Source organism: Molossus molossus, unplaced genomic scaffold (genome assembly GCF_014108415.1).
Source record: "Molossus molossus isolate mMolMol1 unplaced genomic scaffold, mMolMol1.p scaffold_m16_p_7, whole genome shotgun sequence".
Classification (NCBI taxonomy): Eukaryota; Metazoa; Chordata; class Mammalia; order Chiroptera; family Molossidae; genus Molossus; species Molossus molossus.
Genome location: NW_023425401.1, coordinates 100,040,506 through 100,184,684, shown reverse-complemented (window position 1 = coordinate 100,184,684; position 144,179 = coordinate 100,040,506). Strand labels below are relative to the sequence as shown.

General features: G+C 41.5%; 2 protein-coding genes and 1 pseudogene across 3 annotated transcripts in view; 2 read left to right on the top strand and 1 right to left on the bottom strand.

Moving 5' to 3' along the window:
- Window positions 1–32,731: 32,731 nt before the first annotated feature.
- LOC118620448 lies at window positions 32,732–33,409 on the top strand (annotated as a pseudogene).
- Window positions 33,410–34,561: 1,152 nt separating this feature from the next.
- Window positions 34,562–97,773, bottom strand: AKR1D1 (aldo-keto reductase family 1 member D1). 2 transcript variants are annotated; one of them, XM_036247161.1, is made up of 9 exons: window positions 97,681–97,773; window positions 69,290–69,457; window positions 64,722–64,838; window positions 58,986–59,063; window positions 51,947–52,069; window positions 45,913–46,022; window positions 44,795–44,960; window positions 37,259–37,341; window positions 34,562–34,604 (listed from the first exon to the last, which is right to left on the bottom strand). In XM_036247161.1, exons 1-9 carry the CDS (start codon window positions 97,771–97,773, stop codon window positions 34,562–34,564), a joined length of 981 nt encoding a protein of 326 aa, XP_036103054.1. The 2 variants fall into 2 exon arrangements, with proteins under 2 accessions (XP_036103054.1, XP_036103055.1); XM_036247162.1 differs by lacking the exon at window positions 51,947–52,069.
- Window positions 97,774–136,852: 39,079 nt separating this feature from the next.
- The window catches only part of CREB3L2 (cAMP responsive element binding protein 3 like 2), a 114,786-nt gene continuing 107,459 nt past the window's right edge, over window positions 136,853–144,179 (top strand). The window contains exon 1 of the mRNA XM_036247491.1: window positions 136,853–137,324. Within this exon, the coding sequence (XP_036103384.1) occupies window positions 137,223–137,324 (102 nt within the window). The 5' untranslated portion in view covers window positions 136,853–137,222. The remainder of the gene's footprint in view (window positions 137,325–144,179) is intronic.

Below are 144,179 nucleotides of genomic sequence, written 5' to 3'. Positions count from 1 at the left end.
CTTCTGGCCCTGGCCGGTTTGGCTCAGAGGTTACAGTGTCGGCCCATGGACCAGAGAGACCCGGGTTTGATTCCTGCTAAGGGCACGGACCTCAGTTGCAGTTCATCCCTGGCCCCAGTTGGGGTTGTGTGGGTGGCAACTAATCCATGTGTCTCTCTCACATCGGTGTTTCTCTCTCTTCCTCCTTCTCTCTCTCCTGCTCTATCTGAAGATAAATACAAAAATGTCCTCGGGTGAGGATAAAATAAATAAATCAATAAAAGCTAAATTCTAATATATCTAGTCTGTTATGCTTTGCTGTCAGCTTCATCCTGCCTCTCGTTATTGAAACTACGGATATCTATCAAAAGGCATCGAATAACCGCATGACCAACTTGACCTGTGTACATTTGAAACAGCATTGCAGCTCTTTCCTTATGTCCTTCATGGTCTTTGGCCACACATGCATGACTTTCTGTAATGTCAATGTAATACATGTCTAAACCTCTAGAGATTTTTATAACAGTTTATCTGAGGCAAACTGATGACAGTGCCAGGAAGCAAGATCTCAAATGCTTCTGCGAAATGACAGTTTTGCAGTTTCTTTCATGCGTTTGAAATTAAGGAGGGAACATAAGGAAGATGACATGAAAGTGGAAGGAAGCAAGCCAGGGCTTGGATTACAGGAAAGTTGACAAGATATGATGTGCTCTCTTGAGGGTGATCATTCTGCCTAGGGGTCTGAAAGAGAGGCATTTCAAAGGTGATTCTAGATGCACATAAACAATGGACAGGGCTTGCTTAAGGCAAAGATAAACCTTTTACTAAAGAAGAACTTGAGCATTGACCCATGCACCAAGAGGTGGCCAGTTCCATTCCTGGTCAGGGCACATGCCCAGGTGTGGGCCAAATCCCCAGGGGCAGCATGCAGGAGGTAGCCAGTCAATGTTCTCTCTCATTGATGTTTCTCTCTCTCTCTCCCTCTTCCTTTCTCTCTCTCTAATATCAATAAGCTGCTCACTTAGGAATTTAGGATCAGATCACCCTGTGAGGTTACTTTGGGTTAGATTTATCTCAGTGCTCCATTTCAACCACAATTTCTTTTTTGGTCATGAGTCAATCTGAAGGATGCATTGATGACCAACCTTTGTTTGGACAGTATGGTGTCACAGCACTAGTAAGGCTCATTCCGAGGAAGTCTAAGTATCAATGTCAGCTTGATGAAACAGTGGACTGGGGTAATACCATAAACAAGATGTGAGTTGATGCTGAATTATCCCAAAAAGGACAGGCAAGTGGAAGGCAATCAGTTCATAGAGTCCTTTGTTATGAAAAACACTCTGGATCAATAGAAAAAAGTCTACAGGTGACAGTTCATTGCTGCCTCTCGGCCTGCCGGGATCAGTGCAACGCAATGAAACTACAAGCACAGGCTGCTTGGAGTGAGAGGGAGCTTTGCAAGAGAGCAAATGCTCTCAATCTTTGGACACAGTCCCGTTTATTTACAGTTTGGTACCCCCAGGTGACAAGTGGATTTATGTAAATTATTTCCTTGAGATGGCATTTACTGTAAACCATACACCCTAGCTTTGTCTCTTGCTTTTTACAAGAAGAGACCTTGAAGCCAAAAGATAACAAACCCTTATTCACATGCAAATGAAGCACCCAATACACGTGGGTGGGCCAGGTCCCCCCCCCACCAAGATTTCGAGAATGCATTAACACAAGGTTGAGAATACTTAACACAAGGTTACAAACCGGCCATCTTCCAACTCCCCCAACCCCACAGGTCATGATCTTTGAAGTCTTTGTCTCCTGGGGCTTTCAGTGGAAGGAAGCAGTTAACAATGTGACCTTTTTTTTGGGGGGGGGGGGCGGTACATGCCTCTAGCGGACACCAAACCCAGGACTCTCTGGTCTGCAGGTTGACGCTCCAACTACTGAGCCAAACCGGCCAGGGCTTTTTTTTTTTAAATAAATGTATTTTTCTTCTTTATTTATTGACCTTAGAAAGAGAGGAAGGGAGATGGAGAGAGAGATAGAAACATCAATGACAGAGAACATCAACTGGACACCTCCTGCATGCCTCCCGCTGGGGATCGGGCCCACAACCTGGGCATGTGTTCTGACCAGGAATCAAACTGGTGACTTCTTGGTGCATGGGTCGATGCTCAACCACTGAGCCACACCGGCCAGGCCAATGTGGCATTTTCTTGAAGTGACTTTATCAAACCGTAGCAATATGTAAGACACCTCCTTTCAGTAATGTCAGCTCATAAGTCCAGCGTAAATGTGCTATGATGCATGAAGGAATGTAAAAACCAAAAAAGTGGAATTTTCTAGGGAGATATAATGAACCAAGTGGCCAACTTGGGATTCCCATAGCCCCAACTGTTTGTTTAATTTACAGCCATTGTTTACCCATACACTATAACCTAGATGTTCTTCGCTTATTTCACAATGATCCCCATGCATAAAAAACAAGACTGATGAATTCAAAATTTCTCCTTTGTAAGGAGAGAAAACAAATCTTTGGGGTGTGTTCCAGGGGCACGTCTGGAGCACTGTACAGTTATTCCTACATATATGGAGCTTTTGACCCTTAAAACTTCAATTTCTAACCGCTGAGCCAAACCGGCCAGGGCAAAACTTCAATTTCTAATGAAAACTAAAAAGTAATCAATTAGCATTCTTTAGCTTGGCAAATTTATGAAGACATTTAATAACCTCTAGAAACATAGCTTATAGATATCAACATCAATTATTAACAGGGACTTATTTTTGTAATCTGAGCAAAATATAAATATTATATTTAACGTCAGTAACTCAAAAGATGTCTATTCTACTCAAACCAACAAAATTAAACCAACTTTTATTTACTAAAGATTGATCTTAGATCATGTGAACTTGAAGAAAAATTAGGTCAGTTTCTGTATTTCTGAGAAGTTTAGAATACCCAATCTTTATAAGCACTTGCCTTCAAATCAATTAATTTTAATTTATTAAATTAATTTTACCAATACCATTTGGAGGTAGAAATGATCTCACATTTACTACACACACACACACACACACATATAGACACACAGAACTGTTAGCCATGAGAAAAAAAAACCAGTAGTTCATTAAAGAACAATTGGAACCCAGACTCTTTTTGGAGGCATTTTCAATTTATATCCTTGACAAGTCAAGTTCCAAATGACTTTCCCCCTTTTATAATGACAGCTGTTTTTAGTACCTCAAAGAATTGGATTGTCACCCAAATGACATCATTGATCCATTTATCTATAGCCTCTTTTTGAAGATTTGAGAGACCAGTTAAATATGCTTTTAATTCATCCTGCTTAATTTCATGGCTGGCCTTTTCTAATTGTGCACACAAACGATTAATTTAGAAGAACCAAAGGATCCTCATTTTGGCCACCTTCCTGCAGCAGTATTAATCGGTCTGTGGAAGCTTCATTTGCTTGCCATTATAGATAAGACAAAAAAGTGAGCTTTGATAATCTCATGTTATGGGCAAAGCCCCTAATTCAGATAATTAAGGGAGAGGGTCAGACACAGAGACATATCTTGGGATGACTTGTTCTGAATCTCTACTGGTGTCTAAAGTTATATGCAGATTTTTTTTACTACATGGAGGTCTAATCCCTGTGTTGTTCAAGGGTCAACTGGATACCATCCTGAACTAAGGAACTGGCCAGGTGTTAGGGGCTGGAGTGGTTCAGGTCACAGGAAGGTGAGGATGCAGCACTGGTCAATAAACGTTTCCCTGTCATGCAGGTAAGGCTCTCAGGAAAAACTTATCACTGGTAGTAGCTCTCTTCCTGGTACATGTACTCTTTCTAGTAGAAATTTCCTTTATAAATATAGGTTTCTCCTACAAATAGGGAAGTTTATATACTTGTCTTATACAAAGTTAAGGTGGAGTTAAGAGCATTTCCTAAGTCTGATGGTTTTGATTGCCTTCAGCTCAAAATAATCCCCACACCAAAGGGGCATATTTTGGGGTAGCATGTTTTGAATCCCTTTAATAGTAATAATAGCCTTTTTCTTATTGCAGAATTAACTCTACATTAACTCTCAGCATAAAAAGAAATACATTCTGCCCGGCCTGTGTGGCTCAGTGGATTGAGCATTGTCCCATGGACTGGGAGGTCCCAGTTGAATTCCTGGTCGGGGCACATGCCGGGGTTGTGGGCTCGATTCCCAGTAGGGGGCGTGCAGGAGGCAGCTGGCTGATGGATGTTTCTCTCTCATCAATGTTTCTATCTCTTTCCCTTCTCTCTCTAAAAAAAAAAAATCAATAAAAACGTATTTTAAAAAAGAAATATATTCTACATACATTAAAGAAATAGATACAGCACTTTAAAAACCATAGAAAAAACTGATAATATTTTAATAATCTTGGGGCAGGGAATCCTTCCGAAGTATGACACAAAACCCAGAATCAAAAAAAAAAAACAAAAAGCCCTGGCTGGTTTGGCTCAGTGGTTAGAGTGTTGGCCTGCGGTACAGAGAGACCCGGGTTCGGTTCCCGCTAAGGGCATGTACCTCTGTTGCAGTTTGTCCCCGGCCCTGGTTGGGTCGTGCGGGTGGCAGCCACTCGATGTGTCCCTTTCACATCGATGTTTCTCTCTCTCTTCCTCCCTCCCACTCTATCTGAACAAAAAAATGAAAAAATGTCCTCGAGTGAGGATTTAAAAAAAAAAAAAATTTGAGAGATTTAATCAGGTAAAAGCAACACACTGAGGCATGACAAAAGACATCAGAAAAAAATGTGAAAAAGCAACAAGCAGAAAATATTTGCAACATGCCAAAAAATCAGAAAATAATTGCTTCCCATTGTACTAATTAAATTATGATAGGGATGATGGTTCTTAGTTACTTAGAGGGTGTGTCTATCTGACATTTGTCTGAATATCTTAATTTTCCTCTCTTAGTGAAATAATTTGAATACATTTCCATATTTAAAATGTTTTTTCTTTATTGATTTGAGAGAGAGAGAGGAACGGAGAAGGAGAGAGAGATAGAAATATCGACGAGAGAGGATTGATTGGTTACCTCCCACATGCCCCTAACTGGGGATCAGGTCGGCAACATGGGCATGTGTCCTGACCGGGAATTGAACCGGTGACCTCTTGGTGCATGGGTCAGTGCTCAACCACTGAGTCACACCGGCTGGGCCATTTCCATATTCTTTAGTATGCTTCTAGAATGTAATTGTTATCCCCCAACAGAGACCCACTGTGCTGAGTAGGGTATGGAAGTCGCAGCTGCTGCAATGGCCCTGCCTTGGAGGAAGTAAGCCGACCCTTTTCTCAGTGACCCTCCTCCATCCGTGTCTGTGACACAAGTCCCTTTAAATCAACACTGGACAGATTTTGTGAAATGGAGCCAAATTGTTAGCCTGCGTGATGTACTGGTGTCTGTCTCTTGATCTAGCGCTGCTTACGTCTCTTGGTTCAGTATTATCAAAAGCTGTCTTCTTCTTCTTGTTAAAGCAGGAGATGGAAAAACATGCCATCATATGAAACCAGTAAGCGTGTGAAAACTCCATGACTAATTTTCTCAAATAAGCAGCTTTCACGATAAATATATATATCATCCCTCTTGTCAATAGATATTTTCATAAAAGAACAGGAAAATGAATTTGGCATATAACCAAATGTAATAACTCCTCTCTTCTGATACCCTTAAATAACACTTTAATTCACAGAGAATACCAGATGGAAATTGTTTTAAGAGTGGTCTCTTATTTAAAAAAAAAAAAGAATTGTTTTCTATTAAAGCAAACATTAAAATTTATTTAACAATTAAACTTTTTCTTTTTGGAAAGTTCACCATTTCAAATAATGTGTTTTTAAAAAATAAAATGTTAAAACCTTTACATTTGTAACATGTTAGTTGAAAAGCAATGAGGTTGCTTTAATGAAATTACAATGCATTATAAAATACAATATTTTAACATTTTCATAAGTTTATGACATAGTAATAGATTTTTCTGGTTAAAATGTAGAAAACATAATGTGGAAAGAATTTATTTAAAGTCTCACAACTGTTAATATTTACTATATTTCTTTTCACTCATTTTCTTAGCAGAGGTTCTTCTTGTTTGTCCTTCATGATTTTCACATTGTATATACAATGTGACTTTTTATTTATTTTTTATTTTTAAATTTATTTTTGGTATGTGCCCCTAGCAGGAACCGAACCTGTGACTCTCAGGTCCACAGGCTGATGCTCCAACTGCTGAGCCAAACTGGCCAGGGCTACAATGTAACTTTTTAACTTTTCATGTAATATAAAATAATGCATTTTAAGATAATTTTAATTTCGTGTAAAGGCTCGTTCATCTAAATAATGCACATTGAAGATATGGCCCCTCTAATAAATAGTCAGAAATAACTCTGTGATACAATAGATGTGTTTGTAAATGAGTCCTTGTTCAGAATGGAACCTTTTTTTAATTTAGTGAAGACATTTGGATAGCATGACTCATTTCAGCTCTCTTCCCAATGGCAAAGAGAATGGCTTTTGGCAGCTCAGTTTGTAATATACTGCCAATCACCAGAGACAATGCCTGACAATTAACTTAGAAAATCTCATCGCTTTTGACTCAGAAAAGGAAAGGGATACTTTCCAATTTATAAATATTTATTTTATTATTGCATGGCAAACAGAAAACAAATCATGTGAGGAGATACTGTTTATGTCAAATACATTCTTCTACTAGGTTGGCAAATAGACATCTTCTGTCTACAGAGCATGATAGTTATAGCAGACACCTCTTAGGTACAGGCAGCTCCCAGGGTCATTGTACCTACGACTGATCCAGGCACTGACTTGGGCATTTCCATCTGTTCTTAGCCTTAGACCAGGGAGGAGTCACTCACTCCATCATGCATTTCCCTTCGGGGAAGTCTAGCCTCCCTAGAGAGAGCCTGCAGTGGAAGGCGTGGCCTTCTCAAATATCAGTGCATAGACTGCTTTGTGCAGACACAATCAATAATGCACAGAAAAGAAACAAATGCAACTAACCCAAAGTATTTCTCTATCTCTGGCACTGGAATTTCTTTCTCAGAAGTAGAAGCCCTGACTCTGTGAAGAATGAAAAGTACACCATTTCAAAGCACAACTCACAGTGTGCACAAAGCACTGCTTTAGATAAAAGATGGCAGCTGTGGAGAGGAATGGTAGCTGGTTGCCATGGTTACCGAGGCTCTGATTCAGCCACCATATGCCACCTGGTGTTCTCAGCTTGAAAAAGCAGGTCTGTGGTGTCCTAGATTGGAGATGGAGTTATGACCATAGTTCCTCAGGGGAACAGTACTGGCCTTGGGTGTGAGGCAGTGTTTATACTGTTTTACCTGGTGATAGAAAGAAGAGTATGGAGCTACAGTCTTACCAGTTGGGGAAAGGAAACAGACACACTCCTCCCCTTTTAAAAATCATTATTTTTTTTTCCCCATGGAACACTGCTATATATGTGCATCCATTCCCAAAGATCATGTTTTATCCTGTTTCCAGGGCAAATTTGCTACCCAAATATGTTAAGTCATGCAATATTGCAATAGCAACAAACTCAAAGTGTTGGGTACAATAATTGCAGAGCAATAGATTATATCAATTCTTTGGCATCCAGAAACTTTTGTACCCTTATCCCCTTTTAAAAGTGCTATATGGCAAGTAGCAGCAGTGTGACTTTATTTTAATGTTAAATTGTGTCCAAATTTAAATATATATTATAAATCTATAATACTTTTTATACTGCTCCATAACAGAAGCAGAGATTGTAGGCACTCATCTTGGGATTCCGTGAGAATGTTTATCGTCACTTGGTTGTTGTCATTATGCAGAAGTAAATAAACATACAGCATACCACATATGATATTATATACAAATTTCAGCCCTTACTGTATTTTGGGGGACTTTATGTTTGATTTTTATGTTTATGATAAAGATATCAGTGAAGTTTAGATATTGCTAGTGATTCAGCTTTTTTATTAACTTATCTTTATTGTCGAATGTATTACAGATGTTCCTCATTTTCCCCCCATAGACCCCTTCCTCCCCACTCCCGCCCCTCCTCCTGCCATTCCCCACACTGTTGTCTGTGTTCATTGGTTATGCATATATACATTTAAGTTCTTTGGTTTATTTATTCCCACCCTCCAACCTCCTCTTCCCTTTGGGCTTTGTCAGTCTAACAACCAATTTGTACTTCTTAATCCCTTCACCTTTTTCACCCATTTCCCAACCCCCCTCCCATCTGGCAACCAACAAAATGTTCTCTGTATCTATGAGAATGTTTCTGTTCTGCTTGTTCATTTTGTTAGTAAACTCAATTGTCGACAGATATATATTTATTGCCATTTTGATTGTTCATATTTATCTTTTTCTTCAAGAAGACCCTTCAATATTTCATGTAATAATGGTTTGGTGGTGATGAACTCCTTTAGCTTTTCCTTGTCTGGGAAACTCTTTACATGGCCATTGATTCTAAATGACAACTTTGCAGGATAGAGTAATCTTGGTTGTAATTCCTTGCTTTTCATCACTGAATATTTCTTGCCACTCCCTTCTGGCCTGCAAAGTTTCTTTTGAGAAATCAGCTGACAATCTTATGGGAGCTCTCTTGTAGGAAACTAACTGCTTTTCCCACTCCCTTCTGGCCTGCAAAGTTTCTTTTGAGAAATCAGCTGACAATCTTATGGGAGCTCCCTTGTAGGAAACTAACTGCTTTTCTCTTGCTGCTTTTAAGATTCTCTGTTTGTCTTGAACCTTGTGCATTTTGATGATGATGTGTCTTGGTGTGGGCCTCTTGGGGTTCATCTTATATGGGACTCTCTGTGCTTCCTGGACTTATATGTCTGTTTCCTTCACCAAGTTAGGGAAGTTTTCTGCCATTATTGTTTCAAATGGGTTTTCGATTTCTTGTTCTCTCTCTTCTCCTTCTGGTACCCCCAAGATGCGAATGTTGGCATGCTTGAAGTTGTCCCAGAGGCTCCTTACACTATCCTCATTTCTTTTGTATTCTTTTTTCTTTTTGCTGTTCTAATTGGGTGTTTTTGCTTCCTTATATTCCAAATCAGTGGTTTGCTTCTTGGCTTTACCTACTCTACTATTGAATCTGTGTAAATTATTCTTTATTTCAGTTAGTGCCCCCTTCATTTCTGACTGCATCCATCATTTCTGATTTTTTATACTTTTTTATGTTCTTGAGGCCCTCACTAAGTTCACTGAAGTTCTCACTAAGTTCATTGAGCATCCTTATAAGCAGTATTTTGAACTCAGCACGTGTTAGGTTGCTTATCTCCATTTCCCTTAGTTCTTTTCCTGGGGATTTTTTCTGTTCTTTCATTTGGGACCTGTTTCTTTGTCTCCTCATATGGCTGCCTCCATGTGTTTATTTCTATGTATTACTTAATGAGAGGTATGGGGCTATCTGAGACCAGATGCTGCTTGTTTGAAAGAATTTAGGAAAACCTGAAGCAGGATCCAAGACAGGCCAATCCTATGGTAAAGCAACTGGCAACAGCTTGGGTGGGCCTGAAAGTTGGGTGGGACGGGGCCTCAGGGAATCACCAGGGCGGGGCAACCAGTGTGAGCCAGGTTGCTGGAGTCCCAGATATGGTGACTGTCTGCCGCCCCAGGGAAGGACTCACCAAAGGAACAAAGGCCTCTGACAGCACTTTTGTCCCAAAAAAAAGCCTCCTCTCCAGCCCTCGCTCCAGTGCCAAACAGCTCAGTTCTTCCCTGTATGTCTCTGGTGCCCCTCGAGCTGCCTTCCCCACACTGGAGCCTGGCGGGTGCAAGTCCGTCCGCGTGGGCCCTTTAAGGAGCTGCCTGGGGCTCCAGCCACCTCAACCTCCCTGAGCCTCAGTTCCCGCTGGTTTTCCAGCCAGAAGTTATGGGGATTCTCTTCCTGGCACTGGAAACCTGAGCTGGGTGCCTGGTGTGGGACGGGGACCCTTCAGTCCTCAGGAAGGACCTTCCCAGCCGAGGTGTCCCCCTGATTTTTATCCGCCACACGTGGGTGTGGGACCAGCCCGTCCCCTCCGCCCTCCTTCCAGTCTGGATGTGGCTGCTGCTTTAATTCCGTAGTTGTAGGACTTCCATTCAGCTTGATTTCAGGCGGTTTTGAATGATGCTTGTTCTGTAGTTTAGGTGTAACTTTGATGTGGTTGTGGGAGGAGGTAACGACACCCTGTTTACCTACCACAATCTTGACGGGAAGTTCTCTATCGCCAGTGATTCAGCTTTGAAATGAACACTTCATATTACCCTTCTCCTCAGTTTTGAGAGATATTTAAAAAGTGGTGACTGGCTTCGTATTAATGATTTTGGCATTCAGAATTATATATGCTATTTTGTTGTCATTTTTACCAATGCTGAGGAAACAATTATCCACAATAAATAAATAATATGGTCAAATATAAGAAAAATATAATTGTTATTCTTTACAACTATTCCTGTATTGTGTCAGGATTTTTAATATTGTGCAATAAAAAAGGAATTTGATCTAGAGAGTTCTATAATACGGGATGTGGCAAAAGTAGGTTTACAGTTGTAGGTAGGTGAAACAGAGTTTTTTCTTATATTATTATTTATTAATTATTGTATTATTTTCCATACAAACAACTCTAAACCTACTTTTGCCCCACCCTGTATTTAGTTTTTTTTTGAATCCTCAAGGACATTTTCTATTTATCTTCACATAGAGTGGGAGGAAGGGCGTAAGAGAGAAAAAAGAAAAACATCCGTGTGAGAGAGATACATTGGTTGCCTCCCGCATGACCCCGACCAGGACCAGGGACAAACCGCAACCAAGGTACGGTGCCCCTGACCGCAATCGAACCCACAACTCTGTTCGCAGGCTGTTGCTCTAGCCAATGAGCAGAACCAGCCAGGGCTGTATGTAGTATTTTTAATTTGGGGGTTCATCAAAACAGCCTCATTGTCCTAACTAATTGGCTTTGTAATAAGTAAATGTTATGAATTTGAATTTGTAAACTGCATTATGTCAACTGATATTTCTCTTACATCTTGTGGGTCCCAAACATAATTTATTTTTGCAATATGGGTTCTGCTGCTAAAAACAAGTCTGAGAATCACTAGACTTGATAATGTCAGGGCCCTAGTCAAATACCTTTTTGAAAAGAATTGATGCAGTCTCAGTAGACAAATCAGTTGAGGGACTTGCAGGTAACTTAGCCTCCTTTCTGATCCAGGTAGAAGTACCAGTAGTTTTAATCACCCCCAAAGGAAACTCCATTAGCAGTCTCTTCCTATTTCCCTGAATCTCCCAACCCTAGGCAACCACTAATGTACTTTCTGTCTTTGTGGATTTGCCTATTCTGGACATTTCATCTAAATGGAATCATATAATATATGGTCTTCTGTGCCTAGCTTCTAAGCATAATGTTTTTAAGTTTGGTCCATGTCGTAGTATGAATCAGTACTTTATTCCTTTTTATGGTTGAATAATATTCCATTATATGGATATACCAGATGATGATGGACACTCAGGTTGTGTAATGGTCAGTTGTGTGAGGTTTCTCTGAGGTAGAAGAAATTCAGATAGGTAGAACTAATTCAATATTAGTTCCTGCCAGGGAGCTCCATCCTGTCCTTCCTATAGTGTCTCCTATGACTTTTTACTTTCCAAGCCAGCCCCATGATCAAGTAAGCCAATTCCTAGCAAGAAGTCTCATCATAAACATACATATATACATACATACATATATACGTACAAACTGGTTCTGTTTCTCTAGTGGAATTCTAAGTTATACAGCTTTCCCTCACTTTCTGGCTGCTATAATGGTTGCTTTGAGCATTCGTGTATGAGTTTTTGTGTGGACACATGTTTTCATTTCTCTTGTGAATATACCTAGGAAGAGAATCGCTGGGCCATATAGTAAGTCTATGTTTAATATTTTCAGTCTATGTTTTAATATTTCCAAAAGAGTTACATCATTTTTTTTTTTTTATCCTCACCCGAGGACATTTTTCCATTTTTTGCTCTAGAGTGGGAGGGGAGAGGAAGAGAGGAGAGAGAGAGAGAGAGAGAGAGAGAGAGAGAAAGAAACATCGATGTGAAAGAGACACATCGAGTGGCTGCCATCCTCATGACCAACCAGGGTTGGGGACAAACCGCAACCGAGGTACGTGCCCTTAGTGGGAACTGAACCCCAGTCTCTCTGGACCACAGGCCAACGCTCCAACAGCTGAGCCAAACCGGCCAGGGACATTTTTTATTCTCACTAGCAGTACATGAGACTTCGCATTGCTCCACATCCTTGCCAGTGTTTGTCCTTTGATTTTCTAGTTGATACTAAAAGGTGTGAGCCGGCGGGAGATCACATCCACAACGCAAGGCCAATGTAAAGCAAAAGGATTTTATTGCATGTGCCTGGGTGCAGGTGGGCTGAGCCAAAAAGGGGTCAACCTCGAATAACAGTTGGGGTGTAGGTTATATACTCTGCTTCTAGCTTCTGGCATTTCCTACTGACGTACTCTGCCTGGCCCACTGTCCACTTTGCAGTTGGACTGGTCTGGTATCACATCCTGCATCTGCTGGGTGATTCATTGTCTTACAGATAATCCAATAATCTTTACTCAACAGAAGGCTGAGCAAAGGTCATGCAAGCAACACATTTTTCATAGTTTCCGCCTTTTGCAAGCTTTTGCCTTTATCCTTTAAAACGTTATTAACCCTTTCAGATACTCATTCTAGTGGTTATGAATTGGTGTCCCATTGTGGGTTTCATTTACATTTCATTGATGACTGATGGATGTTGAGCATTTTTTCATGTGCTTATTGGCCATTTGTCCATCTTCTTTGGAGAAATGTCTATTCGTGTTATTTATCCTTTTAAAAATTGGATTGTTGTCTTTTTGTTAACTACTAATAGTTTTTTATATGTTCTAGACATGAGTCTCTTTTCAGATATATAATTTGTAAAACTTTTCTTCCATTCTGTGGGTTATCTTTTCACTTTCTTTGTGAAGCATAGATGTTTTTATTTTGATGATGCCAAACTTATTAATATTTCCTTTCATTGTTTATGCTGTAAGCTTCATATCTAAGAAATCATTGTCTTGCTCTGAGTTGTGTTCTCAGTGGTTAGATCACCAGCCTGTGCACCCAAGGGTCACGGGTTTGAGCCCTGATTGAGGGCACATACCTGGGTTGCAGGTTCTATCCCTGGCCCCTGTCAGGGCACTTGTGAGAGGAAACCAATCAGATACATCAATGTTATCGATGTTTCTCTCTCTCTCTCTCCCCATCTCCCTCCTTTCCATGCTCTCTAAAAATCATTGGGAAAAAAATCCTTCAGTGAGGATTAACAAGGCCTGCCCTCTAGATTTTGGGCTCACCTAGCCAGCCCCCACAATCCAAGCCAGCTCCCTGAAACAAGGTAGAACAAGGCTTATGCCTCTGTTTTCTTCTGTATATTTAATAGTTTCAGCTCTTACATTTAGGTCTTTGATATATGTGTATTTAATTTTTACATATAATATGAGGTAGAGGTCCAGCTTCATTCTTTTGCATGTAGACATTCAGTTGTCTTGGCACTATTTGTTGAACAAAGTTTCTCCTCCACTGAATTATATCTTGTAGAAAATCAGTGGACCATAGATGTATGGATTTTTTTCTAAATTGTCAAGTCTATTCTAGTGATCTGTATGTTTGCCTTTTTGTTGGAACACATTCTCTTGATTATGGTAGCTTTGTTGTAAGTTTGGAAATTAGGAATTGTGAGCCCTCCAACTTTGTTATTTTTCAAGATAGTTTTGGCTGTTCTGGGTCTCTTGCATTTTTGTATGACTTTTAGAATCAGCTTGTCAATTTCTTCAAGGAAGCTGCAATAAGTTTTAAATTTTTATGTATTTATTTATTTTATTTCTTAAAAATTAGAGTGGGAGGGAGAGAGAGAGAAACACCGATGTAAGAAAGACACATCAGTTGGCTGCCTCCTGCATGACCCCTACCAGGGCCAGGGGGGATGAACCACAACTGAGGTACGTGCCCTTGACTGGAATTGAACCCGTGACTCTTTGGTCCGCAGGCCGACGCTCTAACTGCTGAAAAAGAAAACAAAAAAAAAAAACCATTTATAATAGCAACAAATAATAAATTACCCAAGAATCAATTAAGAAAGGTGGAACATAGCCCTGGCCGGTTTGGCTCAGCGGTTAGAGAGTTGGCCCTGCGGTTCAGAGAGACCTGGGTTCGGTTCCTGCTTAAGGGCGCGTACCTCAGTTGCAGTTTGTCCCCGGCCCTGGTTGGGTTGTGCAGGTGGCAGCCACTCGATGTGTCCCTTTCACGTCTATGTTTCTCTTTCTCTCTCTCCCTCCCACTCTATCTGAACAAAAAATGGAAAAATGTCCTTGGGTGAGGGTAAAAAAAAAGAAAGGTGGAACACTTATGTGAGGAAAACTATACAATTTCACTGGCGGACATAAAATAAAATATGAATACAGAGATACCATATTTCTGGGTAGGAAAATTTAATATAATAAACCTGTCAATGTTTCCCCCAAATAATATCTAAGTTTTGCAATTCCAATGAAGCATTGGGGTGGAGGCTCTTGAAAAGTTTCTATTTTTATCTGAAGGGGAAAAAGGTGATAATTACCAGGATATTATTGAAAAAGAATAATAATGAAGGAGGACCTAACAGATACTAAAATATGTTATAAAGCAACACTAATTAATAGTTAGGGTAGAGGAATAAACAAAATATCAAAGGAATAAAAAAGAACCCAGAAATAGACTCATGTACATGGGGGACTTAAGCAAACAATAAGTGGGCATTTAAATTCAGGGAGGATCCCTGGCCGGTTTGGCTCAGTGGTTCCCACTAAGGGCACAGACCTCGGTTGCAGTTTGTCCCCGGCCCCATGGGTGGCAACCACTCGATGTGTCTCTCTCACATTGATGTTTCTCTCTCCCTTATCCTCCCCTTTTCTCTCCCACTCTATATCTCAAGATAAAATGCAAAAATGTCCTCAGGTGAGTATTAAAAAAAAAATTCAGGGAGGAAAAGATGGCCTCTTGAATGAATTGCATTGGGACAACTTGATTTCCATTCAAAACAGTTATGACCATACTGCATAGCAAACGAAAAAGTGTATTCAAATGAATTAAAGATCTAAATGTAAAAACAAAACAACTAGCACTGATTAAAAAAATAAAGCTAATTTGTATAATTTTTAGGATAGGGTAAAAAAAAAATCAGGATGTCCAGGGGAAAATACTGACAGATTCAACTATATGCCATTTTATTTGACATGTGTTTTTCTTAGTTGGGCTTCATGCACAGGGGGCTGAGTTAATCATATGCCTCAGTTTATGGCACTAATATTATTAGCTTGGGTGAGGCTTTTCTTTGGTTTTTATATTTGTACATATGTATTTATGTATTGTCATTTTTTTCTTTATTCCCCTACATATGTAAATAACCGTTCTAATATTTTATTTAAAAACATTTTTTTTCTTTATTGGCTTTAGGGAGAGAGGAAGGGAGAGGAAGAGAGAGAGAGAAACATCGATGAGAGAGAACATCCATTGGCCACCTCCTGCATGCCCCCCACTGGGGATTTGGCCCACAACCTGGGCACGTGCCCTGACTGGGAATCGAACTGGCGACCTCTAGGTGTATGGGTCAATGCTCAACCACTGACCCACATTGGCCTGGCACCGTTCTAATATTTTAAATGCATATTGTTTTGTTTGTTGCTCTAAAATGGGTAATGTGGTTCAGAAGGCATGTCTCTAATTATGTAAATGGTATGTGATAGATCTCATTCCATTTCTTTTCTTTTTTTTTTAACTTTAGAGTTTCTATATAGTTTTATGACTTAAAACTTTAAAAAATGTTTTTAAAATTATAGTGGACATACATTACTATATTGGTTTTCCTTCCATTTTTTTCTTTTTTTTATCCTCATTCAAAGACATTTTTGCATTTATCTTCAGATAGAGGGGGAGGGAGAGAGGGAGGAAGAGAGAGAGAGAAACATCATTGTGAGAGACACACACAAGTGGCTGCCACCCACATGACCCCAACCAGGGCCAGGGACAAACCACAACCGAGGTACATGCTCCTAGCGGGAACCGAACCCCAGTTTCTACAATCCACGGGCCGACGCTCTAACCACTGAGCCTAACTGGACAGGGCTCCTCCATTTCTTATTCTTTTATTTTTCTCTCTTGCCGGAACATAAAGATCCATATTGGTATGTTCACGATTAGCCTGTTGCTTCTTCTGGCCGCACAGTACTCATGGCGTGCATTTACCGTATCTTATTCACCCTCTTCTCTGCCACGGGTACCCCGATTGCTTCTAACACTCGGCCACAACAAACAGTGCTTCTGTGAATAGCCTCGTGCATGCAGCCTTACAGACCTGGGTGGGATCAATCCTCCGATGTGGACCGGCTGGAGCAGGGGGCTACACAGATTTAATCTAGACAGGTGCCAGATTGCTCTCCAGAATTTCTGTCCTGGTAGAACGCTCTTCCACCGGCCATTCATTGAGGCCAGTATCACCTAATTTTTCTAATTTGATGGGTATAAAGGGATGTCACTATTTTGTTTTTCAATGTATTTTTAAAGTGAGTTTCCTGAAGATTGCATGTACTTGAGTCTTTTATTTGTATCTAGTTTGCCATCCCTTGCCTTGTGTGGAACAAATTACATTTGGTGCAATTATGAATTTGGGTTTGGTTTTACCATCTTGTGGTAAGTTTTCTCTGCCCTCTGTTTGTTGATCCTTTTATCTTCTTTCTTTTGGATTAACTAAATACATTCTTTAAATCTTCACCTGAGGATATTTTTCCATTTATCTTCAGATAGAGTGGAAGGGGGAGAGAGAGACAGAGACAGAGACATTGATGTGAGAGAGACATGATTGGTTGCTTCTTGCATGACCCTGACCAGGGCCGGGGACCGAACTGCAATTGAGGTACATGCCCTTAACCAGAATCAAACCCGTGACTCTCTGGTCCGTGGGCCAATGCTCTAACTGCTGAGCCAACCGGCCAGTGCTAACTAAATATATTTCAGATTCCATTAATCTCCACTCTATTCTTATCAGCTCAATTAAAAAAAAAAAAAAAAAGGTTGCTTAGACCCTGGCCAGTGTGGCTCAGTTGGTTGAGCATCATCCCAGCACCAAGAGGTTGCTGTTTTGATTCCTGGTCAGGGCACATGCCCAGGTTGTGGGCTTGATCCCCAGTGGGGGGCATGCAGGAGGCGGCCAATCGGTATTCTCTCTCATCGATATTTCTCTTTTTCTCTCTTTCCTTGTCCCTTACTCTCTTTCTAAAACCAATAAAACCATTTATTTAAAAAAAAATGGTTGCTCTAGCTAGTTTCCCTGATGCATGTTTAACTTAAAACAGGCTATTATTGAATGACTTCATATTCAGAGTAGAAGTGTTACCGCATGTCTGTTTTCCACCGCACAGGTGTGCAGCTCTGCGGATTTTGTTCTGTACATCCCTCTTTGCCACCTCCCACCTGACACGTATCTAGCTTTTGTCTTTCCTAGTAAAAAGGGGATGATGAATACTTTATACACTTATGTCCTCTGTTTAGGCAAATAAAGCTTTTCTTGTATTTGGTTCTTCTCAATTGCCTTCAATTCAAAATAATCCTTATGCCCAAGTGGCATATTTTGAGATGGCAAATTCTGTCTTCTTCAGACATGATGCATTAGTCCTTGTGTCTCTTTTAATGCTATTTACTTGCCTGGCTGGTGTGGCTCGGTGGCTGAGCATCGACCCAGGCACCAAGAGGTCACTGGTTCGATTCCCGGTCAGGGCACATGCCCAGGTTGTGGCCCCGATCTCCAGTAGGGGGCATGCAGGAGGCGGCCGATTAATGTTCTCTCTCATCGATGTTTCTTTTTTTTTTTTTTTTTTATCCTCACCCAAGGACATTTTTTCATTTTTTGTTCAGATGGAGCAGGAGGGAGAGAGAGGAAGAGAGAGAGAGAGAAACATCGATATGAAGGGACACATCGAGTGGCTACCACCCGCACGACCAACCAGGGCCGGGGACAAACTGCAACCGAGGTACGTGCCCTTAGTGGGAACCGAACCCGGGTCTCTCTGTACCGCAGGCCGACGCTCCAACCGCTGAGCCAAACTGGCCAGGGCTCTCATCGATGTTTCTATCTCCCTCTCTCCCTGTCCCTCTTTCTCTCTCTAAAAATCAATAAAGAAAAAAAATACTGTGTCCTTCATTTCCTTGTTCAATTGTCACTTCGTCTCCCCTCTTCCACTCCTTAGGTTTATCCTGGACATAAGCTGCAGAATTGCTTTGTGATTTTCTTTTTTTAGTCTTGTCTTTTGTGTGGTTCTTTGAAGTTAGCCCAGGCTATGATCTGTTTCTCAATCCAGGTTTCATATTGAGTTACCTGCCCTCTTCCAGAACAGAATTCAGCTTGATGAGAAAGAAGTGGTTTCTCAAATTGGTAGTAAAAATAGTCACAAGGATGTCAAGTACAGCACAGGGAATACAGTCAATAATATTGCAATAAGTACATACGGTGCCAGGTGGGTACTAGACTTCCTGGGGAAATTACTTTGTAAATTTTATGTGTCTAACCACTATGTTTAACACCTGAAACCAATACAAAATAATATTGAATGTCGACTATAATTGAAGAATTTAAAAAAAAAATTTTTTGTTTAAAGAAAGAAGTGATTTCAGCCAGAAGAACGTGTATGGCTCTTGGCAGCCTCTCAGGACTATGTGTACAGGAGGCAACAGCCCTGGTAGAATGTGAGGTCATTAAAACATCTACTTTGAATATTTTTTCAGTTTTCTGGCCTCTAAGTTTGAAGCATGTGTATAGTTGCCATTATCTTTGTAGTTGTTTCCTGTCAGTACTTTGGGCTACGGTTTTCTACTCTGATTTCTTTGTCCATCCAATTACTTCTGCTCTCTGTCCTTAGGGATTTTTGATTCACTGATGTACCCTTTCTTTATTCTGGACGTGCCACGTGTTTGGTCTATTTAATTGGCTCTCTGCTTAGTTATTTCAAGAAATCTACGGCAGGAAGGAAAGTAGATTACCATCTTTTTTTTTTTTTTTTTTTGGTACGTGCCCCTAGCGGGAATTGAACCCGGGACACTCTGGTCCACATGCCAACACTCCAACTGCTGAGCCAAACTGACCAGGGCTAAATTACCATCTTAATCTAATCTCTCAGATTGCTTCTGTCTTTCAACAGTAGTCTGTTATTTTTTTTTTTTTTTTTTTTTTTTTTTTATCCTCACCCGAGGACATTTTTCCATTTTTTGTTCAGGTAGAGTGGGAGGGAGAGAGAGGAACAGAGAGAGAGAGAGAAACATCGATGCGAAAGGAACACATCGAGTGGCTGCCACCCGCACAACCGACCAGGGCCGGGGACAAACTGCAACCGAGGTATGTGCCCTTAGCGGGAACCGAACCCGGGTCTCTCAGGACCGCAGGCCGACGCTCTAACCGCTGAGCCAAACCGGCCAGGGCAGTAGTCTGTTATTTATCAGCAATTTTCTCTTGACTCATACTGAAGAAATAATGTATCATTTCTGTTTCCTGCATTAACTCATTAAAATTTTTTTTTCTTTATTTATTTTAGAGAGAGAGGAAAGGGGAGAGAGAGAGAGAGAGAGAGAGAGAGAGAGAGAGCACGCTAGAAACATCTATGAGAGAGAACATTGACCGGCCACCTCCTGCTTGCCCCCCACTGGGATCTGGCCCACAACCTGGGCATGTGCCCTGACCAGGAACCGAACTGGCGACCTCCTGGTGCATGGGTCGAAGCTCAACCAATGAGCCACACCAGCTGGGCGCATTAACTCATTTTCATTACAATTCATTTGCCTATGTGCTTTAAACTCAAAAACTGACAGCGTGAGACCCGTTATTAGCTTAATGATCTGAGAAAAGGTACAGTGCATAAGAAACAACATAGATAAATGATAAAGAATGGGTGCTTTACTGTAAGCACTCTGGACATGAGCGTAAATGGGTTAGTTTTCAGTTATATGCAACAAACTGAAATTATGGCATTAGGAACAAGCACATTTTAACTCTTTCAAAAAAGACTCTTGCCCTAGCTGGTGTGGCTCAGTTGATTGGAGAGTCGTCCTGTGCACCCAAGGATCAGGGTTTGATTCCCAGTCAGGGCACATACCCAGGTTGCAGGTTTCATCCCTGGTCAAGGTGCATGTGGGAGCCAACTGATCAATGTTTCTCTCTCAAAAAAAAGAAAGACTCTTGTGTTCGCAGGGTTTCTCGTCATCAGCGCCATTGACACTTTGGCCCAGATAATCTTTGTTGTGGGGCTGGCCTATGGTACCATGATTAGCAGCATCCCTGGCCTCTACCTACTGAATGTCAGTGTTACCTCCCCACACCGACCACTAGTTAACAACAACCAAAAATGTCTCCAGACATCGCCACGTGTACTCTGGGGGAGGGTGGGAAAAATTGCCCCAGTTAAGAACCGCTGTTAAAAGATAGAACTGCTCACCCCAAATAGCTCTTCTAATATTAGATGATAAAAATGTATAACACAGAATTGTAAGTCCATTACATCCAACTCAGTACTTTAAAATAGAAAATGTCTTGTCACAATCCCATGAAATATTGAAAACATTGATGGATGCTATCTGAGTTCAGCATGGTTAAAAGTGGAATAGAACAGCTAGGGGCAAAAAGAGCTAACACTAGAAATTAATATAAGATGGGGACTCTTGTAAATCATTATTAGCCAAAGAAGAAAGCAAAACCAAAATTGAGAATGTCTAGAAAATACTAACATTGGTTTATAAAATCTTAACTAAAGCAGTGCTCAGAAGAAAATGTATCATAATCAATGTTTATATTGTTAAGACAAAGAAAAACAAACAAAAATCAATGAAATAGGCATTCAACCGAAGAAGTTAGAAATCTATTGAAAAACTAAGCAAAATAGACAAGAAATTGGTAAGAGGGAACAAGATATTAATGAATTAGGTAACAGAAAAACAGCAGACCTAATCAATGATTTCTCTCCCTGCTTTGGGGCATTTTGCTATAAGTAAAATCCAGAAACAAGCAAAAGCAACTTGATGCATCACTAAATAACAGGAAAAAAACAAATAGACATACAACATGAGAATGAAAAGGGGGGAAAAAACCACAGGTTTAGGAAAATTTAAAGGAGTCAAAAGAGTACAGGCGTGTAGAGGAGTTTAGGGAATTTTGCTTTGTTGACTGACGTGTCCCAGTTGTCTAGGATAGAGCCTAGCAGAGTGGCACACAGACATTTGTGCTGACTAAATGAGCAAATATATTTCCATTTGCTAGTATGTGACCTTGGTAAATTTCAAGGAGAAGATAAATTTGAAAAATTGATCCTCGATGAGATGGAAAGTGTACAGGCTCCCTGTTGACAGAGATAAAATTCTCAGGTCAATTCCACCAACACTTTGAGGAACAAATAATTCAAATTTAATTTGCTCTAGAGCAGAGAAAGTGGAAGAAAATCTTGCTCTTTTTAATAATGGAACGAGCACCGTTTATAAATAGAAAGTAATTAAAGTGTATATATGAAGAAAACAACAGAAGTCCTGTATAAATATCAATATGAAAATGCTCACTAGAGCATGATCAAATAATAGGACAGTTAAAAAATATGTGCCCCTGGCAGGGCTGCCCCTCCCTGACCTCCACGTGGCCCTCAGCAGAACTTAAAGTGAGGTCTCCCCTGCCCATAGCCTTCTGGCAGCTTTCTCTCTTCCTGACAAGTCCACATGCTCCTCAATATTCCGCAGAGCCTTTTTTTTTTTTATGGTTTTTTTTTTTTTTAATTTTATTTTTGTTACAGATGTTTCTCCTTTTTTACCCCATTGACACCCTCCTCCCCATCACCCCCGCCCCGTCTCCTGCTTTGTTGTCCCTGTCCATTGGTTATGCATACATGCATATAAGTTCTGTGGTTTATCTCTTTCCACTCCCAAACCCCCTCTTCTGAGGGTTGTCAGTCTGTACCCTACTTCCGTGTTTCTGGGTCTACCCTATTTCTCAGACTGTTATATTCATTATATTCCATATATAAGTGAGATCATGTGGTATTTGTCCTTTTCTGCTTGGCTTATTTCACTTAGGATAATACTTTCAGGTCCCTCCATGTCGTCTCAAAGGATAAGAGATCTTTCTTTCTTACAGCTGCGTAGTACTCCATTGTGTATATGTACCACAGCTTTTTTATCCATTCTTCTACTGCTGGACATTTAGCTATTGTAAATAGTGCTGCTATGAACATGGGGGTACATATATTCTTTCTTATTGGTGTTTCAGGCTTCTTAGGGTATATTCCTAGATATGGGATCACTGGGTCAAATGGAAGTTCAATTTTTAATTTTTTGAGGTAGCACCATATTGTTTTCCATAGTGGCTGCACCAGTTTGCATTCCCACCAGCAGTGTACTAGAGTCCCCTTTTCTCCACACCCTCGCCACACTTGTTGTTTGATGATTTGTTGATGGCGGCCATTCTGACAGGTGTGAGGTGATACCTCATTGTTGTTTTAATTTGCATCTCTCTGATGATTAGTGATGTTGAGCATCTCTTCATATGTCTCTTGGCCATTTGTATGTCCTGTTTGGAGACGTGTCTATTCAGCTCCTCTGCTCATTTTTAAATTGGGTTCTTTTGTCTTCCTTTTGTTGAGTTGTATGAGCACTCTATATATATTGGAAATTAACCCCTTATCATTGGGAATGATGTCCTCCCATACAGTGGGTTGCCTTTCCATTTCGATGGTTGTTTCTTTTGCTGTGCAGAAGCTTTTTAGTTTGATGTAGTCCCATGTGTTCATTTTCTCCTTTGTTTCTGTTGCCTTAGGTGATGTATCAGTGAAAATTCTGCTGCGTATGATGTCTGAAATTTTGTTGCCTACATTTTCTTCTAGAATTTTTATGGATTCACGGGTCACAGTTAAGTCTTTTATCCATTTTGAGTTTATTTTTGTGTATGGTGTAAGTTGATGGTCTAGTTTCATTTTTTTGCATCTGGCTGTTCAATTTTCCCAGCACCATTTATTAAAGAGGCTGTCTTTACTCCACTCTATGCTCTTGCCACCTTGTCAAATATTAATTGGGCATAAAGTTTTGGGTCCATTTCTGGGTTCTCTGCTCTGTTCCACTGGTCTATATGCCTGTTCTTGTGCCAGTACCAGGCTGTTTTGATTACAGTCGCTTTGTAGTATAACCTGATATCTGGTGTTGTGATCCCACCTACTTTGTCCTTCTTTTTCAAAATTGCTGTGGCTATTCGAGGTCTTTTTGGGTTCCATATGAACTTTTGAAGTATTTGTTCTAGTTCTGTGAAATATGTCATTGGTATTTTGATGGGGAGTGCATTGAATTTATAGATTGCTTTGGGTAATATGGACATTTTAATGATGTTAATTCTTCCAATCCATGAACAAGGTATGTGCTTCCACTTTTTTATATCTTCCTCTATTTCTTTTTTCAATGACCTGTATTTTTCTGCAAATAAGTTCTTTACTTCTTTGGTTAAGTTTATTCCTAGGTATCTTAATTTTTTTGTGTGCGATGGTAAATGGGATTGTTTTTTCAGTTTCTCTTTCTGTGAGTTCATCATTGATGTATAAGAATGCCGTCGATTTCTTGACGTTAATTTTGTATCCTGCTACTTTGCCAAATTCATTTACAGTGATACCTCGGTTCTCGAACATAATTCGTTCCAGGAGGACGGTCGAGAACCAAATTGTTCGAGAACCGAAGCAATGAAACCCAATAGGAAATAATGGAAACTGGATTAATTCGTTCCAAGCCCCAGAAAATGCCTATTTACTGGCCTAATTTGTATATAATATGTAGAAAAACATAAGTCTCAACAAGAAATAAAAGTGTACAGTATGTCTAAGGGTTAAATTCAGTGTAAAGCGTGACTCTCTCCACAAAGCGTGACTCTCTCTCTGCACTCACACTGATGACGCGAGCAAGGCGCGCTGGGCCGAATGAACGCCATTCGGCTCAACTCGGCTCATCTCGGAAGTTCGAGTTCCAAATATTTGTTCGGATTCCAAGACAAAAGTTTCTCGAATCTCCTGGTCGAATACCGATTTGGTCGAAATCCGAGGCGTTCGAGAACCGAGGTATCACTGTATTAAGTCTAGTAGATTTTTGATGGAGTCTTTAGGGTTTTCTATGTATAATATCATGTCATCTGCAAATAATGACAGTTTCATTTCCTCCTTTCCAATTTGGATCCCTTTTATTTTTTCCTCATGTCTGATGGCTGTGGCTAAGACTTCCAGTACTATGTTAAATAAGAGTGGTGAAAGTGGACATCCCTGTCTTGTTCCTGTTCTTAATGGAAATGTTTTTAGTTTCTGCCCATTGGGTATGATGTTGCCTGTAGGTCTTTCATATATGGCCTTTATTATGTTGAGATATGATCCCTCTATTCCCACATTGCTGAGTGTTTTTATCAGAAATGGATGCTGGATTTTGTCGAATGCTTTTTCAGCGTCTATTGATATGATCATGTGGTTTTTATTCTTCATTTTGTTTATGTGGTGTATCACCTTTATTGATTTGCGAATATTGTACCAGCCTTGCATCCCTGAAATGAATCCCACTTGGTCATAGTGAATAATTTTTTTGATGTGTTGCTGGATCCGATTTGCTAGTATTTTGTTCAGGATTTTTGTGTCTATATTCATCAGGGATATTGGCCTGTAGTTTTCTTTCTTTGTAGTGTCTTTTTCTGGTTTTGGAATTAGAATTATGCTGGCCTCATAAAACGAGTTAGGAAGTCTTCCTTCTTGAATTTTTTGAAATAGTTTGAGGAGAAAGGGTGTTAGTTCTTTTTTAAATGTTCAGTAAAACTCTCTTCTGAAGCCATCTGGGCCTGGGCTTTTGTTTGCTGGGAGAGTCTTGATTACCTCTTCAATTTCCTTAGTTGTATTGCTGTGTTCAAGTTTCCTATCTCTTCCTGGTCCAGTTTTGGGAGACTGTGTGTTTCTAGAAATTTGTCCATTTTGCTTAGATTGTCAAATTTGTTGCCATATAATTGTTCATAGTAGCTGTTAACGATCCTTTGTATTTCTGTGGTGTCAGTTGTTACTTCTCCTCTTTCATTTCTGATTTTGTGCATTTGGGTCCTCTCTCTTTGTTTCTTGGTGAGTCTAGCTAAGGGTCCATCAATCTTATTTATCTTTTCAAAAAACCAGCTCTTTGTTTCATTGATCCTTTGAATTGTTTTTTTGGTCTCCATGTCATTTATTTCTGCTCTGATCTTTACTATTTCCTTCCTTCTACTTGCTCTGGGGTTTTCTTTTTGTTTGCTTTCTAATTCTTTAAGTTGTGAGGTTAGACAATCAATTAGAAATTTTTCTTGTTTCTTGAGGTAGGCCTGTAGTGCTATGAACTTCCCTCTCAGAACTGCTTTTGCTGCATCCCATAGATTTTGTGTTGTTGTGTGTTCATTTTCATTGGTTTCTGGGAAGTTTTAAATTTCTTCCTTGCTCTCCTTAGTAACCCATTCATTGTTTAGTAACATGCTATCTAGCTTCCATGTGTTCAAATGTCTTTGCATGTTTTTGTTGCTGTTGATTTCTAGTTTCATGCCATTGTGATCTGAGAAGATGCTTGATATGATATCAATCTTCTTGAACTTGTAGAGATTTAGTTTGTGTCCTGTCATGTGGTCTATCTTTGAGAATGTTCCATGTGCACTTGAGAAGAATGTGAATTCTGTAGTTTTGGGGTGTCATTCTCTGTAGATATCTATTAAATCCATTTGATCTAGTGTTTCATTTAGAGTCTCTGTTTCCTTGCTAATTTTTTTGTCTAGAGGATCTATCCAGTGATGTCAACGGGGTGTTGAAGTCCCCTGCTATGATTGTATTGCTGTCGATTTCTCCTTTGAAGTCCCCCAGAAGACTTTTAATATATTTTGGTGCTCCTATATTGGGTGCATATATGTTTATCAAGTTTATATCTTCCTGTTGGATAGATATTTTCAATATTATGTAGTGGCCTTCTTTGTCTCTAGTTATGGTCTTCATTTTGAAATCTGTTTTATCAAATATGAGTATTGCTACCCCAGCTTTTTTTTGCTTTCCGTTTGCTTAGACAATTTTTTTCCCATCCCTTCACTTACAACCTGTGTGAGTCTTTTGTTGTGAGGTGGGTCTCTTGTAAACAACATATAGATGAGTCATGCTTTCTTATCCAATCAGCTACTCTGTGTCTTTTTATTGAATCATTCAGTCCATTTATATTTAAGGTGATTATTGATATGTACTTATTTATTGCCATTTTTGTTTAGTTTGGTTATATTTTTCTTCCTATTTCTTCTACTAATTACAGCAGTCCTTTTAACATTTCTTGTAGTACTGGTTTGGTGCTAATGTATTCCCTTAGCCTTTTTTTGTCTGGGAAGCTCTTTATTTGACTTCTATTTTGAATGATAGACTTGCTGGGTAGAGTAGTCTTGGATTCAGATTCTTGTTTTTCATGACCTTGATTACTTCATGCCATTCCCTTCTGGCCTGTAGTGAGAAGTCAGCTGAGAGCCTTATGGGGTTTCCTTTGTAGGTAACCTGTTGCTTATCTCTTGCTGCTTTTAGGATTCTCTCTTTGTCTTTATTTTTTGGCATTTTAATTACTATGTGTCTTGGTGTGGGCCTGTTTGGGTTCTTCTTACTTGGGGCTCTCTGTGCTTCTTGATCTTGAATGCCTTCTTCCTTCACCAAATTAGGGAAGTTTTCTGTCACAATTTCTTTGAATATATTCTCTAACCCTTGCTCATTTTCTTCTTCCTAGGGGACTCCCATGATGTGAATATTATTATGTTTCTAATTGTCCCACAGTTCTCTTAAGCTGTCTTCCTGTTTTTTAATTGTTTTTTCCTTTTGGTTTTCTGATTGGTTGAGTTTTTCTACCCTGTCTTCTAATTCAATGATCCGGTCTTCAGCCTCCTCTACTCTGCTCTTTAGACCTTCCAATGTATTCTTTATTTTGGATATGTCACTCTTGATCTCTTCTTGGTGGTATTTAATTTCCAATTGGTTTATTTTCAGCATTTCTATATCCTTTCTCATTCTGTTGAGCTTTCTGAAGATCATGGCTCTGAATTCTAGCTCTGAAAACTTGCCTAACTGCTCCACATTGATATCATCTTTGATGGAGGTCTCTTGTTCTTTCATTTGGCTTTTGTTTCTGTGTTTCACCATTTTGGCTATTGCAGTGGACTTTGGAACCTGCCAAGTTTTGAATGGGGATATTGGTGTTCTGCTGTTTGTGGCTCCCTCTCTTGGGTTTAGATGAGCGAGGGAGGACCCATGTTAAACACCAATGTCAAGTCTTACTTTCCTGGTTAGAGTTGCTGTTATCTTCTAGCTGTTTGCCTGGAGACTAGCAGTCCAGATTACTTGAAGAGCTTTGGGTTGTTAGTTGATTGAAAAATTCCGACTTCCGGTCAAGATGGCGGGTAGGTAAACGCGGTATCGTGTCCTCCCACAACCACATCAAAGTTACAACTAAACTACAGAACAACCATCATTTAAAACCGCCTGAAATCAAGCTGAATGGAAGTCCTACAACTACGGAATTAAAGCAGCAGCCACATCCAGACTGGTAGGAGGGGCGGCAGTGGCAGCGCGACAGTCTGGTCCCACACCCACGTGTGGTGGATAAAAATCGGGAGGATACCTCGGCTGTGTAGGTCCTTCCTGAGGACTGAGGGGTCCCTGTCCCACACCAGGTGCCCCGCTCAGGGTTCCAGTGCCAGGATGAGAGTCCCCATAACTTCTGGCTGGAAAAACCAGCGGGAACTGAGGCTCAGGGGGGCTGAAGAAGTTGGAGCCCCAGGCAGCTCCTTAAAGGGCCCGCGCATGGACTTATCGGACTCGCTCCCTCTAAGCTTGGAGGGAGGCAGCTCAAGGGACACCAGAGTCATACAGGGAAGAACTGAGCTGTTTGGCACTGGAGCGAGGGCTGGAGAGGGGGCTTTATCGGGGACAAACGTGCTGTAAGAGGCCTTTGTTCCTTTGGTGAGCCCTTCCCTGGGGCGGCAGACAACCACCATATCTGGGACTCCAGCAACCTGGCTCACACTGGTAGCCCCGCCCTGGTGACTCCCTGAGGGCCCGCCCCACTCAACTTTCCGGCCCACCCAATTTTCAAGCCCACCCAAGCTGTTGCCACTTGCTTAACCATAGGATTGGCCGGTCTTGGATCCTGCTTCAGGTTTTTCCTAAATTCTTTCAAACGAGCAGCATCTGGTCTCAGCTAGCCCCATACCTCTCGTTAAGTAATACACTGAAACAAACACAGGGAGGCAGCCAAAATGAGGAGACAAAGAAACAGGTCCCAAATGAAAGAACAGAACAAAACCCTAGGAAAAGAGCTAAGCAAAATGGAGATAAGCAACCTAACAGATGCTGAGTTCAAAATACTGCTTATAAGGATGCTCAATGAACTTAGTGAGAACCTCAGTGAACTTAGGGAGGGCCTCAAGAGCATAAAAAAGGACCAGTCAGAAATCATGGATACACAGTTAGAATTGAAGGAGGAATTAACTGAAATAAAGAATAATTTAAACAGCTTCAATAATAGAGTATGTAAATCCAAGGAGCTAACCATCGATTTGGAATATAAGGAAGCAAAAAATGCCCAATCAGAACAGCAAAAAGAAAAAAGAATCCAAAACAATGAGGATAGTGTAAAGAGCCTCTGGGACAACTTCAAGCGTGCCAACACTCGCATTTTGGGGGTGCCAGAAGGAGAAGAGTGAGAACAAGAAATCGAAAACCTGTTTGAAACAATAATGGCAGAAAACTTTCCTAACTTGGTGAAGGAAACAGACATACAAGTCCAGGAAGCACAGAGAGTCCCAAACAAGATGAACCCCAAGAGGCCCACATCATCCTCAAAATGCAAAAGGTTCAAGACAAAGAGAGAATCTTTAAAGCAGCAAGAGAAAGGCAGCTAGTTACCTACAAGGGAGTTCCCATTAGGCTGTCAGCTGATTTCTCAAAAGAAACTTTGCAGGCCAGAAGGGAGTGGCAAGAAATATTCAGTGATGAAAAGCAAGAACCTACAACCAAGATTACTCTATCCTGCAAAGCTGTCATTTAGAATCGATGGACATATAAAAACTTTCCCAGACAAGAAAAAGCTAAAGGAGTTCATCACCACCAAACCGTTATTATATGAAATGATGAAGGGTCTTTTTGAAGAAAAAGATAAAATATATGAACCAACAAAATGGCAATGGATACATATCTATCAACAATGGAATCTACAAACAAAATGAACAGGTAGAACAGAAACATTCTCATAGATACAGAGAACATTTTGTTGGTTGCCAGTTGGGAGGGGGGTTGGGGGAATGGGTGAAAAAGGTGAAGGGATTAAGAAGTACAAATTCATTGCTAGACTGACAAACCTCAAAGGGAAAGGGGTTGGGGGAGTGGGGAGAAATAAACCAAAGAACTTATATGCATAACCAATGGACAGAGAATATAGTGTGGGAAAAGGCGGGAGGGGGGCGGGAGTGGGGAGGAGGGTCAATGGAGGAAAAATGTGGAACATCTGTAATACATTTTACATCCAACAATAAAGATTTAAAAAAAAGAAAAGAAAAATTCCCTCAGTTGCTCAGCATAAGGGGATTTCGTGAGGGTGGGGCAGATGCTGGTTGTTAATGAGCCGCAATTTGCATTTCTATGGCCCACAGGCTGAAGTTGAATCTCCGAGGGAGGGGCTGCCCTGGGAAGGAGTAAGATGACCACAGTCCTGCGTGGTCAACTCAGCAAAAGCTCTGAGCGCCCTCCAAATCCCGAGTGTCCCCACACAGTTCCAGTCCAGTCGGCCCTCCCTCTGCCGGAGCCCAAGGTGAGTGCTGTGGCTGTTTTAGCCTCTGTCCCGGCTGCGCTGTGGAGCCGCCTGGGAGTGTGACCCGAGGGCTCTGCTCCCAGCCAAGGCCACTGCAGAGCTGCTGACCGTGGGCTCCCAGCCCCTGTCTCGCGCCTGCCTTCGCAATCCTAGCAGGATTGAGTCAGTGTCCCTGGTTATATGGTCCTCACAAGCTGCTTTCCTGTTGCTTTTTTCCGTCGATTTGTCTGTGTGTTAGTTATAATTCCAGTTTGGTCCTGGGAGACGGTCTGTGCAGCTTCCGTTCACTCCGCCGCCGTTTTGGAATCTCCCATCTGCAGAGCCCTTGAAGGAAGATTTGCCAATAGCCACATGTAAGGGGGACCCTACCTGGGTATTTGTGATTCCCTGCCCCCATATTCTGCATCTCAGCTCTCAAATGGGCTAAAACACAGTGTCCAGAAGTGGATTATGATTAAAAGTGATCATCTAGCCCTGGCTGGTTTGCCTCAGTGGTTAGAGCGTCGGCCCGTGGACCAATGAGTCACAGGTTCAATTCTGGTCAAGGGCCTGGACCTCGGTTGCAGTCCATCCCTGGCCCTGGTTGGGGTCCTGCGGGAGGCAGTCACTTGATGTGTTCCTTTCTCGTTGATGTTTCTGTCTCTCTCTCTTCCTCTCTCTTCCTCCCACTCTATCTGAACAAAACATGGAAAAATGTCCTCGGGTGAGGATAAAAAACTAAAAATAAAGAAATAAATAAAAGTGATCATCTATTCCTCCTACCCCCTGCCCCAGCCCAGAGAAGTGGGAACTTGGGGATTTGGTGTCTGGAGGTGGAAACATGAAGTCTGCTGTTTTCAGGGAGACTTTATACATTCAAGGACCAGGGCTCTAGGAGACATCTGGTCTACAGTTACGAGTCTACAGTTACCGGAAATGGAAGCATCAGCAGCAGCCTGGAATTGCTAGGGAGTGCTGAGAAATACCGAGCCCGGGAAATAGGATTTTGCTCAACCTTTATTAAGTCCCATAACTGTGGCCATAAAGTGTGCACATCTCCAAGTGTTGAAGGCTGCTGAAGGGGGATCATTGTTCGTGTCCCTCTCCTGGCCCCTCCCTGTGGGGGACAGTGCTGAGGGGGGGCCCTCCAGAAGGACAGGCAGGATTAGGCAGATCAAGAAGCATTCTGCAGGCTGGGGCAGGAAGTCCCTGCTGCTCCTGTCCCTGTGTTTTTATGGATCAGTGAGCCCCATAGGCTTTTGGCCTCTTCTCCTTTCCAGATTACAGAAGTCCCAAGGAGGGTCCAAATTATTGGCCATCGCCCTGGCCAGTTTGGCTTGATGGTTAGAACATTGGCACACAGACTAAAAGGTCACAGGTTCGATTCCGGTTGTACCTTGGTTGCAGTTTGATCCCTGGCCCTGTATAGGGTCATGCAGGGGGCAGCCAACTGATGTGTCTCTCACACTGATGTTTCTCTCTCCCTTCCTCCCACTCTATCTGAAAATCAATGGAAAAGGGTCCTCAGGTGAGGATTAAATATATATTATTATTATTGTTGGCCATCAGTGTCTGAGCAGGGCAAAACTTTGACTAAGTCAGACCATTTTAAAAAAAAAAATTTTTGCCCCACTTTATTGATTTTAGAGAGAGATTAAGTGAGAAGGAGAGAGATATAGAAGCATTGATGAGAGAGAACATCGACTGGTCGCCTCCTGCATGCTCCCCACTGGGGATTTGGCCCACAACCTGGGCAAGTCAGACCACGTTTATCATTCCCTTCAGTTGCAGAGGCCAGACATCTTGACTGAGGGACGGTGTAAGAATTGGCTAGGGTTGCTGTAATAAAGTGCCACAAAATGGGTGACTTCCACAACAGAAATTTATTATCTCATGATTCTCGAGGCGTCAGTGGAGTTGGTTCTCCCTAAAGGCCACGAGGGAGAAACTGGTCCATGCTTCTTCCTGAACTCCCGGCAGGTGGCTGCAAATCCCTGAGGTTCTTTTATTGTAGAAGCATCACCTTGATCTCTGCCTTTGTTTGCACGTGACCTTCCTGTGTGAGTGTCCGAGTCCAAATTTCCCCTTTTCATAAGGATACCAATCATATTGGATACCACCCTAATGACCTCATCTTAACTGATTACATTTGCAATGTCTTTATTTTCAAATAAGGTCACATTCTGAGGTACAGGGGGCTAGGACTTTAACATAAGAATTTCGGGGATACAGTTCACCCCAAAATAGATGGGAAGCTTGAGAGGAGTGAGAGCGGGGGGAGGGACATGCAGAAGCTCATATCACTGTCATTCTTTCCTGACCTATACACATTTCCCCCTGACAAATGGTGGGACTGTTTCTCCAATGCCTGGCTTATAAAATGGTTTGATAGGTGTGGTCCCTCCTCTACCCCAGCGCCCTCAAAATACTTGGAAGGGGTCTGACAACAGAGATCAGGACTCGAGTGTCCGCTCTTTCCATGTCTGTGGTCCTTTTCTCTCGTCTCCCCAGGGCTAAACGTGCAGTAGGAACTTGATCAAAGGTCTTTCGATGGACTCGAATTCATGACCAGCCAACCAGCCCTGCAACAAAATGGAGATTCCTGTGGTGGCGCAAATCGTCATGGTTTATTAATTTTTGTGAACTAAATATTTCCCAGAGGACAGCGTTATAAGTATTAATATTGGAGTCAGTGGAAATAATGAGTAGAGATCAAATGTTTTAAAAAGTGATAATTTCTCAGACGTGTACATTTTCAGGTCATTGAGGATTACCTGTAAGCAACTGGTTTGGACAGACATGATATTTTAAGACCTCACTTGCAGAAAACAGGCTCACTTAAGAATGGCGGGCACGGGTTTGGTGGCTGGGGAGGTTGTGGCAGGCGCACTGCCCTATTTTGACCAAGGTTATGATGCGCCTGGTGTGCGGGAAGCGGCTGATGCGCTGGTGGAGGAAGAAACTCACAGACACCGACCTGCTAAGGACTGCCTGAGCTACCTGACAGCCCCGGATTATTCTGCTTTTGAAACCAACATAGTGAGAAATGAATTTGAAAGACTGGTTGCCCGACAGCCAATTGAATGGCTCAGTATGAAACAATACCAACTTCCAGCCCCATCCTCGGGTCAGAAAAATGATATTACCGCATGGCAAGAATGTGGAAACAATTCTATGGCCCAGTTAGAGCATCGAGCAGTTCGAATTGAGAATCTGGAACTAATGTCACAGCATGGATGCAATGCCTGGAAACAATATAATGAAAATCTAGTCCATATGATTGAACATGCACAGAAAGAGCTCCAGAAGGTAAGGAAACATATTCAAGATTTAAACTGGCAGCGGAAGAACATGCAACTCACAGCTGGATCTGAATGAAGAGAAATGGAGTGGAATTGGGTAGCCCTGGTCAGTAGGAATTATGAGATTGAAAGGACTATTGTGCAATTAGAAAATGAAGTCTTTCAAATGAAGCAGCAACATGGAGAGGCCAATGAAGTAAACATCCGACAAGACTTCTGAAAAGAGAAGTTTCTTCGGTGGGTGGGAAGAAGGCAGGTTGGGCTTTCACAGAAGATGGGGCCCTGCTCTGACGGTCAACAGCATCTTACGGAAATCATCAGTTGTGTTTAGAAACCATAAAAAGTGGACTGTCATATTCTGTTTGTACATTAGCAAAATAAAAACATTTCAACTTGATGGTATTTTTTAACCATAAAAAAAAACTTCAGATTTTCAAAATAAGTGACTTTAGAATAAATATATAATAGAATTAGTGTTGAGCCACTCGGACCATATTTTGTAGCCAAGAGATCTTTATTGAAAGATTTCAACAGGTACAAGAAGTTGGAAACTTTTGGGTTATATATTTTTCAAATAAAGAGATAGTTCTTAAAAAAAAAAAAAAAAGACCTCGCTTGCCCTGTGAAAGTGACCTAACATAAATGAAGAAAATATATTGCTTTAGTGGAATTGAAAATAGGTATGTCTCTATTGCAGAATTCTAATAACTTCTTATTCACTTAAGAAACTTACAGTAAAATTGCCAGTGTTCTTTGGAACTTGCTCTCTTGAAATTTACAAAATTGTTCTAATAACACTTTTAAAGTATTAAGTATAATACTTTTATAAGCTTCTTTTTTCAATATATTTCCAAAAGCCTTTTTTTTTTTTTTTTTTTTCCCAAATGGCTTCTTTTAAAATCGTTATCTTTGGACCGTCTTACAGTACAGGATTTTATTTCTGGATGTTGAGAGCCTCCAGCCATGCTGCATCCTGGTGGTCGTATGATGCACGCGGGCATGAGTGATGGACAGAGTAAGTACGGATTAGCAGTTATGTTGAACCTCAGGCCCGTTCAAGTGTGCAGTTATCCATCCCTAAAACTGGGTAAAAACAAATCAAACACACATTGGATGGAAACAAACAACCAACCAGCACATCATTATGGCTTTGCCGACCCCTTAATTACTTTCAAACCATTATTTCAAGAGATTTAGCATTGTTTTCTGCATCACAGCTAAGTCAAAGTCCCTCATATGACACTGAAGTTAAGCCCGTCACCACTTCATCTGAGGAGAGTAAGACCCTTTCTGTTTTCACGTCTGGGGGAACCACCCCGCCAGCACTGCTGGGGCACACTGGAGGGAAGGATCTGTTCAGGGCTCCCCCAAGTCAGTACTCCTCGTGGAATGGGTATTCGGGATGATCACACCATCTGCAAAACAAGTCCCCGAAGGGAAAAATGTCACTCCAGAGTCTCACAGCTGTATGTGTTACTGGCATCCTCGGACCTCTTCCCTGGCCTCTCCCTCTCTCAGTCATTTCTTCTGGGTCTTACCCACCTCCTCCCAGTTCTCACCCAGCCGGCACTGTTCCTGAGCCCTGGAGAGGGGGTACCTGGGCTTACGTGTGTGTGTGTGTGTGTGTGTGTGTGTGTGTGTGTTTGGGGCGTGGGCTGGGTGGGGGGAGGGGGCTGGCTGCCTCCACAGCACATTTTGCTCAGAACAAAAACCTGGGAGGTGAGTGAAGCTGCCCCTTTCCATCCCTTCCCCCCACCCCCATCCCGATGCAGGCCACTCATGTCAGCGAACCACATGGACATTTCTCTTCAAGCTGTCACCAGTCAGGGTCACCCTCCTCTTCCCAGTTCTTCCTTGCCTTCCTCACTAGGCCTCCTGAGAGTTGCTAGTTTGAGATCTAGAAGGTGATGGCCAGTGAAGTAAGTTTTTGCTACGATGAGGACAGTGATGATGGTGAACCTATCTCTTAAACAGCGACGGTGAAACAGTCTTTAAAAGGACTGGTGTGTGTGTGTGTGTGTGTGTGTGTGTGTGTGTGTATGTGCGCGCGTGCACCTGTCATGGAACATATCTAAGACTCAGTTCTCTACAAGTGCTGTGAGCTTTAAATTAAAATATAAATTAAATTAAAACAGAAAAGGCAGTGAAATCTAGTCAAGGGTTAACTAGATGACAAACAAAAAAAGAATCATGGCCCAGCATGCCTAAATAATATACTTTTTTGACTCATGGGACCTAATTTTTGTTTCTCCCTTGCTGACTTTCTGTTCCTGGTATGATAAGTTATTTTCTCAGTGTTTCTAGAATTAGATATTAAATATGTCAAATGTCAAAACAAATAATGTTACCAACTAACTGTAAAAAAAAAAAAAGTACATTGGTGGATTGACTATATCTTACGATCTCCTCTTAATTTAATGATATTTAGTCAATAGAAATGACTTATCTTCAAGAGCTATTAATTAACCTATGTGTTTCCTGGTTCCAAGTTTATGTCTACACACACACACAAAAACCACTTGCCTCATTCTCGAGGCAAGTGGTACCTTGGAAGCTGTTTTATTAATTCAGAAATGCATTCAGAAATTTGATATCAGCACAGCCAGAACAGTTTCTGACTCTTGAAATAAAATGGGGCCAACAGTGTCCAAAATACATGAACCATTCTAATGAATATTTATCAATGTTCACTTTAAGAGAGGAATTTTAAAAAAGACGACGACTATGCAGGTGATCTGAAGAACTGGAAATACTAATAAAGAATGGTTCAAAAGAGCCCACCCAGAGTGGCTCAGTGGTTGAGCATCAACCCATGCACCAAGAGGTTGCTGGTTCCATTCCTGGTCAGGGCACATGCCAGGATGTGGGCCCGATCCCCAGTGGGGGGCATGCAGGAGGCAGCCAATTGATGTTCCCTCTCATCGATGTTTCTATTTCCCTCTCCTTCTCCCTCTCAAATCAATGAAGAAAAAAAATTTTAAAAAAAGAATGATTAAGAAGAAAAAATTGTGTGTTGGTGTATATATATTCTCTTTGTATTTTAAAGGACTTGTAATATTTAGAGAATGAAGGGCTACCTCACTAATTAGCTGAATCTAGCAACATCTGAAGGAGTGCAAGGAATTTTGCTTGTGGTTGAAGCCAGAATGGTAGAGCTAGAAGCTTGAAATCTTTTTCCTTTTAAAATATGTTTTTATTGATTTTTTAGAAAGAGAGGAAGGGAGAAATTGAAACATTGATGTGAGAGGGAAACATCAATGTGCTGCCTCCTGCACACCCCAATGGGGATAGAGCCTGCACCCCAGGCATGTGCCCTGACCGGGAATCGAACCAGGACTTCTCAGTCCATGGGATGATGCTCAACCCACAGAGCCACACTGGACTGACAGAAGCTTCAAATCTTATAGGTGAGCATTAGTCTAAAACTAGCTTCTTGAGGTGAAGGGATTAGCCAAAGAACATATATGCATAACCCTTGGGCACAGACAAAGTGTAATGATGGCCAGAGGAAGGGTACTGGGGGCTGGATGGAGGTGGGCACAGGGAGGGGGGAAATGGGGTACATCTGTAACAGTGTCAACAATATAAAATAAAACTAGTTTCTTGGCTCCCACCCTGGTGCTGTTTCTAATACTCTCATGTCTCTGTCCCAGAAATTGTTTTTTTGTTGTTGTTGTTGATAACTTTGCTCAAATTTGTACATCACTTTGATTTTTTAGGAAGAAATACATACGGTGTTTCAATAAATATTGTGTTAATTTGTATTGTATTGTATGTACACTATGACTAAATTCTTCTCAAGGTGTTTAACCTGCTGGGTCGTACCCTGTGATGAGACGTCATATAAATGTCAGAAATCTTCTTTTAAATAAAAATGTAGATTTTCAGGAAGTTCCTACAATGAATATAATTTACCCAGATCTATTTAATATTCAGAATATGCTGCCCAGTTGCCCCTAGCCGTGTGCTTTCTGTGGACGTGGGTCAAGGTCACAAGAGCCCTCTTGGTCGACATTGGGCAATCCAACACCACCGGGTCACACCTGATCAATGATCCCCCAGAACTCACAGGAGCATTTCCACTAGGCGGATATTATTATTCAAGGCTTCAATGTTCTTCATTTCTTCTTCAGTGAGAGAAAAGTCAAAGATCTGAAGTAATGGAAATAAAAGACAGACATTTAGAATGATGGGAAATGGGTCAAGCTTGGATCAAGGAGTGGGGCCAGCAGTTGAAAACCTTAGATTTATGAACATTTCTGCAGATGTCTCAGAGGAGTTGGACCAGCACTGGAGTCCACCTAGCCAGAGTGGAGCAGGAATTCTCTTCTGTGCTTTGTCTTAAGACAGTTCTGCGGGGGACATTTTGTAAGAAGTTCCGAATGTCATAAAACAATGTATGTTCAGGACATCTGAAATTCTAAGAGTGAAGAATTCTTATTATTTCTGGATAAGATGCTGAACTTTTGATTCTGGCCTTTGTACACTTAAAAAATATTCCCTTGTGCCCTGGCCAATTTGGCTCAGTGGTTTGAATACCAGCCCATGGACCAATGAGTCATGGGTTCAATTCCAGTCAAGGGCACGTTCCTCGGTTGTGGTTAGTTCCTGGATTGTGTGGGAGGCAGCCAGTCGATGTGTTTCTCTCACATCGATGTTTCTCTCTCTCCTGCACCCTCCCACTCTTTCTGAAGATAAATGGAAAAATATCCTCCGGTGAAGATTATATATATATATTCCCTTGTGTCTAAATTTGCTTTTGTACTTAAAAAAAACAAAAACCCACTTTTAATTTGTTTTGTTTTGTCCTCTTAATCATTTCTTTCATCATTTGTAATGTCTTTTTTTCTATCTTTTCTTATTACATTTTCCTTGTTTTAGTTTTTTTTCTTACCCTGTATACTTTATACTCTGGTTTTATGATCATCTTTTATTAACATTTTAATATTTTATTTTAGCTTATTTATAGTTTTAACACTTGGCTTATAATTTATCTTCTCTTATTTTTAAAAATCTTTCTATTCTTTTTGTTTTGTTTTTATCCTCATCCGAGGACATTTTTCCATTTTTTGTTCAGATAGAGTGGGAGGGAGAGAGAGGAAGAGTGAGCGAGAGAGAAACATCGAATGGCTGCCTCTCACACTGCCCTGACCCAACCAGGGCCGGGGACAAACTGCAACCAAGGTACGTGCCCTTAGCAGGAACCGAACCCGGAACTCTCTGGACCGCAGGCCGACGCTCTAACTGCTGAGCCAAACCGGCCAGGGCAAATCTTTCTATTCTTTAAATTTTTTAGTTTATTTAACCATTTGCAATCTTTAATTATGTAAGTAATATGTAAATATATGTTCTTTGTAAAGCAAGAAAACACTACAGCAGTGCATGGACATGTATGGAATAAATAAATAAATACCCACCACCCCGGTCCTAGTCCCCTTCCCAGGCATTCTTTCCAAACATTCAGTACTCAGTGAGTAACAGGCAATAATTGTATTGCATCTTTATTATTCTGCCACTTTCATTCAAAGAATATGTCTTGGTGATCTTTTCTGTCAAAATATATAGCCTAACTTTATCCATGATTGACCTCTGTATCCATAGCATAAATGTAACACAATCGACGTAATTGTTTCACCATAGATTATTTCGAAGGGTCTTTTTTTTCCCCCCCTTCAGGGAACTCTTTCTTTGATTATTTATTATCCAAGTATTGGAGTTTATGAGGTTGTATAAGAAATAAAAAATTTTCATAACATAGAAACAGTCACGAAAGAACCAATCATAAAATAAATCCTTACTCAAACTTCCTTTTTTTTGTTTTGTTTTTTTTTCCCATCCTCTGAGTAGCAAAGTCAGTCGAATTCCAGCGAATACACAATGTATCCTAATGGCAAAGTGAAGTTGCAAATCCTGCCAGAGATGCAGGATTTCATGAAGTCAATGAAAGTGATGTTGGAACTTCCAGTCAAGACGGCGGGTAGGTAAACGCGGTGTCACGTCCTCCCACAACCACATCAAAGTTACAATTAAATTACAGAACAACCATCATTCAAAACTGGCTGAAATCCAGCTGAATGGCAGTCATACAACTACGGAATTAAAGCAGCAGCCACATCCAGGTTGGTAGGAGGGGCCGAGGGGCTGGTCCCACACCCACGTGTGGCGGATAAAAATCAGGAGGACACCTCGGCTGGGAAGGTCCTCCCTGAGGGCTGAGGGGTCCCCGTCCCACACCAGGTTCCCCGCTCAGGGTCCCAGTGCCAGGAAGAGAATATCCATCACTTCTGGCTGGAAAAACCAGCGGGAACTGAGGCTCAGGGAAGCTGACACGGCTGGAGCCCCAGGCAGCTCCTTAAAGGGCCCGCGCATGGACTTATCGGACTCTCTCCCTCTAAGCTTGGAGGGATGCAGCTTGAGGGGCACCAGAGTCATACAGGGGAGAACTGAGCTGTTTGGCACTGGAGAGGGGGCTTTCTCCGGGACATACGTGCTGTAAGAGGCCTTTGTTCCTTTGGTGAGCCCTTCCCGGGGGCGGCAGACAGCTGCCATATCTGGGACTCCAGCAACCTGGCTCACACTGGTAGCCCCGCCCTGCTGACTCCCTGAGACCCCGCTCCACCCAACTTTCAGGCACACCCAAGCTGTTGCCACTTGCTTAACCATAGGATTGGCCTGACTTGGATCCTGCTTCAGGTTTTTCCTAAATTCTTTCAAACGAGCAGCATCTGGTCTCAGCGAGCCCCATACCTCTCGTTAAGTAATACACTGAAACAAACACAGGAAGGCAGCCATAATGAGGAGACAAAGAAACAGGTCCCAAATGAAAGAACAGAACAAAACCCCAAGAAAAGAACTAAGCGAAATGGAGATAAGCAACCTAACAGATACTGAGTTCAAAATACTGCTTATAAGGATGCTCAATGAACTCAGTGAGAACCTCAGTGAACTTAGTGAGGGCCTCAAGAGCATAAAAAAGGACCAGTTAGAAATCATGGATACACAGTTAGAATTGAAGGAGGCATTAACTGAAATAAAGAATAATTTACACAGCTTCAATAATAGAGTACGTAAATCCAAGGAGCAAACCATCGATTTGGAATATAAGGAAGCAAAAAATGCCCAATCAGAACAGCAAAAAGAAAAAAGAAATCCAAAAAATGAGGATAGTATAAGGAGCCTCTGGGACAACTTCAAGCGTGCCAACATTCGCATCTTGGGGGTGCCAGAAGGAGAAGAGAGAGAACAAGAAATCGAAAACCTGTTTGAAACAATAATGGCAGAAACCTTTCCTAACGGTGAAGGAAACAGACATACACGTCCAGGAAGCACAGAGAGTCCCATACAAGATGAACCCCAAGAGGCCCACACCAAGACACATCATCATCAAAATGCAAAAGGTTCAAGACAAAGAGAGAATCTTAAAAGCAGCAAGAGAAAGGCGGCTAGTTACCTACAAGGAAGTTCCCATTAGGCTGTCAGCTGATTTCTCAAAAGAAACTTTGCAGGCCAGAAGGGAGTGGCAAGAAATATTCAGAGTGATGAAAAGCAAGAACCTACAACCCAGATTACTCTATCCTGCAAAGCTGTCATTTAGAATCGATGGACATATAAAAACTTTCCCAGACAAGAAAAAGCTAAAGGAGTTCATCACCACCAAACCGTTATTATATGAAATGATGAAGGGTCTTTTTGAAGAAAAAGATAAAATATATGAACAAACAAAATGGCAATGAATACATATCTATCAACAATGGAATCTACAAACAAAATGAACAGGTAGAACAGAAACATTCTCATAGATACAGAGAACATTTTGTTGGTTGCCAGTTGGGAGGGGGGTTGGGGGAATGGGTGAAAAAGGTGAAGAGATTAAGAAGTACAAATTCATTGCTAGACTGACAAACCTCAAAGGGAAAGGGGTTGGGGGTGGGGGGTGGGAAGAAATAAACCAAAGAACTTATATGCATAACCAACGGACACAGACAATAGTGTGGGAAAAGGTGGGAGGGGGGCAGGAATAGGGAGGAGGGGGTCAATGGGGGAAAAATGTGGAACATCTGTAATACATTTTACATCCAACAATAAAGATTTGGAAAAAAAAAAAAGTGATGTTGGAGGTTTGCTCTATTTATAGGAACCTTATTTTCTTCAAATAAGAATCTGACAGTTAAAATTTACTTTACTAGATGTATCAAAGGGGTATGATTTGAATAAAAAGGGATGAAGAATTTCCTTGTCATGAAGCCCTCTGAAACTTTACCAAAATTATTGTTTTTATGATCACTTTACAAAAACCTTTGTAGAGTAAAGGATGTCATGTTATGTTATATAATTTTGTGAAGTGTATATTTAAGAAATCAACACTGGCCGACTGGTGTGGCTCAGTGGTTGAGCATCGACTCATACACCAAGACGTCACCAGTTCAATTCCCACTCAGGACACGTGCCCAGGTTGTGGGCCCGATCCCCACTGGGGGGCGTGCAGGAGGCAGCTAATCGATGTTCTCTTTCATCAATGTTTCTATCTCTCTCTCCCTTCCTCTCTCTCTAAAATCAATAAAGGAAAAACCAATTTAAAAAAAATCAACACTAATTCACTCTGTTTCTTCTAAGATTTAGTGTGCATATGTGATTTTAACCTAAATTTTGTAAATAAAATGAATCAACTTTGGTTTTCATGTGACTCCTGGGAGCCCGCTGACCTTACGTTCAGACCTTTTGTGTTAGATGTGGGTGCTGTTTTCTGTCTGGCTGCTTCCTGCTGGGGAGGGGCCTCATGGGGAGGCAAGGCCAATGGTGGAGGCTCAGAAGGGAGTCGCATGTAGGGGTGAAGTAGCATTTGGTTGACAGCTACTCGAGAGACCTCACGGATGCAGCTTTGTAAAAATCTCTCCGGGCTTCTGTTTCCACCGAGCCCATGTGGCTCTGGGGGGCGTGGGCCACTTCCTCCGAGTTGGCCAAGGAGAAGCGGGAGGGCCCTGGATGTCCCTTAAAGATGCAAAACCAGCCCTGGCCGGTTTGGCTCAGCGGTTAGAGCGTCGGCCTGCGGTCTGGAGAGACCCGGGTTCAGTTTCCACTAAGGGCACCTCGGTTGCAGTTTGTCCCCGGCCCTGGTTGGGGTTGTGCGGGTGGCAGCCACTCGATGTGTCCCTTCACATAGATGTTTCCCTCTCTCTCTCGTCCTCTCTCTCCCCCGCACTCTACCTGAACAAAAAATAGAAAAATGTCCTGGGGTGAGGATAAAAAAAAAAAAAAAAAAAAGAGATGCAAAACCAGCAAGTTGGCCACATTCTCTTCCAGGACATGCTGAAGCCTTCCCAGGGTGAGTGGGGCAAAACTCAGGGCCCACGGAAGCCGCCATGGCCTTGGAGAAGACCCGAGCCAGGCCCTTGTGGTCTGGAGGCCCTGGCTTCTCCCCGTGCAGACCAATCTTGACTATCTTTTAAAATATATTTCAAGATTTGTTTTATCTCAGTTCTAAAAAATGAATTCTGTTGAGTTTTGGTTTGAACACCCAGCAAAATTTGTTGTTTTAAGGCGAGTCTGAAAGATCTGGCAAAGTAAATTGAAAACCTTCTGGAAAGGATTCACCTTCTCGATGCCTTTAAGAACATGGTTCATGGAAACAGGTAAAATATCAACATTAATAGGAATTTGGAAGAAGTTGATCCAACCCTCATTGATAACTTTTTTTTTTATCCTCACCTGAGGACATTTTTGCATTTATCTTCAGATAGAGTGGGAGAGAGAAAGAGAAACATTGATGTCAGAGAGACACATTGAGTGGTCACCACCCACACAACCCCAACCGGGGCTGGGGACAAACTGCAACCGAGGTACGTGCCCTTAGCGGGAACCGAACCCCGGACTTTCTGGTCCACTGGCTGACGTTCTAACCGCTGAGCCAAACCAGCCAGGGCCTCATTGCCAACTTTAAGGGTTTCAAGACTTGAGTGGAGGAAGTAATCACAGATGTGATGGAAATATTGCAAGAGAACTTGAATCAAAAGTGGAGCCTGAAGATGTGACCGATTGGCTGCAATCTTATGACAGAACTTTAATGGATGAGGAGTTGCTTTTTATGGATGAGCAAAGAAAGTGGTTTCTTGAGATGGAAACAGCCCTGGCCTGTTTGACTCAGCGGTAGAGCGTCGGCCCACAGACCAGTGAGTCCTGGGTTCTATTCCAGCCAAGGGCATGTACCTGGGTTGCGGTTCGTCCCTGGCCCTGGTTGGGTTGTGTGGGAGGCAACCAGTCGATGTGTCCCTCTCACGTCAATGTTTCTCTCTCTCTCTACCTGAAGATAGATGGAAAAAATGTCCTCGGGTGAGGATAAAAAAAAGGAGATGGAAACAACTCCTGGTGAAGATGCTGTCGATATTGTTAAAATGACAATGAAGGATTTAGAATATTACATGAACTTAGTTGACAAAACAGAGTTTGAGTGGATTCACTCCAATTTTGAAAGAAATTCTGTGGGTAAAATGCCATCAAACAGCATTACATGTAACAGAGATTGTTTATGAAAGGGAAAATCCATCAATATGGCAAACATCATTGTTTTCTTTAAAAAAATTTTTTTCTTTATTGATTTTTAGAGAGAGAGGAAGGGAGAGGGAGAGAGAGATAGTAACATTAATGAGAGAGGACATCGATTGGCTGCCTCCTGCATGCCCCCCACTGGGGATCAGACCCTCAACCTGGGCATGTGCCTTGACCGAGAATTGAACAGGTGAACTTTTGGTGCATGATTCGATGCTCAACTACTGAGCCACACTGGCTAGGCCATTGTTTTCTTTTAAAAAAATTTTTTTTTATCCTCACCTGAGGACATTTTTCCATTCTTTGTACAGATAGAGTGGGAGGGAGAGAGAGGAAGGGAGAGAAAGAGAGAAACATCGACGTGAAGGGACATATCGAGTGGCTGCCACCCGCACGACCAACCAGGGCCGGGGACAAACTGCAACCGAAGTACGTGCCCTCAGTGAGAACCGAACCCGGGTCTCTCCGGACCGCAGGCCGACGCTCTAACCGCTGAGCCAAACTGGCCAGGGCCATTGTTTTCTTATTTTAAGAAATTGCCACAGCCATCCCAACCTTCAGCAACCACCAGCAGCCCACTGACCTTGAGGCAAGACCCTCCATCAACAAAAAGATTATGACTCGCTGAAGGCACGGATGATGGTTAGCATTTCTTAGCAATAAAATCTTTTTAAATTAAGGTATGTACATTTTTAGACATAATGCTATTGCACACTTAATAGACCACAGTATAGTGTAAACATAACTTTTATATGCACTAGGAAAGGAACAAAATTGTGTAACTTGCTGTATTGCAATACACGCTTTATTGCGGTGGTCTGGAATGGCACCTGCAGTATTCCCAAAGTATGTCTGTAATGTACAAGCAGCAATGCAATCCCAGAAGAACTAGGAATTGTCTCCAATTCAGCTAAAATTAAATCCAAATATGGGCAGAGTAGGTCAGGGAGTTGGTATAAAATAAAATATGGAGGCATTCTAAGTTTCTTAATAATCTAAACAGAAACTTCTTTAAATAATAAATATACCCGGTGTTTTACATTTTTACAAGCAGTTCTCTTACCTGGAAGTTCTCTTTGATCCTATCAGGGTTAGAGCTTTTAGGAATGACAACCACCCCTCGCTGGATGTTGAAACGCAAAGCAACTTGAGCTGCTGTCTTGTTGTACTTTTTTCCCAATGAGTTTAGAAGTTCATTTTTTAACAAAGGCGGGGAAGCTGTATTCACCCTTAAAATAAGAAAAGCAAGCACTATATTTAGCTTGATCAATGAGAATCAATGGTTAATCAATCCTCCTCCGTCCTCCCATTCACCCGGTCACTTGCTAGGGTATTTCAGGTCATCTGCCACCAGTTTCTCTGAGTGCAGAGCCTGCAGTGAAGAGCTTCTCAGTGTGGGAAGATCAAGAGAAGCAAATGTCTAGAGCTGCCTTTTTCAGAAAGTAAATGTTTTTTTTTTTTTGTTTTGGTGTGTTTTACAGAGAGAGCTGAGTTGAAAGTGGGCATGTGTGAGAAGGCAGGAAGATTAAAGTGGAATAAGTAGAGATACAGCTCTTGGAATCACCTTAGAGTAAAAAGCATTCCACTTTGGTCTATGGAGCACATCATAGAAGTGTCGCCACTGACTGAGAGATCAAAAAAGTCTGCAATTTCAGAATATGGCCCTAGAGACTCTGTCAAATAATATACATGAGCATTAATGAAGCATTTCTATGTTTTAGGCACTGTTAGGTAATTTCATGTACATTATATAATCAATTCCTACAACATCTAAGTGAGGAAGGTTTTCTTAGCTCAATTTGCATATGTGGAGAATGACTTGAAGAGGTTATGTAACTTAAAAAAAAAATTTTTTTCCCCTTTAGTGATTTTAGAGAGAGAGGAAGTGAGAGAGAGACAGAGAGGTAGAAACATCGATGAGAGAGACCATCGATTGGCCGCCTCCTGCATGCCCCACACTGGGGATCTGGCCCACAACCTGGGCATGTGCTTGGACCGGGAATCGAACCGGTGACCTCTTGGTGCATGGGTTGACACTCCACTGCTGAGTCACACTGGCTGGACTAAGTAACTTTCTTAACATTGCGCAGCTGTATAGAGTTATTTCAATCAAATAACTCACACTGGCCTCATACTCAACACCAAAGGAAGCACTTCCTGAACAGACATAAGCATTCTTACCAGGCTGGATTCCTAGAGGTCCCCAAGGGGCTATATGCCACAATGACAATGTCATGTTGTTGGCAGAATTTCCGGAGTTTTGGCTGGGTGAAATACGGATGGCACTCCACCTGCACGGTTGCAATGGAGAGCAGAGTGCAAAGTTAAGGCCTGGTAGATGAGTGTAATTTTACATAGTTTAAAAAAAATCCTTAACTAACATTCATTTAAAAGTATTATGGATAATGAGACGAATCCTAAATATTTTTCCTAACAAGGAAAATTATATTGTTTATATACCGGTGAGATTAATTCCAACAAAGTTAGTGAGAGCACCATCTGTGGGTTAATTCTAAAATAACTGGGAAACAAATTCCATTTCGTGTACCTCTTATAGTTTAAAACTTCAAGTGAACAGACTCAGTTTTTTTTTTTCGTTTTTTTTTAAATTAATTTATTTTTGTTACTGATGTTCCCCCCCCATTGATTCCCCCCTCCTTCTCCCTACCCACCCCGTACCCAGCTTTGTTGTCCATGTCCATTGTTCATGCATACATGCATATAAGTTCTGTGGTTTATCTCTCCCCCCACCCCCTCTTCTGGGGATTGTCAGTCTGTACCCACTTCCACATCTCTGGGACTACCCCATTCCTCAGATTGTTATGTTCATTTTATTCCACAAATAAGTGAGATCATATGATACTTGTCTTTCTCTGTTTGGCTTGTTTTGCTTAGGATGACACTTTCCAGGTCCCTCCATATCATCTCACAGGATAAGAGATCTTTCTTTCTTACAGCTGCATAGTACTCCATTGTGTATATGTACCACTGCTTTTTTATCCATTTGTCTACTGATGGACATTTAGGCTGTTTCCAGATCTTACCTATTGTAAATAGTGCTGTTATGAACATGGGGGTACATATATTCTTTCTGATTGTGTTTCAGGCTTCTTAGGGTGCAGTCCCAGAAGTGGGATGACTGGGTCAAATGGCAGTTCAATTTTTAATTTTTTGAGGTAACACCATAGTATTTTCCATAGTGGCTGCACCAGTCTGCATTCCCACCAGCAATGTATTAGAGTCCCCTTTTCTCCACACCCTCACCAACACTTCTTGTTTGATGACAGGTGTGAGGTGATACCTCATTGTTGTTTTAATTTGCATCTCTCTGATGATTAGTGATGTTGAGCATTTCTTCAGATGTCTCTTAGCCATTTGAATGTCCTGTTTGGAGAGGTGTCTCTTTAGGTCCTCGGCTCATTTTTTAATTGGGTTCTTTGTCTTCCTTCTGTTGAATTGTATGAGCACTCTATATATATTGGAAATTAACTCCTTATCTGATATATCATTGGCAATTATGCTCTCCCATACAGTGGGTTGCCTTTCCATTTTGATGATTGTTTCTTTCGCTGTGCAGAAGCTTTTTAGTTTGATGTAGTCCCATGTGTTCATTTTCTCCTTTGTTTCTGTTGCCTTAGGTGATGTATCAGTGAAAATTCTGCTGCGTATGATGTCTGAAATTTTGGAACCTACAGTTTCTTCTAGAATTCACGGGTCATATTTAAGTCTTTTATCTATTTTGAGTTTATTCTTGTGTATGGTGTAAGTTGTGGTCTAGTTTCATTTTTTTTGCATGTAGCTGTCCAATTTTCCCAGCACCATTTATTAAAGAGGCTGTTCTTACTCCACTGTATGCTCTTGCCACCTTTGTCAAATATTAATTGAGCATATTGCCTTGGGTCCATTTCTGGGTTCTATGCTCTGTTCCACTGGTCTATATGCCTGTTCTTGTGCCAGTACCAGGCTATTTTTATTACAGTGGCTTTGTAGTATAACCTGAAATCTGGTAATGTGATCCCTCCTACTTTGTTCTTCTTTTTCAAGATTGCTGTGGCTATTCGAGGTCTTTTTTGGTTTCATATGAACTTTTGAACTTTTTTGAACCATAGAACTTTTGTTCTAGTTCTGTAAAGTATGTTGTTGGTATTTTGATGGGGATTGCATTGACTCTATAGATTGTTTGGGTAATATGGACATTTTAATGATATTAATTCTTTCAATCCATGAACAAGGTATGTGCTTCCACTTTTTATATCTTCCTCTATTTCTTTTTTCAATGACCTGTAGTTTTCTGTGAATAGGTTCCTTATTTCTTTGGTTAAGTTTATTCCTAGGTATCTTAATTTTTTTGCCACGATGGTAAATGGGATTTTTTTTTAGTTTCTCTTTCTGTGAGTTCATCATTGGTGTATAAGAATGCTGTTGATTTCTTGATGTTAATTTTGTATCCTGCTACTTTGCCAAATTCATTTATTAAGTCTAGTAGATTTTTGATGGAGTCTTTAGGGTTTTCTATGAATAATATCATGTCATCTGCGAATAATGACAGTTTCACTTCCTCCTTTCCCATTTGCATCCCTTTTATTTTTTCTTCCTGTCTGATTGCTGTGGCTAGGACTTCCAGTCCTATGTTAAATAAGAGTGGTGAAAGTGGGTATCCTTTTCTTGTTCCTGTTCTTAAGGGAAATGCTTTTAGTTTCTGCCCATTGAGTATGATGTTGGCTGCAGGTCTTTCATATATGGCCTTTATTATGTCGAGATATGATCCCTCTATTCCCACATTGCTGAGCGTTTTTATCAGAAATGGGTGCTGGATTTTGTCAAATGCTTTTTCAGCATCTATTGATATGATCATATGATTTTTATCTTCCATTTTGTTTATGTGGTGTATCACATTTATTGACTTGCAAATATTGTATTAGCCTTGCCTCCCTGGGATGAATCTCACTTGGTCATGGTGAATAATTTTTTTAATGTATTGCTAGATTCGATTTGCTAGTATTTTGTTCAGGATTTTGGAATCTGTGTTCATCAGGGAGAGTGGTCTGTCGTTTTCTTTCTTTGTAGTGTCCTTTTCTGGTTTTACAATTAGAATTATGTTGGCCTCATAAAACGAGTTTGGAAGTCTTCCTTCTTCTTGAATTTTTTGAAATAGTTTGAGGAGAATGGGCATTAGTTCTTTGAATGTTTGGTAAAATTCCCCTGTGAAGCCATCTAGACCTGGGCTGTTGTTTGCTGGGAGAGTCTTGATCACATCTTCAATTTCTGTTGTTGTTATTGGTGTGTTCAGGTTTTCTGTCTCTTCCCAGTTCAGTTTTGGGAGACTATGTGTTTCTAGAAATTTGTCCATTTTGCTTAGATTGTCAACTTTGTTGCCATATAATTGTTCATAATATTTGTTAACAATCCTTTGTATTTCTGTGGTGTGAGTTATTGTTTCTCCTCTTTCATTTCTGATTTTGTGTATTTGGGTCCTCTCTCTTTGTTTCTTGGTGAGTCTAGCTAAAGGTCCATCAATCTTGTTTATCTTTTCAAAGAACCAACTCTTAGTTTTATTGATCCTTTGAATTGTGTTTTTGGCCTCCATGTCATTTATTTCTGCTCTGATCTTTACTATTTCCTTCCTTCTACTTTCTCTAGGGTTTTCTTTTTGTTTGCTTTGTAGTAACAAACTCAGTTTTTTTACGGTAAACGTTCTAGCAAATACAATTTCCGTAACAAACAGTTTCAATGTTTAGATTACAGTCTTAGTAAATAGAAGCAACATGTTACAGAAGCTTCCTGTCTCTAGCTATCAAACATGTAAGAATGTTTTCACAAGAGCTGGAGCATGTATAAAACTATATGTAGGTTCTGGATTTTGTCAAATGCTTTTTCTGCATCTATTGATATGATCATATCCTTTGTATCTTTCACTTTGTTTATGTGATGTAGCACATTAATTGATTTGTGGACACTTATCCAACTTTGTATCCCAGGAATAAATCCCATTTGATTATGGTGTATGATCTTTTTTATTTTGTCTTATCTTCACCTGAGAATATTTTTCCATTGATTTTTAGAGAGAGTAGAAGGGAGGAAGAGAGGGAGGGGGGAGAGAGAGAGAGAGAAGCATCTATGTGAGAGGGACATCGACTGGCTGCCTCCCGCATGACTGCTGCTGGGGCCGGGGATCTAACCCACAACCCAGGTATGTGCCCTTGACTGGAGTCAAACCCACAATCCTTTGGTCCGTCAGCCGACTCTGTAACCACTTCATATGTTAAACTGGCCAGGGCTTTTTTATATGTTTGTATTTATTTTTCAGAGAGAGAAGAAGGGGCGGGGGGGGGGGGGGGAGAGAGAGAAACATCTGCATGCCCCCTACTGGGAATGGAGCCCAAAACCAGGGCATGTGCCCTGACCTGGAATCATACCAGTGACTTCTTGGTGCATGGAACAATGCTTAAACAATTTAGCCATACTGGCCAGGGTTATGTTTTGATTTTGAGAGCATATTTATTAAAGCTAGAAACAGTGAAACAAGAAAGGGCTGAGGATAGAAGAAGCAACAGGACTGCCTAGGCGGGGCTGCTGTGGTCTCCAGAAATGTTACAGGAAGTAAATGAGCCTAGGCAGGGTTCTTTTGCTCACTGAGAAATCAGAGGAGCCCTGGCCAGTTTGGCTCAGCGGTTAGAGCATCAGCCTGTGGACCAGAGAGTCCCGGATTCCGTTCCTGCTAAGGGCATGTATCTTCGTTGCAGTTTGTCCCTGGCCCCGGTTGGGGTCGTGTGGCTGGCAACCAGTTGATGTGTCTCTCTCATGTCGATATTTCTCTCTCTTCCTCTCTCTCTCCCTCCCACTCTGTCTGAAGATAAATGCAAAAAAAAAAAAAAAGAAAGAAAGAAAAAAGAAATCAGAGGAAAGGGGGCCTTGGAGACAGGCTCAGGGGATTGGGGTGGGACGGGTTGCCACTTCCCATGGCTCCCCTGGTTGCAAGTCTCATGGGGTCCCTCAGAGTGTAGGAGATGCCTGCCCGTGGGGGAAGAGAGGGGGAGGGAAAGGTGTCAGTGCGCTCCCAGGATGGGGAGGGAGCAGGCCGTCACACTTAAATGAAAATTTCTATAATTACTAGTACAAGTGAACATTTTCATATGTTTCCCAGTCTTAAAATTTGTCTTCTGCGAATTTCTATTCATTTCTTTTGCCCATTTTTCTGCTGAACCTTAATATTTTTCCTCACTATATTTTTTCCATTGCTTTTTATTAGACTTTTAATTCACAAGATATAAACCTCTGTTTTCTATTATATTTAAAAAATACATAATTATCTACTTTTGCTAGCTCTTTGTTTCTGATATTTTTAAATTTAAGATTTTTATACTACTAAATTTAACATTTTTAAAATAAATTTTCTATGGCTTCCTTTTCTGTCCATAGGCCCAGACAACTGAAATTTTTATGTAGTATTTACAGTGACTTCCTCTTTCCCTTTAATTCATGATCATAGGGACATTAGTTTTGGAGTATGATATGAGGCAAAGATCTATATTGTTTTCACGTAACTAGGCATTTCCCCCACACCATTTACTGAGAGATCCATTTTTTGTCACTAGTTTGTGCTACTTTATTTAAATTTTTTTTCTTTATTGATTTTAGAGAGAGGAAGAGAGAAGGAGAAAGAGAGATGGAAACATCAATGAGAGAGAACATCAATTGGCCGCCTCTTACATGCCCCCGACTGGGATTTGACCCACAGCCTGGGCATGTGCCCTGACCAGGAATTGAACCGGCAACCTCCTGGTGCATGGGTCGACACTCAACCACTGAGCCGCACCAGCTAGGCTGTGCTACTTTATTTTACATCAAGTTTTTATTATACTTGGACCTGTTTCTACATTTATTAGTTTCAATTTATCTGTATTGGTCCTTGCAATAATCTTACATTATTGTAAATAGTCTCTATATCTTCATATCAGGCAAATCTTGTTCACCCTCATTATTATTATTTTTTTTTTTCAGATTTTTTTGCAGGGTTACTTTTGTCTGGATTTAAACTTTAAAATCTTTTTTTAAAATTTTTTTTATTTAAGAGCCATAAATTGAGAGAAGTTAAAAACTTGCCTGGGGTTTTATATAGAGTGACCACAAAGCTTTCTGACTCCTAGCCCAGGGTTCTTTCTGTGAAGTAACTATTGGGATCCCTGGCCACATCCCACCCCCGGTCAAACCGTACCTGGTTGCAGACTGGCTTATATTTGAGTCCTGGTTTTTTCAGTATTAGCTCCAGCTGCCTGCGGTTAAAATTGGACACTCCAAGAGATTTCACCAAGCCAGCATCTTTGCAAGCTTCCAAGGCCTGTAGAGTAGATGCCAATGAGTCATGAAAGAAGCCCCAAAACAAGCAAGAATGAATGTTTATAGGGTTAATATATATTATTCAAAAAGGAAAGTCCCTAGGTATATCAAGAGGCATTGTGTGGAGGAAAAAAGTGGGGAAGACAAGTAGGAATGGTGTGGTTGAATTGGAGGAGTACTGTATAGCATATCTTCCCCTTGTAATGTATATAATGATCTTATTTCTTGAAATTTGTTGAGGCTTTCTTTACGGGATGTCCGATATATGTATACAAATGTATATTATTAATATTCGTAAGTGTTTGATATATGTAAAAATGTGTATTATCCTGTTTTTGATGCAGATCTCTCTCTTGTCTCTGTCTCACTCTCATACATATATGTATGTATACACACACGTATACACACATTATGTATATAATTAGGCCTAGCTTTTCCTGGCTTCTCAATAATTTAAAGGAATGTGTCAGAAATTTCCCACTACAATTGTGGATTTATCAATGTCTTCACATATTCTATTGTAAAATATGTTTTCAGCCTGGCTGGTGTGGCTCAGTGGGTTGAGCGTCGTCCCAGGGATTGAGAGGTCCTGGTTGGATTCCCAGTCAATGCACATGCCCATGTTGTTGGCTTGATCCCCAGTGGGGGGCGTGCAGGAGGTAGCCAATCAATAAATCTCTGTCTCATATTGATGTTTCTATCTCTCTCTCTCTAAAAAATAAAAACATATTTTAAAATTTAAAAATAAAATATGTTTTCATATAATTTTTGCTTTCTATATTTTGAGATATTTTATTTGGTACATATGTGTTTAAAATGGGTATATCGTCTTGGTAAATTTAATCTTTTATCTTGATGTGGGACCCTTTTCATCCCTAATAATGCTTTTGATTTTTAAGCCTGTGTTGTCTGATATTAGTATAACTATACAACTTTTTCCGATAAGTATTTGACTGATAAGATTTTCTCCCTGTCCTTTAAATTTTAGCGTCCTCATGTCTTTACGGTTAGATGTGCCTAATTCTAATCTGTCAATCTTTGTCTTTTAGTAGGTGAATTTAGTTTATATTTATTGCAACTATAAATATATTTGGACTGTTTCCATGATCTTAATTTCTTATTTCAGTTTTCCCACTTCTTCTGTTTCTTTTTAAATACTTCTTATTTATTAAAGTTTATATCTTTTCTTTAATAAAGACAAGAACTTAACATGCTCCCAAATTTCTTTACCCCACCCCCAACATCTATGATGTTAACAGTCTATTTAACATCATAGATGTTGTTAACAGTAGAATTTATTTTATTTTATTTTTTTATCCTTACCTGAGGACATTTTTGCATTTATCTTCAGATAGAGCAGGAGGGAGAGAAGGAGGAAGAGAGAGAGAGAAACATCGATGTGGGAGAGACACATTGACTCTTTGCCACCCACACACCACCAACCAGGGCTGGGGACAAACTGCAGTGAGGTATGTGCCCTTAATGGGAACCGAACTTGGGACTCTTCAGTCCGCGGGCCGATGCTCTAACCACTGGGCAAAACCGGCTGGACAGAAAATGTTTTTATTATGCATCATTTTTGTTTTCCAGTTTGACTGACTATAAAGTTTACGGTCAGTGTTCTTTATTCCTCAGTACTTTGAAAATACTATTCTATTATCTCCTTTGTACCCTGGGCTGCTGATAATAAAACAATACAGATAAAAATAAATCTGATACCAATCTCATTATATATGACTGACTCTTTTTTCTAGAAGTTTTCTTTTTTTCTTTATTCTCACCTGAGGACTTTTTTCCATTTTTGTTCAGATAGAGTGGGAGGGAGAGAAAGAGAAACATTGACGTGAAAGGGACACATCGGGTGGCTGCCTCCCACACGACCCAACCAGGGCCAGGGCTGAATCGCAACCGAGGTACATGCCCTTGGCTGGAATCAAACCTGCGACTCATTGGTCCGTGGGCTGATGCTCTAATGGCTGAGCCAAACTGGCCAGGAACATTTTTTTTTTTTTTTTTTTTTTTTTTTTTTTTATCCTCACCCGAGGACACTTTTCCATTTTTTGTACAGATAGAGTGGGAGGGAGAGAGAGGAAGGGAGAGAGAGAGAGAAACATCGACGTGAAGGGACACATCGAGTGGCTGCCACCCGCACGACCAACCAGGGCCGGGGACAAACTGCAACCGAAGTACATGCCCTTAGCGGGAACCGAACCCGGGTCTCTCAGGACCGCAGGCCGACGCTCTAACCGCTGAGCCAAACCGGCCAGGGCGGGCCAGGAACATTTTTTAAAAAGGTTTATTGACATGGAAGTAGGGTACAGACTGACAACCCTCAGAAGAGGGGGTGGTGGGGGGAGGGAAGAGATAAACCTCAGAACTTAAATGCATGTGTGCATAACCAATGGACATGGACAACAAAGCCGGGGACGGGGTGGGGGGGATGGGGAGGAGGGTGTCAATGGGGTAAAAAAGGAGAAACATCTGTAACAAAAATAAAATTTAATAAATAAATAGATTAAAAAAACAGAGGAAAAAAAATAAAATGTACTTAGTCTCAAAAAAAAATAAAAATAAAAAAATAATAAAAAGGTTTATTGAGGTATTATTGATATGCAATAATGACATATGTTTGAAGTGTACATTTTGATAAATGTTGACATATTATGTACCAGTAAAATCACCACAATCAAGATTATGAGCCTATGCAATGGAAGTACTGATAAATGTTTAACAACCAGTTATCCAGGGGGAAAAGTGCCCCGATTCGTAGTGTTTGTTGATTTCTGTAGTGTAACTGCTGTCACAGGGTGCAGTAAGCTTACGTCACATCACCAAATGTGGTGCTGGGCAGAGATACGCTCGATCAGTTCCTGCCGACTGGTGTGCGCCAGCTGCAGCTGACCTTTCCCCACCGAACTGCTCGGCGCTTCTGTTGACATTAAACTGACCATATATGTGGATGTGTCTACTGTAGCACTGTTTGTTCCATTGAGCTATATGACTATGCCAACACAGCGGTGTCGTGCTTACTCTAGTTGTATACTCTTTCTCAACATTCGTGTGCATAAGTTCTCAAAAATTTGTTCTTCTTTTTCAAAGTTGTTTTGCCTATTCTGGGTCATTTGCACTTCCCTATACATGTTAAAATCAGCTCTTCAGTTTCTATTTAAATTTTCACTGGGATTGCATTGACGCTATAGAAAATGAAGATCTTCACTGAATTGAGGTTGTGGTCAAAGTACATGGTGTATCTCTCCATTTACTTAAGATTTAAAGAAAAATTTCTATCAGTAATGTGTTATAATTTTTATTGTACATATTTTGTTAAATTTATCTCTAAATATTTACTTTTTTTTTTTTTTTAATCCTCATCCGAGGACATTTTTCCATTTTTTGTACAGACAGAGTGGGAGGGAGAGAGAGGAAGAGAGAGAGAGGGAAACATCGATGTGAAAGGGACACATCGAGTGGCTGCCACCCACACGACCAACCAGGGCCGGGGACAAACTGCAACCGAGGTACATGCCCTTAGCGGGAACCGAACCCGGGCCTCTCCGGACCGCAGGCGGATGCTCTAACCGCTGAGCCAAACCGGCCAGGGCTAAATATTTACCTTTTTATTTATTTTTTTATTTTTTTAGTCCTCACCCGAGGACATTTTTTTTTTTTTTGATATTTTGTTCAGATAGAGTGGGAGGGAGAGAGAGAGAGAGAGAAACATCGACGTGAAAGGGACACATCGAGTGGTTGCCACCCACACGACCCAACCAGGGCCGGGGACAAACTGCAACCGAGGTACATGCCCTCAGCGGGAACTGAACCTGGGTCTCTCCGGACCGCAGGCCAATGCTCTAACCGCTGAGCCAAACTGGCCAGGGCAATATTTACTTTTTTAATTTTAATTTTTTAAATATTGTTTTTAAAGATTCAATTCTAATTGTGTGTTGCTAGCATATTGATTAAATACAGATTTGGTTATTTCTTTTTTGTCCTATGGGTTATTTACATGTATGCGTCTTAGTTTCAAAATATTTGATGATTTTTCAGATATATATATATTTTTTTATATAAAATTTAATTCCAATTTTAATCAGCCTACTTTGCATATTTAGAGTATTTTGAATGTATTGAGATTTATTTTATGGCTCATGAAATGGCCTTTAAATGTTTCATGTGCACTTGAAAAATAGTGTTATATGTTGGCCAATAGTCTATACGTGTCAATTAGGTCAAGTTGCATGCTAATGTTTAAATCTCCTATAATTTACAGATTTTCTGTCTACTTTTTATCTCAATTATTGAGATGGATGGAGATTTGAAACTCTCTGATTGTAATTGTGGATTATTGTGTTTTCCTTTAGTTATCTTAGTTTATGCCTCATGTATTTTTGGAGTTCTGTTATTAGGTGCATAGCTGTTTAGGACTGATTTCTTTTCTATTATAAAGCAAACTTTTTTAACCCTGGTAATAACTCTGCTCTGAAATCTTTGTTGATAGTAAGAGAGCTACTCTAGCTTTCTTTTGATTACTGTTAGCCTAGTATATCTTTTCCTATCCTCTTACTTTTTTTTAACCTTTGACTTTAAACATGTTTGTATGTTTTTATTTAAAATGGGATTCTCAGCCTAGCCTGTGTGGTTCAGTGGATTGAGCATTGTCCCATGGACTGAAAGGTCCCAGTTCGATTCCCAGTCAGGGCACATGCCCGGGTTGTAGGCTTGATCCCCAGTAGGGACATGCAGGAGGCAGCCGATCGATGTTTCTCTCTCACATCGATGTTTCTATCTCTCTTTCCCTTCCCCTCTCTCTAAAAAAATCAATAAAAACATATTTAAAAATAATAATAAAATGGGATTCTCGTATATTGGGGTTTTGCTTTTTGTTCATTCTGACAACCTCTGCCTTTTAATTGGGTTGTTTCAACTATCTATATATACTGTGATTATTGATGTCACTGAGTTTAAATCTCCCATATTGATACTTGTTTTCAATTTCCCCACCTATTCATTTTCCTTCGGTTTTTCTTTCCCTGCTTTCTCTTCGATTATCTTTTATTATTCTATTTTGTCTCCTTTACTGACTTGTTTGCTATACTCTGTAAGCATTAACATTTTCTCTTTATATTTAATATTCTGAAATTTCTCAGTGATGTGTCTAGGTATGGGTTTCCTTCTCTTCCCTCTTTGGTAATCGGTGCCCTTTCAATATCTCCTCCCCCCACCCCACCCCCTTCAAATATTACCTCTTTTCCTTTTTGTTCTGAGATTTTTATTATGTGAGTACTGAAAATTCTTATTTTATCCTGTACATCTTTTCTTTTCTTTTCTCTTCTTTTTTCTTTTCTTTTCTTTTCTTTTCTTTTCTTTTCTTTTCTTTTTCTTTTCTTTTCTTTTCTTTTCTTTTCTTTCCTCACCTGAGGACATTTTTTAATTTTTTTTTTTATTCAGATAGAGTGGGAGGGAGAGAGAGAGAGAGAAACATCGACATGAAAGGGACACATTGAGTGGTCGTCACCCACACGACAGGGCCGGAGACAAACTGCAACCGAGGCACATGCCCTTAGTGGGAACTGAACCCGGATCTCTCTGGACCGCAGGCTGACGCTCCAACCGCTGAGCTAAACTGGCCAGGGTAGCTTTTCTTTTATATTTAATATTTTTCTTGTCCTTTTCTTCTTTATACTGGGAGATTTCCTTATTCTGATCTTTCAATTCAATCTTTTTTTTTTAAATCTGTATTCATTTCACTTTTATCCCATCTATTGCATTGTGTTTTTTATTTTATTTATTTAAAAAATTTTTTTGAGTGTTTTTGTTTTTTTTTCCTCACCCGAGGACATTTTTCCATTTTTTGTTCAGGTAGAGTGGGAGGGAGAGAGAGGAACAGAGAGAGAGAGAGAGAAACATCGATGTGAAAGGAACACATCGAGTGGCTGCCACCCGCACAACCAACCAGGGCCGGGGACAAACTGCAACCGAGGTACGTGCCCTCAGCGGGAACCGAACCCGGGTCTCTCCGGACCGCAGGCCGACGCTCCAACCGCTGAGCCAAACCGGCCAGGGCTTGAGTGTTTTTTAATTTTCCTAATTATTAATACTTGTTTGTTTTTTTAAATTATTTTTTATTCTCACCCAAGGACATTTTTCATTTATCTACAGATAGAGTGAGAGGGAGAGAGGGGGGAAGAGAGAGAGAGAAACATCGATGTGAGAGAGACACATCGAGTGGTTGCCACCCACACGACCTGAACCAGGGCGGGGGACAAACTGCAACCGAGGTACATGTCCTTAGTGGGAACCGAACCCAGGACTCTCTGGTCCATGGGTAGACGCTCTAACCGCTGAGCCATACCAACCAGGGCTTAATACTTGTTTTTTAAAAATGTTTTCTTCTTGTTGTTTCACATTGCTAATATCTTTTCTTATCTCCTTTAATATGTTAATTGGCTCATTTAAAAGTTCTTGGTCCTCTGTTGTGTTTATGTTGGGTTTGTAATGGGGTTATGTTGTCTCCTTGAGAAATAATACCTTGTTATTCTGAGCTGTGAACTTATTTTCTCTGGGGAATACTGGCTACCCTGTCAGGCAGACCCTTCGAGGGGAACACCAGACTCCAGGCTGCTCCACTGAGGTCAGGAGTGAGTATATGATCTCTCAGATAGAGAGCCCCAGGCACCGGAAACCAGTAACTGCCTGTTCTCTCCCAGAACACCTCCACCCTTCAGATGTGCAGCTGGTACCGAGAGGGGACATCCCTTAGAAAGAGATACTGCACTCAGGAGAGAGATTCCCAGCCTTTGGAGTTTGGAATGGGAGAGTACAGGCTGAATCTCTTCATAAATCAAAGGAATAATCAGATCACAATTTAAAAATGTAGTCTTTTAAAATAAAAGAATAAAAGGCCCACTTGAACTTACCTCCCAAGTTGCACACAGATCTGTCTTGTGATATAACCATCTGCCGTTCTCATCTCTAGGATAGACTTCATCTCCAGGCTGGAAAAAAAAAAAAAGAACAAGTGTAATTCATTTTATTTGTATCTGGGAATTGAAATTATGAAATTTGAATTGTCATTATGCCAATATACCCTAGCCATGCGAAAGCAATTCAAGTTTAATTATTTACATGTTTACATATATATATATATATATATATATATATATATATATATATATATCACCTTTGTGGGACTGTCCAGAAATTCTTTCAGTTTTCCAAAATATGATACATTAATCTCATTTTCCTACCCTGGCATTCATTTTCCCTGTATTTATTGACAGATTTTTGTTGTTCTTAAGCCATGAACTTCTCTCCTCCAGACTGCAGTCCGACGCTCTAACCGCTGAGCGAAACTGGCCAGGGCATGAACTTCTCTCCTAATGACAAAATTACTCATAAAAAAAGAGTAGAGGTTGAGAATTAGGACTTTCAGGTTCAGTGCTTGGCCGTCTAGCCTTGCCACCGTTGCGAACAGCACACCATGCTACTTCTCAGTTCTGGCTAAGTTGCCCACTGGTTCATTTCCTTTCCTTTTTGGACCTTCCCGGAGTCCGTCATTTCTTTTTCCTACTTCACACATTATCTGAATGTCAAATTCCTTCTCTGGTTTTTGGGGGATCCTTTCTGAACCACGGCTAACTGTAGCGTGGAACGTTGTCTCTCAGATTTCTCCTTTTGGGCTATATCTAAAAACGGGACCCATTTCTTATGGGCTTGGGAATGGACTAGAGAGAAACAAAAGGTTATTCCTAGGCTCCTTGGGGGGATGGGGGTAACCATTTCCTGAGGTGGGGTTAGCAATCAAGAGTTTTGTTTGGGATATTTTGAGTTGGAAATGACCAAATGTTCAGGTGTTTCATTGAGGTTATTTGAACAGCAAAGTCTCAGAAAGAGGTCATGGCTGACGACAAAATTTGGTAGCCCTCAGCATATAAAATAGTATTCAGTCCATGCAACTATATAAGATCACCTATAGAGATAGTGTGGCTCGGTAAGACAAAAATATTGAGAAGAGAGGTGCTGGGCATAACACTTGGAGGTTGGCAGAGAAGAATCTGCCAAAGATTCATGGGAGGGTGATATTCTAGAAGCCACAAGAAGAAAATGTGTAGAGGAGACAGTGGTCAACTCTGTTGAAAAAGATCAAATAAGAGGATCAAGTGTCTACAGGATATGGTTGGAGCATGGAAGTCTTTGTAGACCTTGATAATAGGAATTTTTATTGAAAATCAAGCAATTGGACAAAATTCATTATATTTAAATTTTTTCTTTTCTTCCGCCATCTCACTTGAACAAAACTTCCCCCTGGTGATAACACTTTCTTTAGCAAAGACCATTTTGGCTCTATTTCCTCCTGAGTCACTTAGGGGAGGAAAAGGGCTCCTTATTCCTCAGGGCCACACAGTCATGTTAATTACCCTTTCTGTCCCGTTTCCAAGCTCTCTGACCTCTCAACCCGACAGCCCACATTGCCCCTCCAGTCTCCCTCCATGCAGCTTGCCTTTTGTATGTCCCAACTTGACTTCTGTTCTGGAATAGTTTTCTGCCTCTATCATGAACTGTGCTAAATGATTTTTACTTTCCCAGATTTTAATTAAGTCCTTATCATGCCTGAACCCATGTTAGACATTTCTAGGAGGTTTCTCTTAAGCTTCCGCTGTGTCTACTTGACTAATCCCTCGTTGGAACAACCCCATGGTCTTTTCCCTCTTCTCCTGCTCCCACTGTAAGTCATTATTAGGACAACGATGCAACTCTTTAAAACCCATGCTATTGATTCTCATTCCTGTTCAGCAGTAACTTCATTTATCTTTTACAAATGTCATTCATCACTTAAAAAGGATAAGGCAGCCCTGGCCAGTTTGGCTCAGCGGTTAGAGCGTCGGCCTGTGGTACAGAGAGACCCGGGTTCGGTTCCCGCTAAGGGCACGTACCTCGGTTGCAGTTTGTCCCCGGCCCTGGTTGGTCGTGCAGGTGGCAGCCACCCAATGTGTCCCTTTACATCGAAGTTTCTCTCTCTCTCTCTTCCCCCTCCCACTCTATCTGAACAAAAAATGGAAAAATGTCCTCGGGTGAGGATAAAAAAATTAAAAAATAAAAAGGATAAGGCAGAAGGGGCTGTAGTATAGGAGGACAAATATGGAATTCGCATCAGGGGACCCGGGATGTGGTCCCAGTTCTGATGGATTTTAAATCTGAGTCAGGCCCTGGCCAGTTTGGCTCAGCAGTTAGAGTGTCGACCTGCGGTCCCAAGAGACCCAGGTTCGGTTCCCGCTAAGGGCATGTAGTTTGTCCCCGGCCCTGGTTAGGTTGTACGGGTGGCAGCCATTTGATGTGTCCCTTTCACATTGATGTTTCTCTCTCTCTTCCTCTCTTTCCCTTCCACTCTATCTGAAAAAAAAAAAAAAAAAAAAAGGAAAAATGTCCTCGTGTGAGGATAAAAAAAAAAAGTAAATCTGAGTCAGCTACTTCATTGCCTGGGGCATCCACTTTCTCTTCTGTGAAGGTATTCTCTATATTGGGATACATATTTCCACCCGAACATTTCATAATCTTACCTTTTTTTATCTATGAAATGTCAGGCATTGTGCCAGTAATTTCACATATATAATTTGAATAACTCCTCACACCACTCGGCAAGTTATTATTGTCGCCGATTTACCGGTAATGAGGTGGAAGTTCAGGAATATCGAAGTGACTATGCAAGTCAGTAATAAAGCTGCAAGTTAGTCCCTCTTCTGTGCGACTCCAAAGTCCACACTCTTTCCACGGTACCATGTTTAGGTGATGTGTAAAGAGATTGGGTCATAATTTGACCAAGTCATCTGGCTCACATGTGACAGAGCTGGGATTCAAACTGGGCAGCCTGGCTCTGGAGCCCATGCTTCCTGTCACTGTGCTTGCTAAGTGACCTCTACTTAATGAATGCAGTGGGGATCTGGTGTTTTGCTTCCTACTGTCCTTATACCTTCTTCTTCAGAGGAGCTCATTCCCCATTGTTTGTATGGGCTGACCCAGCTCCGACTCTTGGCTGCAGATGTCAATCAGCCCCCATAGCCTTACACAGACATTAGTCAGCAATAGGTACATGACCCAAGCAGAACTAATCAGTGTTTCTCTATGAGGTTTAATGTGTAGTCTCTCTTTCAATGAATTCTTAAGTTGTATTGATAAGGTAGGTTTGGCATGTCAGTGGGCATTTTGCCATCATGTAGAAAGGGATTTTTAAGAATGAAGCCATCAAAACACAGGGATAGAGAAAGGGCCAGAGTGTAGAAACATAGTTTGAGCTCCTGGATCCAGTTGTGCCTGAGTCCCATATCCCTTGGAATTCTTAGTTCCCCTTTTTTGCTAATGCCAATTTGAATTGGATTTCTGCCATTTATAGTAAAAGTCTTGACTAATACAAAGGTTTGGGGGTATGGCAAGTAATGGACAAAAAAATGTGGAATTGGCTAGGTCAGTATGGGATTGTGGACAGGGAGGATTCTCCAGCTGAAAACTGGCTATATTCTTGCTATGCAATTGCATAACATCTGGTTAAATTGTTGCCTTGTTGTGTCTTGAAACTCTGACGACAATGGGCCTACTTGGCACTTTAGGGGAGTTAGTTGAAAAATATTGGGTGTTAGAGTTTGTTGGCCATTTTTGCAGTATTCAGTCATGTCCCGAAGAAAGATAAATGTGTTTATTGTAACTTGGTTTCTAAGATGAGCAGTAAGATCATAGTTTGCTGAAACAGGTACTTTCTGTTTCTAGATGCCACCCAAAGTTTCAGCTCTGAGCCTTCTATGGTTAGAAAAGTCAGTGTCAGCCAAGACAGGAAGGTAAGAATCCTAGAGGGAAGTAAAATTGGGCTTTGGGAGAATCCTTGTCCATCTCTCTCGGAAGGCAAGGTCTCAGGCCATGAACGCCCTACCCAGCAAAGGCGCATCATCCAATGACAGGCAGACTGAGTGCAAGGAACACACCATCTGTGCCATCCTGGTTTTTTATTCTTTTTCTTTTTTTTTATCCTCACCCGAGGACATTTTTGCATTTTTTTGTTCAGACAGAGAGGGAGGGAGAGAGAGGAAGAGAGAGAGAGAGAAACATCGATGTGAAGGGACACATCGAGTGGCTGCCACCCGCACGACCAACCAGGGCCGGGGACAAACTACAACCGAGGTACGTGCCCTTAGCGGGAACCGAACCCGGGTCTCTCTGTACCGCAGGCCGACGCTCTAACCGCTGAGCCAAACTGGCCAGGGCGTGGTTTTTTATTCTAATGGCCAGATGGTGGCCATGAAGCTGAGGATTGAGCAGATGAGCAGAACTAGCAGGTTCTTTACTAAGACGCGAAACCACGGGCCAAGGATTACCTACAAGAAAGCAACCCTGTAAGATGTCTAGTTTTAATTACTCTTTCATGGAGCTGACGGAATGTGAATTTACTGAAGCCTAGCAACATTTTAAGGGATATTGCCTTGTCCATGAAATCCCAACCTGACCAATAAAAGCCTTTGATTACCAAGGCCCTTGTGAAGCCTTCAAACCTGTGTCTGTGTGAAGGAGGATGCAAAAGGGGAATCCTTCCCGAAGTCCATCTTGGATGTAAGCATAGAGGACAGTCATCAAGGAAAGTGCTTTCAGAGACCAGAACAGGGGTGGCCAGGTTGGTGGTATAAAAGAATTCTGGCCACTGCTGTGGCAGAGAATCCTTGTTCTCCCTGACCAGCAGGATCTGATTTGCTTCGTGCACAAGTGACCAGTTTTATTTTCAGTTTCTCCTTCCCTCAGTGACATTTTAAAGCAGTGACTTCTCTTCAGCAGTGTATATGGGATGTGTTTGTGGTTAAATTAACACTGAGTCCATAGATTTAGAAAGTTTAAGGCAGGGTGCGTTCGAACTAGAGGAATAGTGATCGCCCTGTTCTTGTTGCTGACTCCCAAAGGCCTGACCATTCTTTTTTTTTTTTTATCCTCACCCAAGGACATTTTTCCATTTTTTTGTACAGATAGAGTGGGAGGGAGAGTGAGGAAGGGAGAGAGAGAGAGAAACATCGATGTGAAGGGACATATCGAGTGGCTGCCACCCGCACGACCAACCAGGGCCGGGGACAAACTGCAACCGAAGTACGTGCCCTTAGCGGGAACCGAACCCGGGTCTCTCTGGACCGCAGGCCGACGCTCTAACCGCTGAGCCAAACTGGCCAGGGCGGCCTGACCATTCTTTAGGTTATCCCCCTTTGGAGGGGATGGAAGGTAAGTGAGTTTTCAGTTGTATACATTATTTTGCATTGTGTTGTGCAGGGACATTGTCATGACAATGTGAGTGGGAAGAAGGGTGTGGCTGGCTGCTGGACAAATGAAATGTGGACTATCGTTTGGGGACACGTGATGGTTCGATAGAGAGAGGTTAATTTACACTACAGTTGTGAAGACATGATATGATAAAAAGTGCATTGGATTTTGAATTAAACATGGGATCCAAGTCTGAGTCTATTACACATAATCTTTTGGGGCATCTGTTGGGCTAAGTCAGTGCAGTCTGATCTACGGTAGCAAAATGATAACGTTCTATGGTGCTAAGTAATGAATGAGCTTCATGCACATAGCTGCTGCCTTGTGGTTGCCAAAGAGCAGAAGCCACACCTGTAGGTGTCTGAACTCACCTTAAAAGCCATGGGTATTTCAATGATGTAAAGATCGACATAATCTACCTGGAGGGCATTGAGTGTCTTCTCCAAGCATGGACGAACCCTCTCTGGCTCATGATTTGTAGCCCAAAGCTGAAAGAATAAAAAGGGGATAGTTGACTAACATCCACACTATTTTTTTTAAACATAACAATACCACATTTTATTTTTTACAAGGCCTTCATACACATTTTATTCATTTATTTTATTGCACAAAAATATGTTTATGCTGAAATTTTATTGGAATATAGGAAAAGCTGATATAACTTTTGACATCCATAGTGTAACTTTATCAGAATATAGTACCAGAATCTGCATCCCTATGTTCATCCCACCATTATTCACAATAGCCAAGATGTGGAAGCAACCTAAGTGTCCATCAGTAGATGAGTCAATAAAGAAGATGTGGTGCATATATACAATGAAATATGACTCAGCCGTTAAAGAAAAGAAAGTAATCTTTCCATCTGCTGCAGCATGGATGGACCTGCAGGGTATTGTGCTGAGTGACAGAGGTCAGACAGAGAAAGACAAATGCCATATGATTTCACTTACATATGGAATTAAGAAAACAAAATCAATGCACAAGCAGACACAGAAACAGACTCACAGATGCAGAGAACATTTTGACAGTTGCCAGAGGGGGGGGAGGGTTGGGGGTGGGTGAAAAGATCGAAGGGTCAAGAAATATAGATTGGTGTCTACGGAATAGTCATGGGGATGTACAGCATAGGGAATGCAGTCACTAATATTGTAATAACTGTGTACGTTGTCAGGTGGGTGTAGATTTATTAGGGTATTCCCTTTGCAAGTTATATCAATGTCTAATCACTGGAACTAATATAATATTGTACATCAACTGTAATTGGAAGATAAAAAAATTATTTTAGAAAAAGGATATAGGACCAGAGACTTAAAGATCCACCTGAACCACAGAGGGCCTAATTTGGAGACCAAGTCCTCCTCTGCTCAGTGCTAATTTCCTACTTGGCTCTCAGCACCTAAACTTCTCCTCATGGCGTAACTAGGGAACAGGTATCTGCATAGTTGTGCTGACCTGGCCAGATACTGTATTTTCATGTCCCTCTGGTAAAAGATGTGCTTCACGTGAGCACGCAATATGGCTGTGTGGGAGTCTTTACTGTATCTTTCGCATTGTGACAGACTGTGCAGAAGCTGGTGACATTTTCATTGACTGCAAAGATTTAGATTGCCTGTCACTGCTCTCTTGTTCTCATTTGGTCCTACTCAGACCCCAGGGAAATTCTGATGATGGTTTTTTATTTATTCTTCTTTATTGATTTTAGAGGGAGAAGAAGGGAGAGGAAGAAAGAGATGGAAACATTGATGAGAGAGAACATCGATTGGCCGCCTCCTGCATGCCCCCCACTGGGGATTGGGCCCCACAACCTGGGCATATGCTCTGACCAGGAATCATACCGGTGACCTCTTGGTGCCTGGTTTGATGCTCAACCACTGAGCCACACTGGCTGGGCATAATTCTGCCAATTCTTACTAAGAAGTTACTGGATGTCTGGCAGGGTAGGAGACCCCAGCCTTATCCCACAAGGCCAACTATTAGACAGGTCTTCATGAATGGAAACGGGGAGATGTTGGTCAAAGGGCACAAACTTCCAGTTATGAGATGAATAAGTTTTGGGGAGTTAATGTACAGCATGGTGATTATAGTTAACAATACCATATTATATACTTGGAAGTTGCTGAGAGAGTAGGTGTTAAATGTTCTAACCACAAAGAAGGAATAGTAATTATGTGAGGTGTTGGAGGTGTTAGCTAACAATATGGTGGTAATAATTTTGCAATATATAAGTGTTTCAAATCAACATGTTGTACACCTTAAATACACATAATGTTATATGTCAATTATGTCTCCATAATGCTGAAAAAAATTAAGTTAACAAAATAAACTTAGGTAGGTTAACAAGAACTAAAGGAAAAATAAATCACTTAATCTCAAAAGTGTTAGATAATGAAAGGTTAGGGCTTGGATTGTCAAATTGGGGCATGTGTGTGCTTCAAGTCTGTACAGCATAGGTTGCTGAGGGGTATTCATGTCTCGGGATAACTAGTACATTTTCTTGAAGCATCAAATTTCCTGAAAGATTTCTTTAGGAAAAAAGTTCTAAATTTCTGTACTTTTTTGGTCACAGATTAAGGCAAGCAGAAATAATAAAATTTGATTTTTTTTTTTATATAACAGGTACTGTTTAAGTATTTTGTAAATGTTAACTCATAGCAACTTTATGAAACAGTTGATTTAATTCGGTTCAATTTTTCCAACATGATAGAGATTTTGCAACAGCTGTAACTGTTTACCACAGAGACAAGAAGGAAAATTGGGGGTTCATTTTTCTTGGTAGTTATTTAAAGCCTCATTCGTACATGAAACAAACAAGAATAAATTATGAAGACAATGCAAAAGTTTAAAAAAAGAATTTAAGATAAGTCAAAGTTTTCATAATATTCCTGGCTTTAGCCATGACCAGTCTGGCTCAGTGGTTAGAGTGTTGGCCCACGGACCAAAGGGCTATAGGTTTGATTTCCTGGTCAAGAGCACATGTCTGGGTTGCAGGTTTGATCCCTGGCCCTGGTCAAGGTTGTGCAGGAGGCAACCAATTGATGTATCTCTCTCACGTCAATGTTTCGCTTTCTTGCTTTCTTTCCCTTCCACTCTATCTAAAAATTAATGGAAAAATATCCTTGGGTGAGGATTAACAAAAAAATTATATACATAAAATTATATACATATATAATTATATATATTATATATATAAAACTATATATATCTGGCTTGGGGCTGGCTGCTTTGGCATAGGTCCTCAGGATGTAAATTCAAGTTTACTCTTCTACAGAAACATTTGGAGAGCACGTGTTTAAAGTTTAATGTTTTACTCTAATGAGAGGCTGTGCCATAGTAAAATCTTTAGGAATAAGAATTATAAAATAATAATAAAGTGAAAAGTTTCAGGCTGATATTTTGGGGACAGTGGCTTCATGGCACCCCTTGGAATCATTACCCAGAAGTGGCTGGTGATTTGGGGAATCACAGATCCCTGGAGAACTTGGAAGGAGCCTGAGTGGGGTGCTGGGAGGAGGGGAACTCTGAGGAGTGGGTGAAACCAGAAGCAATATCTTTTTGTCTTTAGAACCCTCAGGAGAATGGTATTACAAATATAAAGTTTTACAGCTTTGTTCCTGCAGAGCTGCCTATAAATATACATTCTGTATTCCCACTGGCTTTTATTTTAATCAGGATGCTTTATCTTTCTGATTGCCCTTAAATGGATTGTGATTACTAACACTGGAGGTTTAAATTGCTCATAAGGTAGTGATCTGAACCAAATGTGGTATATCCATACAATGGAATATTATTTGGCCATAAAAAGAAATGATATTTTAATACATGTTACAATTTGGATGGACCTAGAAATATTATACTAAGCCTGGCTGGTGTGGCTCAGCGGTTGAGTATCGATCCATGCACCGAGAGGTCACCGGTTTGATTCCTGGTCAGGGCACATGCCCAGGTTGTCAGCCAGATCCCTAGTGGGGGGCATGCAGGAGGCAGTCAATCAATGTTCTCTCTCATTGATGTTTCTATCTCTCTCTCCCTCTCCCTCCCTCTCTCTCTCAAATCAATAGAGAAAAAAAAATTATACGAAGTGAAAGAAGTTAGACACAAAAGGCCACGTATTGTATGATTCCATTTGTATGAAATGTCCAAAATAGAAAAACTATAGAGAAATAAAAGTAGATAATGGTTGCTAGTGACTGGGGGAGAGGAATAATTGGGAAGTGATTGCTAGTGAGCATGGGTTTTTTTTTGAAGCAATCAACATATTCTAAAATTAGGTAGTGGTTATGGTCATGCAATTTTTGTGAATATATTAAAAACCACTGATTTAAAATGGTAACCTTTATGGTATGTAAATTATAACTCAATAACAATTAGTGATCTATGAACAAATAGTCATACACAAAAGAAAAAGAAGTCTGCCCTTTTTCAAAAATATGTTTTTGTTGAATTTTTTTAGAGAGAGAGAGAAAGGGAGAGAGATAGAAACATCAATGTGAGAGAGAAACATTGATTGGCTGCCTCCTGCACGCCCCCTACTGGGGATTGAGCCTGCAACCCAGGCATGTGCCCTTACCGGGTATCAAATCAGGACCTCTCAGTCCAGTGAGCCACACCAGCCTGTCAGGCGAAGTCTGACCTTTTAAAGAAAGCTTTAGCAAATGCTTCTGTAATAGGAACAATCTCCTCCTCTCCCCCCACTCTCCCAATTTTTGCTTGTGGCCTTGCTTCTTTCCATATTGTTTCAAATCCACGCCCATGTGTGAAGAAGGAGCTTTGCCCTAAGCCTACTTCAAGTGATTGATTAGTCCCTAAATTCTAGGCAAGAGTAAGGAATTTGGCAATGGAAAATTCACTCCTCTTGGTGAGTCCAACATTCTTTGGCAGAGAAAAGTGACATCGGGTCCACCATTGATATGAGGAGATGGAGGGTGAGGGGAGTGCTCACCTTTCCGCAGTAAAAAATATCTTCTCTCTTCACCTTTCCTTCTGCCATCTTCTCTCTGATGGCCTCCCCCACTTCGTGCTCATTCTCGTAGACGTAGGCCCCATCAATATGCCGGTACCCCGTGTCAATGGCTATCTTCACTGATGCCTTACAGGTCCCCTCGGAGGTCTAAAATAACAAGAGGGTTGAGGTTTGGAAGAAAAAGAATGAGTCTTACCTTCAGTTTAATCATTTAAATTTTTCTCTTTTATTGATTTGAGAGAGAGAGGAAGTGAAAGGGAGAGAGAGAGAGAGAAACATTGGTGAGAGAGAACACTGACTGGCCACCTCCTGCACGCCCCCCACCCGGGATCAGGACCACAAGCTGGGCATGTGGCCTGGCCGGGAATCGAACTGGCAACCTCTTGGTGCATGGGCTGCTGCTCAACCACTGAGCCACACCAGCCAGACAGTTTAATCATTATTAATCAGGACACTTCGCTGTATATTGTTTTAGAGTGAAAATGGCAAATTCCTAATTCCATGCTGTTGTGATTGGAAGATGGTATCTGGAGGCTGGAGAAACTGACCCTCCAGGGAGTATCCCACCCTCAGTGGGAGACTCCTTCCCTCTCAGCTCTGTCCTCAGCTTTGTGGCTTCAGAAATGTGGCTTGATCAGTTTTACCGGTGACAAGAGATTTCATGGTATTCTGTAGGAAGGCATATGTTCATTCACAAAGGTTCAATTATAAATCAAAGGTTTGGGGGAATAAAATGAGATATATCCACAGAATGGAATCCTACCCAATAATAAAAAGGAATGAACTATTGATATACACAGCAACATGGAAAAATACTAAAAAAGTATACTGAAGAAAAAAAAAACAGACAAAAAAAGAACACTTTATGATTCCATTTATATAAAATGCTAGAAAATGAAAACCGATCTGTAGTGATAGACGCAGATCAGTGATTGCCTGGAGTGAGGGCTGTGGACATGGCATTGCATGGGATCACAAAGGAACACGAGGAAACTTGGCAGTGATGGATATGTTCACCATCTTGATTGTGGTGATGGCTTCGTGGGTGTATAGATGTGTCAAACACATCTGATTGTATACTTGAAATATGTGCAGTTTTTTTATATGTCAATTATACCTCAATAAAGCTGGGGGGGTGTTGAAGGGCATGCTAGATTTTTCAAGATACATTTTTATCTAATTTGGGAGCCAAAAATGTGTTCATTTTATTAATCTGCTTGAAGCATAAGAAGGAGAATATCCATCCTCTGCTCTGAACATTGACGGGGGGGTAGGGCGGGGGGGAAGGACTGACAAATTCATAACACTTGAGTTATAAGTTATGCATTTTTCAGATTACACATACATTACTGTTCTTCAGTTATGGTAACACCTTAGTTTTACTGAGGTAACATTGGTTAATAACATTATATAAATTTCAGGTGAACAACCTGAATTTGAATTTGGTATCTGTATACGCTATTGTGTGTTCACCACCGAAAGTCTAGTTTCTTTTTCTTATATATTTGACACCCTTTACCCAAATTTTAGGATTTTTGTTCTATTTGTGTGGAAAATGCCATTGATATTTTGATAGGGATTGCATTGAATCTATAGATTGCTTCGGGCAGTATGGACATTTTAATAATGTTAATTCTTCCTATCCATGAATATGGTATATGCTTCTGTTTATTTGTATCTTCTTTGGTTTGTTTCTTCGGTGTCTTATAATTTTCTGAGTACAGATCTTTTACCTCCTTGGTTAAATTTATTCCTAGGTATTTTATTTTTTTGAAGCAAATGGAAATGGGATTTATTTATTTATTTATTATTTTTTAAATCCTCACCCGAGGACATTTTTCCATTTTTTGTTCAGATAGAGTGGGAGGGAGAGAGGTAAAGAGAAACATCGACGTGAAAGGGACACATCGAGTGGTTGCCACCCTCACGACCCAACCAGGGCTGGGGACTGCAACCAAGGTACATGCCCTTAGTGGGAACCGAACCCAGGTCTCTCTGGACCAAATGCTGACGCTCTAACCACTGAGAAAAACCGGCCAGGGCAGATTGTTTTTTTGTTTTTTTTTTAGTTTCCCTTATTGATAGTTCATTATTGGTGTATAAAAATGCAACTGATTTATTTTGTATCCTGCTATTTGACTGAATTCAGTTATCAGTACCAGTAGTTTTTGATGGAATTTTTAGGGTTCTCAATATACAGTATTATTTCATCTGCAAAAAATGACAGCTTAGCAGGGTGGATCCACAGGGAATGGGAGGGTGGGAAAGTGGATATCCCCAGGCTGATGCCATGGGAGTGGGGGCAGTGCCAGTCAGGCTGGTGGGGAAAAAATGGCTTTGCCCCAGAGCCTTATGACTTAGTCTCTGCTGGTGTGTCTCTGACACCCCCTGAGTCTGAACAACTTCTTGGAGAGCCTTATAAGAAAAACTACAGCAGGCCAGGCTGCCTGCAGCTAACTAATCCCTTCACAGGGCAGGAGCTTGGCAGGGCTGGGCCGCACAGAGTCGGGACTGTGGGGCTAGTGCCACTCTCCAGGCTGATGCCTTACAGAGGAGAGCGCTCAACCAAGGACAGATGGCATCTGTGAGCAGCATGGGAGAGGGGCTCAGCACAGGGACAATGGTGGCTGTCCCTCTAGCACTCCTTGAAGCCATATAACCCAATATCTCCCTGTGTGACTCCAGTTTGCTCTGAGTTGCCATCCCTCCCATGGAGCCCAGGGTGAGTACTTGTGAATTTTGTGTGTTGGCCCTTTAAGAGGGTGCCTGGGTTTCTGGTAGCCTCCTGGCTGCCCTTGGCAAATGAATTCCTCAAGGATTTTTACAGGCAGATGATATATGGGCCTCTTTTTCCAGCTCTGGTGCTCCTGGCTTAGGAGCCCTGTGGGGGGCTGAGAGCCTTTGCTCCTCGGGACCCTTTGCAGTTAAGATATTCCTCTGCATACTCAACACCCACACATTAGTGCGGGGCCAGCAATTTCCACATCTCCATTCTTCCTACCGGTCTCCAGGTGGCTTCTTCGGTATGTCCTCAGTTATCAAAGTTCTGTTCAGCTAGCCTTCAGTTGGTTATGCAGGTTGATTGTTCTATAACTTAGTTGTAATTCCAGTTTGGTTCTGGGAGGAGGTGAGTGTAATTTCCACGTACTCTGCTACTATCTTTGAATTCCCCATAGTATTCTTTTATAATCACTGAATTTCTGTGGTATCTGTAATAACTTCTCTTTCATCTCTGATTTTATTAGACTCTTATGTCTTTTTTCCTCAGTGATTCTCACTAAAGTTTTATCATTTGAAAGAACCAATAGAAAGTTTATTTTCTATTGTCTTTTTATTCTCCAGTTCATTTATTTCTGCTCTGATTTTTATTATGTTCATCCTTCTAATAACTTTGGGCTTCATTTATACTTTTTCTAGTTTCCTAAGGTGTGATGTTAGATTGTTCATTTGAGATTTTTCTTGTTTCTTGAGGTTGCTCTGTGTTGCTATAAAGTTCTCTTTTGGTACCCCTTTGGCTGCATCCCAAAGATTTTTTTTTTAATACATTTTTTTAAACTTTTTTTTTTTAATCCTCACTCAAGGACATGTTTCCATTGAGCCAGACCAGGAATTGAACCCACAACCTGGGTATGTACCCTGACTGGGAATCAAACCCACCACCTTTCAGTGAACTGGGATGATGCTCCAACCAACTGAGTGACATTGGCCAGGGCAGTATGTTGTATTTTTATTTTCATTTGTCTTTATGCATTGTTTGATTTTTTCTTTGATTTTTTATTGACCCATTACTTGTTGATAGCATGTTGTTTAACCTTCACATATTTGTAATTTTCCAGCTTTCTTCTTGTAGTTGATTCTAGTTTCATATTATTGTGGTTGAAAAAGATGCTGATATTTTAATTTTCTTAAATTCACTGAGACTCTTTTGTGTCCCAACATATTGTCTATCCTTGAGAATGTTCCAAGTGCAATTGAGAAGAATGTGTATTCTGTCACTTTGAGGTGGAAAGTTCTATAAATGTATATTAAGTCCACCTGATCTAATGTTTCTTTGTTTTGTTTATCTTTACCTGAGGATATTTTTCCATTGATATTTTAGATGGAGTAGAAGGGAGGGAGGGAGAGAAAGAGAGAAACATCAATGTGAAAGAGGCACATCAATTGGCTGCCTCCCACACAACCCTGACCCGGCTGGGGATTGAATGTGAAACTTAGGCACATGCCCTTGACTGGGAATTGAACCTGCGACCCTTTGATCTGTGAGATGATGCTCTAACCACTGAGAAAAACTGGCCAGGGCCATCTGATCTAATGTTGATTTAAGGCTTATTATTATTATTATTATTATTATTATTTTGTTCACTTTCTATCTAGATGATCTATTCATTGAGTAAGTGGGTATTATAATCTACTATTATTTATGGTGTAACTATTCATTTCTCCCTTTAGGTCTGTTAATAAGTACTTTTGATATTTTGGTGCTCCTAGGTTGAGTGCATATATATTATTAAATGAATGTATTTTTGATGGATCGTTCCCTATATTATTATAAAATGTCCATTTTTGTCTCTTGTTATTTTTTTGTCTTGACATCTGTTTTGTCTGATATGAGTATAGCTGTGTTCACTTTTCTCTGGGTACCATTTTCTTGTCTTTCCCCACTTCCCTTTGAGCTTGTTTGTCTTTGGAGCTGAGATGGGTCTCCTGTAGTTGGGTCTTGTTTTCTAATCTATTCACTTACTAAACTGGTAAATTAAGTCCATCTACACTTAGGGTGATTATTGATTTATGATGAGGACTTACCACTGCCATTATATATTTTATTTTCTGATTGCTCTGTATCGCCAGTGTTTCTTTTCTTTTGTGTTTCTGTGTGCTATTTTAGTTTGATGGTTTTCTACAATGTTTCCTTTTATTATTATTTTTTTCCCTCTTATTTTATGTTTTGTATCTCAGCTCTACATTTTTATTTTGTGGTTACCATGAGGTTTGTATATATTGTCTCATAGATAAAACAGTCCCTTTTCTTCTAATAGCATCTCATCTTCATTTGCCTATATAAGTTACAGCCTTTTACTCCTCTTCTTTCATGTTTTGTTCTCACAAATTATCTCTTTTTGTGTTGTGTGTTCATTACTCAATTGCAGTAATTATATTTTTAATGCTTTCCCCTTTAACCTTTATAACTGTTTGACACCCTTTTAAATACAGTTGCAATTTTCTTCTTCTCTCTGTCCATCTGTCACCTTACTCACAGTTTTGTGTACCTTTGTCTTCTCATTTCAGGTACAAGCACTCATTTTCAACATTTCTTATGGTAAATTCCCCCAGCTTTTGTTTTTCTGGGTCAGCCTTCATTTCTCCTTCATTTCTAAAGGATAACTGTGCTGGAAATATTACTCTTGGCTGGTGATTTCTCTCTTTCTCAATATTTTGAATCATCATTCCACTCTCTCCTGAATTATATGGTTTTTGCTGAGAAATCTAATGATATTCTGATGGGATTTCTTTTGTAGGTTATTGTCTTTTTCTTCCTGATTACCTTGAAATTCTTTCTTTATTACTAACTTTTGACAGTTTTAACATAATGTTTCTTGGAGAAAGTCTTTTGACTTGAGATAATTAGGTGTTCCGTTAACTTCTTCTACTTGAATTTCCAGTTCCTTTCCTAGATTTGGGGAGTTCTCATCAATAATTCTTTTGAATAGGCTCTCTGTTCTTTTATCCCTCTTTTCACCTTCTGGGATACCCATTATCGTTAGGTTGCCCTTTCTAATGAAGTCAGATAGTTCTTGTAGAGTTCTTTCATTAGAAGAAAAAAAAATCTGAGTTTTCTCTACTCTTCCAGCTGAATCATTTCTAGATTTCTATCTTCAACCTCAGTAATTCTCTCTTCCATATAGTCTGCTCTATTTCTAATGCTTTTTTCCTAATGCATTCTTTATCTCATTTACTGAGTTCTTCAGCTCCAGAATTTCTATTTGATTGTTTTTTTAGTTTTAATTTATTTGATAAATTAATTCTCTGTTCATTAATTTTATTCCTGAGTTCATTGAACTGCCTTTCTGAGTTTTCTAGTATATCCTTGAGTTTCTTCATGACTGCTATTTTGAGAAAATTCTCTTCTATGACTTCTATGAGTTTGGTTTTTGTGTAATTATTCTTTTCTTCCTGTGTTACCCTGTTACCTTGATTGTTCATGGTACTTGACAGTCTGTTCCTTTGCTGGGGCATTTGAAGTAGTGAAACCTTTCTTACTTTAGGTACTGTTTTGATTTCAACAATTCAGCAGGTTGATAAAGTTCTTTGTAAATTTGTTTCATTTAACAGTAGATGGTGCTATAGTACAAGCTTTGTTTTCTCTTACCTGCTTTACCTGTCCCTTGAGGTAGGGGTGTCATCACTATGGTCATGGGAGTTGCAACGTGGGTGATGGGGTGGTGAGTGTTACTGCTGTGTTTTGGTCATCTGAGTATTGGGGCATCCCTACTGTGGTGTGAGGATGTGGTGTGTGAGAGGAGAGCTTTGTTCGTGAGCCCAGTGCACTGTTACCTGGTTCCCTTCCTGGCTGGTGCCACTGTGCTATAGCTGGGAGACCAGAGACACGTCTCTGCTTCTGCTACCAGGCTCCACTGCAGTACGTGGGGAGGGAGCAGGTTCTCAGGTGCCAGTGCTGTGTCTACCCCTCTTACTCTCCATTAGGCCATAGTGTGGGGGCTGCACCCCAGCTCTTCCACTATTAGCTGGGGCCACGGTGGCTGTGGAATCACATCTGTCCCTGTTTTTTTCTTCACCCTGTGTCCCCTGTCTGTTCCAGTACACGCTCCTTCTGGTGTACCAATGTGTGGATCTCTCAAGCTTGCTAGTATGTTAAACAGAGTAACCTTTGTCGTATTATAGACGTCTGATTAGCTGTAGATTTAACGGGACGCACACAGGGGTCTATACACTTCACCATGATGCTTTGTGATGACATTTTAAATTTGTAAGAGTGTATCTCAACAAACAGATGGCCAATAGACATATGAAAGGATGCTCAATGTTACTAATCATTAGGGAACTGCAAATAGAAACCACAATGAGATATCAACTCACACCTGTCAGAATGGCTATCATCAAGAAATCAACAAACAACAAGTGTTGGCAAAGATGTGGAGTGAAGGGAACTCTCATACATTGTTGGTGAGATTGCAAATTGGTGCAGCCACTATGGAAAACAAGATGGAGATTCCTCAAAATAATAATAGAACTACCTCATAACCCAGCAATTCCATGTCTGGGTATTTATCAGAAGAAATTCAAAACATTAATTCAAAAAGATAAATGTATTTCCATGTTCATTGGAGCATTATTTACAGTAGCCAAGATATGGAATCAACTTAAGTGTCCATCTATAGACAACTGGATGAAGAAGATTAAGGACATATATATAATGGAATATTACTCGGGCATTAAAAAAAAAAAAAAAAGAATGAGCCCTGGCTGGTTTGGCTCAGCAGTTAGAGTGTTGGCCTGCGGTCCAGAGAGACCTGGGTTCGGTTCCCACTAAGGGCATGTACCTCAGTTGCAGGTTGTCCCCAACCCTGGTTGGTCATGCGGGTGGCAACCACTCGATGTGTCCCTTTCACGTCGATGTTTCTCTCTCTCTCTCCCACTCTATCTGAACAAAAAATGGAAAAATGTCCTTGGGTGAGGATAAAAAAAAAGAATGAAATTTTACCATTTGCAACAGCATGAATGGATCTAAAGGGTATAATGCTAAGTGAAATAAGTCAGACAGAGAAACACAAATACCATATGATTTCACTTATATGTGGAATCTAAAGAACAAAATAAATGAAAAAAACAAAACAGAAACAGACTCAGAGATACAGAGAACAAACTGATGGTTGCCAGATGGGAGGGGGTTTGGGGGTGAAAAAGTGAAGGATTAATAAGTACAAATTGGCTGTTATAAAATAATCACAGGAGTGTAAAATACTGATTAGAGAATATAGTCAATAATATAATAACTATGTATGGTGCCAGGTGGGTACTAGACTTATTGGGGCGACCACTTCATAAATTATATAAATGTCTAATCACTATGCTGTACACTTAAAACTAATACAATATTGGATGTCAACTGTAATTGGAAAAAAAAGTTGTCTCATTTAGTTACATTTTTTCTTAATGAGAAATATAAGCCTTGATGGAGAATTCCATGAAGGTAAATACTTATTCTCATGAAGTAGAATTTTCAAATCACATTTTAGGTTACGTGGATAAAAAGAGTTAACGTTTAATCCTTTTCATTGATTTTTATTGATCTCACATTAAGATGATCACTTTGACCTCGTCACAAATGTTGAGAAGTGCTTGTGCTTGCTTCTAGTTTTTCAGTGTTCTAACCAAATGTTCGACAGAGCATATCAGAGCTGTGAATTCTGACCCACAGCTATTGATTGGTTGTGAAATGAGTGAGACAAGCAATCTCTTGTATTTCTGGTGGCTGTAGCATCCTGGGCTGGGAATGCAGAGCCTCTGCAGCATAGATTGTATTTTCTCCCTATTTTTGTGGAAAATTAGCACTATTGAGAAAATAAATCATATGAAAATGAACAATCCGCCTGCACAGATGGTATCAGACAGTAGGATTCATAGTAACACACATCAAATAGTTGGGGAAAGAAATACACCTTCTAGAACTTCTCTGATTAATTGACTACACAGTTAATAGGGCATGAACAGAAACTGAGGCCAAGATAACCCCAGACTGTAAAATGAGATGATATGGATGACAGCAAGTGTGACAATGACACACAATGTGAAGAGGAGGCATGGAGTAGAATCCAGATGTTTACAGAGGAAAAATAAGAATACTACTTTCATTCCCAGTATTAATGTAAGAAATAAAGTAAAATATGAGATCATAAGTGTACTCAGAAATATCACTGAGAATTTGTGGATTGAAATTGATGATTTAGGTACAGAACTAAAGTAGATTTAATTCAAAGGGAAGAAGTTAAAAAATGCATATTAAAGTATATGCTTGTATTTTCAAAGATTAACCCAAAAAAAGGAAGCACGGGGGAGAGCATGTAGATTAAAGACATTGAGATGGGGGTGAGGGGGAGACAGTGGGACAGTGGTCAAAGATAGTGGTGGAGTAAGTGGGTGTTAAACTCACCTCCTCCCAGGGCCAAACTGGAATTACAACTAAAATATTGAGTAATCAATTGAAGACTAGCTGAAGAAAAGTCTTATAAACAAGGATTTACAGAAGAAACCGCATGGACACTGGTAGGAAGGGCGGAGACACAAAAAGGGCTGGCTGGCCCTGTTCTCATGGGCAGTGGTTCAGACTCTGGAGGGATAGCTCAGCTGCACAGGTTTCCCCTGAGAAGCATGGGCTCTCAACACAAGCCAGGCTCCCCAACCCAGAGCACCAGAGTGGGGAAGATGCACCCTCATAGCATCTGGCTGTGAAAATGAGCAGGGATTCTGTCCACCAGGGAGAGATGGGAGTTGGCTAGAGACACGGGTGTCTTCTTAAAGGGACAACACACAATATCTTGTTTGGTCTGACAGATGGAGGGTGTAGTGGACCCAAGTCATGTGAGAAGAGACAGGTTTGTGGCTCTGGAGAGAGAGCTGAAGGGATAGCCAACAGGAACCCTTTGCCAAGTCACTCTCCCACAATGCAGACACCATGTTTCTTGGGTAGAGCTCTCCCCTCCATACGGCATCAACCTGCTGTCACCCACCCTGTGAAGCTTTCACCCTGCTGAGGAATCAGCAGCCTGGGCAGGGGTGTAGAGGTCTGGGCAGATTCAGGGGGTGTCAATGACTGAGTTGTATGGCTTTGGGGCAGGGGCCTTTCCCCCACTTTTCCCATGAACCTGACTGGTGCCTCATCATCATGGGAGTTCTGTTAGCCCCACTTTCTGGGATCATGGAGGCCCAATTCTTAGGACTCATGAAGGATCCACTCTGCTGAGGTTTGAGCAGAATCAAGGACTGACTGATTTGTATGTCTCTGGGGTAGGGGCCAGTACCCTCTCCTTTTCCCGGGCTTGCCTGGCACCTCACAGGAGATCTACTAATCCCATCTACACAAGAGATTCACTAACCCCATCCTCCTGACTCCCAGTAGCCCTGTCCTGATGAGATTGGACTTCGGGGAAGAATCTGGGACAGGCTGAGTTGTGTGGTTCAAGGACAGAGGCAATTTCCCCTTGCATGCCTGAGCAGTACAGAGCCCTCTCTTCACATGGCCAAATCTTAGTCTGTTTGAGACTAATAAACTATGCTGGCCTTATCCTGATGGCACCCTGAGACCCCACCCTACAACAAACGTGTTCAAGCATCCAGCAGGTAGCAGCTATTCTTGGTATACCCTGCAGCAGAGACAGCCACAAATTGTGGATTACTTTGTAGCTTCAAACAGGTTCCCCTGGGCCACAGGTCTCCTAGGACACATCATAATTAAAATGTAAAGGTGAAAGTCACAGGCAGCATCTGACATTAGCTTGCACCAAAGCCCATCCCAAGAGACCCCAGAACTAACACACCCATTGGCCAGCTTCAGACAACATCAGAGCAGGATCCATTTAGCCTCTTCTATGCCCCCCCTCCCCCCCCACTGCGGGATATCCAATGGGAGATCTCTGTAGGCACTAGAACCTGCTGAGGCAAATCCTGCTTTGTGTGGTCAGCACCTGCACAGCAGCTCATATACTGTGGTCAGGGTTGATCCTCACAGTCAGCCAGCCTAAGAGTCAACTCTTTGCATAAATGGGCCAATAGCAATCAAAATTCAATTACACCAGGAGGGTCCATGTAAACCACACAAGGGACATTCTTGGAGCACCATCTCAGGTGATCAAAGAGACTGTGCTTGGTGCACAGACACCTACTACATAACTCCATCCTACCGAGACTGGGAACCATAGCAGATCTACCTAATACATAGAAACAAACACAAAGAAGCAGCCAAAATGAGGAGACAAAGAAACATACCCCAAATGAAAGAACAGGAGAAATCTTCAGAAAAAGAGCTAAATAAAATGGAGACATGCAATTTATTAGCTATAGAGTTCAATAACAACAACAACAACAAATAGGTTGTAAAGATGGTCAAGGAACTTAGAGAGAACTACAGTGGCATTAATAAAGATCTAGAAACCATAAAAAAGAACCAGTCAATAATGAAAAATACAATATCTGAAATGAAGAATACACCAGAAGGAATAAACAGTAGGTTGGATGAAGCAGAGGGTAGAATCAGTGACTTGGAAGACAGGGTAGCACAAAATACCCAATAAGAGTAGCAAAATGAACAAAAAAAAATTAAATAATGAAGTTATACCCAGTTAGTGTGGCTCAGTGGTTGAGAGTTGACCCATGCACCAAGAAGTCACCAGTTCAATTCCTGGTCAGGGCACATGCCAAGGTTGTGGGCCCAATCCGCAGTGCAGGGGCATGGAAGAGGCAGTCAGTTAATGTTCTCTCTCATTGATGTTTCCATCTCTCTCTCCCTTTCCCTTCCTCTGTCTCTAAAAATCAATTTAAAAATTTTTAAATTTATAAAATAATGAAGAGATCTCTTATCCTCTGAGATGGCATGGAAGGACCTGGTGAGTAGTATGCTAAGCAAAACAAGCCAAGCAGAGAAAGACAAATATCACATGATCTCACTTATTTGTGGAATATAATGAACTAAACAAACTGCTGAACAAAATTAACCCAGAGACATAGAGGTGGGGTAAAGCCTGATAAGCCTCAGAGAAGGGGGCATTTGGGGGGGGGGGGGGGAGATAAACCACAGAACATGTTCACTGTTGACCAGTGAACATGGACAACAAAGCTGAGGATGGGGCAGGAGGGGAGAGGAGGAGGGTGCCAATGGCGGAAAAATGAAAAACATCTGTAACAAAAACAAATTAATAAAAAATTAAAAAACAACAACAAATAATAAAGATAGCTTGAGGGACATTTGGGACAATATGAAGTATAATAACATCTACATCATAGGGGTACCAGAAGGAGAAGAGAGGGAGCAAAAGATTGAGAACATTGTTGAAGAAATAATGACTGAAGACTTCCGGTCAAGAAAGCGGCATAGGTAAATGTGGTATCGCATCCTCCCACAACCACATCAGAGTTACAACTAAACTACAGAACAAACATCATTCAGAACCGCCTGAAATCAAGCTGAATGGAAGTCCTACAACTACGGAATTAAAGAAGCAGCCGCATCAAGACTGGTAGGAGGGGTAGAGGCAGAGGGGCTGGTCCCATACCCACGTGTGGCGGATAAAAATCAGGAGAATACCTCAGCTGAGAAGGTCCTCCTTGAGGACTGAGGGGTTCCCGTCCCACACCAGGTGCCCAGCTCAGGGTTCCAGTGCCAGGAAGAGAATCCCGATCACTTCTAGCTGGAAAAACCAGTGGGAACTGAGGCTCAGGGAGGCTAAGGCATCTTGAGCCCCAGGCAGCTCCTCTTAAAGGGCTGTGCATGGACTTATTGGACTCACTCCCTCTAAGCTTGGAGGGGAGGCAGCTCGAGGGGTGCCAGAGGCATACAGGGAAGAACTGAGCTGTTTGGCATTGGAGCGAGGGCTGGAGAGGGGGCTTTCTCGGAGACAAACGTGCTGTCAGAGGCCTTTGTTCCTTTGGTGAGCCCTTCCCTGGGGCAGCAAACACCCACTATATCTGGGACTCCATCAACCTGGCTCATACAGGTTGCCCCACCCTGGTGATTCCCTGAGGCCCTGCCCCACCCAACATTTAGGCCCACCCAAGCTGTTGCCAGTTGGTTAACTATAGGAGTGGCTTGTCTTGGATCCTGTTTCAGGTTTTTCTAAATTCTTTCAAACAAGCAGCATCTGTTCTCAGCTAGCCCCATACCTCTCGTTAAGCAATACACAGAAACAAACACAGAGAGGCAGTCAAAATGAGGAGACAAAGAAACAGGTCCCAAATGAAAGAACAGAACAAAACCCCAGGAAAAGAACTAAGCAAAATGGAGATAAGCAACCTAACAGGTGCTGAGTTCAAAACATTGCTTATAAGGATGCTCAGTGGACTTAGTGAGAACCTCAGTGAACTTAGTGAGGGCCTCAAGAGCATAAAAAAGGACCAGTCAGAAATGAAGGAGGCACTAACTGAAATAAAGAATAATTTACACAGCTTCAATAGTAGAGCAGGTAAAGCCAAGATGCAAACCATTGATTTGGAATATAAGGGAGCAAAAAACACCCAATCAAACAGCAAAAAGAAAAAATAATACAAAAAAATGAGGAGAGTGTAAGAAGCCTCTGGGACAACTTCAAGCATGACAACATTCGCATCTTGGGGGTGCCAGAAGGAGAAGAGAAAGAACAAGAAATTGAAAACCTATTTGAAACAATGGCAGAAAACTTTCCTAACTTGGTGAAGGAAACAGACATACAAGTCCAGGAAGCACAGAGAGTCCCAAACAAGATGAACCCCAAGAGGCCCACACCAAGACACATCATCATCAGAATGCAAAAGGTTCAAGACAAAGAGAGAATCTTAAAAGCAGCAAGAGAAAAGCATTTAGTTACTTACAAGGGAGTTCCCATAAGACTGTCAGCTGATTTCTCAAAAGAAACTTTGCAGGCCGGAAGGGGGTGGCAAGAACTATTCAGAGAGATGAAAAGCAAGAACCTACAACCAAGATTACTCTATCCTGCAAAGCTGTCATTTAGAATCGATGGCCATATAAAGAGTTTCCCAGACAAGGAAAAGCTAAAGGAGTTCATTACCACCAAACCATTATTATATGAAATGTTGAAGGGTCTTCTTAAAGAAAATGATAAAAAATATGAACAAACAAAATGGCAATGAATATATATCTATCGACAATGGAATCTACAAACAAAATGAACAGGCAGATCAGAAACATTCTCATAGATACAGAGAACATTTTGTTGGTTGCCAGATGGGAGTGGGTTTGGGGGAATGGGTGAAAAAGGTGAAGAGATTAAGAAGTACAAATTGGTTGCTTGACTGACAAACCTCAAAGAGAAGGGGGGTTGGGGAGTGGGAAGAAATAAACCAAAGAACTTAAATGTATCTATGCATAACCAATGGACACAGACAACAGTGTGGGAAAAGGTGGGAGGGGGACGGGAGTGGGGAGGAGGGGGTCAATGGGGGGAAAATGAGGAACATCTGTAATATATTCAACAATAAAGATAAGAAAAAATTAAAAAAAAAAAAGAAAGAAATAATGACTGAAAACTTTCCTAACCTGGTAAAGGAAAAAGACACACAAGTTCAGAATGCACAGAGAGTCCCAAGAGGCACACATCAAGACACATCGTAATTAAAATGCAAATGTTAAAGACAAAGAGAAAATCTTAAAAGCAGCAAGAGAAAGACAATTACCAACAAGGGCGTTGCCATTAGACTGTCAGCTGATTTCTCAACAGAAACATTTTAGGCCAGAAGGGATTGGCATGAAATATTCAAAGTGATGAAAAGCAGGGACCTACAACCAAGACTACTTTACCAGCAAGGCTTTTATTTAAAATTAAAAGAGCAATAAAGAGCTTCCCAGACAAGAAAGACTAAAGGAGTTTGTTACCATCAAACCAATATTACAAGAAATGTTAAAGGGTCTTCTTTAAGAAGAAGAAAAAGCCAAAGAAAAAACAACAACAGAGGAATATGATTAAAAGAATAAAATAGCAATAAATATGTACTTACTAATAATCACTTAATTGTAAATGTCTTAAATGTTCCAGTCAAAAGACATATGGTATCTGGATGGATAAGAAAACAAGACCCATATATATACTGCCTATAAGAGACCCACCTCAGAACAAAAAATACATACAGACTAAAAGTAAAAGGGTGGAAAACATATTTCATGCAAATGGAAATGAAAAAAGAGCCGGGGTAGCAATACTTATATCTGACAATGTCAACTTTGAAACCAAGGCTATATAGTAAGAGACAAAGAAGAACACTATATTATGAGAAAAGGATTAATCCAACAAGAAGATGTTACCCTTGTACACATTTATGCACCCAACATAGAAGCAATTAAGTATAGAAAGCAAATCTTGATGGACATAAAGGGAGAGATCAATTATAATACAGTCACAGTAGAGGATTTTAACACCACACTGACATCACTGCATAGATCTTCCAGACAGAAAATCAACAACGAATAAGCAGCCTTACGTGACACACTAGATCATAAGGATTTAATTGATATCCTCAGAGCATTTCACCCCAAAGCTGCAGAATATACATTTTTTTTCAAGTGTACATGTAACATTTTGTAGGAAAGATCACGTTAGGATATAAAACAAGTCTTAATAAATTTAAAAATATTGAAGTCATATCAAGTATTTTCTCTGACCATCATGGTATTAAACTAGAAATTAATCACAAGAAAAAAATTTGAAAAAGACATGGAGACTAAATGACATGTTACTAAACGAATAATGGGTTAACTACAAGATCAAGGAAGAAATCAAAAGATACCTTGAAACAAATGAAAATGAGAAGACAACAACCTGAAGCCTATGGAACACAGCGAAAGCAGTCCTAGGAGGGAAATTCATAGCATTACAGACCTATGTCAAGAAACAAGAAACATCTGAAAAAACAATCAAACTCTACACTTACAGGAAATAGAAAAAGAACAACAAAGCCCATAGTGAGTAGAAGAAAATAAATAATAAAGTTCAGAGCAGAAATAAACAAAACAGACTCTAAAATAAGTACAAAAAAATCAATGAAACCAAGAGATGGTTCTTTGAAAAGGTAAACAAGATTGATGGACCTTTAATCAGACTCATTCTAGGAAAAAAAGAAAACAGAGAGAACTCAAATAAATAAATTCAGAAATGAAAGAGGAGATGTAACAACACCAAAGCAATACAAAGGATTGTAAATAAATTTTATGAACAAGTATATGCCAAATTGGATAATCTGGGCAAAATGGATAAATTCCTAGAAACATACAATCTTCTAAAACTGAATCAGGAAGAATCAGATCATCTGAATAGACATACTACAACTAGTGAAATTGAAACAGTAATCAAAAACCCCCAACAAAAAAAATGTCCTGGACAGGATGGCTTTATAGGTGAATTTTACCAAATATTGAAAGAACTAACAGCTATCTTTCTCAGGCTGTTCTAAAACATTCAAGAGGAGTGAAGACTCCCGAACTCATGCAAGGCCAACATTACCTAATTCCAAAATCAGATAAAGATACTACAAAGAAAGAAAATTATAGGCCAATGTCCTGATGAACAAAGATGCTCAAATCCTAAACAAAATATTAGCAAACCAGATACAGCAATGCATTAAAAAGATTATACACTATGATAAAGTGGGATTTATTTCAGGGATGCAATGTTGGTTCAATATCTGCAAGTCAATAAATGTGATACACCACATAAACAAAATGAAGTATAAAAATCACATGATCATATAAATAGATGCAGAAAAAGCATTTGATAAAATCCAGCACCCATTTATGATAAAAGCTCTCAGCAAAGTGGGAAAAGAAGGAACATACCTCATCATAATCAATGCCATTATATGACAAACCCATAGCCAACATCATACTCAATAGGCAAAAACTATAAGCATTCTCCTTAAGAATGGGAACAACACAGGAATGTCCACTTTCACCATTTTTTGTTTTTTTATCCTCACCCGAGGACATTTTTCCATTTTTTGTTCAGATAGAGCGGGAGGGAGAGAGAGGAAGAGAGAGAGAGAGAGAGAGAGAGAGAGAGAGAGAGAGAGAGAGAAACATCAATGTGAAGGGACACATCGAATGGCTCCCACCCGCACGACCAACCAGGGCTGGGAACAAACTGCAACCGAGGTACGTGCCCTTAGCGGGAACCAAACCCGGGTCTCTCTGTACCGCAGGCCGACGCTCCAACCGCTGAGCCAAACCGGCCAGGGCCACTTTCACCATTCTTATTCCACACAGTACTGCAAGTCTTAGCCAGTAAGTTGTGGGTTTGATCACTAGTCAGGGTACATGCAGGAGGCAAGCAATTGATGCCCCGCTCTCATGGCAATGTTTCTCTCTCTCTCTCTGTCCCTCTTCCTCTCTTTCTTTCTAAAATCAATAAATATATCCTTAGGTGAGAATAAAAAAATAAAATAAAAATGGAACTGCCTTATGAACTAGTGATTCCACTTCTGGGAATATATCTAAAGAAACCTGAAACACTTATTTGAAAGAATATATTCCCCACTATGTGCCTGTTAGTCTGAAGTAATACGAGGATGGTGCTTTATTTAATAAAGATTATGGCACAGAAGCAAGTTATAGTAGTTAAGGTCTTTAATTATTCAGCCATCATTAAAGAGCCTTTTCTAAAAGCTGAATATGTGGTATACTCTTTACTTTTTAAAAATATTCTCCCTGCCCTGGCCAGGGTGGCTCAGTTGCTTGAGTATTATCCTGTGCACTGAAAGGTCGCTGGTTGAATTCCTGCTCAGGGCACAAACCCAGGTTGTGGGTTCAGTCCCTGGTCAGGGCACATACTGGAGGCAACCGATTGATGTTTTTCTGACATCCATGTTTTGTTCTCTCTCTCCCTTCCTCTCTCTCTAAAATCAATAAAAACATATATTTTAAAATAAATATTCTCCCTTAGATGGCAGAAACAGCAATGAGGTAAAAGACAAACTTTCATAATTTTTATTTTTTATTGATTTTCTTTTTCAGAGAGAGAGAGAAAGGGAGAGAAACAGAAACATTGATGTGAGAGAAACATCAATCGGCTGCCTCCTGCACGCCCCCTACTGGGGATCGAGCCTGCAACCCAGACATGTGTCCTGACCGGTAATCGAACCAGGACCTCTCAGTCCATGGGATGGTGCTCAATCCACTGAGCCATACCACTGGGCCAAGATAATTCTATAGCCTGGCTGGTGTCGCTCAGTGGATTGAGCATCAACCCTTGGACTGAGAGGTTTGATTCCTGGTCAGGGCGCATGCCCAGGTTGTAGGCTCGATCCCCAGTAGGGGGTGTGCAGGAGGCAGCTGATAGGTGTTTCTCACATCAATGATTCTGTCTCTCTCCCTTCCTCTCTCTCTAAAAAAATCAATAAAAACATTAAAAAATAAAATAAAATAAAAAAGGCAGCAGATCCAGTGGCCACCAGGGGTAGAATGTAGTGCCTGTCATAGTGTACCCCCTTTCCTCCGCTGTCAGAAGTCTTGGCTGCTGGCTACTCACATCTGGTTCCCTCTGTGGACGACACAGGATATAAAAGCTGCCCTCCCCTAGACTCAGCACAGCTCCGCAGCACCTCCGCCCTCCAGGACTCCCTGTGGATTGGTGAGCACCTGCATCACAGCTCAACTGTCCCCACTGCACAGACCCTGCCAGGTCTGGCTCCTGGTGTCATCTCTCATAAGCCTCCCGACTGCCAGTCTCCTTCTCAGAGGCTGTTCCCAGATTTCCCAATTGAAGACACTTGGGTAGAGAAGGGTTTCTTAAACAGGCGACAAAAACTACTAATGATACATTAAAAGAGTGCTAAAGGTGACCACGTTAAAACTGAGAATCACTGCTCATCAAGAGATGCCATTAAAAGAGTAAAAGATAAACGGGAAGAGATATTTGCACATAGATATAACTGACAGAGACCTCGTATTCATACAGTTTTAAAATCCACCATATCGAGAACACAAGGGAAATCCAATAAGGAAAAATGCATGGAAGACACAGGCACTTTGCAAAAGATATCCAAATGTCTAATACAAATATGAAAAATTAATCTCATCTAGAGTGTAAGGGGAGTGCAAATTAAAACCACAATGATGGGTAATTTCACAAGTACCAGGTTTGCGTAACTTTAAAAAAACATTGAGTGTTGGTGAGAATATGGAGCGAGGGAAGCTCTCACACCTTGTCAGAGGGAGCATGAATTATATTACTACTTTGGAAATGATCTATGTTGATATTATCTACTAAAAGATACTGATGCTCGGTGGCTTAGCAGTTCCACTCCTAAGTATATCTCTTAGAAGAACTCACGCACATGTATAATACATACGTGAGACCCTTTGCAGCAATAATGTCTGTAAAGCCCCAAACTGGAAAGCAGTATAAATGCCTCCCAACAGTAAAATTGATGCCAATAAGTCTTATAGCTAAATATTATACAGCAATAAATGTGGTCAGAGACATGATGAATAACATGGGTGAATCTTCTAGCATATTTAGAAAAAGAGGCAAGACAATAATAATAATAATAATAATAATAATGCATTCAGTATGCTTCCATTCATAGAAAGTCCAAAAACTGTCAAAATTAAAATATGTTGTCAGAAATGCATATTAAAGTTGTGCAACCCTTAGAAAAGGGCATGAGAATAATCGCCATAAAAGTTCTATGAGTGATTACCTTTTGAGAAAGAGAGTTTTGGATTAGGTAGGGCGCACAGAGGGCTTCTGGGTTTGGCATGTTCTAATTTTGAATCTGGGTGGTGATTACACAGATGCTAATTTTAAAAGTATTTCTTTGTCTCTAAGTACATTATATTTCAAAATTTTAAATGTTAAAAGTAAAGGCAGTAGATGAAAATATAAGGAGTAAATTTCAAAACCTTAGATCCAAAGAATGTAGTATCATTGGCCTGAAACTTCACTTTCTGGTCTTGAATATACGACTCTCCACAGTCTCCTTTGCCTGGATTCAGTTGGTTGCCAAGCTTTGCGGAGTTTCCTCGAATGATTTGTAGCCTTCAGCCAAGTTACTTCTTTCCTAGGCTCCAGCCACATGATTTGCCTCATAGCCAGCAACCAAGTTCAAGTCATTATTTTCTGCCTGATTTATTACAGAAGCCCTCTCACTTGACCTCTATGTATTCCGTCTCTTCTCATTTTAATTTATTTCAACTCAGGCAGGTTCATATTTTTAAAATATCAACGTACATTTTTCTCCCTGAAACTATTTCCTGACCCTGTACCCCCACCCCCGAACCACATTTTGCAGCCTGGTGGGCAGCCTTCATCGCTTCCGGAGAGAAACGATGCAACAACATGCAGAGGTCAGTGTCCGGCGTTTGGTTTCTAAAGGCCAAGCCTCCCATGCGGGAGTGGGAGTGTGACGAGGCCCAGGTGCTGGAAAGAACTCGGGATACACATAATCCCAATAATAAAAATAAACGCCAACTGATTTTGTTGTTATTCCTTGACCCTCAAAATATTACACCATATAGCATTTTACAAAAATATAAATAAGTGGCCATTATTTACAAATGAATCATTTCTTTTTTTTTTTTTTCCTCACCGGAGGACATTTTTCCATTTTTTGTTCAGGTAGAGTGGGAGGGAGAGAGAGGAACAGAGAAAGAGAGAGAAACATCGATATGGAAGGGACACATTGAGTGGCTGCCACCCTCACAACCGACCAGGGCCGGGGACAAACTGCAACCGAGGTACATGCCCTTAGCGGGAACCGAACCCGGGTCTCTCAGGATTGCAGGCCGACATTCTAACCGCTGAACCAAACCGGCCAGGGCTGAATCATTTCTTTACAGTATTCTCCGGAAACTGTCGGAAGATCAGGCCACACCGGGCCCTGGGTTATGGATGGCAGTTGGCGGCAGTGGAGAAATTGCCATCCTCTTTTAGAATGGTGAGCAGGCCCAGCTGTTGTGGCTCAGTGGTTGAGAGTTAACCCATGCACCAAGAGATCGCCAGTTGGATTCCTGGTCAGGGCACATGCCCAGGTTGTGGGCCAAGTCCCCAGTGGGGGGCATGCATCAGGTGGCCAATCGATGTTCTCTCTCATCAACGTTTCTCTCTCGCTCCCTCTCCCTTCCTCTCTCTCTAAAATCAATAAAGAAAAAAAAATTCTTTTAAATTTAGAATGGTGAGCAGGATCTGGTCCTTTGCTTATTATAGCTTCGGCCAACAATAGTCTTCAGAGTGCAATTGCATGTGTTTCCTTTTTGCTTGGAGCAAAAAAGAAACTAAAATATTTCTTGCATCCATGCCCACTATCAAAGTGGAAAAGCAGAACCAAACTGAGCAATAGATTTAGCACCACAGGACCACTTATTTATGCTTCCTGTGTAGTCCCTGGTCCCTTTAGGTAGGTGGAGACCACCCTTGCCCCTTACAGATTCTTTCACTGATCCAACTCTAAGCGAGCTCCCTGAATTCTTTTCCAATATGGACTCCATGCTTATCTCTGCATTGGCTAATTTGAGCAAAATCCTGCTAAGTCAGTTTAGCAACAACCACGCACCCCTCCTCCATGTCTGTCATCTTTAATGTTTAATCAGATTCCTTCCTCATTCTCCCCCACCCCACAGTGATGTTTGGTCACCCAGCTCTGTCTTCAGCAAGAATCTTGTTGGGTCCGTTTAGCCAGAATCACCTTCTTACCCCTGAACCTCTTAGTAATTTATTCGCTGACCCCACCCTGCTCCTTGGAAATATTTTTCCTCTTGCCTGTGCTCTGTTCAGACCTAAGCCCAATCTCTCCGACAGCAGAATTCCATCACAGGAATCCCTGTATCCATCCACACAGTCGCTTTCCTTGAATCAAGTCTTTCTTACCATACTTTAGTAAGTGTCATTGAATAACACCCTGTCCCCAGTATAAAAAACAGCAGTAATACTAGACAGAAGGACAAGGCGTTGCCTTCTCCAGGTGAAACAAAGATCCCTGGGTTGAGAGGAAGAGGGGAATTAGATGAACATCGAGGAGAAAGCAAGGGATATTTAAAGGGTGGCATAGTTCTGAGCCCTGCTCCCTGCCTCCTGCAGCGCAGGGACAGAATGGACTGGATGTTTCAGGCTCCTTCTTGGTCCTCATTAAGGGCTTGGACTTCACCTCGCCTTCGCTCCATATGCAAAGCCGTTGGTTCACTCTCCAAGCCGTGCAAACTGTTTGCAGTCTCAGAAATCTCAACCAGGGCCACCCAGGAAGAAATAGATCAATTATGATCCATGCACCCTTCTAGGCAACTCCTTCCCTGTTGCTTCATATTTCTTGAGCTACTTCATAACTAGATTTTCTCATTGTTACTTCCATCTCTGAACATGTGTTATCTCTCTTAAAGTGCTTCGGCTTGGCCTTAGATTTTGGCTCCATGTGTAATTGTTCTTGCTGCCTCAGTCATCCATTTACAGATTCTAAATTCCTTGGTTCTAGCCCACTGTTCCCATTCCTGTGCTACCTACCAAAATGCCTCATGTGTGGTAGACACACAATAAATATTTATTGAACTGAATTATTGTCCATTTTCCAAAATGTTTACCATTGGCCCTGGATTCGTGTCATCTGCACACCTGGTAATAGTCTTGAGTTTTCCTTGAAGTTTACTTGAAGATTAATATTAGCCATTAACTCCATGAGCTGAGCTGATATTGATAAAAAGTGAATTAATTTCTAACAAAGCAAAAAAAGAAAGAAAGGAACGAGACTCACGACTCTCACCTGTTGGACTTATCCGGATGGAGCTGCGGGGAGAGAGACAGAAATGAGGGAGATTTGTTGGAAGGCTGTTAGAGATGATGTCATCCCTGTCTGGAAGCCTTCTGGGAAGCTTTCAGAGAGAAAAGTCACATAGATAATTTGTATACTTTAGATTTTTCATTAGTGATCATCAGATGAGGTAATGCGCAGAGTACCTAGTGCTATTAAATGTTGGTTCATCTCAGATTCCCTGAATCAACAGGCATGAGATGCCTTGACAAGAAACTCAGGCATATCAAGAGAGAAGAACATCTTTGTAAGTCAGGAGAAGCTGGGCTGCTCAGCCTCACCAGCTCCATAAAACTGTCCAGGCTGCTGTCCCTCGGTTCCTATCTCCACATGCTCCGGAGGAATCCACACCAGGTGGGCACTGGAGGAGACGCCAGTGTTCCTTGATTAGGCCTCCAGTCTCTGCCCCATCTCTCTCCCCGAGACATGCCTACATCTTTGCTTAGCGCCCCGCTCCCCTCTACCTTCTGTCCAGGACCTCAGGACGAATATTGACTGACGTCACTGTGTACACAAAACATGAATGAGTGCCAGGTAAAGACTGACCTCCACCCGGCATTCACCTGTGGGCCTGTGGAATGGAGGGTTTGGAAAAGGCTCTCGGCCGTGTTTCATGGAGAAGACTGCATGTTGGCATCAGAGTCCACCTCCAGGGGCGAGACTGGTGCTGAAGGTGAAGCTAATTTAGTACTGTTATGTCAGGGTGAGTTAGGGACCGATGGTTCTGAGCCCTGGGTAGGTGATGAAGGCGTTTTCAGTTGTTTGGCTTGGAACAGAAGGCCACTCTGTTCTGTTCTGCTCTGCCCGAGATTCTCCGTCCTCCTCACTCCCAACTCCTCTATTCACCTCAGCTCTGCCCCTTCACCTTCCCCGAATCTTTCAGATCCGTGTTGTGTATTTTTCTTGGAGTTTCTGATTTTGTGAGACGTACCGTTAACTCCCTATATTATTGTATCACTGATAACATTTCTGATCACAAATGTGGTTTGTGCACCCATGATCTTATTTCTGGTGGTATTCCTCCTGCATTCTCTGATTGCTGCATGTCATATATTGTGAAGTAAGTTGCTGCTCTTTTGGGGAAATGGTACAGGACTGCTTTCGAATGTCTCTAACCCATGGCATCTTTATATCCTAGGATACATGTTTCAGGGCATATATTCCTAGATACTTGCATATACAGAAATATACACAGAAAGTCATAGTTAGAAATATGCGCCTTCATTAATATGAGATATATTCAAAGTAGGCAACATAGTATAGGGATCTGAGTATAGAGCATAGGATCTGAATCCAAACTCCACTGGTTCAAATCCTTGCTCTGTTCCTTAGCATTAGAAGTTGGGGGCAGTTTATTTAATCTCTCAATTTTCTCATCTTTAAAATTGGGTAAACTGGTACCTCATTCATAATGTTGTGAGAATTAAATTAGAAAACGTAGGAAATGTGAGGCACTTCCTGGCACACGGTTAAGTGTTCAAAAGTGTTAGCTGTGATTATTGCACCCATTTGCATCTCCATGACCTCTGATGCTCACCTACATACACATCCCCATTCACAAACTCATTCCCTAATTTGTCAAGCGTTACCTGAACACCCATTACGTACTAGACACTATGCTGGAAGGACAGAGCTAAACAAGACATAGTCTCTTTCCTACTGGACTGCACAGTCTCGTAGGGAAGATCGCAGAGAAACAGTGATTACAATATACTGTGGTGAGTGCTGCAACAGAGTCAAGCAGAAGGGGCTATGTGAACACACAGGAGGTGTGAGTTGTGGTGGCTGGGACGTGGGATTCTAAGGAGAGTATCCTCGAGCTGAGTCTTGAAGGTTTCATAGAGGTAAGCCAAGTGAGCAAATCAGGAGAAAGGGGGTTCCAGGTAGAAGGCAGCATGTTCAAAGGGACAGAGGTGGGAGTGATGTTCAAGAAACAGGCCTTCTTGTTTTACACACAGGAAGAGGTTGGAAGAGTGCCGGTGGATGCTGCAGGACAGACAGGTCTTCGCTGAACCGTGAAGGCCCAGTGTGCAAAGTAAGGGGTGTGGACTCTACCTTATAACTGATAGGGAGCCATTGTCATGATTAAACAGAAGAGTGACATGCTCAGATTTGGGCCCCAGGAAGCTCCCGATAGCCCCACTTTGGATAATTAATTGGAAGGGAACAAAATCGGAAGGATAGCCCAAAGATAAGAGCCTAAACGAAGGTAATGACAATATATAGAGAAGAGGGTGTGAATTCGGAAAATGTTTCTGAGATCAAGTCGACTGTGATTTAGCAATCATTCTGATGTAATGTGGAGAAAGGAATCAATGAGGAAGAGGGCAAATGTTTCTGAGATCAAGTCGACTGTGATTTAGCAATCATTATGATGTAATGTGGAGAAAGGAATCAATGAGGAAGAGGGCAGAATGGAGAAATATATGCAGATTTCTTGTCTACATGGCTGAGGGTGCTATTGCCTAGGAGGAATAGTATTTTGGGGGGAAGGGAAGATGATGAGTGCATTTTATCATGTTAAGTTAGAGGTGCCTGTGGAAGATGGGGTCCATACTTGATTGTACAACAGAATTATCCAAGGAGCATGTTAAATGCAGATTCTTAGGCTCTGCCCTAGAGACCCAGGTTCAGTAGGCTGAGGTGAGGGCTATGATGAGTTGGGGTTTTGTTTTGTATACGCATAACAGACTTTTTTTTTCTTTTGCAATTTTGATTAATAGCAAAGTTAGGAAATCTAAAATAATAAAATAGAATCTAGTAAGTTTTTCTGTTTTTTTAAAATCTTCACCTGAGGTTATGTTCATTGATTTTCAGAGATGGAGAGAGAAAAAGAGAGAGAGAGAGAAAGAAAGAAACATTGATGTGAGAGAGAAACACTGATCAGTTGCCTCCTATACACACTCCAACCGGGGTTGAACCTGTAACCTAGGTATGTGCCCTGACTGGGAATCAAACCCATGACCTTCTGGTGTATGGGACAATACTCCAACCAACTGAGCCACACCGGCCGGGGCTAAGGATCTGTATCTTTTAAAAATGTCCCAGGTGGGCCCTGGCTGGGTAGCTCAATTGGTTAGAGCGTCATCCCTATACACCAAGGTTGTGGGTTTGATCTCCAGTCAGGGCACATACCAGAAGCAACCAATTAATTTATAAATAAGTGGAACAACAAATTGATATTTCTCTCTCTCAAATCAATAAATAAAAGCCCAGCCAGTGTGGCTCAGTGGTTGAGCATCGACCCATGCATCAAGAGGTCACCGTTTGGATTCTGGGTCAGGGCCCAGGCCCAGGTTGTGGGCCCAATCCCCAGTGAGGGGCATGCAAGAGGTGGTCAATTGATGTTCTCATTGATGTTTCTGTCTCTCTCCCTCTCCCTTTCTCTCTCTCTCTAGAATCAATAAAGAAAGAAAAAATAAATAAAATAAAAAATTTAAAATGTCCCAGGTGGTTCTGATGTAGCCAGTCCACAATTGTACAGGGAGATATAACAAAAGGATAGGGAATACAGATTTAGGAGTCTCTGCACATGTACGCTCGTAGCAAAGATTATGAATGAGGCCCTACAGAGACAATGGGCAAAGTAAGAGGAAGGGCCAATGACCCAGACTCTTATAATTGTCCCAGCAGTGATTTTCCTTTGTGTTATCAAAACATTGGCGACTGAAGTACAGTGTGGGATTGTGATACAAGTGTTAACTGTATCTATTGTTTAGTTTTCTTTCTCTGCCTTCCATTCTCCATGTTGCCCCCAGACTTCTCTTTCAAAAACACTGATCTGGTCGTGCTGTTGCTCCACTCCTAAACTTCAAATAATTTCTCCTTTTCTTTATTGATTTTTAGAGAGAGAGGAAGGGAGAGGGAGAGAGATAGAAACATGGATGAGAGAGAACATTGATTGGCCACCTCCTGCATGCCCCCCAGTGGGCTCGGGCCCACAACCTGGGCATGTGTCCTGACCGGGAATTAAACTGGTGACCTTTTGGTGCCTGGGTCGATGCTCAACCACTGAGCCACACCAGCCGGGCATAATTCCTCCTTTTCTACAATCAAGTCTTAACTTGCAGTTCCAGATCCAGCTGCTACCAGCTCCACCACTAATTCCATGTGTCGGCCTCTGTGGACTTGGCCTTTCCTGGACTCACACACCTTGTGCCTCTGCTCTTCCCCCTCCCCTGCAGTGTCCTGCCTCGGCTCCGCTCCCCTGCCTGACAGACCCATTCTTCGCTTTCCAGAGTTCCTCCCTTCACGATCGCTCAGATTGCAGTGCATTTCTACACAGCCCACTGTTTATCTTGGCAATCAGCATGAAATATTGAATTGCGATGAGATTAGCAGAAAGATTTCAGGAGAAACTTGATCATGTTTTAATGGAAACCCGCTTGACTCCCCATGGTCAAACTTAACTCTTTCCTGACCCAGTGATTTCACTTTTGGGTATATATCCGAAAAAAACTCAACACACGAATTAGAAAGATTATATGCATCCCTATGTTCGTTGTAGTATTATTAACAATAGCCAAGATGTGGAAGCAACTCAAACACTCATCAATATTCCAGTGGATAAAAATACCATGAAATATTACTCAGCCAGAAGAAAGAATGAAATCTTACTATTTGCAACAGCACGGATGGACCTAGAGGGTATTATGCTAAATGAAATAAGTCAGCAGATAAAGACATACCATATGATTTAACTTATCTGTGGACTCTAAAGAATAAAATAAACAAGCAGATGAAATGGAAACAGACTCATAGATACAGAGAACAAACTGAGGGTTGCCAGTTGGGAAGGGGGTAGGGCTTCTGGGTGAGAAAAGTGAAGGGATTAAGACGTACAGATTGGTAGTCACAAAATAGTCACAGTGATCTAGAGTCCAGCCTAGGGAATATAGCCAATAATGTTGTCATAACTATGTACGGTGCCAAGTGGGTACTTGAAATATTGGGGGACCACTTTATAAAGAATATGATTATCTAACCACTATGTTGTATACCTGCAAGTAATACAAACTAATATTGAATGTCAACTGTAATTTAAAAATAAAATTATAACAAAAAAGGAAAACTTTAACCATTCCCTTTCTTGTGTTTTCAGAGAGACACTGTGTGTATTTTTAGAATAGCATTTACTTTCATCTTCATTGTTCAATAATTAGTTATTTAAAAGTGTGCCTCTCGCCCTGGCTGGTGTGGCTCAGTTGGCTGAGTGTCCCGTGCACCAGCAGTTGCCAGTTCAATTCCCAGTCAGGGCACGGGCCTGAGTCGGGGGCTCAATTCCCAGTAGAGGACATGCAGGAGGCAGCTGATTGATGTTCTTTCTTATCAATGTTTCTCTTTCTTTCCCTGTCTCTAAAATAAATAAAAACATATTTAAAATATAAATAAAATGAATAACAATAAAAAGCGTGCCTCTCCTATTAGATTTTTAAATTCCCAGGCGGCAGAGACTGTTCTTTTCACATTTGAAGCTTCTGGAGCTTCATGCTTCATAAATGACAGGTTCCCACTACATGTTTGTTAGACTGAACTAAAACATGCTCCAATATGAACTTTAAAAAAATCACTGGCCATAAACTCAGTAACTTCATGTGTCTGAGATCAATCAAATAATAAGCATCCAGCTGAATTTTAGTCAAGGAAGCAGAAGGGTCCCATTCTCTAACCCAAGATCACTTTTCATCACAAACTGATTTAGTTTAATGTTTGGCTCAATCCTCGTTCAGCCAAACAGTAGCCCTCGGAGGATGCTTTTGTTATTACAAAAGCGAATCCGTGAGATCCATTCAAAATGAATTGCAGATTATACTTTAGAAAAGTTTCTTATTTAAAACCAGAACAAAACAGAGAGACACACTTACCAGCCAAGGTTCTGTGTAGGTCCCGAGCCCGAGGACAGGAATGGTGTTTCCATCACTTAGAGGTATGCGGTGGTCTGCCGCAGTGAGGTCCATCTTGGAGAGAGCCTGAGACTTCAGGTTTCTAGGAGTGAATCTGAACACTCTCTGAACAGGTGTCCCAGGCCTATTTAATCAGAAAGAGGGAGGAGCAGTGGGAGGGAAGAGAGACGGACAGATCTATTTCTCAATCTGTTCTCTACTCGGTTGTTATGAAAATCCTAACTGAGATTGTCCTTTGAACTTTTTCAGAGACATATAAATTTTCACTGACTCATCTGCAAAGAAAAGATTGAAAAAAAACAAAAGGAAAGAAATCTAGCCGAGTTTATCAGTGAGGATGCTTTTGTTGCCAAGTAAGAGGTCTGTCTTAGATTCTCTTAAACCATAAAGGAAATTCATTGGTTCATATTCCTGAAAACTTCAACGTTAGGGCTAGGTTAAAGTGAGATTAGAATAGTTAAGTGTCCCAGGACATCCCTGGAGGTTCTGATGCAGCAGGATTGGGAAGGGGTCTGGGATTTTATGACTTTGTTAAATGTGGGAAACACTGGACTAGAGAAACAAGTAGTTTTTATACCCTCTGACCCCTGGCTCTCTCAGCTGATTCTACCCTTATCATGGAAAGATAGTGATCAGTACTTGAATTGACTTAGTTCCAGGTTAAAGCTCAACAGAAAAGCCCTGGCCAGTTTGGCTCAGTGGTTAGAGCGTGGGCCTGTGGTCCTGAGAGTCCCCGGGGTCGGTTCCCGCTAAGGGCATGTACCTCGGTTGCAGTTTGTCCCCGGCCCTGGTTGGGTCGTGTGGGTGGCAGCCACTCGATGTGTCCCTTTCACGTCGATGTTTCTCTCTCTCTCTCTCTCTCTCTCTCTCTCTCTCTTTCTCTCTCCCCCTCTATCTGAACAAAATATCGAAAAATGTCCTGGGATGAGGATAAGAAAACAAAAACAAAGCTTAGTGACACTTGAGGTCTTTCCAGTAATTCAATGATAGTTCAGTCATCAAAAGACATGTTAAATGAAAAGAATCCCCGAGTTGGACCTTTGAAAGGTCGCATGAGACTCCACAGGCAGGGAGCGCTTTGACTGGGGGTGAAGGGCCCAGCGCTCAAGGCCAGCGTGACTACTTGGGAAGACGACCCCCAGGCGCAGCTCCTCAGGGCCCATCGTGCACACACAGAACTTGTCATGTCTCCTGGTGGATCAGTGTGCGGTATCTCAGCCCAGGCCAGAACACCAGCCTGAGGTTCCCAGCATAGATTTTGATGACTCTTTGCCCACATAATCAAACCCAGCTAACTTAACTGGTTTGGTAATTACACACTGTCAGTTAAAAATCTGATCTGGGATAGAGGAGCTGGGGAGGGGAGTTTCCCCTTTTCACCGATGGATTATAAAACTGCTCTTTGCTTGACTAAGAGTCAATGCTGTAACCCAGGAGATGCAGAGATAAAGGCAGAGTTATCCCATCCCATCTGTAAATCAACTCTATTGTCATAGTGTTTTATTTTTCTGAATGTGGGGCCTAAATTTGGGAAAGGCAAAATCAAGAGTCTTTTGGGGAGAAAAGTTATAAACATAAGATGGAAGTCTCCAGAGACAAGAACTAGTTACAGAAATTGTTTTACTTTTTTCCAGGCAATATTTTATTTATTTTTTATTTTTATTTTTTTTGTCCTCACTCGAGGACATTCTTCCATTTTTTTTGTTCAGATAGAGTGGGAGGGAGAGAGAGGAAGAGAAAGTGAGAGAAACATCGACTTGAAAGGGACACATCGAGTAGCTGCCACCTGCACGACCCAACCAGGGCCGGGGACAAACTGCAACTGAGGTACGTGCCCTTAGCGGGAACCGAACCCGGGTCTCTCTGGACCACAGGCCGACACTCTAACTGCTGAGCCAAACTGGCCAGGGCTATTTTATTGTATTTTAAAAGTAAGCAATACTTTATTAAAAAAAAATTTTTTTTTCTTTATTGACTTTAGAGAGAGAGGAAATGAGAGGGAGAGAGACAGAAATATCGATGAGAGAGAATATTGATTGTCCACCTCCTGCATGGGGATCGGGTCCACAACCTGGGCATGTGCCCTGACCGGGAATCGAACCAGCAACCTCTTGGTGCATGGGTCAACACTCAACCACTGAGCCACACCAGCTGAACCCAGGTAATATTTTAAAAGCACATCACAACCAGAAACAATAATTAATAGAAACTGTTAACTCTTTTAAGCAACATGGAACTTTTTGTTTAAATGATTTAAATGGCCCTGGCCAGTGTTGCTCAGTGGTTAGAGCATCAGCCCTAGGACCAAAGGGTCGTGGGTTTTATTCCCCATCAAGGGCGTGTACCTGAGTTACTTGTTCCATCCCTGACCCTGCTTGGGGCACACGTGGGAGGCAAGCAATGGATGTAACTCTCTCACATCGATGTTTCTCTCTCCCCACGCCCCTCCCTCTCACTCTAAAAACATCGATGGAAAAATATCCTCGGGTGAGAATTAACAAAAAAAGAAAAGAGAAAAAAAACGATTTAAATGTATGCCAGAAGTAACGAGGGCTAATGGAATACTGTGAATAACTGACTCATTTTACAGAACGAGAATCCAAATAAGAATTTTCTCCTTTGGTTCATTATTCATGTAATAATTTGTAATAAAGAACTTATCAATATCCCTTTATATGTAAGTATTAAGACATAGAGAGATATATAAATATACAAATAGATGATAAACATAAGGATTTAGTCTTAATATACAATTTATAACATATTAAATAAAATGATGTATATCATATTGAATCTATAATCTTAACCTGCAATAATTTCTTTGAATTTATTCCAAGAATCATATTTATTACTCTATCCCTATGTTTATGTTTTGTACCTAGGATAGTCAATAATTTACATTCATTTCTATATTTAATCAAAGTAACCAATTCTTTCAAAGTTAACAATTCCAAATTTTCTTCAGACAAAGAGAAAACTAAAGGACAGAAAACCAAAACCTGTGTCACTACTTTTTTGTGTGAACACATTTTATACGATTTCTATAAAAAATAAGCATATTTCATAACATGATTCTAAAGACATTTAGAATACTGCAGAAAGAATGAAGTAACAATGTTTCATTTGCAGACAAGTTTTTCAACTGGGAAAATGTAAAACATTTATTTTCCTGGAAACCATGTACTGTACACAACTTAGGAAACTTTTGCTGTCTGTAAGAATAGCCCACACAGTTCTTTCTTTGTCTATCAATTCTTATTATTTTCAATTTTACACTGGGGAAGAATCCAATGTGCTCTGTGCCCCACTCAGCACCGGTTAGAAGTATTCTATTCTTTACAGATGCCGAAAGTTTCCATCTATGCCCTGACAACTATGAGTCCCCAAAGTTCTGCAGTGTTCAGAAACATATGTTCTTCATAGTTATGTCGGACCCATGGGCTTACCATGAATCAGTGAAGAGAATTGTACATCAGGGTTGAGAAATCCCAGGGCAGATGTGGTACATTTTGATCACCATGAAGAATAACAGATTCAATCCCAACACTGCCCAAGACCATTCTGTTTATTTGACAGCTAGTCATTTTGTGGCAAACCCTGTAAAGATTGCTTCTACAGCCCAGCCGGTGTGGCTCAGTGGATTGAGTGTCGTCCCATGGACTGAGAGGTCCTGGTTTGATTCCTGGTCAGGGCACATGCCCGGGTTGTGGGCTTGATCCCCACTGAGGGGCAGGCAGGAGGTGGCCGATCGATGTTTCTCTCTCACTCTCTCTCTTAAAAAATCAATAAAAACATATTTTTTTAAAAGCCTCTATATTAAAGCCTAAGAAGCAATAATAAAAAGCACTTGTCAACGTTTGTCAATGTTAGAGTGACCGTGAGAGTTGGTGGCCATCTGTGCTCTGTCTGCCCAGCACTCCTGTCGTCTTCTGGGGGCAAGCATCCTGCCATCTTTCTGAAAATTGCTCCTTGACTTAGTCTAGTCATGTGCTTGGTTTAGAGGCTGCTAATCACAGCATCTTTTCTGATTCCTGGCCAGTGTCAATTGGTCCAGAAGGTAGGCATGCAAAGTAGATTAGGTCAATCAGAGTATTTACTGAATTTATTTATTTATTTATTATTTTCTTCATTGATTTTAGAGAGAGGAAGGGAGAGGGAGAGAGAGATAGAAACATCAATGAGAGAGAACATTGATTGGCCGCCTCGTGCATGTCCCCCACTGGGGATCGGGCCCACAGCCTGGGCATGTGCCCTGACCAGGAATCGAACCTGTGACCCCTTGGGGCATGGGTCGATGCTCAACCACTGAGCCACACCAGCCAGGCTTGAGTATGTACTGAATTTAAAACGCTCAAGTTGATTTGTACCTGACGAATCAAGCAGTGAGGTTCCTGCCATGAGGAGGAAGGGGATCTGAGAGAATGTCACTGACAAGCAAAGAAAAGCAAAGACAAGTGACAGAGAATGTCCTGACAATGCTTGTGCGTTGTCCATGAGCCAGGCACCCCAAGGCCCAGCCCTCCTCACTGTTACGTGAATCAGAAGGCAGCGTGGAAGAGATCTAAGGAGAAGGGTGCAAATATAAAAATATAGGAAATATATTTGGTCAAAAACAAATTAGAAACTTTTTTAGTAGACAAGGATTAGAAGATCCAGAATACATTTTGCATTATATATGATGTAACCCATTATGTACAATGTCATCCATATTCCGTTACTAAGACATTATTATTTTTCATATCAGACTGGAAAAACTCTGCCCAATTGGGGAGACTGAGGGAGAGCGGGCACCCTCCTCGCATGCTTTGACCACGGAATGCCAGATGGTGCAACCCTGTGGAGGGAAACTTGGCAAAATCTAGTAAAATCACAAATGTATTTACTCATTGACCCAGCAGGAATCTATCCATAGATATATATTGTTAAAAGCATAACATTATATGTGCACAAAGTATTCACTTCATAAATTATTCATATTTTCAAAACACTAAGAAGAATCTCAAAAAAAAAACCCCACTATTTTTTTCTGGGCCCATTGCTGAGTGTTTTTTAGACCATTCCACAGTTTTATTAAACCAAATGCTTCTGGTTGGCACGTAGACCATGACCTGTGTGCACATAGACCTATCACTCTCATTTCTTTGCCAATAAATGTGATCTTCGGTCAGAGGCGTGGTTATGTGGCATTGTTTAAATCTGTGTATTCCGGAAGAAGTGCCACAGTGTCCACTTCAATAAGGACACAAGCTCTCCTCTCTTTGATAGAAGTGGTCCAGTGTAATCAATCTGTCATCAGTGAAATCAACACAGTTCTTCAGAGATCAGAGCAATATGTGCTGTTGTCTTACAGGATACTCCAAAGTAACAGGTTCATCCTCTAACCATCTACACAACTAGCTAGACACTGCCCATTAATGAGTGTTGACCTTTACTGTATACTATTTCTCCAATTGCACAAAGTGGACAACTCTGGAATACCAGCCAATGTTCTGCCCTTTGGGAGAATTTTCCTTCACTTGTATCTTCAGGGCTACTCTGGAGCAAGGCCACAGTGCAGGAGTGACGCCCTTGTGTGTGGTGTTGGCCACTGTGTAACTGTAGACCAGGCCTTCGGGGTCCTTCCTTTGTTACTGGTTCTATGAACTTCCCCTGGAAATGCATGTGTAATGAAATCACAGAATGTTGGGTTGTTAACAGTGGTGACCATTACTCTCCCTGGACTTGAAAAGACAAGGAGTGGTTCCTTTGAAACCAACAGAGTGATTGTGTTTCAAATTTTGTTTCTTTTTATTTATTTATTTAGTTAGTTTTTATTGTTGAAAGTATTAACATATGTCTCCCTTTTTTCCCCATTGACCCCCTCCTACCTGCTCCCACCTCCCTCCTGCCTTCCCCAGCCTAGTGTCCACGTCCATTTGTTGTGCAATTGTGCATATACGTTCTTTTTTTTCTTTTTAAAATTGTGTTTTATTATTTGTCATTTTTCCTATGAACAACCTACTGATGAAAGCATATGTCCACGTAAAGCCTTGCACACTAATGTTCATCACAGATTTATCCGTAAGAATACAAACTGGCCCTGACTGGTTTGGCTCAGTGGTCCGTTCCTGGTCATGGCATGTACCTGGATTGCAGTTGGATCCCTGGCCCCAGTCAGGGTTGTGCAGGAGGCAACCAATCGATGTGTTTCTCTCACATCCATGTTTCTATCTTCCTTTCTCTCTCTCCCCCTACCTCTTCCACTCTATCTAAAAATCAATGGAAAAATATCCTCAGGTGAGGATTAACAATAGTAACAACAAAAATGATTATAAACTGGATGACTCAACAGTTCCACTCCTGGGAACTTATCCAAAGAAACCAGCAACACTCATTAGAAAGAATGTATGCTATTTACAATAGCCAAGATTTGGAAACAGCCCAAGTGCCCATCAGTAGATGAGTGGATAAAAGCTGTGGTACATTTACACAATGGAATACTACTCTGCAGCAAAAAAGGAAGAAAATTTACCCTTTGCTTCAGCATGGATGGACCTGGAGGACATTATGCTCAGTGAATAAACCAGTCAGAGAAAGGCAAGTACCATGTGAGTTCACTCATATGTAGAATTTAATGAACAAATTGAACCAACAAGCACAATAGAGACAGACTCATAGCTAGAGAGCAGAGTGACTGCTCTGGTGGGGGAGGGGGAAGGAATTGAGCAAAATAGAAAATAAAACAGAAAGAACTCATGAACACAGACAACAGTATGGGTAGAGGTGGGAGAGGGTATAGGGAGATAAAGGGTAATGGGGAAAAAAAGAATACCAACTAGAAACAACACAGAAGTCCATCAATGGGTGGATGGATAAGCAGATTGTAGCACATTCGTACAAAGGAATGCTACTCAGTCACAAAAAGGAACCAATTCCTTATGCAGCAACATCGATGAATCTCAATGTCATTATGCTTAGGAAAAAAGAAAGACACAAAAGAGCACATACATTATAATTCCATTTATGTAAGACTTGAGGCAAGACAAATCTTTTTTTTAATTTAGTTTTATTTATTTTTTCATCTTTTTTTTGTTTTTATTAATTCATTTTTGTCACAGATGTTTCTTCTTTTTCCCCCATTGACGCCCTCCTCTTGACCCCCCCCCCCAGCATTATTGTCTATGTCCACGGTTATGCATACATGCATGTAAGTTCTGTGGTTTATCTCTTCCCTCCCCCACCTCTTATCTACAGTGATAGGAGATAGGAAACTGGCCAGCGATTGCCTGAGGTCCCGGATGGAAGGTTGGAATTCACTGGGAAGGAACATAAGGAATTTTGTGAGATGATGGAAATGTCTTCTGTATCTAATTGTGGTGGTGGGCCCTGGCCAGTTTGGCTCAGAAGTTAGAGCATCGGCCCGTGATCCAGAGAGACCCAGGTTCAAATCCCACTAAGGGCATGTACCTTAGTTGCAGTTTGTCCCCAGCCCTGCTTGGAGTTGTGTGGGTGGCAGCCACTCGATGTCTCTCTCTCTCTCTCTCTCTCTCTCTTCCTCTCTCTCTCCCTCTCGCTCTATCTGAAGATGAATGCAAAAAAAATGTCCTCGAGTGAGGATAAAAAAATAAATAAATAAAATAATAATAATGATTGTGGTGGTGGTATATATTTTGACAAATATTATCTAACTTCAAATGAGTGCATTTTATTGTCTGTAAATTATACCCCTATAGAGTTAATTTAAAATGTATTACTTGTGGCAAGGATGTGGAGAAAAGGGGACTCTAGTACACTGCTGGTGGAATGCAGACTGATGCAGCCACTATGGAAAACAATACGGTGTTTCCTCAAAAAAATTAAAAATAGAACTGCCATTTGACCCAGGGATTCTACTTCTAGGAATACATCCTGCGAAGCCTGAAACACCAATCAGGAAGAATATATGTACCCCTATGTTCATAGCAGCACTATTTACAGTAGCTAAGATCTGGAACCAGCCCAAGTGTCCATCACTAGATGAGTGGATAAAAAAGCTGTGGTATATATACACAGTGGAGTACTATGCAACTGTAAGAAAAAGAGATCTCTTACCGTTTGAGACAACATGGAGGGATCGAGAGAGTATTATGCTAAGAGAAATAAGCCAGTCAGAGAAAGACAAGTACCACATGATCCCACTTATTTATGGAATATAATGAACAAAATAAGCTGAAAATCAAAATAGATCCAGAGACATGGAAGTAGGGAACAGACTGACAAACCTCAGGGAAGGTGCATGAGGGTGGGGTGGGGGTCAGCCAGGAAGAGATAAACCAAAGAACTTATATGCATATATGCACAACCAATGGACACAGACAACAGGGCGTTGAAGGTGGGCAGGGGGGAGCAGGGAGGAGAGTGTTAATGGAGAAAAGGAGAGAAATCTGTAATAAAAATAATTAACTAATAAGTAAAATAAAATGTATAAATTGTACTTTTAACCTCTTCTCAGAGGTTTAACTTTAACTCCTTGTACCACTCTCCTGGTTTTTATACCATTGTTATCATGTATTTTATACATATTTTATTTATTTATTTTTACTTTATACATATTTTAATAGCCCCCACATTATATACTTGTTTTATTTTCAGTCAGTGATTATCTAGATTTACCCACATAGTTGATTTTGGAAAGCTCATTTCTGCCTTCTCTTCCCCCCTCTCTTCCTCCCTCCTTCCCTCCCTCCCTCCCTCCCTCCTTCCCACCCTCCCCTCCCACCTTCTTTCCCTCCCTCCCCTCCCTCCCTCCCCTCCCTCCCTCCCTCCCTCCCTCCCTCCCTCCCTCCCTCCCTCCCTCCCTTCCTTCCTTCCTTCCTTCCTTCCTTCCTTCCTTCCTTCCTTCCTTCCTTCCTTCCTTCCTTCCTTCCTTCTCCTCTTCTTTCCCATCCCTGGCTTTACTAGCAATGATCTCCAGGGGTTGCTGACTTTTATGTCCAGCCTAGTGAAAGATTGGATGTTCATCCTTGTTTTGGTTTTATATTATGTTTATCAAGTAAACATGACAGTGATCTGGGATAAATCTGAACCAATTCCAGAACTCTGGGGTCATGGTGAATCAGTTTACTTTTGAAGGCTCTTTCCATAAAATCTGCTGAATATTTCAATATTATAGAAGAAGAGAATGCATTATTGCATCAGATCCATTGATGTACAAGTCTGTCTTAGACAATGAGCTCTTGGAGGTAAGGCACATTGTTTGAAAAATTCGTGGTCAGTGACTAGCATAGTTTCTATAAAATAATAGAGGCTGAAAAAAGGTTGCTGAAATTCAGTTTACATGGATGGTATAGCCTCTAGATAATGAAGCCAAGAACTCTGGAGTTGGAATAAACTTTGTAAAGATATTGCAGTATTAATAGAGTAACAGTATTTTAGAATTTTTTTTTTCTTTATTGATATTAGAGAGAGAGAGGAAGGGAGAGGGAGAGAGAGATAGAAACATCTACAAGAGAGAACATTAATTGGCTGCCTTCTGCATGCCCCCCACTGGGAATTTGGCCCCCAACCTGGGCATGTGCCCTGACAGAATATCAAACCAGCGACCTCTTGGTGCATAGGTCGATGCTCAACCACTGAGCCACACTGGCCAGGTGAGTAACACAGTATTAATGTCCTAATTGCATTATTTGTTAAAAAGACTATTTCCCCATCATTTAATGGTTTGGCACTGTTGTTGAAAATCAGTTGGTCATAGACACATGGATGTATTTTGGGGCACTCAAATACATTCCACTGATCTTCATGTCTATTGTCACACTAATACCAAACTGTCTTGACTACTTTGCTTCATAGTAAGTTTTGATATCTATAAATGTGAGTCTTCCTAATTTGCTCTTTTTCGGGATGGTTTTAGATATTCATTGGCCCTTGAAATTCCATATGCATGTAGTGGTCAGTTGTTTCAGCATCATTTGTTGAAAAGACTGTCGTTTTGCCATTGAATTGCCTTTGCTCCTTTTGTCAAAGATCAGTTGAAAACAAACAGCCGTGGCTGGTTCGGCTCAGCGGTTGGAGTGTCCGCCTGCGGACCAGATAGTCCCGGGTTTGGTTCCCTCTAGGGGCACATACCACACACACACACACACACACACACACACACACACGCAAAAATCAGTTAGTTGAAAACAAACAAACAAAAAACAAAGATTAGTTGAATATGTTTACACAGATCTATTTCTGAGCTCCCTACTTTGTTCTGTCGATTTGTCAGTTCCTTCATCAGTACCACACTCTACGTATTTTTACTTGCAGCAATCTCTTCATTGGTGGCTTATGTGGTGCTGAAACCAAAGGATTTTTATTCTTGTGACATCGTTTGTAGGAATGGACCTTATTGGCAAGAACTCAAGAAAGAATGCATTGTCAGAATAAACCTGAATTAACTCTGTTTTTGGTTTTTATCATGTACGGTTAGTTTATAAGTCCAGACAATACATTCAGAATTACTCTGAATTAATTACAATATGAATTGGTAAACTTTTATATTTTGAAATATGAAGTTTAAGTGGTGATACTTTTCTCAATTAATAGATTTCATTTTTTAGAGCAGTCTCATATTTATAGAAAAATGAGCAGAGTGAAAAGATGGTATATCCCCTGAAAAGTTTCCCCTAACCCTAACCCTAACCCTATCCCTAACCCTAACCCTAACCCTAACCCTACCCTAACCCTAACCCTAACCCTAACCCTAACCCTATCCCTAACCCTAACCCTAACCCTAACCCTATCCCTAACCCTAACCCTAACCCTAACCCTAACCCTAACCCTAACCCTAACCCTAACCCTAACCCTAACCCTATCCCTAACCCTAACCCTAACCCTAACCCTAACCCTAACCCTATCCCTAACCCTAACCCGTACCCTAACCCTAACCCTAACCCTATCCCTAACCCTAACCCTAACCCTAACCCTAACCCTAACCCTATCCCTATCCCTAACCCTAACCCTAACCCTAACCCTAACCCTATCCCTAACCCTAACCCTAACCCTAACCCTAACCCTAACCCTATCCCTAACCCTAACCCTAACCCTAACCCTAACCCTAACCCTAACCCTAACCCTAACCCTATCCCTATCCCTAACCCTAACCCTAACCCTACCCTAACCCTAACCCTAACCCTAACCCTAACCCTAACCCTATCCCTATCCCTAACCCTAACCCTAACCCTACCCTATCCCTAACCCTAACCCTAACCCTAACCTTTCCCTTCAGGTTCCCAGTGCATTTGTTACCACTGAGGAGCCAATATTGACATTTTTATTAACTAAAGTCCACAGTTTAACTTAAGGCTTATTCTTTTGAGTTGTATATTCTATGGGCTTTGACAAATACATGATGACATGTACCCATCATTGCAATATCACACAGATTAGTTTCACTGACCTAAAAATCCTCTGTGCTCCAACTATTGATCTCTCCCTTTCTCCCTCCCTCCCTGTGAACTCCTGGTGACCACTGACCTTTCATTAACATCTTTTTACTGTTGATACCGTTTTGCCGTTTTAAAATTGCATTTGGTTGAAATCACACAGAATGTAGGCTTTCAAATTGATTTCTTTCACTTAGAATATGTATGTCTTTCTGTGGCTTCATAGTTCATTTCCTTCTATCACTGAATAATATTTTATTGTATGGACATATCAGTTTGTTTATCCATTAACTTATCGAGTGGCTGCCACCCACACAACCCGACCAGGGCCGGGGACAAACTGCAACCGAGGTACATGCCCTTAGTGGGAACCGAACTCGGGTCTCTCTGGACAATAGGCCAACGCTCTAACCGCTGAGCCAAACTGGCAGGGCAAGAATTGACATTTTTGACAATATTGAGACTAGGTGAATGAAATATCTTTCAATTTCTTCACCTCTTTTTTTATTTTATTTATCAGTTTTATAGTTTTCTTCACATAGATCTTGTTCATATTTTGTTAGTTATATACTTGAGTATTTCATTTTTTGCATGCTATTAAAATGCTATTGTGTTTTTAAAACCAAATTTCAATTGTTTAACCCTGGCCAGGTTGTTCAGTTGGTTAGAGCATAGTCCCAATACACCAAGTTTGTGGGTTCGATCCCCTGTCAGGGCATGTACAAAAAGCATCCAATGAATGCATAAATAAGTAGAACAACATCCATGTTTCTCTCCCCGCCCCCCCCTTCCTTTCTCTCTCTCTCTCTAAAAAATTAATTAAAAAAATTTCAAGCCCAGGCCAGTTTGGCTCAGCGGTTAGAGAGTCCCAGGTTCGGTTCCCGCTAAGGGCACGTACCTCGGTTGCAGTTTGTCCCTGGTCCTGGTTGGTCGTGTGGGTGGCAACCACTCGATGTGTCCCTTTCACATCGATGTTTCTCTCTCTCTCTCTTCCTCTTTCTCCCTCCCACTCTATCTGAACAGAAAAATGGGAAAAAAAGTCCTCGGGTGAGGATAAAAAAAATTTCAATTGTTCATTGCTGGTATACAAGAAAGCAATTGGCCTGGCCCAGGTGGCTCAGTGGATTGTGTGTCATCCATGGACTGAGAAGTCCCAGTTCAATTCCTGGTCAGGGCACATACTCGGGTTGTGGGCTTGATCCCCAGTAGGGGGCGTGCAGGAGGCAGTTGATGGATGTTTCTCTCTCACATCAATGTTTCTATCTCTCCCTTCTTTTCTCTCTAAAATATCAATAAAAACATATTTAAAAAAAAAAAAAACAGAAAGAAAGCAATTGACTTCTGTGTATTCACATTTATCCCACAGCCTTAATCGTCATAATTGTTCATTAATTCCAGACTTTTTTTCTGTTATGGGGGATTTTCTACATAGTGAGTCATGGCATTTGCAAACAAAGAAAGTCTTATTTCTTCCTGTATCATTTATTTCCTTTCCTTGTATTATTGCATTATCTAGGGCTTTCAGTAAAATATTGAATTGGAGTAGTGAGGGGGGCAGCTTTACCTTGTTCCTGATCTAAGCAGGAAAGCATCTAGATTCTCACTATAAGTATTTGTTAGCTGTAGATTTTTGTAGATGTCCATTATCACGTTAGGAATTGCCTCTCTTTCTAGTTTGCTGATGGTTTTTGTTTGTTTGTTTGTTTACCATGAATGGTGTTATATTTCGTCAAATGGTTTTTCCGGGTCTATAGATATGACCACATGTTTTTTCTTCTTTAGCCTGTTTATGTGAGGGATTACATTAATTGATCTTTGAATGTTCATCAGGCCTTGCATACCTACAATAAATTCCATTTGGTCGTGGTGTATAATTATTTTTTTACAGTGTTGAATTTAATTTGCTAATATTTTGTTGAGGATTTTTGCATCTATGTTAGAGATATTGATCTGTAGTATTCCTTTTTGTAATGTCTTTGGTTTTGGTGTTAGGATAATGCTGACCTCATAGAATGTGTGAAGAAGTATTTGCTCTGCTTCTTTTTTTCTCTAAGAGATTGTAGAGAATTGATACAATTTTTTTCCCCTTAAATGTTCTGCAGAATTCACCACTGAAATCATCTGGGCCTAGTGCTTCCTCTTTTGGAAGGTTGTTCATTATCTGTTTCTTATTATGTGAGTTTTAGTAGATTATATCTTTCAAGGAATTGGTCCATTTCCTCTAGGTTTTCTAATTTGTGGGTATAGATTATTTATAATATTCTTTTATTATCTTTTGAATGCCCATGGCATCAGTAATGATGGCTCTTCTTTCATTTATGAAATTGGTAATTTATGTCATCTTTCTCTTTTTCTGAGTTAATCTGGCTAAAGGTTTATCATTTTTATTGATACTTTTAAAGAACCAGCATTTGGTTTCATTGATTATCTCTATTGATTTTCTGTTTTCTATTTCATTAATTTCTGGTCTAATTTTTATTATCTTATTCTGCTTATTTTGAATTTAATTTGCTCTTTAGTCTCTAGTTGCCTAAATTGTAAGTTTAGGTAATTGATTTGAGATATTTTTTTTTCTAATATACATATCTAATGTTATAAATTTTCCCTGAAGCTCTGTTTTTGTTGCATTCTACAAATTCTGATAAGCTATATTTTCATTTTCATTTATGTCAAGAGATCTAAATATTTCTCTTGAGACTTCTTTGATCTGTGTATTATTTTAGTGTATTGTTTGATCTTCTAGTATTTAGAAGGTTTTCCAGCTATCTCTTTCTGTTACTGATTGCCAGTTTAATTCCACTGTATTCTGAGAACATACTTGGTAGTATTTCTATTCATTTAAGAGTGTTAAGGTGTGTTTTGTGGCCCGGATGTAATCTATTTTGGTGAATGTCCCATGTGAACTTGAAAATACTGTGCCTTCTGCTACATGAGCTGTCTGAGATTTTGCTGCTTATGTTTTCTTCCAAGATTTTTATGGTTTCACAACTTACATTTAAGTATTTTATCCATTTTGAGTTTACTGTTGTGTATGGTGTAAGTTAGTGGTCTAGTTTCATCTTTTTGCGTGTGTCCGCCCAGTTTTCCCAACACCATTTGTTGAAGGGACTGTCTTTTCTCCATTATATGTTCTTGCCTCCTTTGTCAAATATTAATTGACTGTAATGGTGTGGGTTGATTTCTGGGGTCTCTGTTCTGTTCCATTGGTCTATATGCCTGTTGTTGTGCCAGTACCAGGCTGTTTTGATTACAGTGGCTTTGTAGTATAGTTTGATATCCAGTATTGTGATTCCCTCCAACTTTATTCTTTTTTCTAAAGATTGCTGTGGCTATTTGGGGTCTTTTTGTGTTTCATATAAGTTTTTGGTATTTTAATAGGGATTATGTTGAATCTTTAGATTGCTTTGAATAATGTGGACATTGTAATGATATTAATTCCTCCAGTCCATGAACACGGTATATGCTTCCACTTGTTTGTATCTTCCTCTATTTCTTTTTTCAATGTCCTATAGTTTTCTGAGTATAGGTCATTTACCTCCTTGGTTAAGTTTATTCCTAGGTATCCTTTTTTGTTGTTCAGTGGTAAATGGGATCGTATTTTTTTGTTTGTTTGTTTGTTTCCCTTATGAGAGTTCATTATTGATGTATATAAATGCCATCAATTTCTGGATGTTGATTTTGTATCCTGTTACCTTGCCAAATTTATTTATTAAATCTGGTCATTTTTTGGTGGAGTCTTTAGGGTGTTCTATACACAATATAATGGCATCTGTAAATAATGATAATTTTACTTCCTCCTTTCCAATTTGGATGCCTTTTATCTTTTTCTTCTTGCCTGATGTTATGGCTAGGACTTCCATATTATATTGAGTAAGAGTAGTGAAAGAGGCATCCTTGTCTTGTTCCTGTTCTTATGGGAAACAGTTTTAGTTTTTGCCCATTGAGTATGATATTGGCTGAAGGTTTGTCATACATGGCCTTTATTATATTGAGGTTTGATCCCTGTATTCCCACATTGCTGAGAGTTTTTATCAAAAATGGGTGCTGAATTTTGTCGAATGCTTTTTCTGTGTCTGTTGATATGATCATGTGATTTTTATTCTTAATTTTATTTATATGATGTATCACATTTATTGATTTGCCAATATAGTACCAGCCTTGCATCCCCAGAATAAATTCCACTTGGTCATGTTGTATATTTCTTTTTCAAAAATTTTTTTCTATACTGATTTTAGAGAGAGAGATAGAAACATCAATGAGAGAGAACATCGATTAGCCACCTCCTGTATGCCTCCACTGGGGATCAGGCCCACAACCTGGCATGTGCCCTGACTGGGAATTGAACTGGTGACCTCCTGGTGCATGGGATGATGCTCAACTGCTGAGCCACACTGGCCAGGCTCATGTTGTATGATATTTTTAATGCATTACTTGGTCTGCTTTGCTAATATTTTTTTGAGGATTTTAGCATATATTTTCATCAGGGATATTGGCCTATAATTTTCTTTCTTTGTAGTGTCTATCTGGTTTTGGAATTAGAATAATGCTGGCTTTGTAAAAGAGCTTGGAAGTGTTTTTTTCTCTTGAATTTTTTGTAATAGTTTGAGGAGGATAGGTGTTAGTTCTTCTTTGAATGTTTGGTAAAATTCACCTGTGAAGCCATCTGGTCCATAACTTTTGTTTGCTAGGAGTTTTTTGGTTACTGCTTCAATTTCATTCATTGTTATCAGCCTATTTAGGTTTTCTGATATTTTTCTGATTGAGTTTTGGAAGATTGTATGTTTCTAGGAATTTGTTCATTTCACCCAGGTTGTCCAGTTTGTTAGCATATAGTTGTTCATAGTATATTCTTACAATTCTTTGGGTTTCTGTAGTGTCAGTTCTATTGTCTCTTTCGTTTCTGATATTATTTATTTGGGTCCTCTCTTGTTTCTTGATGAGTCCGGCTGAAGGTTCATCAATCTTGTTTATCTTTTAAATAATCAGCTCTTGGTTTCATTGATCTTTTGTATTGTTTTGTAGTCTCTGTGACATTTATTTCTCTCTGATCTTTATCATTTCCTCCCTTCTACTTCCTCTGGGTATTTCTTGATGTTTTGTTTCTAATTCTTTTAGTTGTTGTGTTAGATCACTTATTAGATCTTTTTCTTGTTTCTTAAGGTAGGCCTGTAACACTAAAAACTTCCCTCTCAGGACTGCTGTCAGCCGTGGCAAGTCCAGGGCGGGGCTGTGGTGGTCGGGAGTCTGTGCTAGGGCCTTAGCAGTCACAAGTCCAGGCGGGAGCCACTGGAAGTCCAGGTGGCAGTGAGGCTGGGCGCCCACTCACAGCTGCTCCTTGCAGTCTTCTCTTGAGGAGGATTTTGTATATCCTCCAGAATGGTGTGGTCTCCAAGCCTGAGCCTTGGGGAGCACTGGCCAAGCTGCAGCAGCAGTGGTGGTGGCTCTCTCGACAGGAGAGCCCGAACTGCGCACCCCCAAGTCCCTACACAGACGGCCTGACCCTCACACACCCACACACCTCTGCATGCTTGCCGTCACACACACTCACTCACACTCTCACCCTCACTCTGGTCTGGCCTGCTGCCCTGTGGGGATCTCTTCCCTTCCTTTATCTCTTGTCCTGGTATTTTAATTACATGTGTGTTACACTTTTTAAAAAACTTTTATTAATTTTAGAGAGAGCTATGAAGGGAGAGAGAGAGAGATCAATTTCTTGTTCTACTTACCCATGCATTCATTAGTTGAGTCTTGTACACGCCCTGACTAGGGATTGAACCTGCAACTTTGGTGAATTGAGATGATGCTTCAGCCAACTCAGCTACCCAGCCAGGGTCTGTGTGTTACACTTTTTTTTTTTTTTAACAGTTTTGGATATTCTCTCTCTCTCTCTCTCTCTCTCTCTCTCTCTCTCTCTCCATTTTGCATTTTAGTTTTGTACGTTTCTATTTACATTTCTTCAAGATCACTGTTGTTTTGTCCAGTTCATCACAGGCATTCTTTATTTCTGTTACAGTGATTTTGAGCTGTGACTTTGTTAAATTAGCATTTGTTAAGTAGAGCCCTGGAGTGTCGGATGGTGAACCACGGTTCCACAGAAGACTGCCAGAGAAAGCAAAATAGAGGCTTATTACTCACTGGTCCTGGAAGAGGAACACAGCGCTCGAGGGGCATCATGGGAGGTCAAGGCAGGGTACAGGCAGAGACAGTGGGCAGAACTTGAGCACCTGCCTGTATTACGGTCCATGGATAGAGCGCTTTGAGGTTCCCAGGCTTAAGCAGGAGTAATCAATGTAAACCCAAAAGAGTAAGGTTTGATAAGCTTCACGGAGGCTTTATTTAAGGGGTGCATCAGGGGAAGTCCCTGCAGTGGGGAAAAAGAATGCTTAGCACATGGGTGGTTGGGGGAGCCATATCAGTAACTTACATTTACTTGTGACTATGCAGGCTGTTATCTAGGGCGTGCAGTGGAAGGGGCTAGTGTCAGTTCAAGGCTCCTGCCATCGGCCACTTGGCAACAACACAAAGTAGAGTAGTTCCTCCAAAGTCTGCACACTCTCTCTCTGCTTCCGTTACCTATCTGCTCATCTTGTCCACTTTTTCCTCGAGAGCCCTTAGCATGCTAAACAGAGTTTCTCTGAGTCTGGTTCTGATGCTTGCTCTGTCTCTTCAAAGTGTGTTTTTTGACTTTAGCATGCCTTGTGGTTATTTGTTGAAAGCTGGACACGAGGTACTGGGCTAAAGGAACTAAAATAAGTGGGCCTTTCACATGAGGTTTTAGGTGTATCTGGCTAGAGGTCAGACTGTGTTTGTTGTACTTACAGTTGTCAGATGCTAACATTTCTTTATTTTTGGTACGTGCCCCTAGCGGGAACCAAACCTGGGACTCTCTGGTCTGCAGGCCGATGCTCCAACCGCTGAGCCACACTGTCCAGGGCCTAACATTTCTTTGGTGTCCTTGGTTTTGCTTCACCTGTTACCTTTTAGGTTCCCTAAATATTTATTTATTTACTATTATTTTTTGTTCCGATAGAGTGGGGGGGTGGGGACATTGATTGAAATGAAAGGGACACATTGAGTGGCTGCCTCCCGCACAACCCCAGCTAGGGCGGGGGATGAACTGTAACAGAGGTAAGTGCCCTTGACTCAAATTGAACATGGGACTTATTGGTCCACAGGCCAATGCTCTAACCACTGAGCCAAATCGGCCAGGGCAATATTTATTTTTGTAAGTGCAATCTGAGGCAGCCAGTTCTTTCTGTTGTAATCCTGTTATTACACAGAAGCCCTATTGATGTGGTGGGAAGGTGTGGGGGAAGGGAAACTACCTATAGTCCTGTGATTTGGTCGCAGACTTTTAGTGAGGCTGTGCCCTGGGCTACGACCTGCACAAATACTCTCGCTGATCTCCCCCTCTGGTGGGACAGGGAAGGCTGGAAGGGGCTGGAGCTGGGTATTTTCCTTCCCCCAGGTCAGTTGAACTCTAGTGCAATGTTAGGCTCTGATGAAATAGTTTCTTTTGAGAGGAGGCCTAGTCAAGAAGAACAGGCCACTCCAGCCCTGTCCCTGGCGGAAGCAGGAGAGGGTTTTTCTCTGATCTTCACTGTGAGAACTCGGTTGAGTGCCTGGAGGTGAAACTCACAGAAGTACAGGACTTGCCTGGGACTGCGCTCCCATCCTGAGTGTTGAATTCGCAAACGTATCCACACTGAGCCTGCAACAGTCCATTAGCCACAATTTAGGTTCTCCTAGCCGGTGGGATTCCTGCAGAAGTCTTGACTCTGTGCCTGCCTGTCTCCCCAGTGACCTCAATTCTCTGATGGATCTAAGAAAAGTTGCTGATTGTCAGCTTGTTCAGCTTTTTCTTATGTGGATGGGAATGATGACTTCTACGCTCCTTGTTGGACTGGAGACCAGAAGCCTCTCTGTCATTTTTACTCTATTAGAACATTACAATTTCTAGTAGAACTTCAGCAATTTCATGTTGTTTAAACCGGCACAATTCTTGCACGTGTACTAAGAAACATGAATAAGAATATTCATAAGAGTATACAAATTATAGGGAAAAAACCTGGAAACAACCAAAGGCCATTGACGGAAGAATAAATGACGTGTGCTCTATTCACACAATGGAAGGATAGCCCTCAATGGAAATGGGTGGACAACAGCGACATAGACCCACACACACAAATCTCAGTGATATACTGACTTGGGGGAAAAAAAAGAGTCCCAGAAAACAACAGATAGTAAGGTATATTTTTTGTGAAGTTCAAAAGCCATCAGAACGAAATGTATATATTTTTTTTCTTTTTTTATGAATTTATTTATTTATTTTTTTGTCATAGACATTTTACCTTTTTACCCCATTGGCACCCCCCAACCCACCCCCCCTCCACCCTGTCCCCGGCTTAGTTGTCCATGTCCATTGGTCATGCATACATGCATATAAGTTCTGTGGTTTATCTCTTCCCACCCCCCCACCCCCCATCCCCTCTTCTGAGGGATGTCAGTCTGTGCCCTACTTCCATGTGTCTGGGTCTACTGTATTCCTCAGACTGTTATGTTCATTATATTCCGTATATAAGTGAGATCATGTGGTATTTGTCTTTTTCTGCTTGGCTTCTTTCACTTAGGATAATACTTTCCAGGTCCCTCCATGTCGTCTCAAAGGATAAGAGATCTTTCTTTCTTACCGCTGCATAGTACTCCATTGTGTATATGTACCACAGCTTTTTGATCCATTCGTCTACTGGTGGACACTTGGGCTGTTTCCAGATCTTAGCTATTGTAAATAGTGCTGCTATGAACATGGGGTACATATATTCTTTCTGATTGGTGTTTCAGCCTTCTTAGGGTATATTCCCAGCAGTGGGATCACTGGGTCAAATGGAAGTTCAATTTTTAATTTTTTGAGGTAGCACCATATTGTTTTCCATAGCGGCTGTACCAGTCTGCATTCCCACCAGCAGTGTATTAGAGTCCCCTTTTCTCCACACCCTCGCCAACACTTGTTGTTTGATGATTTGTTGATGGCGGCCATTCTGACAGGTGTGAGGTGATACCTCATTGTTGTTTTAATTTGCATCTCTCTGATGATTAGTGATGTGGAGCATTTCTTCATATGTCTCTTGGCCATTTGTATGTCCTGTTTGGAGAGGTGTCTATTCAGCTCCTCTGCCCATTTTTTAATTGGGTTCTTTGTCTTCCTTTTGTGGAGTTGTATGAGCACTCTGTATATATTGGAAATTAACCCCTTATCTGATACATCATTGGCAATGATGTTCTCCCATACAGTGAGTTGCCTTTCCATTTTGATGATTGTTTCTTTTGCTGTGCAGAAGCTTTTTAGTTTGATGTAGGCAACAAAATTTCGGACACCGTACGGAGCAGAATTTTCACTGATACATCACCTAAGGCAACAGAAATAAAGGAGAAAATTAACACATGGGAAATGTATATTGTTTGGCACAGATGTTCCATATTTCACTGATTGTAAGACAAACTGACAGAAAATTTTTGAAAGAGAAACATGGACCAACAAACCAGGAACACATGACAGTCATTCCTCTCAAGGAGATGGTGGTAGTTTAGGGTCACAATGGAAAGCTTTGGAATAGAAGCAAATCCCTGTGACTATATATTTTTATCATAATTACCACCTTAAAATACATATTTTTCATGAAAAAATTAGATTAAAAAAAAAAGGAATAAAAAGAAGCCCCACAATAGAAAACAAATGGAAACAAATGAACCTAACTGTCTGTTAATTTGGTAACATAATCTCAGTGAAAAAAATTATTCCAAGTGACCCTCGAACACAGAATTCTGTACATTTTATTTATTTTTCTTTTTTTTTCTTTATTGATGTTAGAGAGAGAGAGGAAGGGAAGAGGGAGAGATAGACACATCGATAAAAGAGAAAATTGGCCGCCTCCTGCATGCTCCCAATTTGGGATTGGGCCCGAAACCTGGGCATATGCCCCGACTGGGAATCGAACTGGTGACCTCTTGGTGCATGGGTTGACGCTCAACCACTGAGCCACACCGGCCCAGCTGGGCTATACATTTTAAATAAGATGTAGATTAAGGATTAAAAAAAGAAAAGAATGAGTTTGAGCAAGAGCTACAAATAAGTCTTACTCCTTTGTCACTAGTTTTATTTTTAGTAGTAATATTGATATGGTGATTTTGAAAGTATTTTATATTTATTTAAAATAAAACAAACAGCCCTGGCCGGTTTCGCTCAGCAGTTAGAGCATCGGCCTGACGACCAGAGAGACCCGGGTTCGGTGTCCGCTAAGGGCAGGTACCTTGGTTGCAGTTTGTCCCCGGCCCTGGTTGGGGTTGTGTGGGTGGCCACCAGGTGATATGTCTCTCTCATGTTGATGTTTCTCTCTCTCTCTTACCCCTTCTCTCCCTCATGCTCTACCTGAAGATAAATGCAAAAATGTCCTCGGGTGAGGATAAAAAATAAATAAATAAAATAAAACACACCACATAAATAAAATGTAGAATAAAAACCACATGATCATATCAATAGATGCCGAAAAAGCCTTCGACAAAATCCAGCATCCATTTCTGATAAAAACGCTCAGCAATGTGGGAATAGAGGGATCATATCTAGACATAATAAAGGTCAAATATGAAAGACCTACAGCCAACATCATACTCAATGGGCAGAAACTAAAAGCATTTCCCTTAAGAACAGGAACAAGGCAAGGATGCCCACTTTCGCCACTCTTATTTAACATAGTACTGGAAGTCTTAGCCACAGCAATCAGACAGGAAGAAAAAATAAAAGGGATCCAAATTGGAAAGGAGGAAGTGAAACTGTCATTATTTGCAGATGACATGATACTATATGTAGAAAACCCCAAAGACTCCATCAAAAATTTACTAAACTTAATAAATGAATTTGGCAAAGTAGCAGGATACAAAATTAATGTCAAGAAATCGATGGCATTCTTATACACCAAGGATGAACTCGCAGAAAGAGAAACTAAGAAAACAATCCCATTTACCATTGTGGCAAAAAAAAATTAAGATACCTAGCAATAAACTTAACCAAAGAAATAAAGGACCCATTCACAGAAAACTACAGGTCATTGAAAAAAGAAATAGAGGAAGATATAAAAAAGTGGAAGCACATACCCTGTTCATGGATTGGGAGAATTAACATCATTAAAATGTCCATATTACCCAAAGCAATCTATAGATTCAATGCAATCCCCATCAAAATACCAACGACATATTTCATAGAATTAGAACAAGTACTTCAAAAGCTCATATGGAACCAAAAAAGACCCCGAACAGCCACAGCAATCTTGAAAAGGAAGAACAAAGTTGGAGGGATCACATTACCAGATTTCAGGTTATACTACAAAGCCACTGTAATCAAAACAGCCTGGTACTGGCGCAAGAACAGGCATATAGACCAGTGGAACAGAACAGAGAACCCAGAAATGGACCCAAGGCAATATGCTCAATTAATATTTGACAGAGGTGGCAAGAGCATACAGTGGAGTAAGGACAGCTTCTTTAATAAATGGTGCTGGGAAAATTAGACAGCTACATGCAGAAAAATGAAACTAGACCATCAACTTACACCCTACACAAGAATAAACTCAAAATGGATAAAAGACTTAAATGTGACTCATGAATCTATAAAAATCCTAGAAGAAACTGTAGGCAACAAAATTTCAGACATCATATGCAGCAGAATTTTCACTGATACATCACCTAAGGCAATAGAAACAAAGGAGAAAATGAACACATGGGACTACATCAAACTCAAAAGCTTCTGCACAGCGAAAGATACAATCAGCAAAACGGAAAGGCTACCCACTGTATGGGAGAGCATAATTGCCAATGATATATCAGATAAGGGGTTAATTTCCAATATATATAGAGTGCTCATACAACTCCACAAAAGGAAGACAAAGACCCCAATTAAAAAATGGGCAGAGGAACTAAATAGACACCTCTCCAAACAGGACATACAAATGGCCAAGAGACATATGAAGAAATGCTCAACATCACTAATCATCAAAGAGATGCAAATTAAAACAACAATGAGGTATCACCTCACACCTGTCAGAATGGCCGCCATCAACAAATCATCAAACAACAAGTGTTGGTGAGGGTGTGGAGAAAAGGGGACTCTAGTACACTGCTGGTGGGAATGCAGACTGGTGCAGCCACTATAGAAAACACTATGGTGTTACCTCAAAAAATTAAAAATTGAACTTCCATTTGACCCAGTGATCCCACTTCTAGGAATATACCCTAAGAAGCCTGAAACACCAATCAGAAAGAATATATGTGCCCCCATGTTCATAGCAGCACTATTTATAATAGCTAAGATCTGGAAACAGCCCAAGTGTCCACCAGTAGACGAATGGATCAAAAAGCTGTGGTACATATACACAATGGAGTACTACGCAGCTGTAAGAAAGAAAGATCTCTTGTCCTTTGAGACAACATGGAGGGACCTGGAGAGTATCATCCTGAGTGAGGCAAGCCAAACAGAGAAGGACAAGTATCATATGATCTCACTTATTTGTGGAATATAATGAACATAACAGTCTGAGGAACGGGGTAGTCCCAGAGATGTGGAGGTGGGGTACAGACTGACAATCCCCAGAAGAGGGGGTGGTGGGGGAGAGATAAACCACAGAACTTATATGCATGTATGCATGAACAGTGGACATGGACAACAAACTGGGGACAGGGCGGGGAGGGAGGGGGAGGGGGGAATCAGTGGGGGAAAAAGGAGAAACATCTGTAACAAAAATTAATTAATAAATAAATAAAATAAAATAAAACAAATAAAATAAGTAAATATTTTGATTTTCAGTATCAAAGAGCTACAAATATAAAATCATGTCATGTCATATTAAATTCGAATTGGATATATCACTATAAACATATACATATTCAGCATACTGAATGGTACTAAAAGCAATGACTTCCCAGTAGTGAGATCTACTCGTGCTCAGATCTAGGTTTCTAAATACCTTTCCCACCATAGGGAATTAGGTCTCCTTAGAAATGTGTCTGCACAGGGACTGGGGCTAGGAAAGGTCAAAGTGGGCTTGTCAAGTCTGGATGTACCAAGAGAAGGAAGAACTCAAAGGCTACTGGAGAGAAATTCAAAGGACACAGGTCCGCCTTGGCCAGTTTGGCTCAGCAGTTAGAGTGTCAGCCCATGGACCAAAGGGTCTCGGGTTTGATTCCTGATCAAGGGCATCGCCATACCTGGGTTGCAAGTTCGATCCCCAGCCCCGGTTGGGGTTGTGCAGGAGGCAAGGAATTGATGTGTCTTTCTCACACTGATGTTTCTCTGTCTCTCTCTGCCTCCCTCCCTTCCACTCTAGCTAAAAATTAATGGAAAAATATCTAGCCTGGTCCAGCCAGTATGGCTCAGTGGTTGAACCCACGCACCATCAGGTCCCAGTTCGATTTCTGGTCAGGACACATGCCCAGGTTGTTGGCCCAATCTCCAGTGAGGGGCATGCAGGAGGCAGCTAATTGATGTTCTTTCTCATCGATGTTTCCATCTCTCCCTCTTTTTTTCTTTCTCTCTAAAATCAATAAAGAAAAAATATTTTAAAAAAGAAAAAAAAATATCCAAATAACCTCAGGTGAGTATTAAAAAAAAAAAAAATACACAAGTCAGTTTGCTAGAGCTCCCACTGGTAAAATTTGGAGCAATTCGATTATCAAAAGGAATAGCGATTATAAAAACTTTGAATAAATAAAAATTCATGAGTCCAAAGTTATTTAAAAAAAAGAAAAAAAGAATAGAAAGAAAGAAGAAAAGATTCACAGACCACCCATGCAAACTACTATCCTACCTACTCCCACTGTAGAAACTGGAAGTTAAAGAAAAGGAATTAAACTTTCATCCTGTGTTTTGCAAGGAACAACAGAACAGTTCACCTTCACATGGTGAGAGAGCTGCTTTGCTGAAGAGTGCAGGTCATGCATGCAACAGTGACGACATCGCCACTTGACAGCTCTCTTGAAATAACCAGTTTAGGTAAATAACACTGTGGTTGTGAAAACCTCTACTTGCAAGTATATTAGGCAACAAAATAATTTGCCTTGTACCGAAATATCACCTCAAAGGGAGAAACTTACCCTCACATCTGTATGATCTGGCCGATCCCACCTCCATGGAGCAACCAAGCTTAGCATGTACTAATAACACCACCACGTGCCTTTTTTTTTTTGCCTAGTGATATGATGATATATGAACAAGTTATCACTGTTTTGGGCATTCTTGCCCAATATGTTTAACTTGAATCTAAGCAAGACTTTCGACCCACTTTCTAGTTTATAGGTTGTTAAATTACCATGGGAAAAAAATAAAGGACATATATTTCAAATATGGGTGATTCTACAAGGCACCTGGCCTTGGGTCTCCATAAAGTCAATGCCATGGAGAGAAAAAGAAAAGATAGGAGAAATATTCTGGATTAAATGAGACTAAAAACACACAATTAATAAATATATTATGTGAATGTCGATTGGATCCTGACTTGAAAAAAAATAAACAACTACAAAAGATAGTTTGGAAAACTGCAGACATGTGAATATTAATTAGATATTTGGGCATTGTTGTTTATTTTCTTAGACGGCAATGCAGTTCCACTGGTCTGTGGCCATGAAAAAAGCAACCTCTGTGTAAACAATAACTTTGAACTTCAGGTTAGCAATGAACAAAATTGATATAACTCTAATATATACAGAAATTGGTTTTTATTCAAGAGAGAAGATAGCATTTCATACTATTTTTAATTTACTTTTTATTTTACAGAGAGAGCAGGAGGAGAGAGGCAGACAGATAGACATCAATTTGTTGCTCCTCTTATCGATGCATCCATTGTTTGCTTCTTGTATGTGCCCTGACCAGGGATCAAACCCACAACCTTCCTGGATCAGGACGGTGCTCTAACCAACTGAGCTACCCGGATGAGGCTGAGCATTGCATATTATTTATTTATTTATTTATTTATCCTCACCCGAGGACATTCTCCCATTTTTTTGTTCAGATAGAGCGGGAGGGAGAGAGAGTGAGAGAGAGAGTGAGAGAAACATTGATGTGAAAGGGACACATCGAGTGGCTGCCACCTGTACGACCCAACCAGGGTCGGGGACAAACTGCAACTGAGGTACATGCCCTTAGCGGGAACCGAACCCGGGTCTCTCTGGACCGCAGGCCGACGCTCTAACCATTGAGTCATACTATTTTTAAAAAAGAAATCTTTCTTTCCTTGTCTAACATTTAATGTCTTAAAAACTGTTTCAGTGTATTTGGTCTGGTTTGTTAGATTGTTTCAGGAGGGAGGTTAAATAAAGTCTGTTATGCCATCTTGGCCAGAACCGGAAGTCCAAGCATGGAGGGTAGAAATAAAATCCGAGCCCTGGCCGGTTTGGCTCAGGGGTTACAGCGTCGGCCCATGGACCAGAGAGGCCCAGGTTCGGTTTCAGCTAGCAGCACGTACCTCGATTGCAGTTTGTCCCTGGCCCCAGTTGGGGTCGTGTGGTTGGTGACCAGTGGATGTGTCTCTCTCATGTCAATGTCAATGTTTCTCTCTCTCCTTCCTGCTCTATCTGAAGATAAGAAGAAAAAAAAAATTGAGTTTTTTTTTTTTGAAATGCAAGCTGGTAAGATCTATGAAAATTATAAGTGCATGTAGTCACTGGGAAATACTTTTTTCTTGGGAACATATTTCATACATAAACCGTACAAGAAAAATATATGAGAAAGTATAAGATATGCTACATATAATAAATAACAGTGACAATAATACAAAAACCCACAAAATAAGAGATGCAATAAGAGGAAGTCTATAGATACTGGAATAGTGGATGCATTTTAGTATATGGAATATTATGCAGTTATCAGAGCAGATAAATGAAAGCTTATCAGATGACTTGGAGGAATTTCCCTGTGGCATTAAGTGAGGATAATAAGAGAGAAGTTGATAATATAGCCCCATCTTTTCAGAGAATAAAACCCCCCATATATATGTAACACACATAAAACAAAGCATTTGTTTTTCTTTTGCTTGTTTATGTGTACTGATCAGTTGACATTTTATATACATTGATATGCTTGTTTGTTTATATGTATTGATCAGTTGATAAATTGTTGAGACTGGAGACTCAGGAACCTACCCCGGAATCTCCCCTAGGAGCAATGGTTCTGTAAGGACAGAAGCAGGGTTTTTCTCGTTTTATGACAATTTATGAGAAGCACCTGGTAATTAAACACGGAGATTGCTGGTGTCTGCCACTTCAAACCGCCTTTCTGCCCAAACATTAAACCAGACAAGGACTGGGCGTTCCCCAGCCATTTTAGCATATCAAAAGCAACTCGTGCCAAAGAGCCTTTAACAAATAGAAACTTTTCGAATTCCTTGCCAGCGCTTCAGGGGAACCTCCTTTTCCCCTTCACTCCCAAGTATATTTTACAGGCTACAGAAGATATGATAAGAAACCCCTCTGGCCCATCGGCAGGACTGTCTCCTGAAGAATCAACAAACCGAAATTCCTCAGGGCAGTACCCCCGAACCCTGCAACTGTTTGACTTCAAATACCACCCCCTGCCTAAAGCCCCAATAAAAGAGCATCTCACCTCTTCTGAGCCGCCCTTGACTTGCCAGCCAGAGCCTGGGTCCTGTCCCTGTCTGTGGGGAAAGTTAATAGCATTTCCTCCCTTTTCTCTCCTCTCTCAGTTGTGACTTCTTGCACAAGCCCCCGTCACCGGCCCAAACGAAACCCTAACAGGTTCAATCTTTGGTAATTTAGTGTTGGTGGAGACTTTATAAGGCACATCTACTGACTACGGAGAAGTCCGTGCAGCAACACGGATGAATCGCAGACACAGGAGTGTGCGCCGGAACCCACTCTACCACGCTCCAGAAAGGGCGAGTCTAACAAACTGGGGAAGCGATTCTAGGGCAGTACAGACTAGATCATGGCACAAGGGCACTTTTTGGGTTAATGGACATATTCTTTATTCTTTCTTCTTATCCTCACACGAGGACATTGTTCCATTTTTGTTCAGATAGAGTGGGAGAGAGAGAGAGAGAGAGAGAGAGAGAGAAACATGGATGTGAAAGGGCCACATTGCGTGGCTGCCTCCGGCAGGGCCCAACCAGGGCCGGGGACAAACTGCAATCCAGGTATGTGCCCTTAGCAGGAACCAAACCCAAGTCTCTCTGGACGGCGGGCCGAACGCTCTAACCGCTGAACCAAACTGGCCAGGGCCATTTTCTTTATCTTGAACTGGGAGCTGGAAATTACAATAGAACATGAGAATTAGGTCTAGTTAAAGGCTACTCAGCTGTTAACTCTTCCAACCTATCGCTTCGGGTGTGCTGGCTGCAATGTTCCGCTACAGCCACATGGGGGCAATGTTGTAGAAAGGAACAGAGTTTTGGCTGCCACTGAAAAGGGCCTGTACTTTGGAAGTTCAGATATGCAGTTTGGTAGCTCACCCCATCCTTCTTTTAATATTGTTTCTGTAGATGATGACTTGTAAATTCACATGTAGGTACTGATAAGCAGCCTGTATGCTTAAAGGATTCTAGGAGCTAACCTCAAAGGAAGCTGACTTCAGGCTCTTCAGCTCTAGATTTGCTCACCTTCCAGGAAAAACAGATTATTGAGAAAAACCAGACCATCGGTTGGCTGGCGCGTGGTTATCAGGGATGGTATCTGAGCAGACCGTGCTGACTCACACATGCACTCTCAAAGAGAGCCCACAACCCCCTCCCATTTCCTTTCTCCTGCCTTCCCCCTCCCTGCTCATAAAAACCCCTGCCTGCACTGAGATGCTAAGATTGTCTTTGTGATGAGCCCCATCTTTTCCAGCTGCTGGCTTTCGAATTCACCTGCTTTCCTTCCATCAGACCCTGTCTCGGGATGGTGCCTTGCAAGCAGTAGGCCGCAAACCTGGGTTCGGGATCAGTTTCAAGTGTGTCTTTTTTTTTAATTGATTTTTTTAGACAGAGATAGAAACATCTATGTGAGAGAGAAACACCAATCGGCTTCCTTCCTTACGCCCCCAACCAGGCACGGATCCCACAACCCAGGCATGCTCCCCGACTGGGAAGCGAACTGGGACCTCTCAGTCCATGGGACGACGCTCAATCCGCTGAGCCACACTGGCTGGGCTCAAAGTGTGTCTTGCATCCTCCTTTAAGTGATCTCTGGCGTCACCACCCTCTCTGTGACAGTGCTCACTGCATTGTAAGGTGAGGGCCCCGCACTGGTCGGAGGAAAATCGTGGCAACTATGTCCTTGAGGCTTCCAGTCCTTCTGCAGCTTTTCAGCTGTCTCAGCTCCTCACGCCTTTCTGTGTCCACACCTGCGCCATCCCTTCCCCACTCCTGGGTGCCTGGTGCTCTGAGCCTGTCAAACTCAACAGTCTGGGCCTACTGGGAGACGGTCACCTGTAGGGAAACTCAGCCCTGGCCGGTTTGAGTCAGTGGTTGGAGTGTGAGTCCGTGGACCCGAGAGTCCCGGGTTTGGCTCCCTCTAAGGGCACATACCTTGGTTGCAGTTTGTCCCGGCCATGGTTGGGGTCATGTGGGTGGCAACTACTCGATATGTCTCTCTCACATCAATGTTTCTCTCTCTCTTCCTCCCTCTCTCCCTCGTGTTCTGTCTGAAGATAAATGCAAAAAAAAAAAAAAAAAAAGAAAAGCATATTACTCCATGTCATATAATTGAAGTTTCTAGAAGTAAAATCTGGAAACAGAGTAAATGCTTACCATTGGGGTAATACAAAGTGCTTTATCCTGTTAAATGCAAGAAAACAGGCCCAAAATGGAGTCACCAATACACAGCCCCACATCACCAAGCTGAGACCTGATTATAGTTTCTGCTCTCCCAGAAACATAATCTTAAACCAGCCAATCAGGAATCATGTAATCAGCACTAGGGAGGTAACCCAGACAGACCCCTGCTATCCCTCAAAAGAAAGTAACCTTGCGTATCCAACTCACTTTTTTGTGTGGTATATAACCTGTGTTTCTGCTCCCTTCTGCCTATGAAAGTCTTTCATTCTGTCCAGCTCCTCGGAGCTCCTTCCTGTTTGCTAGACTGGATGCTGCCAGATGTGAGTTGATTTTTGCTCAGATAAACTTGTTAAAAATTTTAATATCCCCCAGTTTATTTTTTAACAATCCCTTTTCAGTCAGCCATTAACAAGAATGTATTAGCTGTATATTGGTGAAGGTGTTACGGGTGGAAGTGGGGTTCTTGGTGTATGGCTGGAATAAGAATTTGCAGAGGCCCCCACGGGAGGATGAGATATGGTAGGAAGCTTTACTTTTTTGGAATTACACCCTTGAGCTTTCAAGATCCCATTTCCCTGTTTTCCGCCAAAGAAGTGTAGCTTTGGCTTTGGCAGAGCTAAAATCCGAGCCAGTGTCCAGAGTTTCCGCTCCAGGTCTGCACCATCCATCACAGCATCCGGCTAGCGTAGCTTGTGTTCCCCGCTGCATCCATCAGTCCACTGTGCGTGGGGTCCAATGGCCGTGAGCCTTCCAGCTACGGAGGGAACACAGGCAGGAGCAAAGCCAAAGGAACAAGAGAGCCAAGAGAGAGAACGCCTTTGTTTGGGGGATTATGTATCCCCCAATTTTCTTTTTTAAAAATTTAACTTATCTTTATTGTTGAATGTATTACATTGTCCCCCATTTTTTCCCCTATTGACCCCCTCCTCCCTGCTCCCACCCCCCTCCTCTCCTGCATTCCCCATGCTATTATCTGTGTCCATTGGTTACCCATATATGTATATAAGTTCTTTGGTTTATCTCTTCCCGTCCCCCTCCAATCTTCCTTTTGAGGTTCCTCAGTCTAGCAACCAATTTGTACTTCTTAATCTCTTCACCTTTTTTGCCCTTTCCCCCAACCCTCCTCCCATCTGGCAACCATCAAAAAGTTCTCTGTATTTATGAGTCTGTTTCTGTTCTGCTTGCTCATTTGGTTTGTAGATTCAGTTGTTGATAGATATGTATTTATTGCCATTTTATTGTTCATATTTTTTATCTTCTTTTTCTTCAAGAAGACTCTTCAACATTTTATATAATACTGGTTTGGTGGTGATGAACTCCTCCTTTAGCTTTTTCTTGTCTGGGAAACTCTCTTGATATGGCCATCAATTCTAAATGATAGCTTTGCAGGATAGAGTAATCTTGGTTGTAGGTCCTTGCTTTTCATCACTTTGAGTATTTCTTGCCATTCCCTTCTGGCCTACAAAGTTTCTTTTGAAAAAAATCAGCTGACAGTCTTATGGGAGCTCCCTTGTAGGTAACTAACTGCTTTTCTCTTGCTACTTTTAAGATTCTCTCTTTGTCTTTAACCTTTTGCATTTTGATCATGGTGTGTCTTGGTGTGGGCCTCTTTGGGTTCATCTTGTTTGGGACTCTCTGTGCTTCTTGGACTTGTATATTTGTTTCCTTCACCAAGTTAGGGAAGTTTTCTGTCATTATTTTTTTTAAATAGGTTTTCAATTTCTTGCCTGCTCTCTTCTTCTTCTGACACCACCATGATGTGAATGTTGGTACACTTGTCCCAGAGACTCCTTACACTATCCTCATTTTTTAAAAATTCTTTTTTCTTTTTGCTGTTCTGATTGGGTGTTTTTTGCTTTCTTCTATTCCAAATCAATGGTTTGCTTCTTGGCTATACCTACTCTACTATTGATTCCCTGTAAGTTATTCTTTATTTCAGTTAGTGCCTCCTTCATTTCTGACTGGCCCCCTTTTATGCTCTTGAGGTCCTCACTAATTCCATTGAGCATCCTTATAAGCAGTGTTTTGAACTCTGTATCTGTTAGATTGCCTATCTCCATTTCATTTAGTTCTTTTCTTGGAGTTTTTGTTCTGTTCTTTCATTTAGGACATGTTTCCTTATCTCCTCATTTTGGCCGCCTCCCTGTGTTTGTTTCTATGTATTAGGTAGAGTTGCTATATCTCCTAGGCTTTGTAGGGTGGCCTATTGTCGTAGGTGTCCTGTAGGATCTAGTGGCACAGACTCCCTGATCACCCAGCTGTACCCTTGATGTGCACCCCTAGTGTGGACTGTACACCCTTCTGTTGTAATTGAGTCTTGATTACTATTGGCATGTCAATGGGAGGGATTTACTCAGGCTGATCAGCTGCAAGGACTGGCTATGCTTACTGATCACTGATCTCTGACTGCCTTGGAGGATCGGCTGTGCAAGAGCCCACCACACAGAGCAAGACTTACTTCAGTAGGGCTCTGGTACCCACTGAGTCCACTCCTTGAGTGTGTCACTTGTGGAGGTGGTTGGGTGGTGGTACTTAGGTGAAGCTTTCCATTGGGTGTGTTGGCTGTGGGGCAAGGTCAACCTCTGTCTGTGTTCTACCCAGGGCCACCAGGCATAAACTACAAAGTGGTCTGCAGATGCCTGCTTCTTGTGCTGGGCTTAGAGGTGCCCAGGCAAAGGCAAGTTGTAAACCAAGGCTGGCTGCTTCTAATGCCAGCCCAGGGCCACTGAGCCACACCAGTCAGGCATAGTCTTTTCTTTCTTAATAAGCAGCTTGAAATCAGTATCTCAAACAGCAGCTTTGGTTCCCTTCTGTCCCATGTATATAAATTATATATTCTGGGACGATGCATAGCTCTGTGTGTATATGTACATAGTGGATGTTAAAGGGTCACATATTCAATCTGAGAAGCTCAGGGGAGGCCAGCATGGCGTCCCTATGGACTCAGAGACCAAACTCACACAGGATGGTCTGAATATAAAAATTCCTAAATAGGAGGAAATCTGGATGGGTAGTCACAACCTAGGCCTGTAACTTCCTTGACAAAGGTCAATCTTTAGGAGTCCACAGACCTCTTATCATTATCTTGTTTCCCGATACCATCCTTATGTGTTGTATATGCTCATTTTTAGCTGTCCTGTACTCACCACTGTAAAAGAAGCTGTGTCTCTCTGTTTTACTCTTTATTCAATCCTACAAATTTCCCAGCTTTGCTTTTTTCTGCCCCCTTAATCTACCACCAATGGATTTCCTGCAACCCTCTTTACATCTCTTCCTTTGATTCTAATGTATAAAATAAGCTGTAAAACTGCCATTCTCTGGAGCATTTTTCTCAACCTGTTGAGATTTTGCTTCCTGACAACTGTCATCAGTTTGGCTCAAACAGATTCATATATGTTCCCTCCAGGGTTGGACGTTTCTTACGTCGGCACATGTGTACACATATATACCTAAATCTAGCTTTTTCTATATGTTTTCTACCTTTCGTATTACACCTTGCTCACACTAAAATGATAAGAGTCTTTTCTCTAGATGGCTTCATCTCATTTTACACTTACGTTTTTAGTCCATCTCTGGTTTATTTCCACGTAAGTTGTAAGGCTGGGGTTTAATATAATGTTATTTTTGAACAGTTAGCCAGTTGACTGGGAAAATGAAATGTCCTCTAATGTTTTGAAGAAGCTGTCGTGTATTAGTGGGCTTATCTCCGTGGCACGGCAGTGTGAGTGTGGACTTTGACTGAGACCGAAGCTGCGCTTGGCATCAATGGGTAGAGCTCAGGAGCTTCTGTAGGCGGCAGTGGAGTAGGGTCAGTGACCTTGGCAGCAGCTGCTTGGACCCATGGCGATTCCAGTTGTTTGCAGTGGTGCTGCTACCTCTGAATTTGCCAAGATAGGGAGAAATTTACAGATTTTTTATTAGGTTTTCAAAGAGTAGCCTGCTCTCTAGGCTTTCATAATCCCTTCTCTCAGAAATCTAGAGACAGAGACACGTTTTCTTGGCTTCAGATGGAGTGGTACCACCCAGGACCTATTTGCAAATCATATATCTGGTAAGGGGTTAATATCCAAAATATACAAAGAACTCATACAATTCAATAGCCAACCCCTCCCCGCCGCAAGGATATGATTTAAAAAATGGGCAGAGGGCCTGGTTGATGTAGCTCAGTGGTTGAGTGTTGACCCATGCACTAAGAGGTCGCTGGTTCAATTCCCAGTCAGGGCACATGCCCAAGTTGTGGGCCCGATCCCCAGTGGGGGCATGTAGGAGGCGGCCAATCGATGTTCTCTCTCATTGATGTTTCTATCTCTCTCTCCCTCTCCCTTCCTCTCTCTCTAAAATCAATGAAGAAAAAAAAAAAAAATGAGCAGAGGATCTGCACAGATCTTTCTCTGAAGAAGACCAACAGGTACATGAAAAGGTGGTCAAAATTATTAATCATCAGGGAAATGCAAATCAAAACCACAATGAAACATCACCACACATCTGATAGATTGTTATCAAAAAGCCAAGAAATAACAAGTGTTGTTGAGATGTGGAGAGAAGGGAACCCCTGTGCACTGTTGGTGGGAATGTAAATTGGTACAGTATGGAAACCAGTATGGGAATTTCCTCAAAAAATTAAAATAGAACTACGATATGATCCAGCAACCCCACTTTTGGGTATTTGTCTGAAAGAACTAAAAATACTAACTTTTTTTTTTTTGGTGGTACATACCCCTAGCGGGAACCAAACCTGGGACTCTCTGGTCTGCAGGCTGACGCTCAACCACTGAGCCAAACTGGCCAGGCTGAAAATACTAACTTTAAAAGATATCTGTGACCCCTTGTTCACTGAAGTATTATTTGTAATAGCCAAGACACGAAAGCAACCTAAATGGCCATTGATAGATGAATGGATACAGAAAATGTGGTACATATAAACAGTAGAATATTATTCAGTCATCAAAAAGAAGGAAATCTTGCCATTTGCAACAATATAGATGGATTTTGAGGTTATTAGGCTAAGTGAAATTATTCAGACAGAGGAAAGACAAGTACTGTAAGATGTTACTCATATGTGAGACATAAAAACAAAAACAAAAAAATCTAGACTCAGATACAAAGAACAGGTTGGTGGCTGCCAGGGAGAGGCAGGAAGTGAGGGGTGGGCAAAATGGGCATCAAAGGTAGAAACTTACAGTTATAAAATTAATAAGTCCTGGGGTGTATAATGTACAGCATTGTGGTGATCATTTCATAGTATATACAAATACCACATCATTATGTTGTATACCTGAAACTCATATGTTATATGTCAATTATATTTCAAAGAAATAAAATAAAAAGCCCGGCCGGTGTGGCTCAGTGGTTGAGTGTCGACCCATGCACCAAGAGGTCACTGGTTTGATTCCTGGTCAGGGCACATGCCCAGGTTGTGGGCCCGATCCCCAGTGGGGGGCATGCAGGAGGCAGCCAATCGATGTTCTCTCTCACCGATGTTTCCATCTCTTCTCCCTCTCCCTTCCTCTCTCTAAAAATCAATAAAGAAAAAAAAAACATTAAAAAGATACCTATAAGAAAGAGAAGAGCAGTCTGAGGAGCAAGTGCTGCTGCTTTTTCAAAGATGCCAGAGAAGCTGGAAAAAGAGTTAACTAAATTGCTAAGTCCTAAAAATGAGAGGGAAAGAGACAAACTCTTGACTCAAGATGTGGACTAGGAAATGGGCTAGTGAGAGAAGTCTTGTGTACAGTGATGGGAGGAGGATACATGAAACAAAGGAGGCTAAAAAACCTCACCGTCAGGGATGGGTGCATTGTTATTAGAGTACAGATACATTTAATTAAACATTTAGAGTACCAATTATTATATTACTTACTTTATGAAGGAAAGACTTTGTGGCTTAAAACAGCATGCATTTATTATCTTGAGTTTTTGTAGGTTAGAACTCTGGGTGAGGCTTAGTGGGGTCCTCTGGTTCCGGATCACTTAGAAGCCTGCAGTGATCTCAAGACTCCACTGGGGAGGATCTGCTCATACATCCACTCACGTGGTTATTTGTAGGAATCAGGCAAACCTGGGTGGTTGGACTGAGGGCCTCAGTTCCTTGCTGGCTGTTGGCTGGACACCTTCCTCAGATCCTTGCTATGGAGGCCTCTCCATGGGGTTGCTCACAGCATGGCAGCCCCCGCAAAGCAAGCAAGAAAGAGAAGAAGACAGAACCAGCAAGTCAGGAGTGCAATCTCTCAGAAACCTTAGTTTCTTTAATTTGGCCTTTTACTTAGATTTTTTTCCCCCTTTGACTCTAATTGGCCTCACCTAGTTCCCTGACTCACCCACCTTTTTTCCCCTTGCTTAATCATTAAGCCCTCAGGACAATGAGGTTCTGGTCGGTATCTAATAGTCTTAGAAACAAAGCCTTAGGTCTTTTGACCACAGAGAAAGAATTCCAGTCAAATTAGAGATAACACCTAGGCTCAGCTGTGTTTCAACTCCAGATTGACCCCACCGACTGCATCCTTGTGAAACCAGATGAAGCAACACCGTGGCTGATGTCAGGACTAGATGTAATGATCAATTACTCCCTGTTCTAGTACTGACCGGTCATTGAAGACCACAACCCTGACCATGACCCTAAGTCCCTCGGGCACCATGATTAATGATTTCCCCCCTATATAACCCATCCTCTAGAAGCCATCCTGGAGCTAGGTCTTTGAGCATGAGCTACCTGTGGCTCTGAGCATAGTGCCAATCTTCTTAATAAATCCTCACTTTCTTGGCTGCAAACTGCTCTTTGTGTTGTATGGAGCTTTGATGCGCTCAGGCAAACAGATCCCTTCAGTCTGATAATAGGCGCCAGAATTGTTTTTGACAGCCCATCATTTTTGCCATATTCTGTTTGGTAGAAGGAAGTCCCCAGGTCCTGCCCACACTCAAAGTGAGTGTTACACAGAGCTCTAACACCAGGAGGCAGGGTCATTGGTGTCATCTTAGAAGCTGCCTACCACGAGGGGGCATAACCCGGAGCCGACTTCTTCAAAAGCAGAAGTGTTTGGCAGATAAATGTTTATATTCCAATATCAAGGAGGGTGTACATGTTTCTCACCTCACTGGCTCCTGTTGCATGTTATGTTACAAAAAATAGAGAAGGTCTTTAAAAATTGAAAAGATGATCTATAAAAAGGATGGGGTAAGGAGGGAGCAGATTGTAAAATAAAAACAAAGAACAAAAAGAAAAATGAGAAAAATATTGTATAAGGAAGGTACAGGACCATCAGATAGAATTTCCACTTTAGCATTAAAATGTTCTTAAAAGACCCAGGAGCTAGGAAAATAGTTGACATGATAAACTGCTGCGTACAAACAACAGAGTTCTAATACATTTGACTGACCCCATCTACCATAACATAACTTGCCAAGGGGACAAAGTAACACCTAACACCTGAGTGTGACATTGTAAGGAACTTCTAGAGAGATTGGCAAAGGCTCCTTTATATTTCAAATGAGCACACTATATATTCAAGGACTTTGTTTTCTTAAAAGGAGAATGAAAAATCACAACGTTGGGGGAGATGCTTTAGAATAGGCTCTTTTCCAATCTAGGCAGGACTGGTGGTCTGGCTCCAGCCGGTCTCTCAGGCCTCCTCTCCCATCACTCACATCCGGTCACATCCTGCAGCAACCACCCTGGCCTTCCTGTCAGTCAGCAGAACACCAGCTCCGTCCCGACCTCATGTCATTCAGGTCCCTGCTCAGATTTCACCTTCCCACAAGGAACTTCCCTGACTGCTATCTATCATAGCAGAGACCTACTCCTTCCTCTTACCTGGCTTTTATTTCTCTTCTTAGCAGTTACCACTTTCTGAAATTGTATTGTGCCTTTATTTTAAAAACCTGTTTTGTTTATTGCCTGACTCCTCCACTGAGCTAAAAACTCTATGAAGGAGCCTGGCCAGTGTAGCTCAGTGGTTGAGCCTGGACCCAGGCAGCAAGAGGTCGCCGGTTTGAGCCCCCGTCAGGGCACATGCCCAGGTTGTGGGTCCGATCCCCAATGGGGGACATGCAGAAGGCGGCCAGTCGATGTTCTCTCTCTCATCTATGCCCCTATGTCTCTCCTTTCCTCTCTCTCTAAAACCAATAAAGAAAAGAATTGTAAAGAAAAAACACAACAAAAAAACTATGAAGGAGAGGTCTTTAGCTCACTGCTCTAGGACCTGGGAAAGCAAGCCTTTGCCTCTTGTCAACAGTGTCGTTGAGTGAACGAAAGAGAAAATATATGAAGTGAATCCCGTGAAAAACATGTCAGCAGCAAATGCATAACAAAAAGGGCCCAAAATGTGAAGAACCAGCAATGACAACTTGCTGGAATGGTGCTAATACGAATTCATGCGTAACGGGGAATTTTTATATTTGTGTATAATACGTAATTCATTTTTTAAAAACCCTGACTCAAATGAGCTAATGTACTTGAAATAAGTTAGGACAAAATATAAATCTGTCCGCACAACAACTCCCTTTTCCCCTAGATGCCCACGATAACTTCTGTGGAGTCTCCGCGAGGAGCCTGGGCTCACCCTCCCTCTTTTATAAAATGTATTCTTGTCGTTATTCGATTGGCTGTCCCTCCTTAGGAACCCGATTTTCATTGGCCCCGACACCAGGCCATCACTCCCGGACTCAAGCACCCATTGGTCCGCTGCTGCAGACCGAGGCCGCTGCCTGTGATCCGACTGGAGGAGTTACCCAATGACGTCAAAGGCACTGCCTGCCCACATTCCAAAGCCTAGGCCTAGACTTCCCGCGGCCCCTGCCTTCGGGGGCGGGACGGTCGGAGAAAAAGACTTCTGATTGGGTAAAGCGGGCGAGGCGAGTATCCGATTGGTCACTGCTCTGGAGGGAGGTGGAGTCGTAGGTGGGTCCTGGAATCGTAGGTGGGTCCGGAGCCCAGCTGAGGAGCTCTGGGGAGTCTCAAAGTTTGTGTTTGGAGCAGTAGTGGAAAGTGGGCTTACTGAGCAGGGATTTTCTTAGGATGAGAGCTGTTCTCCTACCTTCATTTTGGATGCACACCCTGCTTTAACCCCTCCAGCCTTCGACCCGATCCCTCGACAGCCTGTCTCCCCGGGGGTTTGAGATCTCCGAGGACACCGGACTGGAGCCCCTGGCAGTTCTCTCCGGCGGGGGAAAGAACGTTTTCCTTCCTCCGTGCATAAGCTACACGCACACACACACACACTCACGCGCGCGGAGCCGGATCGCGCTCTCCCAGGCGGCTCAGCCCGCTCCCCGCTAGCGCTCCGCATCCTCGGCCCCGCGCGCCCGGACCACCATGGAGGTGCTGGAGAGCGGGGAGCAGAGCGTCCTGCAGTGGGACCGCAAGCTGAGCGAGCTGTCAGAGCCCGGGGACACCGAGGCTCTCATGTATCACACGGTGAGACTCGGCGGGCGGGGAGGGGCGACCTGCAAGGGCCGTGTTGTCATCAGCAACAGCTGGGTCGGGGCGCTGGGATGGAAGTGCTGGGGGAGATGCATGCCCAGAATGAAGAGATCTGGGGAGAGGCGTGGTGGTTCTGTCGGAATAGATCGAGGTGGGCAGCTGGCCCTTTTAAACTTTCAGGAATAGTGATGACACGGTGTTACTTTAGCAGTGTATACTCCCCCCACCCCGCGGCTCTCCCACATCTGTAATATCATTTCCCATTGCCATCAGTCTTGTAAAACGGGAGAAGGGTAAGGGGTTTTGAGAATAATATGCCTCTGTTTCAGTTAGATTTTTGTGGGATTGTTTTAAAAATCTAGACAAAATAAAGTAACATTTTCTTTTCTTCGCTGTCATATTCTCTCTCTCTCTTTTCTTTTACTTAATAATATGCCAATAAGCACACCCGTGTGTGTGTGTGTGTGTGTGTGTGTGTGTGTGTGTGTGTGTGTGTTGGAAAGGCCTCTTCGCATTAGGAGGAAGGTTGCTTTATTTGGCTCCTTTAACTGTACAGCCAAGAACTCTGCTTCCTCCCTCTTCAGAGGAAAGATCAGCAGAGGAGTGTGGAAAGTCTGAGGCAGTGGCATACTTCAGAAAGTCCTTGGAGAAGGTGGGACAGCTCACCAGTTCCTCCTTCAGCCTTATGCCTCAGAGACCCTTTTGGGGATTAAGCTGTCGCAGAGCAGACATTTCTTTGGAAATTTTCAATTTTAATTTTTTGCTGTTAAATTTGCAAAATGAAACTTTGTTTCCCGCAGGCAGCACTGATTAATGACTTTTTGTGAGAACTTTGTTTCTTTTTTATAAACGGAGAAGTTCGTAATTGAGAGAGAGAGAACAATACTAATGACAAAATGAGAGGCTTGGTTGTTTCCCCTTAATGATTCTTTTAATGGGGTCAGTGCCAGGATATTTGAAACTTTTGCAAAATGGCCTGCGGGCTCCACCTCTTTGGCCTTTGCCTCTGTCTGACGTTATTTTGGGAAAAGGGGTGAGGGCCTTTCTGTGATTCCCACCATAGCATTTGTGGTGGCTGAGAATGGCTTGCTTAAAAAATGCAGAGTGCAGGGCTGAGAGGGAATGGTAGTTCATGCTGGGGCACAAGCCAGATGTGTAGTGTGATCTGCCAGGCTCTGCTCACTGAGCCTGTCCCGAGGAGACCGCGTGGGCCACATTTGGATTGGGGGCCCAGATGTGCTTCCTGTCGTCAGTACAGAACTGAGAGCACGTTGGCTCTCAAGATCTTCTGATAATTGGATGCTCCAGATGTTTCTCCTGATACCGGCTGCATTTTCACCATTTGCAGAGTGCTGCTCTTCTCTTTTGTTCTTAAACACACTGAAAAATGTCTCACCCAGCAGCTGTAATGTCACAGCTATGGGGTTGTTGTTGAGCTAGGGGGATGACTTACACAGAGGCGTCCACAATTCCTTTCTTGGACCTCACTTGCATTTGTGAGATCACAGGCCAGGGTTTGAGATGCAACCTCTGACTGTGACATTCACTCCAGGCAGAACAGCTTGAACTGGCTCTAACATCTTCATGCACCATTTCGGCGACAGAGGCCTCGCGTTCCTTTCGGCATTAAGGGTTCAGTTTTTCTATGTCATTGTAATGAAGCAATGATGTGTGATTGTTTTTCTTCTGATTTTACTTTTCAAATGACTTTATGTTCACCGCTTAGGGACGCATCTCTCTTCTGGGGAGCTCACTCGTATAAAATGCCACTCACGATTGCCTGAAGTCATTGCCAACAAACTGTGTATATGAATTCGTGTTGAAAGAGCGATTGGATTTAGTAGCCCAGACGACTGGATTATATTCCTTCTAAACTAAGGGGAGTTTGGCAGAGATTTGCAAATAGATAACTTCTCCATCTGTTTCTTTAGCTCTGTTGGGTATCCAGTTGCAGTCGGTTATTGCTGCCATTTGTCCATAACGTGGAATGGACTGACCTCCAGGTAGAAAAAGGATGGCCTGGTGCATTCATTCATTCAAAGGTTATTTGTTCTTTTAATGAACAAATGTTCTTTTATTGGATATCTTCTATGTGCCAAACGCTGTTCTAAACAGTTGCAATATATCAGTGAATAAAAGCAGGCAGCAGTTTCTGACCTTGAGAAGCTTACATTCCAGTGTGTGTGTGTGTGTGTGTGTGTGTGTGTGTGTGTGACAAACAAGTGACAAACATAATAAGCAAGTGAAATGGTATGTTAGACAAAATAAGTACTATGGAAAAAGTACAAGTAGAACAAAGCGAGGGAGATGGAGGAAGGGCAAAATATGATCTGGAATTCAGTAATCAGAAGAAGCCTTAGAGACAAGGGGCTCTGAATAACAAAGGCTTGAAGGAGGGGAAAATGTGAGTTCAGCAGGATGGAAAACCAGAGCAAAGGTCCCAAGGTGGGAATGTGTCTGACATGACCAGTTTGGGTCAATTGTTTTCCTTGTAGGTGCTGGTATCTTCTGAGACACAGTGCCTGTGTTTGGAATGACCCAGTAAAACTTCTAGGTTGAGTGGATTGGGTGTTATGAAGGATGGGAGAGCCTGCAGGGAGGGTAAGGCTCCGATGGAAGTTAGGAAAGTGGACAGATGTGACAGCGGCTACCATCTACTGAGTGCTTGTTGTCTGGAAGGGAGGGCCGGCTTCCAGAGCCTGCCACCCGCGCAGCCCCACTGGGCCCCGCCTTGGTGTGACGTTCCACCGTCACTGTCTTGCAATCCTTGAGTTTCTGAACAACTTTCCCTTTTGCACTGGGTCCCACAGACCATGTAGCTGATCCTGCTGAAAGGCATTGCACTCAGTGCTTTTCAAAAATGGAACCTTCTTAAAAACCCAATGAAAAGAGTCATTTTTATTATTCTCATTTTGCAATTAAGAAAACGGAGGCTTACTGAGCTCAAGTGACACGGTGGAAGGTCCCATAGCTAGTTATCGACGGAACCAGAATTTCAGTTGAAGTTGGCCTACCTTCAAAGCCCAAGTTCTTGCTCACCGTTCTGTGTGAATGATGGACCCAGAGTTTAACAGAGAGAACAGGGTCAGAGGATTGGAGGAGATGAGTCTGGGCAGTCAGGACCCGCTCAGCCCGAAGGCAGCTAATGGTTAACTGAGGTGGTGATGCCAGTCACCAAGCCTTCCTAGTGTGACCACTGCATTTGCTCTAAATAGGGATTTAGTTACCACATGCATGATTGCTAATGCCCTGTTTTAGCAAACCTGTCACCGACCTGATTGTAAAAACAGGAGGTTTAAGTTGCCTGAGGCTGGGATTTTAAGGTCCCTCAGGGGCCTTCTGTGAACCACCAGGAGCAATGCCTTTCTCATTTGTTTAGTTATGAAGAAAACTTTTTGGTCCGGTAGGACAAAGGCACCAAGTCCACAAAATAATGAAGCTTGGAGTAGAGTGAATATAGACTTGCTAGTTAGATCCTGAGTTTTTAGGGCTCTGGGCTTCCCCTTGAAATAAAAAAATAGTTCCTCCATAGATGATGAAATATGATTTTAAATCAGTTCTTTTATGAAAGTGACATGGGGACCAGACGGCAGGAGGTAGAAGTTATGTACTCTCTGTCCCTTTGTACTGTTGTATTTAGAAAACGAAAAATGACAATTTTTTGAAGGCACAACATAAAACTGGACTAGAGGTAATTTTAGCCTGCGTTTCCTTGAGGGCAGAGGGGACTCTGGTCTGCTCTTGACATTCAGCACCACTCCAGTGCGGGGAGAAGGCCAGGGAAGCAGGAACTCGGTGGGAAGGGGTCCTTAGGGCGGAGGATTAACAGTGGGTTCGTGTAGGATAAACTTCGTGATCTTGGTAACTCTTAACATTTTATTTTATTTTTGGTAACTTTCTTATATCTCAGTTTAGCGAGCTGGAAAACAGGAATTTTGTCAATCATTGCAATGATTTTATCTTTTAAAAAAAGTATACAATAGGACCTACCAAGTCTTTGCAAAGATAACGACAATTCTGCTTGTTTGAAGTGCAAAATTCCTATAAATCCATTTTTTTTTGGTAAAACGGTTTAGTGGTTATGCTACTTGAGTTATGCATCCAATTGGATGTTAAAGGAGATGGCCGAGCCCAGACAGCGATGGGTGGGGAGGTGAGGGATGCCCAACCCGCCTGGCGTCCACATGTGAAGGCCATCCGGCGGCCAGGGCTCTCACTGACTGCCGGGGTGCGGGTGGCTGATCTCCCAGGCTGGTGGTTTCCCCTTCCTGCCGATTGGCCCAGAGACCAACGAGACTCCGGTGGGACCCTGCAGCCTGTGGATTGTTGTCTCCTGTTGCTGGCCCTAGGCCAGGTTCTGGGGGGAACCTGGTCCCTGTGGCCTGAGAATATCATTATGCTGGTTACCTGACCTCCACAAACTGAATCAAGGTAATGATTTCCAGTAGGAGGCAAAACTGGGGAGTATAATTTGTCTTCCCCTCGTCCCACCTTTATCCCTTTTTTTCCCCTTGTTTCTCGGACCCCAAATGCTCACTGTAATAATGTTCTCTTTCTAACTTTCCCTCTTAAATTTTGCTCTCAGGAAAAGATTTGATAAGCTTACACTATTTAACAAGGATCCCTTGAGGTCCAAAAGATGAATTTCCAAATGAAGTTTAAGGCACTAGTTGGGCAATAGGGGAGGGATATTTGGGGAGTCGTGGGGGAGCCCTCACTACCGCTATACTATTCCATGTCTTGGCTGCCTTGCTCGTGTTGCTTATGCATCTGTGACCTAAAGGCTGTTTATTGGCTTGGTAAAAATCTTGGACTTATTATCGTCTCTGACATTGTTCTCATGGTGTTAACACGAGGTGGGGGAAGGTGGGCTTGGGCCCAGCCCTGAAAGACGAGAGCATGGCACTTGCCTTCTTTCTGGAAAGATCCCTGAGTGATGCTGTTCTGTGCAGCGCTGATGTGGAGTTGTTCTTGCAGGAGAAGCGCGGCGTTGCATCTAGGGGAACGATTGAATTAAGTCACAGTGCTTGTAGCTGCAGGTAACTGAAAACGGATTCAGATTGCTTATATAATGAGCAAATTATTGTGTCCTGTTGCAAGAGGCCTAGAAGTGTAGCTACTTGTTTGGCTGATTCAGCAACTCCTCGGTGTCATCGTAACCCCAGATTCCATCCATCTGTATGCAGATTTCATCTTTAAGTTGGGGCAACCTGAAGGCAACTCACACCCATATGAGTTACAGGTGTTCAGTTCAAAATGACAATCATATCCAGAGGAAGAGAGGTGGAATCTTCCTCGTGTTCTTAGGACGGAAGAAACGTCAGAAGCCCACCAGCTGACTTCTTTTTGAGCTTTATTGGCAAGGATTGGATCACATGACCATTTCTAAATCAGTGGCTGGGAAGGAATTTACACCATTGACTTAGATTAGTCACATGGGAGGGGGGGTGGAGGCTCAATCAGTGTGATCATTTGTAACGACTGTTAGTAAAATAGTCTGAGTCGGCAGGTTTTGTTTTTTTTCTTTATTGATTTTACAGAGAAAGGAAGGGAGAGGGAGAGAGAGATAGAAACATCGATGAGAGAGAACATCGATTAGCCGCCTCCTGCATGCCCCCCACTGGGGATCGGGCCTACAACCTGGTATGTGCCCTGACCAGGAATCGAACCAGTGACCTCTTGGTGCATGGGTCAACGCTCAACCACTGAGCCACACCAGCTGGCTTTTGTTTTTCTTTTTTAACTAAAGGATGTGTTTCTTTAAGCAATGACTGTTTTTATCATAAAGATGGATTAGTAAGTAGAAAATATTTTAAAATCCACAATTAGCCTTGGGAGTAAAAGATTAAACCAAATGCTTTGCCACTTGCAAAGCTCTTAAGAACTTTATTAGCTGAGCTAATAGTGCCCAGTGAAGGGAGACTGTAGAGAGGGCAGTAGTCTCTGAAATGCACACGAAGGTTATCCCGGAGGGAGTGCTGCCGTGTCCTGACTCACTAACTAGGAAATCTAGAATTAACTGTGCTGTTTGAACTCTGCATCGTTGTCAAACATCAGAGCTGCAGGTAACTCGCTGAGCCTGTCATCGTGCTCACCATGCAGGACACAAATGACTTGTACTGTTCGAGGTTCACACAAGCTCACAGCAGCAGCTGGAAAGCTGAGTGTCATTTTTCAAAGAAACTGTTTTTCCAGTTGCATATGGCTCTTCAAATATTGATAAGGGTGTGCCTATTTGCAGCCTGGCTCTGAGCTGTCTGCCTACTATCTCGGGAAGATGGCCCTAGGCCTTGCTGGGCGATTGGTGGGGCCAAGGGTGTCTGTAAATGATTTTATGAATGAGGGAGTCGCGTCCACATTCCCTGCCTCTGCAGAGTTAGAATTCAAAGGAAATGATAAGCCTGGCCGGTGTGGCTTAGTGGTTGAGCATCGGCCCATGCACCAGAAGGTCACCGGTTTGATTCCGGGTCAGGACACAGGCCTGGCTTGTAGGCCAGATCCCCAGTGGGGGTGCGTGCAGGAGGCGGCCGATCGATGTTTTCTCTCATTGATGTTTCTATCTCTCTCTCCTTCTAAAATCAATAAAGGAAAAAAAAAGGAAATGATGAGACCCACTGTATTTTTGTCAACCTTGAGCCTATTCCTCCATCTCCCTGCTCACCACGTGCTCTTGGCCTTTTTCAAATGAAGTTCCAAGTGACCTCAAGTTTTCCCTGAGGGGAACTGTCTAGGTTATCCATGAGGTACATAGGCGGGGATGACCCATTCTCTCTATGGAGAATCTGAAGCCCAGAGCAGTAAAGACGTTTGCTCAGTTGGCACGCAAGCTCCTCTAGGAGGCATGACTTA

Coding starts and splice junctions, on each gene's coding strand:
- AKR1D1 (XM_036247161.1), bottom strand. CDS start 97,773: ATGGACCTCACTGCGGCAGACCACCGCATACCTCTAAGTGATGGAAAC. Junction 69,458..97,680: donor CCTACACAGAACCTTGGCTG/GTAAGTGTGTCT, acceptor TTGTTATTTTAG/ACCTCCGAGGGGACCTGTAA. Junction 64,839..69,289: donor ATATTTTTTACTGCGGAAAG/GTGAGCACTCCC, acceptor TTATTCTTTCAG/CTTTGGGCTACAAATCATGA.